Source organism: Augochlora pura, chromosome 4 (genome assembly GCF_028453695.1).
Source record: "Augochlora pura isolate Apur16 chromosome 4, APUR_v2.2.1, whole genome shotgun sequence".
Lineage (NCBI taxonomy): Eukaryota > Metazoa > Arthropoda > Insecta > Hymenoptera > Halictidae > Augochlora > Augochlora pura.
The window spans coordinates 20,715,004-20,840,517 of record NC_135775.1 but is presented as its reverse complement, the minus strand read 5'-3'; the positions used below and the strand labels follow the sequence as shown (position 1 = coordinate 20,840,517).

General features: G+C 40.9%; 1 protein-coding gene across 1 annotated transcript; it reads left to right on the top strand.

Moving 5' to 3' along the window:
* The first annotated feature begins 6,060 nt into the window (after window positions 1-6,060).
* On the top strand, window positions 6,061-78,575 carry LOC144468630 (uncharacterized). The gene is made up of 4 exons (XM_078178243.1): window positions 6,061-7,472; window positions 63,261-63,433; window positions 75,894-76,097; window positions 76,823-78,575. Exons 1-4 carry the CDS (start codon window positions 7,103-7,105, stop codon window positions 77,558-77,560), a joined length of 1,485 nt encoding a protein of 494 aa, XP_078034369.1. The 5' UTR covers window positions 6,061-7,102; the 3' UTR covers window positions 77,561-78,575.
* The last annotated feature ends 46,939 nt before the right edge of the window (window positions 78,576-125,514 follow it).

Below are 125,514 nucleotides of genomic sequence, written 5' to 3'. Positions count from 1 at the left end.
GGCGAAACTCTCGATTTCAAAGTGGACGTATTTTGTTCTCCCAAAACAATTGTTCCAGACCAAACAATTCGAGCTAGAAATCCCACATGAGAGGGTTAAACTGTATTATTCATCACGCACCAACTAATGCCGTCTTCATTTTGTATGTCTATACTAGGTTCCGAACTTTCTGACAGCCATAAAATCAGGCAAAATTCTCGATTTCAATGTGGTTATATCATTGCTCCCAAATTAATTGCTCTAAATGAAACAATTTAAAAATGCAAATCCCTGATGGAAGATTTGAACTGTGTCGTACATTATGCATATACTGTATTAACGTTAATAAGCTATATAATATGCATCTAATATTTGAGCAGTGACATAATCATGTCAGGAACAAATTATTGAGATTTAAGTATATATATTTCGTGTGTCGAATTAATTGTTCCAAACGAAATAATTAAAACTACAAATCCCCTAACAAAGCGTTAAACCATATTATATTATACATGTATATTCAGTAGTACAATCATCAGATATCGCCATAATTTATTTTCAACCCTCTAACACCATAAAATCGCGTCAAGAACAAATTCTCAACATCCAAGTGTATACATCTCACCCCTAAAAGGGAACAATTAAAACTACAAATCCCCTACTGAAAAGTTAAACCGTATTACATCACACGTTCACTAATGCTATTTTCATCTATCACCATAATATATTTTCAACCCCCTAGAACCATAGAATCACGCCAAGAACAAACTCTCAACATCCAAGTGTATATAACTCAACCCTAAAGCGAAACAATTAAAACTACAAATCCCCTACCAAAGAGTTAAGCCGTCTTATATCACAAATTCACTAGTACCATCTACCTCTATCACCACAATTTATTTTCAACCCTCTATCACCATAAAATCACGTCAAGAACAAATCCCCACATCTCGTCTCTCAAATCAATGGTCCCAAACGCAGCAATTAAAAATCCCTGTCAAAATACTGAAACTAAAATATGACATCCTCTTTACGCCCCTGCGCGCGAAGATCATTTCCGCGATCGATCCCGAAGCGTGCGAAAACAATCATCGTCGTACGAGGGTTGGTTGAAGTTGGAAGGCAGCTGCGGGAAAATTCGGGAGGCAGCGGCAGCGGCGCTCGGCGGTCGGCTGCTTTAATCAAGGTCGAATCTTCATTCTCCACGTCCACGGCCGGGCTATCAAATACAATCACCGAACGTGCGGCATCTTTTTCGTTTTCCCGGCGTCGCCGCCGGGCATCAGGGAAGAAAGTAGGGTCGGTGTGCTCGCCCACACCTCTTTCCACTCTCTCTCAGTCGATTCGTTCTCGCTCTCACGAATTGAATCCGGCCTTCGTGCGGCTGCGGGCGCTCGCGGGGGTGGGGGGGAGATGGGAGAAGGAGGCCGCGAGAGGGAAGATGAAGGAGAGCGGAGAAGGTTGCCCTGGTAACGACAGAGGGTTTCTCGGCGCGCGGTTGCCCGGGCAACCTCCTCTAACCAGGCGATCCCTAAATATGCGCCAGCGGGCCAGGAGGAAGCCGGCCCGAGGGAGAGAAGGGAGAGAGAGAGAGAGAGAGAGAGAGAGAGAGGGAGAGGGAGAGGGAGAGAGGGCACGCCGAAAGAGGGTGAGAAGAAGAGGGTGAGAAGAAGAGGTGAGGCCGCGCGCGCTTCTCGCGGAACGGAGGAGAACGGAAAAGAGGAACGGCGGAGAGGAAGAGTGATCCTCGCCACTGGTTGGTGGAAGGAGGCCGCTGGTGGGTTTGGTAACTGTTACCGCGGAAGGTGAGGAGACCCAGTTAATTACTAAAGCGTTTTAATCGTCGGCGAAGTTCCGACGGCACTCTGCGGAGCCCGGGCCAAAAGGGCTTCGGAGAATGCGGCGGCTGTGTAAATTAGGAACTCGCCAGCTTCTCCGCCTCGCGCCACCACCTCCCTCCCCCCCTCCCCTTTCTAGACGCTTCCGTGTACAACGATTCTACGAGCGTGGCTCCGCGAACTTGCCGGCTTGCCGCGGCTTAAAACCGCCACGCGGGGACGAACGATTCCTCCTGGATCAACTGATGGATTATCGGCGACGAGGGATTTACAAAAGGATCATCGTTTCTTCGAGTTTCGAGCCGGGTTCCCCAAACCCCTGGCAACCGCAAATAAAAGAGAGGTGGAACGACAGTGTTTCTGTGTGCGCCAACCAGCATTCGTATCACCGATTTTATATTACGCTTTAAGGCGTGAATAATTATTATGTTACGATATTTTATGTTGAATAAAATTGTTCTGAAACGGTTGTCAAATACGAGAGACAATTGGAAATATTTTCCTCGCTGAAATAATTTTTTTAGAATTGAAGTAATGTAATATGAACGAAAATAATAATATTAATTAAATAATACTTATTTTTATGCATAAAAGCCACAGTCTGCTGATTAATATTGAAACGTTCTTTGTACAGTACGATTTGGAGTAGAACTTTCTTTTTATAGTCAGTTTTCTAAGTTACAAATTCAATGCATTTATATTCGATACAATTGTGTAACAGCCGCAGTTAATATTCTTAGTTTTACCTCGAACAGTGTTTCCCCTTTCACTGCGTCATGCAGTGCAGTTCGTTTGGATTTTCGTAGCTTCTGAACCACGATGAATTCACTGACTGAGATTGTTAGAGAAAGAAGCTGCAATTTCATAAGTTTATGCATTAATAGAGTTGTAGAATTTACATGTTTATCACGAGAAATATTGTGCATAAAAATTCGATATACTCAAAAATGAAAATATTACATAAAATCAATAGACTGTAGTTTTTTATGCGAAATAAAAATTGTCTAACTAGTTAATTATAATAAACATAAGTCAGACGAAGCATTCTTTTCTCTTTAACAATATTAATAATTTATGTTTTATTGAAATATATTAATTCGCTAATTCAACATAAAATTCGCTGTTGAACAATCTATATCAATACCACAAATAATGAACATATTAACGGAATAAATATAAACTTGCTCAAAGTGAAGGCATCAACAAAACGCATAAACTTACTCGATTCCAAAGTGAACGCGTCGACAAAACTCACGAAGCTCCACGGTTCTTACAATTTGTTGTGCACGACCATAAACACGCTCGACTGGTATTACATTAATTTATAGTTTTATCAGCGACACAGCGAAGGTCGCAGCGGGGCGACAGAAAAAGTTGGTGTTCCCACAATAACTGCTCTTCCCGCGACTGTAATGACCTCGATCCCATTAGCAACGCCTCTTTATGCATCCACAAAGAGCGGTCGCCCCTGACAGATAATAGAAATGCATCTGTTCCTAGGCAAATTGACTGCAGACGCGGTCGTCAGCCGATAGCGTATCCCCCGGCGCGCGCGCGCGCGCACTTCGAGCATAAATTCTGCAAGCTCAAGCCGCGCGACAAATAGGATACAGCGAATTTTTAATTCAAGAACACCGTGATTCCCATGCCGCGAACATTTAGCTGTCGGTGGAGGGAAAAAGCGACGTGGGAAAATGGAAAGTAAAAATGCGGTAATAGCCTGCTCGTATAATTCGGGACAAATTAGGATATGTTTTGTCGTGCCCGTTCGCGAGTGGAACTGTACGTTTTCGTTTAAAACTTTGATAACGATGATAACATCGGTGATAACGTTGCGGGGAATGTTAGTCGATGATTGTAAACGTAATAATCATTTGCAATTAATATTCTTCTTGTTTCTAATACTCTAATTGTTTCTGGCGTTTGCTTGGTGGATTTGTAATTCTAATAGGGTTTGCACGTGGAAGCGGTAGAATTGATTAGGGCAAGGTATTTCCTGGCGCATAAACAACGCGATCGTTCGAAATATTGAATGCGGCTGTGATTAAACGGATCTATTGAAAGGATCGCATGTCTTGGGTATATTCAGCATCCACCATCTCGTGTTGCGAGACGCTGCATCGGAAAATTTCGCCGTTCATTTTCGACCCACCATCGCGCTTCAATTTATTTACCGTGATTTGTAACATTGCAACTAAGATGTGCATCTCGTTTTAACAGAATTTCTTACATTTAGAACGATTTAAACGCTGTCCATTATTCTTGGTTGAAACAAGTAAATCATTTTTGCGTAATATTCTAGTTATATATTTTAGAAATCGCTACCAATTTTTCAGTCAGAATTTATAGTATCCTTGATGTAATTATAATAACATATTTCTAGATGGAAAGATTTCGCGAACGATTTACATGATTAAGAATTAAGCAAACTCGACCAATAACTTGAAATTTGAATTTTACATTAAAAAAGACACCGAGTGGCGTTAGATCCGCAACCGGAACAATTATAAATTTTCTACGTGCTCTTAAAATTCTTTCACAGTAAATTCGAATGCGATTAATTGCTATTCTTCATGAAAAAAATGTTACTTGCCGACTGTAAAGTTCGGTGATAAGTATAATAAGTTGTACTTTCGATAAACTGACAGACGAATATTGTATCAAACTAAAGCAAATCATGCGAAATTACCACAAAATCAGAAAATTCATATAATTCGATCGAAATCTACGGAAACCAGTTACCTTACGATTTTTAAAAAATCGAAGTCGTCCACCAAGAGAAAAGAAGTATTTTCCTCAAGAAGAAAGGTTTACGCGGAATGCGCGTCTATGGCGAAAAAGAAGCTGGAGCGCGAGACGCTCGTTGACCGGGGCATGATATCGAATGATCAAGAATCGTCGCCGAGGCTCGTTTTCGACGAAATAGATGGGAAGACGGCAGTTTTCGACTCGGATAGATGGGGACACGCCGACAACTGGGCAAACTCGGCGTCGCGCGCTAAATAACTTTGCTTAACAAGGTGCTGCCGCCACTGTAAAAAGATTACGTAAGCGGTAATGGCCGCCGGCTCCTCCTAAATTCGAGAACGAAGAGTTCCAGCGGAGTGCGCGAAGCCAAGAGACAGAGAGGAAGACCGACGGAGAGGGAGAGCTCGGGAGAGAAACCGGGAGAAAGAGAGAGAGAGAGGGAACGAGAGAAATAGAGAGAAATAGAGAGAGGTAAGCAAGAGAGAGAGAGAGAGAGAGGGAGAGAGAGAGAGAGGGGCGGAGAGGTAACGGAGACAGATAGATAGAACGGAGGACAGGAATGGCGAGCGAGGTGTGGAGGAGGAGGAACAGCTCGGCGTTCGTGGCGGGGGTTAATTTTAATTTCCTAATTTTTCCCACCCCGAGGCGCAGGTAATTTCCTCCCCAGAAGAGAATAGATGTAATTACTTAACGCCTCCGAGCTCCGAGCTCCTCTTATTAAAAGAGGATCGTGCCCTCGAGGGCTGGAGGGGTGGACGAGGCCTGGTGGGGGGGTCCGCGCGGAGTGGTGGAAGCACAACAATCGTCGGAGACCGATCGCGAAGAAAGGGAAACGTTGTCGAGCTCTGCTTCCCTGGAAGACGAACAAGGCTTCTTATTGCCTTCGCACGGCGGCCGCGGTCGAGCGACGCGATTCGCCGATCGGTATCCGTCGGCTGTCCGAAACAGAGAGGTAATCCCTTAAAATATCGCGGGAGGACAGCCGCGATCGGAAAAGTCAAGGCGCAGCGGAGAGAACACCCAATTTTTCCTAGGTGAAAATTTCACCGTTCCGAGACGGTAGAGTGCATCCCGCGGCTCGAATTAGAGACTAAGGTCGCCGCAGCAGAGAGGGTCCACGACGGCAGGGGTGATTTCCCGAATGCTGTGGGGTAGGGAGGAGCCATCTTGCGGCCGGTTTCAGGGCAGCCACCAATTGATTCATCCCCACCCGTCGCTCCATTACTGGAAGGAAGGGGCGTCGATTCAATTCCGGGGCTAAAAAACTGTCCGGCGGGGCGGGGCTCCGGCCGTAATCCGTCGACGGTGATTCGCCGTGGATCGAGTGGCACCGGTGAGCCCACCGCGCGGCCGGCCAATCGACGGCCCGTGGGCGGAGACCGAAACCAGTTTCGGCTCCGCGTGCAGAGGGGAGCCGTTGACTTGACTCTCCAGGCAGATAGTGCTGTGCCGTTGGCTCGTGCCGTAGTGGTCCTAACACTAACAGGACCCTTGCCAGCTAGGAATCCCAGGAATTCGTGGGCTACGTGGCCGAATTCGCCCGCACCAGGACCCGTCGGACCGGACCCGCGTTCCCGATCACGTCAGCTGATCAGTGTTTTCGTCAGTGACGGTCGCGCGACGCAGGTCGCCAGGTGCGGTCGCTCAGCTTCCAACCGGGCCAGTGTTGATCTACCTAGTGCTACACCGGTGCGTTCCGTCGACGGACCTGCTGCCTCGGTGACACTCCTCGTTCCGCGAACCCGGCGCCGTTGCCGACGACGTAACGTCGAGGACTCTGCAAACCGGGGGACAGCGTCCGGACCGAGCGACGCGATCGCGTCGATGACAGTCGACGAGAGATCGTCCGAGTGACTCCAGTGACACTTCGAAAGGATTGTTATTGTGCGCGAGCCGTAGAACTATCGAGACTGACCCGTGTCAACCGTGTGCGACGAAGTAATAACCCTTGCCAGGCTCGGTGATTCGGATGTCGCATCCTGGGAAAGGATTCTCGGCGACATCGATTTTCGGTGTATAATCGAGCAAGCGTTGTTTATATCGCGACTAAGAAGAATTCAAAGTTGAATACCCAGCTCCAATCGGGGATTCGTCGTCTAGAAGCAGAACAGCCCGAGAGCTCACCTTCCGACGGCACCTGAACGCGACCGCTTCCACGCGATCTCGCTTCGTTTACTCGCATAATAAAAGAAACCGATCCCTAATTTACCACGACGATCTCAGATGGCCGAAGTGAACGCGACCGGAAGCGCCAGCCGCCGAACAAAGAGCTAACCACAGAGCGAGTGCTGCAGGCTCGAGAAGATGTAAACAAACGTGCGACGATCCGCTCTAATTACTGGGATCGTAGAGACCTTTGCGCGTCGACTGGCCCCGTTCCGGAGCAGACTGTCAGCGAACAGGATCGGTTCCGATGAGCACAGAGAACCAATAAGCATCGGCGGAGCAGCATCGATCGTCGACAGAGCTGTTTAAATGCAGAGGAAGTGAGGCCTCTCCCGCGGAGAGACAGCCCAGTCATCAAGTTGGTACCCAACATGGTCCTGGAACCAGGAGGTGGTCTGTCCTTCCCAGTGCCTCCTGGTAGCGGTTCCGCTGGCTCCGGAGGATCCCTGCTGACGCCGGCCAGGCTCTTCCAGAGGGCGACACCTGTGTTTCCGTTTCATCTGACAGGATGGCCACCGCACCACCCGGTCCTCGGACAGGTTCAAAGTCAGGTTCAAACGATGCAGGCCCAGCATCAGGCGGCCGCGGCCGCCGTCAGATACCTCAGCCATCATCATCCTCATCATCCGCATCCGGCGCTGGGGAACCACCCTCTGGTGCCGGCGATAACTAGCCACCACCCGGCCGCCCATCATCTTCATCACAGTGTCGTTCACGCCAACGAGGACGAGGAGAAGAAAGGTAGGTGATTTTTCCAGGTCGCTTCGCCGTTAATTCCGTCTGCTGTGATCGTCTCGCCCTAAGCCAGATGTCGAGATGCGACGTTCACGCCCCTCTATCGGGGCTCGGTTTCGCCGACGCTCTTCGTCCGCGCGGTTCTGTCGCCCGATTCGTTCCCGCAATTGTTCCACTTGCCGTCGACGCGCGGCCGGCGGAAAATATCGAACGGATCGGGAGCAAACAGCAGCACCACCAGCAGCATCGTTCGGGTGCGTGCAGAGGCTCGTGTGTTCCGCGGAAGCCGATAATTTACTTTTCGCTTAAACCGAAAGGCGATCACGCATTTGTTGCCACATTCTTTCTCAGATATTTTGCATACTTATCGCAACCGGCGGGCTGCAATTTTAAGGCACGAACGACGGGTTCGCGCAGCCTTGCCGGCCGCCGTCCACGCCGTCATCTAATTTACAATGCGAATTAAACCGCGCGCTACTGACAGTGCTATTTACGTCAATGAGATTAGACCCCGAAATATCGTCGCCGGGACACGAAGTTGTTGGAACACCAACGCGTAGAGTATCGTTACACCAGCGGCCTGTAATTTGTTTCACGGGAAACGCGAAAATGATCATTCCGACGCGAACGATTTCACCGCGATCGAATATTTTACAGTTCCGACCATTGGCGTCGGCCCACTGTTTTAGTTTCTGTGCCGCGATAACGTGCGACCACCGATTGATACGTGTATCTTGATTGTTCCCGTTGCGCCGATTTCGAACACGTTCATGCGTAATTCATGGGAACGCGATTAGAGCGAGGAACCTGGCGAAGAATCGGAAAGCTATCGTTACGTTGTCTATGAATATACAAAATAGTTACAGACGGAACGATAACAGCGTTTTGTATAATTTCGATCTCTCGGTACAAAAAAAAGTCGATCCGTCAAATATTTTCTGTTTCGGAATCGGAAGTCTGGTAATTGCGCCCCGTAATAACGTGTCAGGCTCTCGTTAACGGAGATTCCGAACACGATCTGCTGAATAGAGATGTTATTCAAACAGATTCTTCTGTTATCGAGATCTGCGAACGAAAGTAATTGAAGACGCGGAGCCTGCAGAAAATTACCGCATTCTGTAAGGGAAATCATCGTAAGCAGGAATAATAACTGATCGGAAAGGTAGCAATTAAAATGAATTCGTAGCGCGGAGGGTTAACGCCGACTGCAATAGGATTCAATTCTATCGACGCTACGCGATTGTAATTATTGCACACACGCGGTAAATATAAATCTTATTGATCGTTCAGGAATTTATTAATGACAAAGTAGGTCCGATCGATCTTGCCTGTCGAGCAAATTGTGTTAGGTTAGTTGTGTTTTTGAAAATGAGGATCAGGTCTTGAAAAGTAATCTACGAATGCCGGAATAAATTGCGAAACTAAAATAGATTAGTTGAACTTGAAATTTAGTGATAAATTTAACAGTAAAGAATATATATGGTAGTAATTAATGCAGACGACAGTAAATAATGTACATGACAATAAATTATGCACACAACAACAGATAATACACGTGACAGTAAACAATGCAGATGGCAGTAAACAAAGTGCATAGCAGTAAACAGTACACATGTTAGTAAAAGATAACACTGTTTATTTCTCCCAATAAGGAGAATATGACGCTGCGATTCTAATCTAATTAATTGACGATAATAATACTGCAATTTTGGGAAGCACGTCCAGCTGCAATTGCAATCTATTAATTCGTCCGTGTTTGTTGAAAGAGCGAGATTAATCGGCGGTTGGGTCGAAGCGTAGAATCGAGGTTGTTTGATCGGCGAATGATTCGATTATTTGCCCGTCATCCGACAGTGCCGCGCGCGTAAGAATCCGCGTGTACAGTTACAGATAGTTGGAAGATAGTCCGCACCGGTTGTTTCTTGCACAGGCAGGCGTTCACTCCCGTTCGTATGTCTATGTATTTCCAAGATACGCCCGGAAAATGGTCTACAGGGAGTGCCGTAACACGGTCAATCATAAGATCGTTCTTGACGAGCCCCTGGGATCGCTTACAGGGTTAGCCCCAATCCGTAACGCCCTTTTTCCACCCTTCCTCCGGGCTGACGGCTTGAAATCACGTTTCGTGTACGAGATCGAGGGTGGAAATCTGTTTTTTACGTGATCCCATTCATGTCCCTAACGCTTGTTTATGCCTCGCGGGGAGTGCCACTTAACTCGGCAACTTTTTTTTCTTTTCGCTTCCCGTTGTTTCGCGGAAACCCGCCCCCCGATCTAGACCGATCCCGATTTCTTCCTTTTCTCTCTCTCTCTCTCTCTCTTTTGTTCTTTTCACTGTCGAACTTGCTCACCCGTTCGATCTTCATTATATCGGGCGTCGTTGACACTAGAGAATGATATAGAAGTCACGGAAACAATCGGGACAGCTTAATTCGACCGCGAGCAACCGGATTAGATCGTGCTCGTGGCATTAACGACGCGAGTTTAGTAGATTTAACGTAATAGAGAAGGAACGGGTCGCGATAGCGTAGCGGTGTTATGGAGGTGATGATGTGTTGGTGTGGTAAAGAGACTCGCGATGTTTATGCGATATAATTTTTATGTTGAGCGTAAGAGATAGATGTTACTTTACTGATTTCAATATTAATATTGAATTTGTTCTGTATTTTATATTCTATGTAAATTTGTGGTACTGATAATTGCATAGGATACACTATTTATAAAGTTGTTACGTATCCCTGGAAATTAAATTTCATTATTGTATTATCTTGAAGAAAATAGAATTTATGTTCTATTTCTCGAAAGATGTACTATTTATGTCAGATTAAATGCAGAACAGTTAGAACAATTATAATTATATTTCCCAACTGTATAATTGTTATTTTCAACCCCTTTAAAATGATTAAAAAAGAATTACACGTCTACATTGTTTCTGTATTACACAATTAATGCAGACTTAGCATAAAAAGACCTACAGTCTAATTATTAAACCGTGGATATCCGAACAAATTTACATTGTAACAAATTATTTGATAAAACAACTAGATAAAAAATTGATAGAACGTAATAAGAATACTTAACAATTTAATACAAATATTTACAGCGTAGAAGTCACAGAAATATTCGTTTTTCTCAACGAATAAGCCTCTAAAAATAGTAACGAAAATGATTTATCTTCTTATTCCAAATTTCATATAACAAAACTGCAATCATCTTCCAAACACTGCTATTTAAATTCCTGATTAACATCAACGCAGATTTGAAGCCTGTTGTAAAATTGAAATGATCACTGTCGCCACGTTCTAAATAACCACCAGCTGATAAAACAAACGTATCCTTCGTGTAATTCCGAATGTTGAAGTAACTAACCATTGACAATGCAATTGCCGCGGTGGCCGGAGCAACAAATCTCCCGCGGAACGTTTCCGATCCGATCCGAGGCGAGTCGATTTTTCTCCTTAAATCAGCCGACTGAAAAACGCGCCGCTAGAGAGAGAGAGAGAAAGAGAGAGAGAGAGAGGGGTCGAACAAACAAGAAATATCCGAAACTAATCCAGCGGCGAACAGACGGAAAAACGGCGCCGCGGTACGGCGGAGCGACTGGCTAAATGAAATCCGCAATTGTTTTCATTACACGCGGCGTTTAAAATACTCCTCTTCTAATTTCGCTAATGGGCCAACTAGCATAGCCAACCGCACGTAACGCGACCTGCGAGAGCCGGCTACCTAACTAATGAGTTCCGCGGCTGTTTAACGTAACAGTGTTTAAGATAAACGTGTCACGTCTGACAGACGTGAGAGATCTACCACGGCGGCCGTTTCGCTTCTTCTTCTTCTTCTCTATTTTTTTTTCTACCGAGCGAGAACACACGGCCGGGGACTTTGACAAGTCCCGTTTTCGGTGAGTTCATTTGTCAACCGCGGGGGCCGCGCGACCGGTCCATCGGAAACGCGCGATCGGCTGTACAATCAATCCGCTCTTCTCATTGGAGGTCGCCGATTCGTTACGGAGCCATTCATACGCGAAAATATTCAATAATCACGGCATTATAGCTTGCAATAATTATTTCTTTATTATTATGTTGTGGAAGGGTTTTCAGAAATGATTCTTTCCATTTATTGATTTTTATATTTATTGTCAGAGTCTGGAGTCACTTTTCTTTCTTTAATAATTTTAATAAGTTAACTATGGTGTATTGCTATTTTTCTATATTTAAATAATGCTATTGTTTTCGACCTATGTTTGTTATAAAATCATAATGTTCACTTGATTTCTTGCATCAAAATATTGAATTATTCTGACAGCATATTTTGTGCTAATATTAATTCCTTCGTTGTCATTAGTAACAATAAACTGGCGTTAAAATTAATTTTTAAAGCAATGAAGGTATTATAAAAATTTCATGACGATTTTATGTTATTTTCGAATGATTCAATTCATTAAACACGCATTTTAATTTAGCCGACCACGATTCATTTCATTTTATCGTTGTCTCACATTTTTATTAACTTTATTCTATCGTACTGCTTTATTATAATTATATTCTTTATGGGCTTTATTCATTAGCATCTAAAACAAATGCATCACGGTCTAAACAAATATCTAAACAATTAAAATAATCGACATTAAAAGAACGAACGCAGAGTAGTTTGATTCCGCATAAACATCCGCATTCCAATTACCATCGTTCACGGTGCGAACGAGTTTCCGAAAATGTCTCATTGCTCCCATAAATCTTCCCCCGTCCATCCCACGGATGAATATTCATCGGATAATAACGTGAGAGTATTTTTAATCACCCTCTCGTTCAGCGACTTTTTAAAGAAATGTACAAGTGAAAAGTGTAATCGTTCTCTCTTACGTAGACGCGTTCCTCATAGAAGGAAGTTTCTTAATTATTTTTTAATGGCCTCCGTGAATATAATTGCTCTAAAATGCAATCTGCATACATTACTTTAGTAGGATGTTCCATTGTTTCCGTAACATGTCTCCTTCTAATTGCATTCACGGTTTTTAAGGACAACGACAGCCGATTGTTTCGCGGTGATTTTATTTAAAACATTCGATTGTTTATATTATAATAATACCGATAAAATCCTAGACAATTTGAACAAAGTTCTAGCTGATATTATATGAAATTCTGGTGTTAATAATATTCGTAACAATATCATTGGTTACCAAATCGTTCAACGTTTAACCGCAACCTTCGTTCGTCGCTTTATTTTTTAACCAATGCCGCGGCCGATCAGTTATGCGGAATTTCTCCGTCGGCCTATGGTTATCGATGTTAATTAGAACGATTGACTTTTACTAACGTATTCACCGCCATTCTGCGTCCATTTCTACGAGTGTTATTTTTATTAACGGTCCCAGCTGCCGGACACTTCCGGCGCGAAATACGAAAACGTCGGACGATGTTTCATCGGGATTCAATCTAATTTTAATCAACGATTTCTTCCTTTCGCGGAAAACGTTCGACATCCATCGTCCTCGTTAATTTCGCGTCATTCGATGATCCGCGAACCGGTTCTCCCGTTGAGCGGAAAGAGTTGCAAAACTCGCGGCCGAGAGGAGCATTTCAATCGCGTTTTTCACTGCGGCGGAGCAACAATAGAAGTAACTGTTAACGAGTTTCCGGTAGCCGACGAAGGAAAAGGTATTCGATAACTATTCAGGATTATCAGACGGCTGCTATCGACATTTAATTAGGCCCGAGAGTAATCGAAGTCCGTCCATTCATGATCGCTCTCCGTTCTATCGTCGCGGCGCAATTTTATCGATCCGATGAATGCTCTCTATCGACCAATCACGCGAGCCCGTTCGCATCATTCGCACAGACACGGCCGTTCTTCTCCGGCTAACCAATCCCGGCGAGTTATGCGCGTCGAACAATTATTTGCAGCCGTTTCCCCGTGTAAACAGATATTTATTCCGATAATATTAATAATCGTTACGTTCGACCGGGACATCTCGATTGCGAATTGCAAATGAAGCACAATTCCGGGCGCCGTGAAATTTATATGAACTTCTCCGACACAGGGCTACCGTCCCAAGGTTGTCCGTGCTCGATAATACGTAATTTATGCGACGCCTCGAAGCCTTCGATCTCTCGTTAATGGCATCCATCCATTCTTCTATCGCGCCTTCTAACCTCTTTATAATCTCGTTTAATTTGCGTGCATAATTGCCGGCTAGATTCGTCCCGGAATAGCTAATTAACTGCGCGTAATTCGCTCGGCGAGCGCACCAACGTATATAGAACCGTTACTCAAAAACGCGCGAAACAGAACGTGCGGAAAATCGCACAAATTGTTTCCAGCCCCGCCGCGTGTTTACATATTCTCGCGACAAGCCATCGCCCGTGACGTGTATCCGGTGTAATTTTCATTAAACCGGATCATTAAGTCCGGCCGTTAATTAAGTCTGCCCACTTCTAAGACGCTCGCGTATAGCCCACGCCATCTTGTTCGTCATTGAGAATTTATATTCGCCGTCGAACTGGTTCCCGCGACGTGTCGCCGGCGACGCGCACCGAACGACAACCATCGAACACATTCTCGTAAATATTTTTATATCGTAGCGCAAATCCGGTACTTATTTTAAAGGTACTGGTATATCGCTCATTCACGTTGATCAATTTAATCCGGATCTTATTCACGGTGCCAGCTTTAAATCGGCGAGACAGAGTGCATAATTTATACTTACCAGTGAGGCACTTGTCAGGAGAATAGTATATTAGATGGCGGTAACAATGTTTGAGGAATTAGGAGATACTGTTGTATTATTTTTAGTTTATTACGTTTGTTATGTATTCTTTAATTAATTCTGTTTTCGCTCAGCTCAAAAAGATCTGTAGTTCAAGTGCTAAATTATAGATTATTATTATTATTCGATAAAACGTAATAAGACAGTAGGTGATTTAGTAAAAATATTAACCTCTGTTAAGGTAGGTTGTTAAAAATTCTAGTAAAAATATTATCGATCCGACGCGTCCACGAATTTTATAATAGGCGAATATATAGCGTTTATCTATAGCTATTTAGTTAATATAGCTATTAACCCTTTGCGCTCGAGTGGTGACTCTGACGCACCACTAAAAATTGTTATATCCTGTAACAATATAATATTAAAATTGTCGAACGTGTAAATAGAAATACTGTATAGATTAGAAGAAACAGTTTTGGATTAAAACGGCTTCGAGTGCAAAGAGTTAAAGTTTCTCAGCGCCGAGAACACCGTAAATACAGAAAATAGTCGCAAAATAACATATCGTAAATTGAAAGCAACGATGTGCAAAAGGCTCTACCTTTGACGACGTAGTTGGCAGTGAGCGGAGGTATCGAGGTGATTCAGGTATTTCGATATTCTACTTTCGACTTATTGAAACAAAAAAATATCGCTCGAAGGAGGACATTTTCCATTCGGGCGCTGTCTCACGCAACTTGACGCCGCGGCGCGTTTCGCAGCCCGGGCACTGCACGCGAGTTCAATGAAGCGATCCGGAGCGTTTATTTCAATCGGCGGGCGGAATCCAATAATTTTCTCTTTATTAGCGACGCCCTGAGCGCCGGCTAATTACGCCGAATACATTAGCGCTCGGAAGAACCGCGGAGAGCATTCGTCAGTGACAGGGGCTAATTAATATTCCGGCCGGCGAATAAAACACGGATAAACCGGCCCGGGAGCGTTCGTTATTGAAACACGGAGGACGCGAAAACCGGCGAACAACTGTTCCGTCGCTCGCACCGCTCGTTCGACGAAGGAGCCGCGCCGAAACCGGAACGATGAAAGCTTTTATGGTATTAATTTCGGATCGGTTCCCGGTCTCCGCCTTTTGCCAACTGTTCAGTTGACATTTCAATCGGGTCACGGATTTTTCTTATTTCGAAATCCCAATTTTTCTGTTATTTCGTAATAAATAATATTCGCAAAGCAAGAATTTGTAAGTAAAACAATTTTTGTAAATGGAACATGTCGAATGTAAAATCTTGCTTTTCGTTGAATATTAGCCTAATCAATTTGAAATTTAGTACACTTCTGTTATCAGGGCTTCTATGAAACTATGTGTTAAGTTCGATTTGATGTGAAAATGATTTCTTCTCTGATAAGGTTTCTGTTCTAAGGAAATAGTTATAAATCTATTAAAACTTTTATTAAATACATTTATGTATCAATTCTTTTCGTTTTTGGAAAAGGAAAAGAGTTTTAGTTAGACTGTACTTATAATTTATTAATTCTAATTTAAATAGCATAAACGTAAAATGGAATAAGTATTGAAAACTATTAAGAGATGTCCAGAATTTTTGTTTATGTAGATTGTACTTTAATATCAGAATAAAAGGGTTTACATAAAAGTGAATTAAAAAGACAAAAAGAAATAATTTAGAAATTAAAAATTGTCAATTGAATTATAGTTGCATTCAAACACTGATTACTACTTAGCCTAACACATGCTTCATGCAAAGAGTTTTTCAAATATTCCATCTACAAAATTTCATTTACATAGAAAATAAAAATACAACAAACTTGACGCATTGATTGAATCGCATAATTCTTTCTATTCAATATTTTATAAATTATCTTTGAGTCAAATGCACCTTAAATATAGTACTAAATGCTCCGAAAACATGAAATTAATGACGGCAATAGAATCTAAGGGAACCTGAACTATCTTATTCTTGTTCCGCCATAATCATTGCAGCTGCGATGTGCCATGGCGATGCGTTTATGTTAAGTTCAGCATTTCCATTGCTTTATTACTTTACAGAAATGTTTAATCTGGGCAGATAAGGACTTTTTTTCCCCAGAGCGATACCATAAATAGCGATGCTCCGAGGTTGGAGATCATTTTCAATTTTAATTGCTTCCAACTTTATTCTTGCGTATCCAGGACTAGACTGAATGATTTCGTAATTAAACCAGCGATGGATCGCGATTCGTTCGCAATGTCAGCGAATTATTAATGCACAGAGAGACGTTTACATGAACGGACATCGGTGAAGTTTCTAATTTCGTTCTTGTTACGGGCTTTTTTTTATCTATCGCGGCGGATAATCGGCGAGGAATGACGACTCGCGTAATTATTTGCAATCTGGCTTTCAGACTGATGCGTAATGAATTTTTCGAGACGTCATGTGCATTACAAATGTCGAATGTTAAGACATGTCGAGTTTCGATTAACCTATATACATATGTATTACTGTTGAACAAGGCGAGGTATTATCTTGACATTAAAATTGTTAAATTAATAGCAAAATGACAGATTCTTATTTTATAAGAAAATGTAGAATTTAAAGGTATTTAATTATCAAGGACTTCGCAGGGTAGATTTTTTCCTCGCACAGGTATGATAAACTATCAGGTTGTGTAATAAGTCGCGTTCCCTTGGAAGAAAATATAGTATCGTGCAGCCGTCGACGCGAACGTAATTCTTGCACAACTTGATAGTTTTCAAAACCTGGAAAATTCAGATTTTAATACAGTTTTAATAAGTTTTAATAGAAAGAATTTATAACACAAATAAAAGTCTTTTATCTTCTCTGAAACAATTTATAGAATAAATAGAGTTCTTTTATATTCTCTAAAATAATTTATAAACCACATCGAAGTCTCTTATTTTCTCTAAAACAATTTATAAAACAAACAAAAGACTCTTATGTTCCTTACACCAATTTATAAAACAAATAAAAGGCTTTTATTTCGCCTAAAACAATAATTTCTGAATATGAAACGCTAGAAATCTACTAAAATATATTAAATATCTTATTCCATAATTATGAAGTTAATTAAGTAGTTGATCTCACAGTAACCGGCTCCGCTACCCCAACAATCATTAGCGCTTCCCCGGAGTCATCGCTCGATTGAAAAGAGTTAAATATAAATATGTTAATTTCCCGTTGCAATACTCGCCGGCAGATTTTGGTGCAAATGGCGCCGGCTGCGCGACGCAACCGGTCCCGCGTTCCTGTTAACGACGACACCTGGACTGCTGGGAAAAGCTAAACACTCCCCGAAGCTAGCTCCCTCGGAAAGTTGACGCGTTACGTCATAACCGCCTGGCTAAGTCTCCTCTCCGCGCAATGCTCGAAACTCCGTTTTAAACGCGTATCCGCGTCGCGTCGCGTCTCTCGGTATTCCATTTGCCGTTGGAAATTTGCACGATTAACCTTCTTTAACATCGCGTCTGCTCGTCCGCGATGAATACGATAATCCCGGAATGATCTATGACTGTCATCAATTCGCCGTGAAAGCTGCCAGCCGCCGGGACTCGTTCATTACGCGTACACGTTTTACGTAGTTATCATAATAATACGGTTTCAAGAAATCAAAAACAGTTAAAATGAACAGTTCCCTGAAAATACCGTCATCCCTATTTTTCCGCCTTGTCAGTACGTGGCGTCGATCCCGGATGACTCGGTGCCGGAGCCGCCGTGACGCCGACATTCCCGGCTGTCATCGATCCCGGCTCGAAATTGCGATTAGACAAACAAACCTATTAAAATTAGAATTTTCCACGGTTACGCGACGAGTGAAATATCTCCGTCAATGATCAATCGCACGAAATGTTAATCAATAAACTCCGAACTTTTCGATTATTTTCGCAGTATGGTATAAATTTCTAAGTCGCGTTATTTGCTTGCCTCGTGTCCCTTAGAAACCACGCTCAAAGAATTCAGCAACAGGAACACACGCAATTGTCGCAATTGCTCTGCAATTTCTGTACCAATCCCGAGAAATTATAAACATTTAACCAGTCAGCTGTCGCAATCTGTTTTACAAGCGTGCAAGTTACCGCAATTATTTGCTTTCTACTTAAATCAATCATTCGCATTTTTGTAAATAAGTTTGCCTTTTAACCGACGATTTCCTCGTTACTTTTGCAAAACGTACCATTTCGTCCGCATCATCGAAAGGTTCGCGTACTTCTTTTCTATCAGAGTATCATCATATTGGTTAATTTGTTAACCAGCAGACTGGTTAACAACTGCGTTATTTACGATCTGTTAAGGTTGTTACAGACGAGATGCGAGTAGCAAATGGCTACCGTCTTTCGCGCCGGTTTGTAACACAATTTCACCGAAAAAATCCGCGGTTTATCGACCATTAATTTCCTAAACGGTTAGTCGCTGATCGATCTAACAGCTCGGCGAAGTTAATCGGCGACGATCTGCATCGGACTACTTTTTGGAGCGACCGCTGGGTCTGGTACCGGGGCCGAACAGATCCCGTGTACACGTTCGGTTTAATAGCGACAATATCGGAACAAGCCGGATTCCAGGGCGGACACAAGGCGCAAAAGACGACGAGAACCTAAAATCGTACGCAAACAGCATCCCGTGTAATCTGCGCGCCGGCCGATCTAACGTGAACCGCAACGGCGGCGCACGGAGTAACCATCAGTCTCCGGGCGGTTTGAACGGTAACTTCGCCGTTCATAAAACTTGAAACAGCAACCGACAGAAGTCTCTTTTACATAATTGCCCGGATAAGATGGTTCGCGTGTGTACGCTTTACACGATCGTTAAACTTTTTCGCCGTTCGTTGATCGTTAGAGCCGGGGCCCGCTGTTAGAAAAGCCGCTGGCCTCTCGCCGTCGGGTGGAAACGCTTATCTTTCCACGTAGAGCCGCGGCTCCCTTAATCGTCGCGATCTATCTCCGTGGATCGTGCGCGATTCCGCGCGCGGCGTGCCCCGGCATCCGCGAGACGACGGAAAACTGCGCGTTGGCCGACGCTGGCCCAGGGGGTAGCGGATCCGCGGCGAAACGCGCGAATAATGACCGGTTTACGCGACAACCCGGCCGCGGTGTTATTCCGACCAACTGGTAAAGATAAGGAGCAGTCGCGATGAAAGGACGCGCGCGCGCGCGTGCCACGCGGCCGGGGATCGAGATCCTACGGATGCGGATCGCGATCCTTCGGTTCTCGGTCGCTGACTAATTGCCGGACGATTTTCCCGCGAGTCTATTGGTCCGGCGGACGGGATCGTCGCTTGGAATTATGTAATCTTTTCAATTACACGTTAATTGTTCCCCTGCACGCGATTTCTTGTTAAACAATATTATACGATATGTTGTCCCGAGGAACGTGTTGTCTTATTTTATAATTACTCGAAATGACGTGTTATCTTCTTTGGTAATTATTTTGAACAACGTGCTATTTTCTTTTATAATTGTTCTGGGTATTCTAGTAGTTTATTTGACGATTATTCGAAGTGGCGTGGTATTTAAATTTGCAATTAGTGGAAATAATTTCTTGGACAAGATTTCGTGATTGGAGCTGTTTTTATCTTTATTAAGTTAATCGAATTTGGAGCTAAGATTTCGTAGAATTAAATCTTTTTGTTCAATACTATTTTCAGCATTGTTTCTTTTGACTAATTTGAAATAAAGAGGGAAGAATTTTCAAATAACGATAATAAAAATAGCGTTCAAATAATTATTACTTATTCTGTTTTAAAATAAAATTTCCTCGAGCCTGACCGTGACACTAAGATTTTTATAATATTTAGAACAATAATCGTCCCAGTACTAATCTAATAATATGACAAAAGTATTACTCATTCAAGAATCTAAGAAAAAGGTAGAACAAATTTTCCAATTACGTTATCCAAAAAATCGAGTTTGAAAATAGATTGTTCACGGTCGAACAAAAGGCATTCGACGAACGCGTTGCCCTCGTCACTGTTGAAAGAAGTGTGAAAAATATGAGAGACCTTTAATGGTCCGAGAACCGCAGGTGGATCCAGGTGATTTACGTCGGCATACCTCGGTGGGTTTTCCCGAATTCGGTCCATCAAAGTTCGATTTCTGGGTAGGAAACATGGGAAAATCTAATTGTAAGTGACCCGCGTTGCCCCCGGGGTCCGGGGGTCTCGCCTAACTCACCGAAAGGGGGGGTCGTTAATTTGTAATTTTTTCAGCGGGTTCGATCGATTCATCTTATCCGTTTGCTGTCGGCTCGCCCGACAAATCGGTGGTTTTTTGTCAACCGGCCTAATGCCCGTTCGTTCGGTCTAATCGTAAAATAATGACAGGATGCCCGCGATAACGCGGGCCGCATCCTAAAGAAGCCTAGAATCATTTGGACGCCTCGAAACAAGTCTTCCCGGAACACCGGCGCGCTCGCTCGCTCGCTCGCTCCCTCGTTTCTTCTCCCGCGTCTGATAATGCAGACATTAAACTTGCAGACAGTCGGAACTAAGCGCGCAGTGTGCGTTTACTAATGCGGTTACTAATGCGGTCACTAATGCATCGTGGAAACGAAGAAACGTCTATAGTTTTTCTCTTGCCGAACAGAAACAACTGCCATACGTATTGTATAGTATATTTGGTTGGTGCATATGGAATATCGGATTTTTAAGCGAGTCTATAAAACTGCATATCTTTTTGCAGAAGCTATTGAAATCTTGTTGAAAAAGGTGTAGCAAAGCAAACGGAGCATTTTTTTTATTAAATTAACAAATTTTGGAAAAAGATATACAGTTTTATATATTCACTTAAACGTCTGACATTTCATATGCACCAACCTAATACAATTAATAATAATCGTAATTCTTCTGTCACTTATCTTCACTCGAGGATCGAATGACTGAACCATCAACAGCCCAAGAACATTATTTCGTTGCTAATGAACTGTTTGAAGTTATTTGGAAGCACATAATCGTAAACTATCCGCCGGGAAAGCATCGAGATACGAACTGTAAATTATCTCGCGGCGCGAGAAGAATTAATTTATTGTGCAGTCCAGCAACACAGATATTTCGAATTAGAAAGTATTACGAGTTATTTGGCACAATATTTTCTCTCGGTTCTTTTTATTTTCGATTTCTGTGTTTCGAACAGTTTGATCTCTCCTTTTTGGAATATTTGTTGCAGTTGTAGAAACCGTTCTTCGCCTTACCTTTACGATGATTCTTTATGAATCGGACAATGGTTGTCCGTATCTACGATCGCATCTCTAGCGTTTGTGAATTATTGTTCGTTCATTTCCCTTCTTTCTCGTTTCTCTTGAGTGAAAGCAAAATCGAAGAACACTGGGTGATTGCTAAATCTTATGGAATAATACTAGGGGCTTTCTACAGTTAGTGCAATTGGAGTGGTGTTGTTTTATTTTTTACGTCGTGGTGATTTTTAACAGAATAAGATTTTAGGGAGTTTTTACTGTTGGCTTCTATTTTTGTAAATATTGATTTATTTATGTAGTATGGATACTATGATTGTTGTGTTTAATTCAAGAATTTGATTATTTTATTTATAACTTGTTCCAATCATTCAAAACAGGAAGTATATTAGTATTTATGGTATTTATAATACATAATAGGCAGAAATATCTATTATTTATGGTATTTATAATATATAATAGACAGAAATATCTAAAAGTATTTATAGCATTTTTAACATATGATAGATAGAAATATCTACTACTATTTTTCATAAATTTATCCAATATGATACAAGTCATCATAAAAATACAAAATGGAATAAAACTACTATAGATTTTTATACATTTGTGATAAAAATAAATAGATCCAATACAAAACATTAAAAACGTACAATTCACTCCAGAATATCACATTATTCCTAGCTCAATAAAATAAGTAAAGAATGGAACATTCAAGTAGTTTCCATAACTTTCAATTAATCGATCAATTTCTATTTCGCATAAAATCCGCAGTCTTCCATTTTCCCTAAAGCAATTACTCCTAAACAGGTTAGCTATTATTCCTACGGCCTGCTCGATTACCTATAGTTTTCGCACGGGGTTAAAACCCACCCGGCGAAGCCACTTGAAGCCTAAACGCAACGACGGTAGCAAAGGGTTTAACAAGAGAGTCCGCGAGCGGTAAATAAAATCAACGTTATTGAATATTTCGAAGTCGTAATTTCTCAGTGAACGCGAGAAAGGACTAAAAACGCGAGAACGGGATAAAAACGCGCGGAGGTTAAAACAGAGCCAGAGGACAGAGCATGGGTTAATTGATACTCGAATAAACAAGAAGTCGCTGGCGCGGCAGTTCTTCTTGGGTAATCGTTGCGAATCGGAGTCGGCCTTCCAGCGTTCACCGGCGGAGTTCCCATTGGAAAATCGTGGATTCCACGTTGCCGTGGCGGCGGAGAGAAATCAACGGCAGAAAAACGTCGGGCAGAGAAGCTAGAAAGAGCGAGGTGGAGGCCGAGGGACGTTCCACCGATGGGGTCATAGTCGTGTAGAAAAGGGACAAAGAAGACGGGGGGACGGGGCTCCGGGTAATAACTTAATTTAAACTAAACTACAGTTTAATAATTCTCGGCCAGGTCGGCCGTAGAAGATGCAGCGGGCAACCAGCAATTTCAGAGCCGTCGTTAACTGCCGGTCGTTAGTCCCTTTTCAAACTTCTTTCTTTCTCTGGCAACCACCACCGACGGCATCCCTATCGTCCCTTTCTCTCTCTCTCTCTCTCTATCTCTTCATCTCTGTTCTTCTTCTTTCTTCTTCTATCTCTTCTCTTTTCTTCTACTTTTTCTCTCTTCTTTCTTCTTCTTCTTTCTCTCTTTATTCTACGCGTTTACCTCCTTCGATCTCTCTTTTTCTGTCTTTTTTTCCTCTGTACCTCTCTCTCTTTCTTCCTCTTCTTTTCTCTCTGCATCTTTTTGGTCTCTATCTTTCTACATTTTTCTTTCTCTGTCTTGATATCTTTCTGATCTCTTCCTTTCTATATTTTGCTACCTCTCTCTCTCTCTCCTTTTCTCTTCCTCTTCTTTTTTATCTGTATCTTTTTAGTCTGCGTTTGTTTATATTTTTCTTCCTGTTTCTCTCCTGATCATCCAGGTCTCTCCTCTTTTATATTTTTCTTCCTCTTCCCGTATCTTCTTGGTGTCTCTATCTTTCTATATTTTTACTTCTCTTTCATTTTCTCGCTATTTTTCTGCTCTCTCCCCTTTTATATTTTTTTTCTTCTTTCCTTCTTTATTTCTGTATATTTAGCTTTATCTTTCTCTCGCTATCTTTTCAGTCTTTTATATTCTATATTTTTCTTTCAGTATCTCTGTCTCTTTGTCCCTCTGTTTAGACAGTAGTTTTGCCTTCTTTCTTTTTCTCCTTGGTGTCTTGCTTGCTATCTTCCTTCCCCTCTGTTTCGCGTTGGTCACTCCCCTTTTCTCCTCGATCTCCCTCTCCCCTCCCGTCTCCTCGTCGACCAGTCTCTCTCTTCTTGTTCATCACGTATCGCCAGCACTCGGCCATGGTGTTACTACTACACTATTACGACTACTACCACTTCTACTACTACATTACCACTACTTCCACTACTACTACTATTTTTACTATTACTACTACTACTGTTACTACTACACAACTGCTACTATTTTTACTATTACTAATACTACTTCTATTTTTACTACTACTACAACCACTACCATTACTAGTACTACTACCATTACCGACGCTACGCCACCGCTCGGTCACGAGCTAATTTTCAAGCGCGGTTTGCGTGCCGTGCCGTGAATCTCGCCACGGGCCCCCAGAAACGCTCGCACCGCGACCGACAAATTGAATCGTCCTCGGCCTTCGCCCGGCGAGGATTTCTCGCGACCATACCTCGTTTCCAGGTTCGAATCCTGCCCGTGGACGCACTTCTCTCTCGAAGCAGGTTCTCGGTATAGCTGTCTACGGCAGACATCGGATATCAGTATAATTCCACGTTTTGCTATTATTTATTTCCATGGCCTACGGAAAGTTACCAAATATGATTTAGTACTGAGAATAATAAGTGATTTTATAACGATACTGTAACTATTTTATTAACTGCATTTAATAATATCAAAGACCTGGGTATTTTATGAAAAATATATCTGTCGAAGTATTTTATGAAAAGAATTGTTTTACGCAGTCTCAGATCTCTGAGAATTGTTCAGAGAGCTTTAAAATGCTTCAACAATACTAATATGTACACTCAACATTGTTTACCATGCTTTAGCAAGACCTAATCTGAAGTATAGTAGAATAAATAGTAAATTACATATTAATAATAACATTGAAGAATATATTTTATTTGCAATTAATGTGATTGATAGACTGCAGAATTTATGCGTACATGTATCGCAGAAAGGAAAGGGCTAAATACAAAATTGAAGTAACACTAGAAGAATTTAATAACATTGTTACATCGTTTTCTACTTATTACTGTTTGTTAAAAGACTAAGGACATTTTTGTCTAAGTTATATTTCCTTGATTTAATTTATATAGTTCATACTGATCAGTGATGAACGTGGTAAAGGCACGAATCAATTGGAATAAAATGAAATGTGCGACGTAATTGGCAAAACAACTGTCCTATAGCGATCCCAGTGTCATATATTTTGACGGTGGATAAGATAAAAATTTAGGACTCCGGATGTTCGAAATCTGGCGTCGCTTTGAAGTTCGATTAACGATATCAGCGCGTTACGAAATCTCTTATCGTGCTCCCGTCGCGATAATTACAATTTCGGATCTAGTAACATAACCTACCTTTGTATCGTATAAATTCACGCAGAACATTCGAACGAAATAAGCGAATCATTATCGCACAATTATCATAATATAATCATTATCTATCACTTAAACTCGTTCTCTTCTCCAATAAATATGTATCGTATTCGTTAAACATTCGTTACATAATTATATACAAAAAAAGGTAGAATTCTCGGCGAATTTTTCTACGTATTGACAAGGACGGGTAAACAATTTCAAATTGAAATCGAAAGTAGATAACTGGAAAAATTATTTCTTACTAAAACTAGATTATGAATTTTTATGCAAAGTAAGAAGTTCTTGCAATAATCGCGAGCAATTATGTAACTAGAATTACGTAGCAAGCTCGTTCCTTCTTCGTTAACTTTAACAGTTTAAAATTAGCATTTCCAAGCTTACTTAATTTTTCTGTTATTTCAAATTGCAACAGGCCAAATAATTATTTCTTTCTATTTTATCTATAATTTATTACTTGTTAATACGGTAATGTGGATGATTATAATAAAGTCAAGGTGACTCTGACATATTTTGTAATATTTTAACAAAAGCTCGGTTTCTACGTTGGAAGTAGTATAATATAAAAATTTACAGATGTGATACTCTTTCCGGATTTTGTACAAATATCGCTAAAAATTGAGTTAACAAAAAAGACTTTAAATTTGGAATTTTTCTAAATATTTCTATATTAGAACCAATAAAGAACAGAAATATACGAATATAATAAATTGTCAAATATTCCTTTAAACAAATGACTAATAATATAAAACTTAGTTTAAGTCTACAACCGCGTGCGTAATAATATTTGCAAACCGCGAATCGCTCTCGATGGAGCGCGCTGTACACAGCCGCAATGATAAAAATTCCAATAAATACGCCGTCACGTGAAACCATGAGAAACAACCTAGCAGCTTACTGTCGGCGACTAATTCAATGAAAAGCGGGCTTGAAATATCGCTGTTCAAGGCCGAAATATATAATCCGACACAGCTAAACGTTCATCGAACGTTAAACTAGACGGCGAAGAAGACATCAATTAAGCGGCCTGAGTTACAGCGGCGACGGTCCGCGGGGGGGTGACGGCGGGAGGACTGGGTAAGATACGGCCGGCGGACTATAAATACTCGGTATTTATATGCTCCGCTAATTGTCTTCGACGATAAGCATCTCCCTTTTATTACTTTCTCCGCGGACTTCGCCGCGCGATCTACCATCCCCCGCGCGCCGTCCGCGCCCGGCTAAACGTCCCACGGAACGATCCCTCGAGCGGCGAACACACTTGTCCCAGATTCGCGGCCGAGCAAGAAACAGGCGTTTTCCGTGTAAACGGCACCTTCCAGGCGATCGCAAAAACGCAAATTGTCGGCCGCGAACCGGTTCGAACGGCGGAATCGCGCGACAGGGCGCGCCGTCGCTCTGATATCCTTTACCAAAATGCTGGTTATCGTTTCTGCGAAAATTCGTAATGTTTACCAGATCGCCGAATTTTAAGGTGGCGTTGATATTGCAAAAATAGAAATAGAAAAGATGATACTATTGGTATAAGCTCTGTTTTGGATTTATTTGTAAGAATTTAAGGTTATGTTTTCGCGTTTCTTATTTTAAGGGAAGCTTTCGATATTTCACGATAATTGTGTGAAGTGTGGCATGTTTTTTAATCGCTTGTTGAACAATACTAATCGTTTTATTTGTAACAAAGCATCCACTTTGTTGATATAATGAAAATCAAGAAATTTTTACAATTCTTAATATTATAGAAATGTTTTCATGTGAAATTTTTAGGTATCTCTTTTTATTTAAGTATTTATTATCATAAAAATCGTACAACGTCGATGTAAATGCAATCTTGTTATTAATTTAAAAGAATATACAACTCTGTAACTTATATTTTACTGGTAAAATGATCCACAAAATTAATTCTCCACCTTATAAATTTTTACAGAAATTATACCAATTTTGTAAATCTGACACAATTCCACAAAATTGCTTTTTATTAAAAATACTAAGAAGACAATACTTTCTCAATTTTGACCAACAATAACTGACAATTAGAATAACACTAACAAATTGTTTCCGACTTACTAAAAACGTTGAAAATCAATTTTCATTTAACTCCCGTCTCCTGAAATCGAATTTTAATTTTGCATAAAGTTCGAAGCCTAACAGCGTCCTCTAAAAAATCGTACGGTTTCACGAATTATAGCGAACTTTTCTGAAGCGTCAGCCCGATTTTGCCTGAGAGGACGGCTTCGGCCGCGAATTGTTTTTAAGCGAGCCTCGCGCCAGCCCCGATGGATATTGGCAATGATATTCCGCGGAACGTGTAATCTCGCGCCGGGCTGCCTTATTATCACTGAAACGGGAAGAGATCAATCACCTCGTGGAAATTAAGGGTTGCTTCCCGTTGCACCGGGCGTCAATGGTAGCACAATTCCGAGCCCGCTCTCGACGCCGTCGTTCCCAGCGCCAATAATTCTTCACGCGATTGCTTAACGCACGCTGCAATTTATGAGCGCGGAACGCTCCGCTCAAAAAAAAAGCGAACGAGTCGCTTTTTCCTGCTTTCGACGATGACGACGGAGTTGATGCCTCTATTAGACCAGGGATGACGGGCGCAGTGACAGTTCCGAAGAGGAGCGGGTATTCGAGCAACCAGCTGCTGTTTAAGTGGTAATATCCGATCGACGTGTCCACGTATCCGGTGATTAAGGGCTTCTGGACGATTTTTCGTTCAGGATTTATGTTTTAAGATTCTTCATTAATTATTTAAACGATTCAGCAATGTTTGTCTTCTTATGGCAGCGTTTCGTGTATTTTACTTGGTATTGGCGTTTATGCTTGTGAATGGTACCGAAGGGGGATATCGCAAACTATTGTGGTCAAGGTTATGTTATGGTAACGTAGAATAAAATGGTAGAATATTTGTTGTATTTTCTATTAATTATTGGGAGACATTAAAATTTATTGAAGCATATTTAGAGACATTGAGGGACATTAAATGATATTAAGGAGTAATAAGAAGCAATGACTAATGTTGAGGAATGTTTAGGAATAGTGAGGAACATTGAGAAATATTTAAAAAAATTAAGGAATATCGAGAAAAATTTAGAAATGTTAAAAAACATTGGAAAACATTTTAAAGAATATTGGAAGGCATTAAAAGATATTGAGAAATGCTGAGAAACATTTTTCAATAATATTGAGGAACATTAAGAAATTAAGAAATATTAAAAAATATCAACCAGTATTAAAGAGTAAAAAAATATTGAACAGTGGAATTAAAAAATATTTATGAATATTCAAAGTCACCAAGAGACATTAACAAATATTGCAGAATATTCAGAAACATTTAAAAACCTCAAACAACGTTCGAAAATATTCAGAAACATTTACCAACATTAAGAAATATCGTAGAACTTTCAGGGACATTTAAAAAATAGTGAGAATCGTTCGGAAACAATGGGAAACATTCAGAACCATCGAGCAGCATGCGAAGCCGCGGAGCTTAGGCTTCGTGATCGCGGAATGTACGCGTTTTTATGTAAATTTAATTCCCCCCCGCGTTTCTGTTGATAAAGATATCAGTGGTAATAAAGTGCGTTCGAACCGCTTCTCGGCTCGTTTCGAGCACGATTCCACGTCGGGGCGGCGGCGGCGGCCGTGTTACGAGAAAGTCCGCGCGGCTGCTCGAAAGAAGCCTTTAAAGGCTGAAACGTTTCTTGATCGTAATTGTGGTATGACGTTTAAATTGCAGCACAGTGGCAGAATCGTAGTACGGCGGCATGATTGCGGTACCACGCTCGCATGCAACTTAATAGCACGAAATTTATGACGGATCTCTCCCTCTCTCTCTCTCTCTTTCTCTCTCTCTCTCTCTCTCTGGCCGTGTGGCTCCTCCGCCGTGCTCGATTTGCCCCGCCGCGACGGCCACGTGAATTATGGCCGCGACATTTCGCGTTTACAATAAATTGAATTAGAGAATTTCACGGCGGCCCCGCGGTCGCTTTTGCTTGTCCGTGGGGCCCCCGATAAATCAGCCGGGTTACCGGAATTTCGTGGGACCACGCCTGAAATCGCAATTTTTAACGGTGTCCCGATAACAATGTTATTAATGCGCGCGATTAATATAAAATACGGTAATGAAAACGCGTGCAACCGTGAAGCTGACCTTTTTTTTCACTCGCAAATTGTGTTACATGATTCTTAATTAAATTCGTGGGAGAGATTCTTTTGTAATAATTTCTGAAGCTGTTTTAATTAGCCTCGTTTTTATAATAACCCTATAGAAAAAAAAATTGTATTCAGTTTTTATTTGTTGAAAATATTTTACGAGATTCTGACTAATTCTTTGTTAATATTTATTTGATATATAAAAAAAAATTGCTATTCAGTTTTTATTCATTGAGAATCTTTTACTGAGATTCCGACTAATTTTTTATGAATATTTATCTTATATATAAATTTTTCTAGTCGAAGGAGTAGTAATTGACATTTTCAAGCCGAGAAAATACGACTCGTATTTTATAAATCATTAAAAATCTTGTTATCGATTATTGTGAATAAAAATCGTCAGAGTCGCGTCAAAGGTAGATAAGAGATACACGGATAAGTTTTGTTAACGCATAGGAAATCGCAACGGTGTTGTTGAAGCCCTTTCGTCACTTTCTGAAAGTCGCTGTCTTATCCGGCATTGAAATCACCTGCACGCTAGGACGCGTCATGTGTCCAATGAAGTATCCGCCGCATGCGTGCCACTCTAAATGGGTGAAGAAATGAAATATGTTACTGATACCTGTGTATCTCTATCATATTTAATAATAGGATACCATAAACATAATGAAGCTTACATAGATAAAGTTTGAAACGTTTAAATATTATTAATATTCAGTAGAAAAGAAATTTACTTTATTCTAAAGACAGAACAAAATTTAGAAAATTTTAAAAATCAACGTTAATATCAAATTTAATAGAACATTGTTATAAGATGTCTATATTTGTTGCAAGAAAATGCGAACTGAAGATTATATAAATTTTTGAGAATTATATATAGATTTATAAAAAATTATTCTATTCTCTCGTCTTTATAATGTAATTATGAGAGTAAACTATATTAAATATATTGTATCATAATGTAATAATATATATACATATACATTCTATTTAAGCTATTTAATTAATGATAGAAATTTCTAATGATAAATCTAGTTATTACTACTAGACTTACTAGTTAATTACGAATGTTATTCCGTTCAGTTAAGTCAGAATCAAATCCTACTCCCTTGTTACCAATATTTAAACATTCAAAAATATATTGAAACTATAAATATAAATTTCCTTCTATCTCAAACAAATTATTCGAATTGAAATAACTCTGCTCATTCTAACTGTGCGCAGACCGAACATAGCAAGAAAATCATTCCGTACCTTCTTCCTTTTGTTCGACGATTAAGATCATTAGGCGCGATCTAAATACCGAGAAACGTCATAGAAGAAGCCAGCATAATTGTACACAATTTTGGGAAAAAACCTTGACGTGCCCGATATTAAAAGAGTTTCCCGTGACAGGCTCTTGAAAGGAAATCCTTAGGATCGGGACGTGGAAATCGGGTCCGGAACGATTACAGCCTTGCCGAGGCGGAAACGTCGGTCTCGTTCTTGGTAATTTATCGTCTGAAATTCGGTGTTCGGATCGCTGTTTCCCGGTACTCGGTTCTCGAGCTGCCAGCCCCGAGCGGCGCAGAAATGAATGAACGGGGGGGAGGGGGCAAGATCTTACGGCGAGCGTGGAGAGAACGCGCGCGCGCCCCGGAGACTCACCCACGGCGGGACACGGCCGGTTCTCGTCGTTTCAGAGAATTTTCAGATCCGCTACGATCGTAATTTGCCCGTAATTGTGTTGACCGCATGGGATCTAATAGCGACGCGTTTATCACCGGCGCGCGGCCCCGCTATCGGAACCGAACGGATGTGAATCATCCGATCATTTATCAAACCGTGTCTGGATCGACGCAACCCCGGGTGTCTCGCGTACAGTCGCTCGCGAAACTATACGGATATATTAACCCTTTGCGGTCGCGCGGCAATTCTGAAATCCTGAAAATTATTTTCACGCATTTGGAAATTATTTTTATTAATATTGCGTATATCTAAGAGAACTGTTGTACACCTCTCTCCAAAAGTATTACGGTACCCATTGATTTAATATAGATTGTAATTTTTCTGTGTTTCGAGGTTGTTTTACGAATTTATTTCACTTTGTTTGGAAGTATATAGAATAAGCTATAAAAATAGGATAAGAAATATTAGGAAAATTAATCAAAAAGATTACGAATTAAAAACTCAATGGATGCATCGACGAAAGGAAAATAAAATTACCTTCTAATTGACGTTAATTTTATTATACTGTAAAATATATTCACATCCTTGTTATAGTTTACTATAATTAACTTCGAACTAAATTAAAAGAATTACGACAATTTCTTATTGCTTTTCTAAATTTATTTAATTTTCTATAAGTGACGCAATACTCTTCTAAATGAGTGTACAAGTCACAAGACTCAGTACACGTAAAATACAGTAAGTCATATCCAATGGAAATACTATAAGCCAAAGAAACTATTTTCGATTTGAAGTGAAAATGACTTCGAGTTCAAAGGGTTAACTCTCTAGCTATTAAAATAAAAAAGCGCCGCATGACACAGTTTCAAACAATTCAAGTTATTGCATTAATTAAACTGTAGCATATGGAATGTGCTTATCAGAAAAAACATCGTGAAAAATTCTATAGACTGACAAAAATTATGCAATTTAAAATGCTAATAGGAGCCATTAGAGTGATGGGAAGATTGAGCGACAATATAACGGAAGTGAGAACATGTGACACACGGCCACAGACTTATCGTCTCGATGAAACAATGTTTTCGACGAGATTCAATTAAAACGTTCCTGAGCTGATTAGATCGAGCCCGGACCGAAAGGACGTGCGAACGTGGGGGAGGGAGTTGTTATGGTTGAAAAAATGGAACGATGAGCGATCGCCAGGGAAACGCCGGCGATTGCGATAAAGTCGGCATAAAAGGACTTGTTTGTGGTGCATTATCGCGTATTGAATTATAACGCTTTTTAATTGAAAACAGCGGAGAATGAATTTTATTGTGGTTCGACGGGAAGCCGCTTAATCTTTGGCGTTGCCTTAATCTTAAGCGTGCTGCACTTTTAAACGATAAAGTCGCACGTGGATACTCGAACAAAAGAGAATGCATTTCATTTCATACATTTTCGTTCGAATATTTAAACAAGAACAGAGGAATTGTTTATCGTATAGTAAGAGCTTCGTATTAAATTTATATCGAGTAAAGAAATTGTTGAAAATCCCGCGTAATATCCACGTGCCTACGTACGCTAGCATTTGTCTTCCCGAGGTATGTGTGTGAGAAGCAGTTAGTCTAGCGATGACCGGCGACCACGTTGTACGCGAGTTACTAAATTATATCTACTAAAATACAAGTAGCAGAGTTACTTTAATTATCCCAACAGAAATAAAATAAAAATTAACTATACGCGAAATTATTTTTTAATCATCGGCAGACAATTTTATTTGGTCCAACGAGTGCTCGTTCAATTAGCGGCATTGTAATAATTACATTCTAAGCATGCATCCTCGAACTATGCATTTTTTTCTAAAGAGAATTATAATTACCAAGTACATGTAATCGATAATTATAATCAAAATTGGGCGAACGCGTGGAAAATAGTGAAACAAACGCGCGCCGATTTAATACACAGGAAATAAAACTTCGTTAAAGTACCTGCGAGATATTTTAGAACATTTGCGTAGCATGTTAATGAGCTCCTCTTAATTGGTCGGTATTAATTCACCCCGCCACCGTCCCGAAGATTATTAAACGATCTGAGAGAATCAAATTCCCCGCGGTAACATCCGCCGCACAGTCATTAGAGACAGCAACGCCGTTGCTGTATCCCTCGCTAAGCCGCAATATTTAAGCGCATGCCGCCGGATTGCAAAACATTTTGATGCAATCAAACATGAGCTACATGTTTATACTGTTTTAATGTACTCTATTCAGTGATATAATGCTAATAGTAAGCCCTACACGTTTTTTTTATCAGTAACATAAATCAGTGTCACATTAAATCCGTAAGGAAAGATCGCGATTATACAGTCGTGGACATAATTGGACGTTGCAAAATGGAGAAGTGTATCGAGAGAGTAATGCTAATTGCTCGACCCAGTCGTTATCTTATTCAAACTCTATACGGGAACGTAATTCAGGGAACTGTTGAACGATCGGGAATATCAACGCTCTTTCAACAATATTAAATGGAATTTTTCATGTGTTAAATCGCAATTTTCACTGATATTCTTTATTATTATTTTTGCATCTTGAATGCTTCGAAAACGGGAAGCATACATATTCCACTATAACAAGAGTCAAATTTATTATAAAAATTTATTATAAAAATTTATTTATTAAAGATAATATTTATCCGATTATCTAAAATTTTCTGAGTTAAAAAAGTAAGGCATTTCTCACATTAATTTACATTTACAGTATCCGCACGTTTTAATTCTGCCAAGATTAATCGTCCATAATTTCAACCCTTCTATCTCCAGAATTTGTTAGACATCCGAATTCGATCGCGGAAAGGCGAACGCCTAAATCGGAAAGGCCAGGCATTTCTCACATTCGATCATATTTCCGTTCGCACGATTCGATCGAGCACGCGATTAATCGGCCACGGATACCGAAAATCCGGAAAAGCGGACACCGCGGGGTAACGGGGTCCGCAAATGGCATAACTCATCGCGGATTATAATTACTCCGACCGACGGAACGCGTAACGACCGGTAAAATATGTGGCGTGCGCGCGGGTGCTGGTCACCTGACGCCGATTAATTCAAGCAGCCCGCAGGACTTTCCACCTCCGCGCCAATTAAAAAGTCCTTAGACTCTAATACCGCCGACGCGTTGTTTGGCTGTTCCCGTTTAACCGTAGGCGAGTGTGCCAGTGATATGGGACATGTCCGGACAGCAATTCACATTTGCATTAACATTTAAAACGTATTATGCTTTGCGTTGATGATTGTGTTATTTGTGAAATTAATATGTGTTTTTTAAATAGTTCTTTTCACGTGAGAAGGAAGGGTGAGTTTAAGTGTATGATATATTTGAGAGGAATGTTATGGTATAGGTTAGTTTGTAAATTGTCTGTTTAATATGTGAATTTATGACAATTATAGTTGATTATAATTATGTAATTAATTTGTATTTTACAGTCTTGTAACAAGTAGGATTTTAATTCACTCGTCGAAGGATGTTAAATTGAGATATATTTTCAGAATAAAATGTCCAAGACAATTTTATGAAAAATCCATAATGTCAAGTATTTATTGTATCGATTACATTAACAGTTTATTAATTAACTATTTAATAAATATTATATTATATATCGAAAAGAATGTGACCTCAATTTCTTATAGATACCACCACCAAATTATACAAAATTTGCTAAAAGTATTCTGTATTGAACAGTTCATTCTTAATAATTTTGTAATAATAAAGCAGACAACAATTCGAAGAAAATAATAACGTAGTCACGTTAATGACGCCTTATTAAAATTATTTAAGGGAAATATAGGATTTCTCTCTGATACATTTCAATGCAGACAATTTTTATCCCTCCACTAATAGGCGCCTTATAATAGAAATTCCTCCCTTAATCGTCCAATCATTGGTACGTTTACCGGAGACCGGTGGGAAACCGATTCGCGGAAACCTGGCTCGACCGATCCGCAGGCTCCGCTCGCTCGCCAAGCAGATCGACAATTTAAAACAATCGACTCCGCGGACTATACGCGGGGATCGCACGCGAAGACGGTGATACGATATTGCCGGGGCAAATGACACGCCACGGGGTAACAACCCGTGGTTAGTAATTACTGCGGCAGAGCGGGGGTGGCCGACGGGGTCGACGTTGCAACACCGACACGCAAATTCGCATTTCTTTCTTTTCTCTTCTTTTTGTTCTCTCTCTTTCTCCACCGAAAGAGCTTTGCGAGCGATCGCAAACGAGCGTAAGCGGGGGATCCCCGTGATAACGCTGTCGAATTATTAATCGTTCGGGCCAATGACAGATTCGTTCGCACGTGATAAAACCGCAGTGTCAGCCATCTTGCGCCAGCGCACAGCGGGACGGCGAGGTTACGACAGCGATCGAAAATCGATGTTCGCGGAATTGTTGGTGGAAATTGAGGTCGGCGTTATTTGGAAAAAAAGCAATATAATTGTAATATGCAGGAAGGTTATTTTTATGTTTGTTCTCTTTCTGCAGATGATTAATGCTAAATCAACTCTAGAGATGATTGATGTGAGATATTTTATAAAAATTACAAGGTTGGAGTTTTTTAAACTGTTCGTCAATTTTATTAGAATTATCACTTAATTCAAGGAATTTATTTAATTATCTTCCTGGAAAATTGTTCCATCAATTTCTAAATATTGTGAAATTTTCATCGTTATGGTTTACTGTCAAAGTTAGCAGAGAATCTATCGCTTTAGAAAATGTCGTTCGAATTAATTACATTCTTTATTAAACACATATTAATTTTACTGTAAACTATAACTAATCACGAAAATATAACCTAATAAAATTAAATTATACAGCTGAGCTTCTCTTATCCTATGATATATTCTTCGACCGTCCCGATAACGAAAACATTTTCCAACAATATAATCAACGTTCTCCGCCGGACGGTTAATTTATCTAAATAATACAATGTACGAACATTACTAGAATATTCTAAAATTAATATATTCCGCCTTGTTTTTTAGAGCAAACAGCGTTTCACGCGAATCGCCTGGAGATGCAAGTACCATTAACAGTCGGCTAAGCATGAATTCGTAAAACGCGTATTATTCACAACGAGCCGAATAAAAAACGGACTGAAAAATTTCCGCTGCTCGAAGATACTTCGTATACCGCATACGAATGGAGAACTTTTCCCCGTCGCTTCTCCCGCGCCCAACGTCCGACCGTCTCGTTTGCAAGCAACAATATCGCCGCTGATTGACAGTATATTCTCGTTCGTGACTTTCGTTGGTACATCGAATAAATAATAGCACGCGTATCCACGCTTTCTAGCGTAAAAACGAAACGAGGTACGTTGAATCAATGCGGGATAAATTGTCCGAAAGCGGACGCGTTGAATTATTTAATTCGCGGGGATTTTCATCGTCGCGCAACATAAACGAGGCTTATCGAGAGAAGGCGGTAATTACTTATAATATTCGAATCGTAATAATTTAATAGCTGAAACTCGGACACCGTGACCGCAGGCCGAGGTAAACGCAGGAAAATATCTAATCTTATTACGCCCGTGTCAGCATTTTAACGACGCCACGGTTCTTGCAAGCTCCGCACCAGGATATAAGGGTTTAATTACGTGTAAACGAAAGTGGTAGATACGATCGTTAACGTTACATTTTGTTTCTTAACTATTGTCGGCGGCCGCGTGGTCCGAGCGCCAGCCTGAATATTTATGTGACAAGCTATGTGTGTTGCGTAATTATCTGTACGAAGATTGAACGCAACGATGGAAAAGAAAAGAAATTTGCTTTTCGTAGATCGGCCAGGCCCGCGATTGTATTTTGTTATCCAGCGCGGCAGGGGTCTGAACGCCGAGTGAAATGCGCGAGGTAGATTAGCAACATCCTTTTGTCATATTTCTTCGGTTCGGTCGGGCAACGCCGATGCCCCGCGTATTCGAAGGCCTCCGTTCACCTCCGTTCGCCAACCGTGCGCACCTCGTAAAAAGATGTTTTTGCTAATTAAAACATCCTCGAATTAATTCCATATAATTCAGCAACATCCTCGGGGCGATCCTCTGCAATTCCAACGACCGCCGCGCAACCCCGCGCGGCCGGCGTTTTGCTAATTAAAATTTCGCTCGAATTAATTTCGCATTATTCAGTGACACCTTCGTTACACCGGCGTGGCGGCATTGATCAAAATACACGGCTAACTCTTCCGCGGCCGTTTAACCGGGGGCCGAGAGAGCTGATGGCAATTCACGGAAGAAACGACGGTTTCGCACGATTTCTTCCATCGCCACGTGTCGCGTAAAGAGAACGCTCCTTCCTTCGTCCGCGCGCATAAAGTCTCGTCTTTATAGTTCCTCGATCTGTCTTCGGTAGGAACGCTATTAAAAATTCATGGTCGTCGGTGCTAGGATCGAAAATATCCCGCGATTTATGATCCTTAATGATCGACCTGTGCGAAGAGATTGGTTTTGATGAAATTAGACGTAAGATGCTACTTTCTATCTATATTATTATTAATGTTATTTTATTCTCTCACAAAAAAATCAATGTTTTTTAATATCTAGAGTAAAATTTTTCTGACAGCTTTGAGATCTTGTTCTCATAAAATAATTATTTTTTATTGTTGAAATATTGAATCAAAGGCTTTTTCAATATCTATACGAAATATATTTCTTTTTAAAAAATAAATTAAACTGATTAGTATGTAATAAGGAAATTATTCGCCATGTTTTAACCGCGAGATTTATGTTTCGAAGGAAATATTGACTTATTGTAGCGTTCTTGGAACGAGATACCACAATTTGACTCGCGTAATAAGAAATATAACCGCTTAATGCGCTCGCTTAATGCACTACACCTTGCCACTTTTTCCTGGAAAGTTTCCTCATCAATTTATAATTAACGCCGCAGTCGAACAGCTTTCCATTTTTGCATGGTTTGTAACGATCGGGTAATCAAGTTTTTGCAAATTATAGTTACATAGGAATTATCATTATCAGATCTGTATATAGTAGAATTATCTGCGCCAATTTGTTAGGAGCCAATCACTCTATTTTCTCATCTTTGAATCATTTGAACAAATTCGAACTAATGCATCAACGTTCCTTTATTCTTCTAATATTTCTTGTTAAAATTATCGCTACTCATTTCTGCTATCAATTTATAAAATCAGAGGCTACCAATAAATTTACTCTTAATTATTACTATATGCTTCATATTTCTGTTTCTATTTATTTCATTATATTTTTCAGTTTCATTTTTCTGTTTCATTATATTTTATTTTAATTTAGCTTTCCACGACTTTGTTATCCTATGTATCAATTAAAAATAATATATAATGGGTCTACTAGACTTAAAAAATATTTCACAGCATTTATTCGCATCCTAAGATATCCTCAACAATTTTTAAAAAAGTATAATTCATTTTATCATTGTCCATAAATTACACATACGAAGACGAAATTTCGTGAAACTGTTGCGATCGTCTGCGCGGCGATCGAAGCGTCGAGCAACATTTCGTTTGCGTTTCTTCCTCGTATATTCAAATCGACGTAATTAAATCGACGACGGAATAAGAACGCGCATAATAAGAACCCGAATAAATAAGAACGGTTCGTCGAATGTATCGCGATCGATCAAAACCGCGTTCGCAATTAGCGCGACCGCGGCGAGACAGATCGATTCCTCGACGCGGCGTTTCTTTAATTCCCGTCTCGGTCTCCTTCTTCATTAACCTTCCGTGCCAATAATAATTACCGCGGCCCGGTCAGATCTGATTACGCAAACACGTCGACGCGGAATCGTTTCAAATCCATGTGATAACACCGGCAGGAAACGAATTGTGTTCGAGTCACGTCGGAATGCTCGTTGCGCTCGGAAAAGGGGAATAAAGGAGGGAAAGGCAGGAAGATGGCGAGTGCGGGGATGAAAGAGAGAGAGAAAAAGAATGGAAGAGAGAGAAAGAGAATGGAAGAGAGAGAAAAAGAGAATGAAAAAGAGAGAAAGAGAATGAAAGAGAGAGAAAGAGAATGAAAGAGAATGAAAGAGAGAGAAAGAGAATGAAAGAGAGAGAAAGTAAGAAAATAATGGAACAGGGAGAGCGAAAGAGAGACGGAGAGAGAAGCGTGGCCCCGGTTTCAATATTAGCCAAACACGATTTCAATATTAGCCAAAGATCGAGATCTCGATTCGGATAAAGTTAACATGCGCATCGAGCTACTTTATCGTGATCTCGAGCGGACGCCGCTGCGGCTTAATTTGTTTACATGAGCCCCGCTATCATTATTCGGAACGCACCGCTGTGTTTTATTCGTTGCTTATTAAATGAATGTTTCTGGATATAATTGCCATCCGCGACGGAGATTATCAATTTTTGCCCATCGATAAATTGTTACGCCGATGCCGCGACACTGTGCTCTCGAATTATTTTTTAAAGTTTCTTGCTGGATGATTTTATTACGCTTTTGTTAAATAATTTCATTATGTTTTTGCAGGATAATTTCGTTATATCGAAGATATTGGTTCTAGTTAAAAATAACTGTAGCATAAAAAGGGACATTTTTCATTAAAAAATATTATATACTGAGAAAGTTAAACGCATCTCTACTCAAGCATATTTTGCAGTTTATTTTAGATATTTAGTCCAAGATTTACAAATCATAATCAGTGTCGCCCTGTTTTTAGAGGCGTTGTAGAAAGCTGCTAGTTACACTAACGTCTAGGTCGAACGATGAAAAATAGTCCTCCATTAGCGATAATCGAAACGAATGACACGTAAATCGGTTATAAATTAAGACACTTTCCGATACGATCCACTTTTCTCGTCACAAACGGCGAGTTATGCCTCGGAGCCCATAATACCGCAACGTGCATAAAATACGACGCGACATGCAGCGCATATACTAGGCTAGAAATAAATTAAAATTTCGAGCGCGACATATATTGCCGGCTAACAATTCGGAAGTTAATTGATTTTATATCTCGCATCTCAGTCGGCGAAGTAATACCTTTTTTGAATTATTCTTGCGGAGTTCCGGGGATCGTAAAACATTGGCACGCTTAAAATTAATAAACAGTTATACATATTTATGTCGATTGAGGATAAAATATTATGGAATTGGACTTTACAATTGTTATTTGAAAATTTCGAATGGAACAGTGTGAGAATAAAAAATAATATTGGTAATACTAGCACTGCATAGTTATATTTATTATATTTATGGTATTTATATATTTAGAAAATAGAATGGTACATGTTACAATTTTAAACATATTTAGAAAATTAATTTGATGTTTTTTATGCAATATAGAAAATTGTGGTCGTTAGGTTATGCGACGCTGTCGATACATATGTTAATATTGCAAGTACTGTCTCTTGATTCATTCTAAAGACTTATAATATTGTATATTAATCTTAACTTCTCCAGGGATGAATTTTTATAGTAACAGTCTATTATTAATTTGTATAGTAACAATCTATATATTTATAGGAACAAACTAGTTAATTGATTCTTTTTTATTCATCATCCATCTCATTCCATTCGATGAGGTTATGTTAGCATTGCTCAGAAATTCTGTAGCGAATAATCTCTCAACTGATTCGCATTTTCTGTACACTCGGAACAATCATAATTTTAAGAAAACTGATCACACATATACACGACGAAGGGTGCGAAGAGATAAAATTGTTGATACAACAATAACGTCCCACACGTCCTCCGCAAACGATAGTTTCCAAGTACGTAGAAGCGCGCCGTGTTCCTCCCGGCGAGCAAAACAATGGCGCGCGTCGGACTTCCTCAATTTACGCCAACATCGATACCAAACGAGACGACGGCCGTGTATCGATTACCGGGGCTGGTAATCGGTGCCCCGGTACAATTATTACGCAACGGGTTCCCGTGGGCCCCGCTCGAATTTCCATACTCTTAGAAAATTGCGATGCGTCCGTTTCAATTAAACGAGCGATTTATTCTCGGTCGACGCGCGCGGCCGGATCGCGCGGCTACGAAAACGCTTATCGGCACACACCGCGCGTAATTGCGCGTCGGCTGGCTCTCTCTCTCTCTCTCTCTCTCTCTCTCTCGAAAACAGCGTCGGTGGGCCATAATTTACAAAAATTGAGGAACCGTCGAGGGGTCGACGCGCCCCGACGGGATCGCGCGAGGCAAAAGAAGGAAATTAGGCGGGACCACGTAAACAGTATTCCGTCAGCGATAAATCAATAACGAGCGTGCGCGCGCGCGCTCGAGAGGGAGAGAGAGAGAGAGACGACCAGCTTGCTGAAATTTCAGGCGGAGCCCCCGTTGCCGATCCGCGCTAATTAAAATGCTTTCCGTGGATCCGGCGCGTCGCTTTTGCCGGCAAACTGTAACGGTTAACGCCAATTAAATTGCCGTGCTACGGGATCGCAGATCGATCCACGGATACGGGAAACACCGGCTTCCAGCCAGTGATCTTCGAGTTCTCGGGGGCCCCCGGAAGCTTCCGGTCGCGCGAACGAGCGAACAGGGTGAGAATTCGATCTGATGGATGGAATTATAAAACGCTCTGGAAACCGTCCGTGCACCGGCTTCTGGTTTCGATTATACGTTGTTTTTTTTATTTACTTCTTTATACAGGGTGCAAGGAACTATTTTTACGTAATTAAGAATTTCATGTAAAAAGAACGATGAAAGATTAATTTACTAGATACATAACTCTTGGCAAAATGATTTACAGAAAACAACGTTCCATTGCGTTTCAGATTATTTGTAATTTATTTATACGGTATATTAAATATTTATGTGAATGTTTTATGAAATCACGAAATTAAATCGCAAGGCGGTTGTTAGAATTCTATCTAGAATAAACAGTGAAGAGGTATATTTTTTAAGGAATTATAAAATTTCTTATCCATTGCTATTCCTTTTATTTTGCAATCGATTGTTTGATAAATTAAACTCGTCATTCTGGATTAAATTCACCTGGACGAGTTATATACATTTTACATCATTAACATTATTATTAGCTCCTCATATTCTAATAAAAAATATATAAGGAAAAAAGACAAGTTTTCCTATAAATTATCCATGAATTAAATAAAAATCAAATAAAATGTCCCTGAATCAAATAAAAATGTTCGTGAACTATTTTAGTTCGCTCTATATAATAAAGGATATCTGTTAATACAATATTTAATAAAAACATCATTCTAAAGCAAATGAACATTGCTTAAACATCAAGACAATTGCAGACATTTCTTATAATTTCGATATTAAATGTGCAAGTGCACTGTGGCATGCAACCAGCGAATGTACCTTGCAACTGTCTTGTATTTGCAAACTTATCTCTGACATTTAGCAATCGGAATTGCAAAATGGTTGCTCAACGTCACTCTCGGGCTGATTGTAGTCATGAACTTCGGTAAAAATGGTGGAAACTTCTAGCGTCGTTTATCGCGCCGATTTCGAAGTTATTCGGCGACGTAATCGTAAATAATAATCGTTCGGCTGATCGGCAAAAGGATAACCAGACGCAGACAAAACAATGTCTCGGCGCATTGTGTTCGATGAAACAATCGTTACGTACGCTCGAGACTGATAACAAGCACGAGAGAACGAGAAGCAGTTGTTCCTTTAACGAGGCACCGGGAACAATCCACTTAACCTCCGATCGATCCGCGATTACGCGATCGCCGGACCGTTTTACAAGTTCCCGGTGCAAATTAGATTTTTCGATGAACAGCCGATTAGCGATCGGGACCGTATCGATCGTGCAACCGTGGACCCCGAACGAAAATTATAGGAACAACGTCGGCGGAGAGAGAGATGCGTTGCGATAGCGGGCCGAAGAGAACCGGCGCAGACCGCGCGCCGGAATATATATGAAGTGCTAATTTCAAAAAGCCGTGATTAGCGTGTTCGACGAACTTTTCCATGCGCATCCGTTGCTGCCGTAGATCGCGACGGCGCGATGATCGCCGGTTGCATTCGGCAGATCACTTTAATTGTTGGGTCGCTTAATCACATGGAAATAAAATTACCGCGAGTCTCTCTTTTCATTTGTGTACACTCGGCCACGGATAATTGTTGCAAGATTGTTTTATATGCGGCGAATAATTGTTTCGCCTGCTACGGGGGCAAAGCGCGGTAATTTAACGACTGTCGAAGAAGCATAGATGAATCAAGGATGCGCCAATTAAACGCACGATGTAATTAGAACCGTAATTGTTTCCAAGCGTGTTAACCGCTGACGAACGTACTCTCGAGGCACTGACAGCAGACACGGAGACAACGAGCTTCTCAACCCTGTCCGATGGAATAAACATCGGCCCGATTCCATCTGAACACCCCTAATCACGGGCTCGTATCAATCTTGGCCAGTTGGCTGTTGCGATCCTTTTAAAAACTGTGTAAATCGCTGTAATTACATATAACAGATTTCTTTGAATACATCAGATTTAATAAGAATTATTTAATTCTGTAAAGAGCATAAAATTAGTACAAGGGAAGTAGAAGCGTATACTAATATCTTAAGCATCAGAAAAATTATTTTGTTATTAAGCAGTTACGTCAAAAACTAGTTAATGACGAAACGAATTTTTGCCGTAAAATCGTCTAGGATTTTGCATTGTTTATTTCTCGCAAGCGAAGATATTAAATAGCTCGCTGCGTAATGTATTCTTCCATTAGAAGTAAGCTGTTCTCCGTAAAGCGATGATGGAATTATTTACGATGCTATTTAGCCTACTAAAATCCTGTTTAATCTGTTCCGTTTAAGCCTATTAAGATGTAAATTTCATGCGAGTTGAATGAAATGCTGATTGACTTATCTATCGCCCAGTAGCGCCGCCTTATCGGCATCAAAACAATGAATATTGAAAGAGAGCCATGAGAACGTACGCGCGTCATGCAACGAAGAAACGTTCCGATAGATAAACGGCCGTTTGCGAAACCCTGAGCAGGTTCGATGCGAAACGGACCGCGCCGCGGACGTGTCAAAACCTTATTAAATCTTTTCTCCTGTCAGCCTCGCGGAACAACGTTCGAGCGCCGGACTACCGCGGAACCTTTGAACTTCGAACATTTCAATCAGCCGGCGAAACGTAAACGCGGAACAATCTAGTAGGAAAGAAACGGACAGACGTATGTACGCGATAATTTTGCTGTTTGTTGCGTTTGCTATCTCGTGCATAATAGTATGGACAATGAGCGCGCGATTATCTTTGTTTGTCTTGGGAAAATTATGCGAACCAGAGGTGGATAACTTCAAACGTTCGGAACAATTTCGAGGGAAACGATATTCGATTACCGTCAGCCTGACCTTTATAGCGACGTCGATTCGGAAATATAGTTTGAAACCGGGTTACGTCATTGTCGCTAATGAATAAATTGCACACATTTGCGGGAAAAATTATCAGAATTTCAACGACTCGGGTACGACGATATACTAATTACCACTTGCTGGAATTATTCAAGGAAGAAGGAAATTTACGTCTAGCTTCTATTTGCAATTATGGTAAACAGTTATCGTTTTGCATAAACATCAGCTGTCTAATAAAGAGTAATGGAAAAATTGCGTAGATGTAATTCTGAGCGGTAAAAAAGGTTGGCAGAATTTTAAAATTATTATTTATCTATGAATTCTTGTATTTATGCGGAGAATTTTTATTTTGCATAAAAATCTACAACCGAAGAATCGATTATCGTTGTTTTTGCAACAAGTAGTTTTTCACAGAAAATTATGATCAATTACTACATTTTTAATGAAAACAACCTTCGAAAATATCTTGTATAAAAGCACTTTCAATTAATATTATTTCAACAAAGAAACAACCTAAAACTCTCCAAACTCGAGAAAGCCCTAAGGACACGCGCGTCCCACGAAAATTTCAACGCCTCTTCGATCTCGCACCGCCGCAGTCGACGAATACCGACGAAAAACGCCAGCACAACAAATTGCGTGCTAAGTGGCTGCATAAGCCGCGCGGGCGCACAGCAGACGCTGCGGAAACTACGGGATCGCCAGCGCGTTGGTTTTCGAAGCCGCTCGGGCTTAATGTCTGGTAAATGGTAGCGCCGACAACGAGCCGAAACCGCACAATCGATCGGCGATCGGCCGGCAATTTTCCGCGATTTTCGAGGCAGGAACTCGCGCCGTGTTCCATCGTCGGAAGACGAAAGCAAAAAGGCGGAGAGAGGTGGCTCGGATGGAACGGCTGAAAAGACTGGGCTATGAAAAGGCCGGGGAAGAGGACTCCGTCGAAGGGAGGGAGGAAGGAGGGAAGATAGAGGTAAAGAGAGGCAGAGAGAAAGAGAGAGGTAAAGAGAAAGAGTATGAGAGAGGCAGAGAGAGAGAGAGAGAGAGAGGCAGAGAGAGAGAGAGAGAGAGAGAGAGAGAGTGAGTTTGAGCGAGCAGAAGAGGGAGAGGAGGAGAAAGAAGAAAAATAAACGCCGGCAGCGGTGCAACAGCTCGTCGAACGAGGTACGAAGCCACGTAAAGGGTCTTCGCATAATATGGGTAGCCCCGGTATCGGCGGCCTGCTGGTCGATAAGGAGGTTTTCAGATACGATCTACAACCAGGCCGGTTAATTATATATTAATACCTTCGCGTGCAATCCTTGGCTGCGTATAGCCGGCATTAAGAAGCCGGGGACCCCTCCGGGGGTGGCTGCGCGGCGTAATGCATGGGAAGAGGAAGCCACTCTTCCAGAAGACGGCCAAGAAAAAGTCGGATAGATAAGGAACCGTCGAACCATCGTGGAACGAGTACGTTCCCTTTCGAACTTACTTTATTGTTCCCAGATTATTCATAATTTTCTATTTCATTTTATTCCATTTTGTTTCATTTTATTTGATTTTGTTTCATTTTGTTTCATTTTGTTTCATTTTGTTTCATTTTGTTTCATTTTGTTTCATTTTATTTTATTTTACTTTATTTTACTTTATTTCGTTTCATTTTTTTTCATTTTATTTCATTTTATTTCATTTTATTTCATTTTATTTCATTTTATTTCATTTTACTTCAATTTATTTCATTTTATTTTATTTTATCTCATTTTACTTCAATTTATTTCATTTTATTTCATTTTATTTCATTTTACTTCCTTCTATTTAATTTTATTTATTTTCATCAGGCTCGCAGCAACATCATTGGCGTCGCATTTAGTTCACTTAATAAATTCGCCGTCGTGAATTCGTAGAAGCAATTATTATTAAAATTATCCTGTTTTTAATCGCGTTTCCTTTTGCTCATTTCGCTCCTTACAACACTTGAGCTGCAGGGGTGACTGCTGCGTTGTTTAAAACCATTTCGACTGTATTACACAGGTCGTGCATATGAAATGTCGGATTTCTGATAAGTCAGATTGATTGTTCGAGAGATTAGACGTACGTTTCAGCGAGCTTTTCGTAAAAGGGATTTCTATGCTGGATACCCGCTGAGAAAAGTGCGTGCAAGCGAATGGTGCATAATATCAGTGATGCAATGTAAATTTCAATTGGCAAATCAATGTTCCTTTCGCTTTGAATAATTTCACTTTAGTATTTTTAATATACTTAAATTTATATTTATAGACCTTTTGATATTGACCTTTTGATTTTGGTAAAATGGCCTAACATTAAAGTCAATAAGTACTCATTTTTTCTAAGTTTTTGATTCACTTTTAATTTGTGAATAGACGATTCAAAAATATTTTTCATAAATCAATTGTAAGGAAAGTCTTCCTGTATTCCAAATAAAATGCTGTAATTTCTATACGGGTTAATTATTCGACTACAGAACATTACGCAAAATCAAGTATATGTAATACAGTAAGATGAAAGCAAGGCAGCGTTGCCAATTAAAAAAATTAGCATTAAAAATTTCATACGATAACATCTCGAAAGTGAATTTACATAATATGCAGCGTTTCTTTCGCTGCCATTTTTAATAAACAAATACCTCTTACTTGCAACAATGCTTACAGCTTATCTTTACAAAATAGATTATCTTTACAACTATAGACCTATATTTAAAAATATCTTCTAAATATATTATTTACTATATATGTTATTTACGTGAATAGAAATTTATTAAAATTGTGTAAAATATAATAGATATGAATATAATATAATAGATAATAAAAAATCCTTGCAGTATCGTTAATTACAAAAATGTTAATGAAATAGCCACCTCCAGGCAGTAGGATGTAATATGGCATAAAAGATTAGCTCCCAGTCCATTGATAATAAACTATGTCAAGGGTTGACTGTGACCCGGCTCTCTGTCCTTTATCCGACTGTCAGTCATTCATCCGACAGGCGAGATACGTTCCGTTGAGCTCGATTAGCATTCAGGAAACCGGGCGGTAGTGAGAAGTCCAAAGGCCAACCGAGAGTGTTTTAAAAACCAATCAATCTGAAACAGCAGTGATGGAACCAATCTTGAAACCAGTTCATAGTTAGCATTCAATTTAATACTGGAGATCCGAGCGACGTGCCTAAGATTTCTAATATTCGATGGATCCAAGGTAATATCTATAAATTATACGCATCCGCTATACAGAAATTAAGATAGCTTCCAACTGTGCCTAACTTCTCTTTTTTTTACTTTCAATAATTTCCAAAGAATATTCGAATATCCAGCAATGTTTATTTTGAGTTACAGCGAACAGGAACTGTACGGTGAATTATTGCTCGAAGATTTATTCTTAGATCGTATATTAGATTTATTTATCGCAGAAATATGCGGACAGATGATATTGGGGAAACTTGAAGATATATTAGTTTTTACTGAATAAAGTTATCAAGGAAAGAAATTAGTAACTATGGAATGACCGTAGCTCGCAATTAATGTATACAATTTTTAATTTATATGGAAATCGTTAACTATAATATTGCAAATTATTATATCAGTTTCAAACTAGCTCAGTTACAAATATGAGACTAAAGACAAAAATTACAAAGATTGTAAATACTGAAAACTTGAGTATAACAAAATTTAAAAAATATTATTACATTATTCTTAACTTATTAAACTTGTTAAGTAGAAGTATAATTCTTAAGTAAAATATTAATCTTGCAAACTGCCGTATTAATTTTTTAGCACTGTACTTCAGTCACCGTGAACCGCTCAAAAAGAAATCATACTCAAAGCAGAAATTACAAAAATTAATTTACCACTTACAACTCCATTAGTCGACGAATCTCTTAGCGGAAAAGATTCGAAAACCGCGCGAAAGCCAATTGTGTTCATCGTGATGCTCGTAAAAATTCGCAACATGTAGAATCGATCGTTATCGCGTCAACTTTCGCTGGCAGCATTAACAGAGTGGCCGATACCGACTCGATTAGAATACAAATTAGACGAGCCCGGGCTGTTGTTTATGGCTGCTTAACGGCTAATTGAAGGTAGCCAGCAGTAAATTAAACAGACCCCGGCCGTCCCAGGCGTCCAGGCGACAACTGGCTCTCGCACCTGTCGCCGGTTCACATAGTTGCGTTTCTGTCGGCGGAGTCTCTCGGCGGCGACGTTCTTTTTAATTAATTCACCTTTTAATACGGAATTTCGCCGTTCCGCGACAACACGACGCGACGTATCGCAGCACGCGTCGCCACTGGATTAGCGCGTCGCCCGATCATCGATAAGATGTCGATCCACGGGAGCAGCCGTTTTAAATCACACGGGAACGCGGCTCGTACGGTTTTTTCGGGTAATAAATTCCGCTTTGGCGACCACCGTTTCCTTTCAGCGGTCGCTGCGACAAGTAGAAAGTGACAAGAACTCGGTTATAATGAGCGTAACACGCAGAGCACGTTATATGAATTTTCTGAATGCATAATCGGGTGATAAACGAAGGGCGTGCTGCGTTTAGCAATTTATCAATTATATCGCGCGGTTGATTAGCACCGCTCCGGGGTTAATACATTATTGCAATGTGAAAGAGGTGGTTCTTGTTTTCTGTGTGATTTCGTTTATATTTTTCCATAGGTTTTCGTAATAGAAGAATCAAAGTTCGCTTCGATTTATGTTTTTAATTTGTTACAATATTATATTATGCATTTTCGGTCGTAATAACTCAATGCACTTTGACTCTTTTTACACCTGTATTGATTAGTACTTCTTTGTTTTTAATAGCTATTTTAAATGTTTTCAGCGACTTTGTTAACATCCATATCTTAATTTTCATAACAAAAAAAAAACAAATTTTCATTTTAATAAAACGAATCTGAGTAGTTGATACAGTGAAAATAAAAATATCATGAGACTGTCGCAGCAATCAATATTTTATACAACCACGAAAAATCATTAAACAGATTAGTATACTACTATTAATTTAAAAATAAACTATACCCACTCCATGGAGGTTGATCAGCAGAAATAAAAAATATTAAATTCTTCTGAAATTAATAGTTCTTTCGAAAGTCGCATTGCTCTCATTTTCGGTATCAATTTAACATCGCCGAAGGAATTCCGATCGACATTTATCCGGCAAGAAATTGAATCCGTTTCCATCTGCTTCTCTCGTGAAAATGACGGTCAGCAAAAAAGGATCTGATAGAAATCATAATCGTCGCAGCAGCAGCAGCAGCAGCAGCATCATCATTTTCTCGAGCATGATTCGAGTTGCCCGCGCGATCCGTTGCTCTCCTTATTGCTCTCGATATTTAATTCAAGATCATCCAGCCGGAGGCGCGGCGCGGCTCCGAGCGGCGAAAGGGGGCGCGAGGGGAGGGGGGAGAGGCCTCGAAGGGTTGCCGCGAGGGTTGGCGGGGCCCGGAGAGGGGCACTGTAACCGGGCGTCAGGAGGATTGATGGCGTCTAGATGCAAATGCAGTCAGTCTGGCACGCAAGCAACGTATCCACCTACCGACGCCTTATGCCAGTTAACGCCTTACAACTTAATAATCTTGTTCGCTCTCCTCTCTCTCTCTCTCTCTCTCTCTTTCTCTCCCTCTCTTCTCGACCGTCCCGCTCCCTTCTCCGTCGTTCGCGTCTCCTTCAACCCTTCCCGGTGTCCTCTCCCCCTCCCTTCTTCTCAGCCCCTTGTTCTCTGAATTTCTGTTACGCGGTTCCTTTTTCAATCCTTTCCTACCGACGTCCTCGTGGTTTATGCGAACCGTCCAGGAGATTCTTGGTATCGCCGGACGAATCCTTTTTCAAAGATTTCTCTTTGTTCTGCTGTTTATTGGCGTTTTATAGGACTCATTTCTGGGTCCGTATTTCGCGCTATTTCCTTGTCGTCTCTGTCGTCGTTAGCTTGCTATATATTTATTATATTCTGTCGCTCACTTGTTATATATTTATTATATTTTCTCCTTGCTATATATTTATTTAGTTTAGCCGCATTACGATCGTTAGCATGACTTTAAGATTAATTAGAAGACCACAGTATGTCACAATTTCCAAAGATACAATTCCGCTGGGTTCAAAGATATAAAAAGACAAGAGAACGTTCTTACGTAGCCCCTGTCTCCTGCGACCGATGAAGGCAATTTTTATTTTGCATAATAGTATATCGTGCGTAAAGTAGATCAAGTAAATTGCCAAATAAAATAATAAATAGTCCAATAAATAATTATAATCGGAAGGGCCAGCTATTCGTCTGTTAAATGAACCCCTTTTTTCCGAATATTCGCAGTCCAAGATCTTTAAAAGAATAATCAGAAAAATATCCAGCGATCCTCGCCCAGTTCCGCTAATTAGTTTATTTCAACCGTATTGGACGTTCCGGCGGTTCGGCGGGCGGACGCGGCCGAGGAAGGCGGGGTACACTCTCGGGAAATCCCGCAGGAAACTGGACCGGTTCCGTTGATCGTGTCCCGGACGGTAAGGTGGAGAAATGATCTAATGGACGGAAGATCCTTCAGTTCGTTAAACACCGTCGGCAATTAAGTTTATATTAATGTTTCGGTAGATAGGAGATACCGCGATGCCGTGTTCTCGTACAGCGCGGTGCTTATAAGGAGGCTGCCGTTGGAAATTAATTGTCCGCTAGGTGAACGCGGCGGCCTCGACGGAGCCACGACCGGGGGGAATGGCTTGTAATTAAAATGTTCCCCGTAAACGGTCCCGCGGAGAAAGTCTCGTCCCGGCTTCCGAGCTTCGCTATACTTTTTTCGGGCCCCTCGAATTAATTCCTCGGTCCGATTCGAACGTTTCACGGCGTTATTAATGGTTTGTTCGTCCGGTCCATTGTTGATAAGCTGTCGCCCCTCCCCCCGCCGGTGTAAAACTGTCTCCTTGGACGGTCGCGCGCGTGGAAATTAAGCGCGCCGAAAGTGGACAGGGCCGCTCGTAATTGCGAGCAGAGAAATAAATAGTTTGACATCCGGCGCTGATAATAAAAGCCTCGAGAAAAGTTTAATATATGGCGACCAATTACGCTCGCAGCCAGGTTAAATATGCGTTTCGCGGCGCCGGTGGTTGGTTGAGGAATAACTCCGTCAGAGTGGAGTCGAGTAGGTGTCAAGTCGTTTGTTAACACGACAGAGCATTCGTTTCTATTGGATCGAATTAATAGCGTACTGAATAATAGCGTACTGTTTATTCTTTAAGTGGAAAGAAAGGCGTCTATTAATGCAATATACAGTTCACTGTTACTCGATTTAAAACATTATAGATCTAAGAGTATTCTCATTCGCCTATCGAGTGAATTAAACAGTTTCCAGAGATACTCGATGATTAATAATGCTATTTGCTCGTTTTTCTATTAATGTGAATTTTAAGAGGAATTCACATTAATTATTTAATATATTAATCTTTCGTCGCTAACTCGACAACGAGGAACGTATTAACCTGTAATTCGAATAAGAATTTATTCACGCGGAAAACAATTAATCTGAGCAAAACATGACAAAATATAAAATGCTTTTAAAATAATTTAAAAATTTCTTTCATGTTGTTAGAGTTATTAATTTTTTCGAATTATTCGTAGGAAGAATTCTTCGATCAATTGAATAAATGCATAGAGTATTTTAAGACGAATAATTGATTAATCGAATATAATATTTAATTAGAATAAATGACATAATTATCTTAGATAAATGTATGTTTAAAACGATGTTTAACTCCGGCCCGGTGTAAAATTGTAAATAAAAAAATGGAAGAGTTTTCTAATAGTCTCGCGCATAAAGATGTCCCGCGTCGTTTCCTGGCCAGTCGCACTATAATTTCTTAACGATTCATGCGGGATCCGAAAACGTAACAAAACACCGGGGGGAATATGTGCGCCGCACCTGTCACGGCTGATCGCTTAATATCGCTGGCTGAGCTCTTAAATAATACGGAATGTTCCCGAACCTGTAATTTATCATTATAAATCAGTCGCACGGCACGGCCCGTTTTAGAGGGAACTGGCCGCGTACACGGGGAAAGAGCGTTCTTTAGCGCACGGTCACCGTGGAAATTCGTGTTGCATCCCTTTTCTGGGCAGAAAGTGGCGGTCTCGGGGGTGCCAGAACGTCGTTCCTAACGCTAATGACGTCGTTGACTCTCACTTAACAAGAGACTACCCTCTAAATGGAGGGTTGCGCGTCCTGCAGCCAACCGGTCCGGTGGTGCTCGCCAACCCGGTGATTACGAAACTCGAATTCACTTCTAAATTACATCCGCCGTAAATGCTGTTAAAGTACGTGCAACCGTCCACCTTGCGAGACCGGAGCCAGAAGCTGACCGCGAATTTTCGTCGAATCGATTTTATATTTCGCTCTGCCCGCCCCTCCCGCCTCGCTTCCGTCCACGCCACTTTGACGCCGATCCGCTCGCTGCCACGATTCCCCTTGGCCTATTAATTCCGCCTTATTTTCATTTCGTACGATTCGGAATATTTTAGCAACCAGAAACTACAACCCCTTGCAAAAACTATTCGTACACCTTTTAAAATGAAATAATAGTTTTAAAACTCTGCTATGTAATTTGTATCCATTACAGAAATATTTGTATAAATGTAGAATGTAAAAATTGTCTATTCTTTTCTATTTGTTAAATTTTCTGTTGGATTCTAAGAGAAGTTATTACTTTAAAGAAGTTTAGAATAAGGCATTGTAATAATTTCACAGTGGATTTATTACTTGACTGTAAGGATGACGATCTGATAAGTGTGATCGTGTTAAAGTATTTTAAAAAATAATAGTTACGATTATGTATGTTAACAAATTCGTCTTCAATGAACACTGCTAAGGGTTAATTTTGATTTAGCTCTGATCACTATGAATTATACCAAGAACATTTTATCTCGACCGTCTAACAACTATATCATTAACGCATCGACTGCCGCGTTAGCAATCATAAGAACGTAATGAAATGAAAGTGCCTCATCAATAAATACAAACATCATCATAAAATAATAGAATACCGTACAATTTAATTTTCGAACGTGAATAAATAAAGCAAGTCACATAGGAACATCTCAAAACGTAATCTACGCATGCAATACTAAAAACACAAATAAAACAATTTACAAAGCCATTATCAATTAACTTGTCCCTAACCTATCACAACAATAAATCTATTCAATAAACAACACGACAATAAGACAAATATGATCTCCAGACAAACATCGATTAAACTTTAATTGCCTCGCTAAAAAATTAATTACCGTTCAGCAATGACGACCACGGAGATCATTCGATCGAAACTAAGCTAAACGGTTTACGCCATTTAATTCGCCCCTATAATTTGCGAAGCTCGGGACAATACGGAAAAAAGTAGGTTGGCCGACGGAGCAGTGACTTACCGGACAGTGTGCGGCAGCACGAGGATGCGAGGAACTGACGATCCTCCAAGGTAAAAACACAGCCGAGTATGAGTCGACCATTTGGCGAACCGTTTCATGCGGGCGCGTCCGCAATAAATCTCCGCGAAACTGTGAGGAGAAACGGCTTGTCACGCGTTCACGGTGAACCGTGTTCGTGCGGAGTCGTTCGGGAGCTGAACAGAGAAAGAGAGAAGGAAAGAGAGTGAGAGAGTGAAAGAGAGAGAGAGAGAGAGAGGGAGCGAGGCTCGATCGGGTAGGGACGGGAGGCGATCGGCAGAAAATTGAGATTTTATATCGGTGAAATAAAAGTGCGACGTGCGCGCGCGAGCGCGAGCCGGCCACGGTCTATCTTTTAATGAAAGAACGCGATCGGCTGTCTGTTACCGGGGACGGTAACATGCAATTACACCGTAATTAACCGGAGGCTGAATAAGCGATGCGCGTGGAATATTTTTCCGTGGCACGTTTTACGACGCCGCCGCGCCTTGACACCTTCATAATGACATTAAACTTAATAGCCCGGCTCCCATTTTCCAACCCCGTACATTGTACGGGTCTTAATAAGACGACGGCGCGCGATCGTCCCGGTAAACGCGAGGATCTTTAATTAAAATATTTTAATCGAGAAACCGGGGACACTCGACGCTCGGTCAACGGACAGGGAAAGACAATCGTCTCGTCTGCCACGAAAATTTCGTTCAACGGTGTTTTCGACGGTTCGATTAGTCGCCGCGTTACGCTATTAGGAACGCCGGGGATCATCGCCGATCTTCAAATAACGTATTTAATTAAGACACTGTTTATTTCGCTTTTTCTTTGCCAAGAAGAAATATTGTTTTACATCGCTCATTCCGTTTATGATACTTTGCTCGCGCTTCCGAGAACGTTTATGCCAGCTGTAAACGGCGTACACGCGTTGTCGTCGCTAGGACACTGCAATTGGAAAACACTCAGCACGCTTGAAAAATAATTTAAACGATTCGCAAAATGGTCGACGCTCGACTGTACGTAATAATTTGACAGAGTGTCGACTGTCGTCGGTGAAATAATTAAATTTAACGATCCCTCCTGGAGCGTACGTCTCGTTTCTTTTCGCTCCAGGGTTGTAAGAAATTATTGTGGATTGTTAAACAATTTTACTGTATTAGTTTACCGTCACCTACTCGCTTTTTATAGTCTAATTAAACAAGAGATAAAATAGTGCTCTTAAGTAGTTCTGCATTATATCCCTATACCTTTATTATTAATATTGCTTGTCTTTTCATTTATTTTATTTATTCAGTATCACGTTGCCTACCAATGGGGTTCTAAATCTTGTAATCATTAAGATCAATTCGACACTTATATATTCAACACCTGTATTTATTGCTGTCGAAAATACGGCGTAAGAAATTATGCCAGAAAACTCGAGCATAAATGTATGATTTGAGTATTGTTTACTGAAAAAATTTACTGTCAAGTATTCAATCCAACAATACAATAAAATAAACATTAAAAATAATAAAAAGCTTTGGATTTGAATATCGAAAATATTTGAAATATAATTTACTATAATGGTTAAAACGTGAAATTATTAAAATCATTGTTAATTATACCGATGTGAAAATTGCTTGAAGATTAACCCTTTGCAGTTGGAGCCATTTTAACTGGAAATCCAAAATATTTTTCCAGACTTACAGTGTTTCCATTGGCATAGAACGTGGTGCATTTGATGCATTATTAAATTGAATTTTGCGACTAGTGCAACAGTTAAATTAAATTAACAATAAAAATTATTTTAAAACGTGGCATAATTTCTAGCGACGCCTTAGAATCGTCACTCGATTACAAAGGATTAAGCTGACTTAAAATTAAATTAATTTACAGTAACTTTACAATTAACCGTCTTCTTTCTAACATATATAAATTATAAATTACATTTCTGGACACAGATGAGAATTTTCAAAAATCACTGCGATGCTCCCATTCGATCGATCGCGACGTTGCACGGTTAGTTCGACGGAACGATAGTCAACCGACGTACGCGTATAGCCCACGTGCGTCATGGTCGGGCGATCAAGGATCGATTATTATCTGGAGGACGTAGAGTCGATCGCGGCGCGTTTGTGCATCGTTCGCCAGCGTTTCGTGCGCGTTTATGGCGGTCCACGTTGGATTCCCGATGACCAGCCGCGTTCTTAGCGTGGCGTAATTGCATGATGATACGTTCCGGCCATGTTGGGGCCCCCTAACGGCGCACGCGACCCTATATATGGTGCCCCTTTCCGATCCGCACGGCGATGTCTTATTTCTGGACCCCGGCGTGGAAACGAAAACCAAACAGGAGTCCTCGAATCGGCGAGAATTGGCCAGGGATTGGTACTTAGTCTCTATTTGGGGCGGCGCGGCGCTTTCATTCCTCCCGTTTTTGTCAGCGCCCGAGCTTTATGATCTTCGGCCGCGCTCTCATCAGCGCGTAATGACCGAGTGATACAAAACTGCCGGACGAAACCGAGCCACGATATTCTGCGTGCTTACGATTTTTTTAAGGTTGTTGCGAAAACGTTTTCTGAATAAAAAACGGAGTCTGGTGATTACCAAGTTTTGATATTTAATGTAAACAATCGTGCGGAGATCGTGTATTCAGAAATAATCCTTTCGTTTCGTATTATCCTTCCAGAGCTCCTTGTGATGTGTATGTAGAAAAATGTGTAGTAAAAACTATATTGTTTTAATAATGCATGATATACTATATTATTCGGCAGATAATAATATAATATAAATAACTAGCATATCATGAAATGTTTAGTGAAATAACATAAAATCGCACGGTATAGTCACATAATTGATTCTAATTGAGGATTATTAAAACTTCATACTTTAAATTAATTTATAGCTTCGTACAATATCATATATTAATAATGACTCTGTTATATTATATATTATAATGTCTACATCGTATTATTACTTTATAATTCTATATAACATTGTTCAACAAGCTCACACAGCATTCTAAACTACATCGCTCGAAAACAAAGATTCCCAAACGTTTAAAGTCTCGTCGACTCTACCCGCCTCTTCCGAGCATAATCACGCAAAGAAATCAATCATTCTTTCAAGCAAATCGATCCTAGTACCACCATGGCAGAAAGTTTCGAAAATGTATGGTAATCAATTTCGATCGGTTGGCTCGCCGAGCGTAGAACAATCGAACAACAATCTCACGCGAGATCTCGAGGATGGTTCCGCGCGATTCCTAATTATCTCGCATCGCGCAGCAATCAACGATCGTTTAAAAAGTCGACGGCGCAATTTGGTTTGTTAGCGTTCGCGAAGGGGGGAGTGTCCCGCCCCCCCCCCCCGCCCCCGGGGGGCAGAAATTACCGAGTCGCGTAAAAGCGATCGATCAGAGTAATTGCCGCGCGTCGGGGATTTATTAAAGAAACGTTTCGTTTAAGTGTCGCCCGATCGGAGTGCTTCGACGGTGTTCGCCGATTCCCCGAAACCCGAGACGCCCCGCGACATATTGAATTAGCCTTTCCCTCCCCGCGGAATATCTGCGGAGCCCTAAATGGCCACGCTGGAAATTGCTTATCGCGGCCGACGATAATTAGCTTAAACGCCCGGCGCGGCGTTCCACGCGCAAGGAAGACGGATTCGAGGGAACATCTCCTCGTACCGGCCGTGGTAAATTACCTGCGTATTAAAATTATATCGGAGCCCGGCCGCAATTTGTATTCAGAGGCCGTCGCGGGGCGTACGAGAGACCTCGGACGACGTATTTAATAGTGACAAACGGATCTATTATGGGTCCAGAAGGCTTTATCCTTTACGCTGCGCTAAGTGCATAAAGCATTTCTTCACTTTAAAAAGAAAATAACCTTCACATTTCGCGTTACAGCGATGGCGAATGATTACTGCTTTGCGAAGTAAGATATTCTTCGTGGATAGGTTAGGGTAGCGGAGTCATCCTAACCTATCCGCTGACCAACTGGCTTTAGTTCGATTTCCGGCATAGTTAACTTTATATTTATCGAAGAAGATGTATGAAATTTTTTATTGTACTATTTTGTTTATTTTTAATAGGAGAAACTAGCCTACGTGAAAATTAGGTCGCGAGTAGCGTATTTAATAGCTGAAAATTAGTACAATGAAATGTTTTGTCTCATAAAAATTTAGGGATGATTCGAGGAAATGAATTTGACAGATATATGTTGTAAATATATGTATATTCGTGGTATATTAATGCAAAAATAAATCTTTTTATGTACAGGAGAAATATAATTTTTAGGTTAGTTACTAGGACTTTTATATCATTTTGTATAATGTATTATAAATTATATAAAAATCACACGTTCCATAAATGAACCGCATAAATTACCAAATTCGAAATATTCTCTAATGCATAAAGTAAAAAACAAATATTATAGCTGCGTCGTGCTTAGGCATGAAATTAGACTGGAAATATTATCTTGGAAACTATGAAACGGGCGTTCTCGTTTATCCTATATTCAGCTGCGACGCCCGTTTCATAGTTTCCACCCTAATATAATAATTCCGGTCGAATAATTACGGTCCGAGCATTGAAAAAGCTGATGCAAAATATTTAAGTTCTCAATTAACCTTGTACAACTTAGTGGCTGTTTCGAGAAAGGCGGGCATCATCGTCGACGAGGGAACAGGTTCAAGAACTTAATAGCTAGATTTAAGAAGTGGCTCTCGGGTAGATATTGAAAGACTAATACGCCCGCGGAACGGAAAAATGTCGGAGAGATTAATATTAATCTTCGAGTAGACCGAAGGTCCGGCGAAGCTAATAATAATAAAGTCCTGAAAATAAAGATCGAATCGGGCTGCGTGGTAAAAATTCGGACGGTACACGGTAATCGTTTCGTGTAGACATTAAATATGCGACAAAAACGTCAGAAGTGACTGCAAATGCCGATTATCTGCTGTTGGTGTAACCATAATGAAGATTACACGGACCGGAGTCTTAAAATAATCTTCGACTGTGGAGATTAACGCATAGCAATTTACTTCGCATTTATCATGATCAGTGTTCGTCGGAGTGGCGTCAACTGAACCGCGCGTCTACAATAATAAACGCCGCGGGCGCAAGGGACGGGTAATTTAACGTTAAACAATCTCGATACTGTGCTCCGAAGTTTATTAACGAAATTGTAAGACGAAATATGCCGAAAAATTGAGTAGGTATTTTATGCATTTGTGTTAAAATCTGCTAGGCATTTTATGCATTTATGCTAAAATTGATTAGGCATTTTATGCATTTTTTAAAAATTAACTGATATTCTAAACAATAAAGACATTAGATAAAACAAGAACGCTAGTAGATTCTTCTTAATCTATTGTAATTATTTGAAACTTAAATACATTTTTATTTAACTTCTGTTCCTTAAAATTTATTTAGATTTATACTTCCACTCATTTTTTTCCTTTATATACAATTTTATGTTATACAAAGATTCCCAGACTGGTAATTAGTTGTTATATTTTATAAATTTATGACAAGACTGAAGGTAAAACTTTAAAACTTTCAACTGTGAAAATGCTAAATGAATATTATAGACGTATTACCTTAGTCAGACACGTGGACGACTTCAATTTTGAACTTGGCTCTGAAATTCATTTTAATATATTGCATAAACCCAACATTACTAAGCATGCTTGGAATTCAAATGAATTCGACTATCATTTACCGTGCCAAATTTTAACTCTTTTTCACTAAAATGTTTTTTGAAATATCCGCGAAATTTCCATTTTAGACGATTATGCATATGAATTTCAGTCTTGCGTAACTCGTACAACAACAGTGCTCTAAAAGCTTTATAAAAAAGAATTTTAGTAATATAAAAAGAATTTTAGTAATATAAAAAGAATTTTAGTAATATAAAAATAATTCAGAACTTGATATAACAATGTTTAATGCTGCTTTAGTCGCCACTGGAGCGCAAATAATTAATTAAACGACTTCAAGAAAGAAGAAGCTTCCTATTCGTTTTCCGTTCCTTACATCCGATCTAACTAATTTTTATTTTGCATACGGGTAGTCGTTAACGATCGAATTAATTGGGCGGTAATGATAGGGCGCGTACCTGTTCCGCCGATCGGCAAAACGGTTCCCCGATAGAAATCAGCCGACGCGAAAATTTCGGTTTTCGTCGGCGCCAATGCGTCCGCCATTGATCGCGCGACGGTCGTTCGATCCGCTCGGCCGCGCCGAGACGATTTCGACAGTCCCGGGGTCCTCTTGTCCAATTAAAATTAACCAATCGACGATAATGCCTGCGAATCGGCCGTGTCGTCGTCGTCGTCGTCGTCGTCGAAAACGGCCCGGGGATCAGCGAGAGAGAAGAAATCATGAGGCAGCGCGCATTAATCAGCGTAATTAGACGCTATTTATCTGGCAGTTACCTCTACGGCTCGCCCCACCATGCCAGCGGAGACTCCGCCAATTGAGACGACGATGGATATCGATCGGTACGCTCATTATTGATAATCTATACGCCATAATAAGCGGCCGATCCAGCTGTACAACGGTGGCAGCTTGAAGGATCATCGCCGGCCCGATAAAGACCCGGTTCTCTGCCTTCCGGAACTGCGAATTTTCCTTTTTTCTCCCTTTCTCCCCCCGCCCCCCTTTTTAATCTTTACGACGACGCGCAATTACTTCCACCGTCTATTTTTATGGACGCTCGCGACTTTTAACCGAACTTACGTTTATGGCTCAATCGATGCCTCTGCCCGCGGTAAACAATTCGCCCGCAGCGTCTTGCACAATGAATTGCAAATTCACGATATTGGCGAAGCTGTTGTTTCCCGTCTTGCGAAACTCCGCTCCTCGAGTTTCGTTGTTAATGGCGTCGAGCCATTTTTGGCGGCGATTAGTGGTCCATGGAAATGTGTAATTATTTCAGTAAGATTATTTGCACTTTGTACGATTTTGATGGGTTTTATTTGATTTATGTTTTAAATTGTTTCTTTGCTCGAACTTGAATATCAGAGCTTAAAGGAAAGTAATTATAGTAATTATTAGGAATTATAACATATTTTTATTAGTTTGAATAAATTATTACTAGGTTCATTTATACAAATTTTCGATTAGGCCTGTACAAATTTTATTTGTACTTCCTCCAATACTTTCAAGTTTAACTTCATCAAATATTTACACGTTTTACAAGTTCAATTATTCGAGTTATAAGTAACAACATATTAATTAACATTATCTCGCATTTCACCTCGCAGAAATGTAGCGTATCGCGATTATCTCGCGCGGCTAATAATTATCCCAAATAATAATAACATAAGTTAACATATTATTTAAAATAATAATTCAAGCAATACTACGAAAAAGTGATCACAGGTGTGAAAATAATTACGAAACGAAACAACACGTAGCCCGAAATAATTTTTTAAAAGGAAAAGGGGATCTGTCAGCAGAAGAAAAATGGCCGCGCCATAGTTAGCGCAGCGTTCCGAGAAGATTGCTCAATTATTGTCTTCCGATATATGCCCCTCGGAGATCGTCATTCTCGCGGCACAAAACGAGAGATAGCATTCCGGAAGCGGCGATTACGAAACGGTCGGATCATTGTGTCGGATCGTGTCACGGTTCAGCCGCGGACTTAAATGAATCATAATCACGACGTCAGGTTCATTATACAGCGAGCGGATGACTCCGGGGACCGAGGCGAAGGAGCTGGTTCCCCGAACCAGAAGGAAATCGCGCGCCGGTCTCGCGACACAGGAATAGGCTCGAAGATGACCAGCGACGTGCCCGGACGTGAAAATTGTTTAACTTGCTCCCTCATGAATTATTTATTACCGCGGCCTATATCATCCATCAGATTTGATAGCCGTTTCCGATAATAACGCCGCAGGTCCGTGAGAAAATTAAAAATCCACCCCATTAGAGTGGAAGGCGTCCGACGATAGAACGTGCGAAGCCGTTCCATCAATCGGTAGCCGCCGCTTCGTGGAAGTAATCCGTAGAGTTCCGGGGACCGTTTAATATAAATCATCTTTTCATTGCGTGTAAATCATCGACGGAGTTCTATAATGGCAACGGCGCCGCAAACCATCGCCAATGAAGTTTCCTTGTAATTGATACTTCTAATTGCATCGCTCCGCCGACAATTCTCTGTGTTTTCTTGGAGAACCCATCGGTCGATCAATTTTTTATTCGAACTTTCCCATGCAGTATCTTTTTATTAAAACTTTCGAGGTCTTTTCGAGTCAAACTTTCTCACTTAAAGACGTTTTTAAATTCGCTCGATTCAAATTTTCTTTTATTCAATATTTCAATATTTCTTTTTCATTCAAATAAAATTTTTTGATTCTCGAATAGCAAGCTTCTTTACTAAATAATGTAATTCTCTGCTCTTATTAGCTATTATTGTATTAAAATTATTATTAGCATAAAAATGTGGAGATATTAATACTTTAGAATTATTTCTTACGAGCTATTGTTTTTCTTAGAAAATTTGAGTAATTTAATTTAGAAGCAAAGCAATCGTTTGGTCAGCTCGGACCAGGAAGCAACGTTCAATAGAACGATCCTATCGATACCCAACGATTTATCAATTTCGTTCCAATATCGTAAAAATGGAGCACAACGGCGGCGGCGGGGAATTAAATCTGCATCGGGTATAGCTAAGGACCATCCTGGACCGAGGGAACATTCCCGGTAACCGTGGAAACGTTTCATCTGCTGCTATTTCATCCAGCAATTCAGATAACGGCGCTCTCTATTGCCGAGTCAATCATAATTGCCGATCTTTTTTCAATTCCGCTGCTACCGCATTAGCATACGTATCTGCGCGCGCTCGCACGGCGAACGACTCTGCCAAAACAATCCGCGGATCCGCAGATTCTTGTCTCGGATAGGGCACGGCGGGATGGAACGACGGTCCTCATAAAATCACTGAAATTCCATGTTTATTCAATATGCCGGGATTCAGTTTCCTTGCCTTATCTACGACGAGACGATTGGGGTTGAATGATACCGTGCCTCGGACAATTTCGCGGCGATAAGCTTCCGATACGCCGCCGCTTTTATGCGGGAGCCGCTTCTACGGTGCACGAGGTCCGCTTTTATCTGCCGGCGAGATCGATACACTGAATGCATCGTTTATTCGTGACTATTTTCTATCGATCCGCCGAAGAAATGATTTAGGAGGAAATTTGGCAACTTTCGTGACGTCAGAAGGAAAAGGAAACGCCAGAGATATTTGAGTTAATTTTCATGCGATTGAAGAAGGAGTTATAACAGAATTAATAATGAACTATGGATACTAGAATAAGGGTACATAGCTTGTCACATAATTATAAAATTGTAACTTTTGAAAGGGTTAGAATCACAGTGTCGTAAGTTTCATTTCCTTTACCAAATTTATCAACCACCATTTTGAAATTTATAATATTAGTTCCTTTTATATCTGCACTAGTCGTCATTTTCAAAATTTTTAAATAAATAATAATAATGATAAATTCAGTTTAAGTAAGCTTCCAAAGCTCTATGTATTTTTACAATTTCAATTTTTGAATTGCGACGACTTGAGATAATAATAAGAAATAATTGAATAAAATCGTAATTGATCTGCCACAGATAGGTTATGACGAATGAAATCGCGGAGCTAGATAAAGCGAGCAAGAGGGCAACGATTTGATAATTGCAAAGGAGAAAGAACGTGGATTGAAATTTCTGGCCGGACGACAGAAACGTAAATATCGTCTCTGATTTCAGGATGCGACGGCGAATCGGACGAAGGCGGTGGCAAGAGACGACGTAGCCGGACCAACTTCAGTAATTGGCAAGTGGAACAATTGGAGGAGTCGTTTCGCTTGAGTCATTATCCGGATGTCTTTCTGCGGGAAGCTTTGGCTGCGAGGCTCGACCTGAAAGAGAGCCGCGTCGCCGTGAGTACACGCTTTTTCTTTGATCTTGAACAGAAAAAAAAAAGAAAAGAAAAGAAAAGAAACACCGAGGCCGCGAAATTACAGAGGATAATACGTCTGCCATTACGACCGAACGGGGGAAAACGTATTAGTGACAGTAATCGCGCGATGTCGTCAATTCGAATGCCACGGATTTTTTCAGCGACGCCGGAACACGACGATAAGGAAAACGCGGCGCGCACGCGTTGCGCTGTGCAGAACGAAATTGCATTCTTCTCGGGCGCGCGATTCTTGTCGAGGCAAGAAATTATTCGTGGATAGCCAATCTCCGAGCCGTAAAGCAATTGGAAATAATTCACACTTTGTAGTATTTCCGAGAGAATGATTCCTTTTCTTTTTATTCCTGAGAGAATGATTCTATTTATGGCAAGAAAGTAAGCTATGTTATAAGATAGCACAAAATAATTTTTTTATTTCTATTTTGCAATGCTTAAGAATTTTTTTAAATGGGATAGAGGATTTTAATATAGTCAATTTATGTGCTAATGTTTTTTATGAATTAATAATCTCATAACAGTTTTGAATACTTTACTATTATATTAAATTTACATTACAAATTGAATAGACCAAATAGAAAATTAAAAAAAGAACTATACAAATTGTTACACTATTTCCAGCTTATCACAATTATTAAAAGGGAGAACACATTTTTATCTAACTAATTTTCCTTCCAATTGTCTTTTATATTGCATAATGATCTACAGTCTAGTGATCACTTATAGGGCTAGAAAAAAAGATTTATATTCGACATAATAAATTGACTATAATTGATTTTATAATTAACTTCGGTAAAAGTTTATTTGCCAAAAACTGTGTCAAACAGCGAGATAAAAATATTAATACTGTACCTACTATTTCAAAAATCCTTTTTTTTCTAATTAGTCATCCACAAAGTACAGAGAAAAATTAATTTCATGGCACCCATAGTTTATCAGCTCGAAACTGTTTCAGCAGATGAAACAAGAGAACGAGTAGATTAATAAATTCGAAGGCGATAATGAAATTAGTGAAGAGGCCTGGAAAGCGTCCGAAGATATCCCGCTTAATGACTTCCAGTCTACAAGCGGCGACACATGTAATTATCTGTCCCCGTTCCACAATCTCCGCGCCGGCAATAGATGCAAGCGGAGGGGGGAAAAAAACGCGGCTTTTATTGCGACCCAATTCGAAGGTCCGGCGTAGGTTTTTATCTGTGATCCGAGATCGGCCGCGCCGATAGGCGAGAATTTATATAGCGACTTGGCCGTCATTTTTCGAGGGTCGCGATGCCCGACAGACGTCGGGGGTGGCTCGGCCTTCTCTGAGCCAGTCTCCCGGGGGTAGTTAGTCCATCTGCTCGGGTTCTGAATGCGGTTACCTTTCCGAGAGACGAATAAAGGGAGGGAAAGAGAGAGAACGAGCCGTACCGGTTCGAGGGTAGTAAACCGAAGACGATCTATCTCGGACTGCTCCGACTCGTCGACCGTATTATTTGAATAATGAAGAGGATTTTCTAGGGACGGTGATACTCTTTCTCGAATAGATGATGAGAATGCAATTTTTGAAGTATGTAGTTGAAGTAGTCATTTCAGAGTATTAAACGCCATTTAAATATTGCAAATATTGTACTAAAAATTTTGTGATATTGAAATGTAGTAGATCATCAAGTTAACGAATTTTCTTGGTAAATCTTGGATGTGTCAAGATGTAAATTATTGTCAAAGGAAGACTTTAAAATAGGTATTAATCAAAGGGATATGAAATTAGAATAAAAATGTGATTTTCTCGATCATTAATTCTAACTTGTAATAATGTCAATATATTTCGATGACATCTTTATCATGTATAAAAATTATTAAAATCTACGAAATACACTTCTTAAATTTTCTCTACAGGCTTGTATGAAATAGTTATAAATTATAGTGTCTTACTCAACTTTTACTATTCCAAGTGATAGTAAAATTAACACAAGCATTTCAGTTATTATCCTGTAAACTAGTCTCTCTAGAAAAATATTATATAATCACCCCTAGACGATCGTGTCAAGAACCTACAAAGTTTCATAAAATTGCAGCATTTTAACTATTAAATAAATATTTCGAATCAAACCTATATAACATACATTACGTGGAAATTATAATATTGATTAGCGGAAAACTAACTTACATGAAACGGAGAAATCTCTCCACTCGGTTGACTAAGTATTAAATTTATTAAAAAAATATCATATTAAAAAATCCGCATATATTTATCGCAGACCATACACACCTCAAGGCGAACAGTTCACGAGAAATCTAGAAATCCTCGCGATCTCTCCTATCAATTTAAATTCTTGTGAATCGCGAACTGTCTGAGCCTCTCCACTTTGTAATCTGAGCGGCGACAGGCGAGCGAACTATTAATTAAAGGCCGATACTCACGCGCGCCTTGAATTACGAAAATCGGAATAAATTTCACGGCTGTGTTTTTTCGGTTCGGCCGGTATCGGCGAGATTCCGACGCGCGATCGCACGGCCGCGCTATCGATCCACGTGCGAGCACCGGTGCTCATTCCATGCGGCGCGGCAACTTGTCAGCCGCAGGAAGTCGATTTCGCGGGAAAACGTTTGAATGTTATCGCGGCAGCTTTTTCTACGTGGCCGTCGGGGGGAGAACACCGCGCGTATTTCAACCGGGGTGGAAGGGGACGAAATCAAAGTAAGTGATATTATTCTTAATTTATTCGGTCCGGAAGCTCGATCCGCCGATAAATCGGCGAGCCACGCGAATCGTTTTCCGTGAAAGTACCGGCCGATCTCCACGTAACTCTCCCCGGCCGCAAACGTTCCATGACCGGCCGCCATTTCTCAACTAATAAAGCTGATGTTTTGCCCCTAATTGACAGGCGGCGGTTTCTGAAATTCATGCGCCGATTCGTCGTTGTTTTTCGTTGTTGCGCGCGTCCGGGCCGGTCCGCGTCTCCGCGAACAGGATACGAAATTGAAATTGTGCCGACGGATAAACGTCCGAAATGCTTTTTGCTGAAAGTCGATACGGCGTGCCCGTGAAAAGAGATTTGAAATGCGAGCGAATTCATTACGCTTGATAATCGCCGATACAGGAAGCAAGCCCCGTTGCCTCCGTTCAAGATGTAGACCACGTAAACTTCGTTCAAAGATATTTCACGTTTTTGCATTTAGAAATTGTTCGTATAAACGGGTTTAGAAGAATAGCAGGATTAAAATCGTCCGTGTATACGTTCGTAATAAATAAAGCTGCACAGTCTAGTTGCGAATTTAGATACTTCCTGAAAAGGCGCAGCGAACGGTAATCTGAAAATTGGATAATTAAGTAAATGGTACATTGTTAGCACGTGTTCTTCTTTTTACATAAAAGTTTAGAAAGACTCCGAGGAAATGGGAGATTACTGTGAGATCCTATTAGAGCTTGAATTTTAATACTTCGTAGCCGAAAGATTCGCGATTTATTATTACCGCGTCTTGTAAAATGAAAATTGTCTAAGTTAATTGGTAGACACGTAAATTCAATTTCTGCTCTTTTAATAGTTGCAAGAAGCTGTATGTAGTGCAACAATATCCATAAATACTTTTTAGGCTTTTGAAATTTTATATTTAATATATTCAATTTGCTATGAATGCAGAAAGTTTGCAATTTAGTTGCTAGAAATATTGCTTAAGTGTTAGTTTAAGTAGTAATTTACTGGATTGCATTTTTAAGCAAATGTAATTAATTGCAACGGAGTCAATCAAATTTCATTCATTCTTTTAACGATATAGAATAACTTTGAACTACCCACTTATATTTTTTGCTATAGGTAACATTATGAGATTATATTACAATAAATATAGTATATTACATATAATACATACTACTATATAACTTAATATAATATATAATACATAACCTAAATATTTTACTATTTATGACACGTCAGCAGCCAAATGAAAAATTCGTCCTCCATTAATAACTTGAAAAGAACTCATCATTTTAATCTCGCTATCATTTCACTAATCTGACAAATATATAAAATCATTTCAGTAGTAAACGAACATCGAACTACAAATAAAAGACTCATCAAATAAAATATTCCCGGTCGAAATTGCTCCGAATTTCGGTGACAAAAGTGCTCCCGGTGAAATGCTAGAACACTGAATGAAACGTGGCTCCCGCTAGTGGTTTCGTGAACGATACCGCTGTATACGTGAACGTATCCGATCCATAAAAATGTGAAAAGACCGGCGCGACACCCTTTTTCGGTCTTTCGTAACCGAACACCAGACAGTGGAACATGACATGACGGTGTCCTTCAATGGGGCCTACGAATGGTCGGACCCTCAATTTCACGGCCGATCGAACACGAGGCCACCCTCGTATTCTCTCTCTACCGACGATAAGATATTTATATTTATGTGCTTAGACACGCTTCAGGTGCGATGTGCCGGCGCATATTGCTCGCACCGTCACCGATACGATCTCCGTGGCGCGGCCATCCTCTCCGCGCGCTCGCCGTCTGGAAACCGCAACTCTTTGCTACAATTAACGAACTCGATAAGTCACCACGATAAATAGAAGCAAGCTCCAGGAACCTTCTAATCAGGCTACGACCCAAAAAAGCTGTCGGGAGTTTCTCCACCTTGACTGCCTTGTTCAACACTGCTCGTTAAACACCGCGAAACGGTCTCGCTAAAATATCAAGGCAATTCATTATATTGTAGAGCGAACTCCTCCCACCTGAAAAATATGTGGCAAACCGAGGCGGCGTTCATTAACGAAAATTCTCACTTCGAAAACTGCTCGGTTTAATCAACGACTCATTAACGGGGCCCCCCGATATAAATTAAATAGAACCGGCTCCGTAAAAATTGCACCGTGAAATGAACGCCGTTGAAAGAATAATTAACCGATACCTATGCAACAACGACTTTCGTTTCATCGCATATTCATTGATCCACGCAGGCGGTGTTGTGATTTTTCGCGGAAAGATATTTCGTACCCGCGCTGCCTGATTAATTATTCCGTCGCATAATCGCGGAAATGCGCGCGGATAGGTTATGGCGACGTTTGCGCTCGGCGCGACGGTCGCGCGGCCAACGTGAGAGGTGACACGCGAAACCGGGCGTTGAAATCACCGCGCGAATACGTCGCGCGGGCCTCGAACTGTCGCTACGGATCCTCTGAGCGCGGCTTTTTATTGCTCGTTTATTACAATATCGTTGTTCCGTTCCTTCGAAGATGGCACAAAGTATGCTGCAACATTTTTCAGCTGTGTGTTAACACGCGATTGTTTAATCAGGAATTGTATCAAACTCGAAATTCACGTGTACCGATCTATATTAATTGTACTCGTCTATTTTCTGGTAATAAAATTAAGAAAATTAGAGGAGCTTTGTCATACAAATTACATTTTTTCACAGCACTGTAAGTTCGATTCTGTACAGTTTTTATATTCTTCGCCTCGATTTCTTCTTAATATTTCAAGCTGAGCTTACAAGCATCGCCACGCGTGTTCTCAGGGAGCTTCTCGTTTCACAGCTTATTTTATCATCTCATCCACCCTGTTATCTTATTTTTAATTTCTGCAAAATTTCAACAAAGACATAGCAAAGTTCCAACAAAGTTCTAACAAGGTTCCATCGATCTTGTAGCACCGCGATCCGTTTTCCCGAACGGTAGCCAGCGAAGACGCCCGATTCCCTTTGTGCGGCGGGAAAGTGAGCGGCCTTGGTGACAGGGGCGATCCGTAGATAACCCTGGCTGGTGGTGACACGATGTCATGCAGCCGGTGCGCGTCTTCTCGAAGGGCCGAGGGGGATCGGGAATAGCCCTCAGATTAGATAGTTGATCCCCACGCGAGATAACCCCCGCGACGCGCGGCCTTTAAAAAATATTGTCACGCCGAGATAAACCGATGACACGATCCGGCACGGGCAACTGGGATCAACGGGGAGCCTGAGAATCTTAGAGAGCCCATGTCGGTTTACACGTGCGTCGGCTCGTGGAAAGGATACACTCGGACGGATTGCTGCTGGCCTAATCACTATTGAGTCGTTAACGCTGGTACTACGCCGGCCGGTTCAGACTGGCGGGTTTCGAATTTTTTGATTTACGATTATTGCGGCTGTAAAGATCCACTTATAGAAAATTATTCAATCTTATTTCTGTGGCTCGCCTTTTATTTGGAGCTTTCGGTATGGTAGCCTAACAGCTGCGGCTGCGAACGACTTAATCTTGTGTTTCCCGTGCTGTGCGCCGAGTTGAAAGGACAAACTTTTTCCATCATAATTTATGTTTAATATTATTAGTAGGTGCGCGACGCGTTTAATTACGTTGCGTAAATTCTTAACCAAAGAAGTACTAACAAAACGTTATAGAATGAAATGAGATGGATGATGAATAAAATAGAAAGAAAACAATTTATAGTTCCTATAAATATATGGATTGTTACTATAAAAATTCATCCCTGAAAACTTTAGGATTAATATACAATGTTATATATCTTTAGAGTTAATCAGAAGACAATACCTTATCACTAGAACTATGGAGCTCTGAATAACGGCAAGCTTCGATTTATTTACACTTGCTACGATTTTTGTTATAATATATGCTTTAATAAGAAAAATCTACATAAAAATACTGGCAATAACATTTCCACAGTATCAGGAATTATAAAAGGAAAAATGAAAAGCAAAGAATTCTAAAATCAAGTAGTTTTATCATTGAATAAAATCGAGCTAAAAATTGCAAAATAAATGATTCAAATAACTGCTGCACATGCGCTCTCCTTCGAGACCAGTTCTCCGACTTAGGTGCATTCGCGAGCTAAAAAATTCATCTAGAACCATCATAAACATCGAACGGCAGGGAATAACCGCGAAATAGAGTCCGAGATAGAAACTAATGCGTCTCTTCGTACGTAATGACGTTGCAGGACATCATCCTTGAATGCGAGTTCCTGAAAAGCAGTAAAATTGATCGACCAATGCGCGGAACCATCGAAGCTCCGAATGCGTCCTCGTATCGCCATCTTCTCGTCCACCATGCCCGTCGTCGTCCTGCGTTTATATTCAAATGAACCGCCATGGTTCCCGTTCGTTAATTGTCGATCGTTGCATATTAACATATTTACTCAAAGCAGCCGAAGAACAACCTGTCTCTCGCGAGTGGAAGCGGTGCGGGGACGAGAGAGGTGGCGGGACGCGAATTGTGGAAATTAAGGAAGAAACAGAGAGAGAAAAAGAGAGAGATAGAGAGAAAGAGTGAGAAAAAGAGAAAGACAGAGAGAAAGAGTAAGACAGAGAGAAACAAGTAAAAATAAGAGAAAGACAGAGAGGAAAAGAGAGAAATATTGAGTAAAAGACAAAGACAGAGAGAAAGAGAGGGATAGAGAGAAAGAGAGAAAAAAGAGAAAGATAGTGAATAGAGAGAAAGAGTGAGAAAAAGAGAAAAAGAGAAAGAGAGAGAAGAGAGAGTGAGAGAGGAAGAGAAGCGGGATAAAGAGGGAGCAAGGGCGGGTTACTGCTTAAAAATCAATCGCATGGCGAACGACATGAAGCCCCTCTTTATTCTCTCACGTTCTTTTACGACGTCGCCTCGGAACTGGTCCTCTTTGATCCGCTTTATTGGCGCTGCCGGATGATTGACGCCGATTGCATCGGCGGGGGAACAATTTCAATAACGATCGGAAATTTTTTCGGCCCCGTCCCCGACGTCGCTCAAGTATCAACCCATTTGCATCCGCAAACGAAATAATCCGCGCGCGGTGATTGTCAATCATTACCGATTAAATAACTATTTTACTATTTTTTTTAAGATCGCTTACTAGATCTGTTAATTATCGCTATGTGAGACACTATGAAACTCGCTCCGCGTCATGATAAAATCACGAACAAACAAGGATCGCGAGGACTATTTTGTAATTGATGATGGTTTCCATCAGGCGCGGGTTTATTTCGCTTGCGGATGCAAGAGGACGGTTTATGTAATTTTATTGTCCAGTAAATACACTTTATTTAACTTTTGTCTTTGCTGTTTTATTGTCATTATTAATTTGCATCGCTTATTTAGGATCGCGATATATACACATATAATATTCGAACCAGAGGCTCATTACGTCACTTCGACGAAAAAATCCTGAGCTAGGTAGATTTGTCACTGATGTCGATATTTTTACAAAATTCTTAAATGGTGGATTAATTCTGCAATTAAAACTCGATGTGTCAAAATCTATGAGAAATGATATATAATATATTCTTAAAAATCATCCAACATGGTATTGGAAAAATCACAATTTTATTGGAATATTTCAAGCTGTACAATATAAGAATATACTTAATACAGTATAAGAATATATTCTTACTATATTCTCCCTATTTTTACCTTCCTCTTAACGACGTCATCTTTAACACAGAAAATCATCGCCTCGCTTTGTTCGACGAAAAAGCGACTGCGAAAGTGAAACGCGCCTGTTTTCGAGACGAATGAAAAATGCATCGCCGTGAATTCTGCGACCGCAGCAGCATGCGATCTCGGTATATACATATATCGTTTCGCCTGTCGAACGACGACGCGTTCGTCAGCGGTAAATTTCTCTCGAAAAATTGCCCCGGGTAATAACAGCGTCCGACGGAATGACAAGGGATCTCCCCGAGCTCGTGGAATCCACGTCGAAGAAGAAGGCGATCGTGCCCAAAGCGCCCGGTGCGCCTGGAAACGGATCACGGTAATTGCTTATTGTTAGCGGTACCGGATGACACGCTTCGGTCCAGGTTGCTCCCTCGTGTACACCGGTTTTACGATCTATTGTCGGTCCTTTGCGGGTTTATGGGCGCAAGACGCGCGCGTCGGTAATCGCTGCATGCGAATTAGAACCGAGTAATACCCTAAGTGACCGAATACTAATCGGGTTAATGGCGAGGTGATTACCGCGGCGCGGTGGCGGCGGTTCTTGGCGAAGAGTTTGCGCGGTTGTCCGTTCGGGGATATTCGCTTCGAAGATTGATCCGTCGGTGGATTTAATTAGGATCGAGATGGATCCGAGAGGTGGATGGGAAGCGGTGCTTCTGGTGTGATTTATAGATCGCGGATCGTTCGGCGAAATCGGCGCTGTTATTTTGAAACGTTTCCTGGTGGATAAAAGTAATTTTTAATTTATCTTAAGCTGATTTATTTTCGAGTCATTTTTCATATTAAACAGTTTATGAAAATAGAAATTTGCATTAAGATTGAAAGTATAATAACGATTTTGTTCTTCTAGATTTATTTACAGAAAAATAAATATGACTTCTGTATACGTGTATTTTATAGTACTGAGTTTACGATTAATATTAAGTGAATATTTTATATTTCCTGAATCTTTAATATATTCACTTGAATAAGACTGTTTTCCAATAAGAATTTATTCGTATAGGATTTGATTAAAACTGATAGAAAATAGAGTCCTTTTTCCATCATTTATCGACTTTCGTTCCATATTCCATTTTTTAAATATTTTAACGGAGGGTTTGTTACTTTTTGGTAGATTGATGTATTCTTATAAAATCATTTAAAATTATTCTTATAAAGACGGATACAATAAAAAACTGTTCACATTATTATTCGAATAATTTTACAATCTCTATACGAGTAACTTACTCAAATAAAGAATTATTCGAAGAAATAAGAAGAAAATATTCATTTTAATATTTATAAAGTAATCATGCCTTATATTTTTTGTAAAACATTAATGTTCGTTTCCAGACGATAAAATGACAGGTCAAACAAAGCCAGCTACCTGCAGGTTAAGTCAAAACTTGCAATTAACGACGCAGCTTATAAGCCCTCAGCGTTTAGCGAGAATTTTTAACGAATGTTGCTAAAAAATGGAGGCGTAATCGCCAACGCGACGAATTAACGACTCCGCAGCTGTTAATAATTACAAGTTTGACGTCCTTCCTGGATAGTTAAAAATGGGACAGCTGCTGCCCGCTCGCATATATCAGCCATATTGTGAAACGCTCTTCGCGAGTACCGGCGACGAGTTCAATTCTTCATTTTTTTTTCTCTCCTCGTCGCGTTTGTCTCGGGCACGTTTCGTTTCCGTTTAATCGGGAGTTATTAAAAATCCCGAGATTACGAACTATCTAAATTTATCTCCACGCCGGAGGAATTAATATATATTTAGCTCGACGAGAATGTTTTTATCGCGGCCACTCCGTCCAAATAAAATTGAATTATGGATACGCATCGGGTAATTAATATTGTTTATCATTTCTGACGGAGATACGCTTAATCGACGTTTCGAATTCGCGACCCTTCGTCAACGGCTTAACAAACGTTGCCTGACCAGTTATTGTCGTTCTATCGTTCCTCGGGCTGTTGATTAAATTTTTAACGGCGCGTCGCTGGTTAATTGCGTTATTGGGACCTTGCGCGGTGTATAATTATCCAAAATTTTTAGGTATCGGGTTCGGCGATTAGGGAGCAGCATTGAAAAATTATTTCGTGAATGTGAACTAATACTAAAGAACTATGTAGACGAATATATATCGTTTTATGACAATTAGAAAATTTAATTTAAAGTTCATTAAGAGTGTTCATTGTTTCGATAATTGTGAAAGATAAAATCAGAGAATCAGTCATTTGATTTGGTAATTTCGTTGTTGATAATAGTAATCGGAACGGCTGAATGGAATAGCTATATAAGGGTGTGATTTTGACGAGGGCTCAAATTATTTTAAAATATTTATATGAGTCATTATTATGATATATTTTGCACCAAGATAAAAAGCGCGTATTTAAAGTGACGCATTATAAATTTATTATGAATTAAAGCCTGGTTTAGTTATACCGTTTTCACGAAATAGAAATAGCGTTGTTAATTAACAACGATTCGTAATTCGCAAGTCAGTCCTTTTAACCCCTTGCATAACAATAACGAGTCAGACTCGTGGTAAAGATTTTATGCAAGCTCTACTAAATATATTATTAATTTCTTCTACATCGAAGTAAAAATAAATTCTTCTGTTAACAAAGCACAGAAACGAAGGTAAATAAAGAAAATACAGTGAACAAAAATTGTCTGGTCCTATTAGGAAAATTATTAAGTACGAATAACTGCTAATCGTCACAGCATGAAAGGAACAATAGTGCAAAAGGTTAAGACAAAAGCTGAAATAATTCTCTCAGAACAACTCAGAAATTATTCAAACACTCTTGGAGCAGGTGAGCCGCGGCGATCATCATCATCAAGCTTCCAACGAAAAACGAACCGCGGCGGAATTCCATTCCCGTGCAAGGGAACGCGTTTCCTGATAAAGTAATTTACACCCTTCCCGCCGTCGAGAAAAAGCTTCGTGGGAAGTTCCATCAAACTCGGCTAGTTTCACTGAAAAATGACCAGCTGAACGGCCGGCAATCTGATCTCTCTCTCCCCCGATTCGATCTCGTTTCGCCGCCCGGCGCGAGCAAAAAGTAAACAAGAAAAGCTTGAACGAAGAAAATCGTAAGAGCACGTGACGTGACGAAGGTATTACAACGGGGTGGGTTCGTGTGTCCCGTACGTGTATATGTGTGTGTGAGTCTATTGATCTGTGGCGCTCGCGTGTGAACAGCGCCGCGCACCGGCCTCCCGCCGCAACTAATGTCTTCATCCTTTTCAACCATCTTTTCAACCCCTTTTACCGCTTTCCACCGGCTCTTTCCAGCTCTCTCTCGCGGGCGCGCGCGCGTGCGGCTGCCGCGCTCCGAACCCCGCGCGCGGAAATTCACGCCGCGCCGGCTCTAAATCGTGCTTCACGCCACGAGCGTTCACGCGAGCCCGCGGGGCGAAGTGTTGAAACTGTTCATGAATCAAGACACACCGGGGGGTCGTTGGTCCTTGCGCGTGGGGTGGCTAGTTTCCTTCGTGTAGTTCCGATATTTAAACGCCGCCGACCCCTCGCCAACACACTTTTAATTATTCGACGCGACCGGCGGCGTTCGATCCGCGGGACAAAGGCCGAAAATCGAGCCACGAAACATTTCATTTTTATATTTCTACTTAAACAAAAATTATATTATAATCGTCAGACTTTATTGTATAGAAATTATTATTAACTGTATTATAAAAGTTATAGTTTGTGCAGTAGTCTTTGAAATACCGTAGAAACTACATCTTTGACTTAATAATTAGGTTATGTTAATAATCCTTCAGTAATTCTTTTAATAATTAATAATCCTAGGATTTCTGACAGCAAACGAAAATGTTCGTGAAAATATTTTGAAATATTATATCTAAATGCTATATTTAAATCATTCTTGAGCAATAATTAAGTAATTGAGTAATAATTGAGTAATAATTCTTGAGTAATGATTATTAGTAAACGGAGATATTTATTCTTGAAATATTCGTAGCTTTCGCGTAGAAAAGACTATAATTTATGTAATTATGAAAACTGATGGAAATATCTTCCCTGGTCGGTTTCAGGTCTGGTTCCAGAACAGAAGGGCAAAATGGAGGAAGAAGGAGCACACGAAGAAGGGTCCGGGAAGGCCGGCGCACAACGCTCATCCGCAGAGTTGCAGCGGCGAACCGATTCCGCCGGAAGAACTGAGAAGAAAGGAACGGGAGAGGCGACAGAAGAAATTGTTGAAGGCTCTTGAACGACAGCAGAGGAAGCTGGCATCTAAGGTAAGATTCAGAACTTTGCACAACGACGGAACCATCAAATTTCGTTCACGATTTCTACTATCTCTATCGCAGCTGAATAGCTTATCACTTTTTTGTCCTTAACAGTATTGTTTCTAATATAATTTCAATTATTTTCATTTTTATATTTCGATGACAGATGACTCAAATTTTATTCTCATTAGGTGTTAATAGTATTCGTATTTGAGTTAGTTAGAATCATAAGAATGTAAGCCATATTTTTCTAATTGTGAGAAGGAAGGGATGTTATTGTCTATTAGCACGCATATTATTCACTGACCGAATTTATTTATAATTAAACTATATTATATTAAATTTATTATTGAGACAATTGAGAGCCAAGTTAATTTATATTAATTTTAAAATTTATTTCACTCGACTTTTCTAACATTTTGCCACCTACATTTGTATATTCTTGATTTTTGATTACATTTTAAGACACAAGTCTACATTTCTGAAAATATCTCTTACGCCACTATAGCTCTAACTGACTCATTTAGTAAACCATACAAGAAACCTTTATCGTGTCTCTGACTCATATACTGCAAGAATTTAGCCATCACCAACAACTTCCATCGACTCCATAATATCCTACCCCTTACCCAAATCCTTAATCCTCCCAATCCTTACCCAACCGCCAATCCGCAGATCCCCGACTCCCCCCCTTATAAACGACCAGATCGAAGACCACGGTGTTGCGATTCCAGGGCATCACGGTGGACCTGTCAACGCTGAAAGCCGAATGGGAGTCCCGTAGCGCGGCAGCGCCGGCCGGCAACTTGCTGAACGGCACGCTGAGCAATTCGTTCAACCACCTGACCAACAACAACGAGAGCAGCAGCGTGTCAGGTTCCGGTAACGACGCGAACGAGGAGATCGACGTGGTCGGCGGCTTGGACTCGTGCAGCGAGAGCGGCAGCGAAAGGGTGGACTCCGCGGCGGACGGTTCGGTAGACGGCGAGTGTCATCCTCGACTAACCGGCGGCAACGCGGGCGGCGACCAGACGAACCCGCGGAGAACCGTGAACCAGATCACCGTGCAGAACACGAACTCCAGCCTGAGCCTGGACCACCTGAACCACCAGCAGGGCATCCACCATTGGGGCCTGAGCCTGCTGGAGAGAAGACGGGAGCTGGTGAGCATGAACAACGCGGGCGGCGTTCGCCAGGCGGCGAACAATGCCGGGAACCCGGAGAGGACATCGGCCAGGCAGCAGATCAGCGAGGAGGACGTGCAGAGCAGTAGCATAGATCTGTCGGTGAAGGGCAGGGAGGAGAGGAAGAGGCTGAACCCGTTCTCGATCGACAGCCTCCTGGGCAACAATCGAACCAGCACGCCTGGCCTGCACGAGTACAGGGCCTCGACGCCGACGCTGTCGAACGGCAGGGAGTCGAGCAGCCCCACGTCCCCGATCTCGGTGCCCACTTCGCCCTCCACGACGTAGTGACTCTAGAAAACGACATCGAGGCGTTTAGCGGACTAGTTTGAACGATCCCGGGTTCTAAACCGGGACGACGTTCGGTTCGATCGACAACGAAGTGATGGGCCAGTCACGAACACTATCGAGAACAACGAGACGCGTTGAGGTCGAGGAGGAGGAGGAGGAGTAGGAGGCTAAGGTGACGACAGTTTTTAGAGTAGCATCGTAGTAGTTGGCAGAAGGGATCAGAGAGGTCTTAGGTAATTTCGAGGAAGACTTTAGGTACTAATTGCGGGCGGCTCTTGGCCGACTAGGCTCCGCGAGGCTGCTGGCCGAGGGTCGGGATCTGATTCCTTCGGGGTCATCCGTACGACTGATGAACGATCGCGCGAGACGGAGGACGGAGGGCGACGCGCCGGCCGATCGAAGGGAGGGCTTATATCAGTTTCGACATATCTGCATCGAGTGCGTGACCGATGATGTGTGTGTGCGTTGCGTTGTCCCGCGAGATCCCATTCTTCTGTCCCGCTAGAAACGAGAATGTGCAATAAAAACAACGGACGGCTCTTTTTTCTTTTTCCTTTCTGTTTCTCTCTTTTCTTCTTTTTTTATTATTCCGTTCCGACACCATGGAACGACTGGATGCGTGCGAACGTTCGAGTGCGACAGACCGCGTGTACGTGTATTTAATGTAAATAGCTCGGAGTATGAACGATGAACACGTTTTATTTAATTGTACCGTAGCCGATTTATCCCCCCACCCCCAATCCAACCCAGAGTTCGTCGAGACGCGGATATTATTTAATGAAAGCAATAGCAGATTTCGCCTGGCACCGAACCAGTGTATATAGAAAGAGCGAACAGGTTGATCTGGCAGCGGCCGGGACGCGAAACGGTATAACGAGAATCCTGGAAACCAGAGGATCTTCTTCGTTATCCGTTCATTCGCTACGAACGAGACTGACGGCCGACATTGTGAGAGACACAGAGGGAGAGGGGACGTTACGAGATGCCATAAAATCTGGGATGCGAGACAGTATCTACCGTATATTCATTTCAAATATATTAATTTATTCTCAAGACTATCCCCGGTGTTTTCACGTACTACGATGCCCCGCCCACCGATCCTTGTCCGGTTCCTTTAGAACGGGTTAGAAAAGGTTCACTAGAAAAGTAGAGTATAACGTTGTTTTCTTACTTGGAAGTATTTGTTCTTGGTCTGTTTATCAAATACTTATTATATGACATTTATTACTGTTCTAAGAACATTTTTATCGTGGCAACAATGGAACATCGATTATTCGAATTTATTTGGAAGAATTCATTGTTTTAAGATAACAGAGACGTATTTGCAAGGCTAGTAGGCATTTTTATTAATTTTTATAGTTGATATTATTTTTTTACATTATTTGGATGGTTCGAATAATCGAGGATCTATTGTACTATATTACAGTTTGTTGAGTATATTTTTAAATTTTCAGTTTTACCTTTTACCAGATTGGATAAGATTTCACGAGTTTTATTACAGTTTTTATTGTGCAGGTAAGTGATATATACATTTTCTGTATTATTAATAATAGACTTGAAGTTGCTGTAAATATGTAAGCACGTTGTTGGTATTTTTGATTTCCAGCGAGGAAACTGCGGATTTTTATGGAAAAGGAAGATTACCTAAATTAATTACAAGAAATAGGAGGTAAATAAAACGTTCTCACTTGCTTTAATAATTCTAAAAGATTAACATTAAACGACGTTTAAAAATTCTTCTAACATTTCTGATGTTTCAAATTACAACTCAATTTTGCCATAAATGCATAAAAACCATAGCCCGATAAAATTTAGAAATTTAAAAGAAATTATTAGATAATTAAAAACGCTTTAGTGTAATAATTTAACCAAACTGGAAAAGTTTCAGTTCTACATGTTCAATTGGTATAATACTACATTAAAAGTTGATATAACATTTCTAATTATATATTCAATGATGGTTTCACAGATTTACTATAGTACAAAAATTATTTCCAAAATACTCTCGTGGTATTATTAATATAAATATAATATTCTTATTAATATAAACAATTACCTAGGTCACGCAGCTTTATGGCAAATTAATAAAAAAAGCTTTCAAATCAATTTGACCAGCGCCATTTTGATATCGTCTCGTCAGCCACACACTTCCTTCTTTCATCAATTAGTTTATTAATAATGAGCAACGTATTATTTCATAGCGTTACTCGAATTATCAAAACTATAACAACCGGCACGTTAACTCAATCACTCGCCATCGAACGAGCACATCAACGTGATCAGCAAACTATTAAAACAATCGAAACAGGTAAATTAATACATCGGTTCCCATCGCGTACCAATAAACGATAATGCGTCCGCAAGAAACTATACAACCCGTTCGCATTCGCAGCGTATAAACGCGAGGGCATCGAACGCGCGGCGCAATAAATATTTGCGCGGCTGGGGATCAAACAGGGCATCCGATCGACGGTTCTATACCCATAAAGATTTAAATAGTCCCCGACACGCGCGGTTAATTACGCATTTATCGCCTTCGGAGCGCGTAAGTTGGCCGTGATTTATAGAGCCGGGATCGCTCGACCGCGGTTTGTCTCCGCGATGAGTGATCTCCGCCGACGGCTCACCCACGTCCGCGGCCTATAGATCCGCTCGTGAAAGCGTATTTATTTTCGAACCCGCCCACGACTCTCCGCTGATCAGGGTCCTTTGTTCGATTAACACCGAATCTCGCGGGGATCATCCGCACGTAGGAACTAATAGCTCGGAAATTGGCACCTCCGATCGCGTGGACGACGTCTCCGCGCGTCTCCCGCTTTCACCACGAAACGGTGTCCTCTCGCTAACACGTAATTTGATTAATAAGGTGACTGAGAAATTACCCCGCCGGAGAGGCCCCGCGAAAGATTTGTCAACGCGCTTTGAACGCGTGCGATCCTACGTGATGTCGTTTTTAAACCGCGGACCAAAGCGTTACGTGAAATCGCAAACGAATACGGTTGAGATCGCGTTACGTGCACCGAGAGACAACTTTCACTTGGAAATGCGTATTATTAGGCGCAGAAAATTAATGGACGACGCTGTTTTGTTTAGCAAGCTAATTATACGGCCGGGATTGGAAGAGCGTATTCGGAGCCCTCGTTCCGCGCGGTCTATGCCTCGAATCTTACATTGTAATGTTAACAGATTGTTGCGGCGTATGTTCGCTTCGAAAGTTCGTTAATCCGGCAAACGGACGGGATAATGCGGGAATTAGTGTAAGATGTTTTTTATGGTCAGGCAGCTTTTTAAAATGGAGCTATCGAGCCGTTCGGAGAGTCCCAATTAGCGTCGATCGTTAAGCAACGATAAATAGAAAAACGGATCCAATTTTCTAAATCGTATCGCGGTTTCGGCCTGATATTTACTGGTGTAAAACGAAAGTTCGATTTTCATTGGCCGGACTCGAAACGCGGGAACCAACCGGAATGAAACCGAACGAGCTGCACAATTAGTTTACATCGGATCCAGGCTGAACGTATGAATTATGCTATTTTTTTTTTCTGTATTTTTATAAGGCGCGGGAGAGACGACGAACAAAAGGCGACCGTGAAAGCAAAGTAGAAAGCCCGACTTTTTCTCTTTGGTCTCATTAGTTGGTCATAGCAAATAACATTGTCTTAACATTGTTGATATATTGAAAGTAGACCGCACGGTTCGTAAGCTTTTTATTTATTTGGCACAACTTCGACGCATCCTTGATAATCGCGAACGAATTTCGCGTGAGCGAACAATTTCGTCGATTGGAGCGTTTAACAATTTTTCGTCTAATTTTACGTCAAATGAAACCTTGAACGCTTAGGTAAATAATCACAAATGTATTAACAATCTGTAAACGTTGCTACGATATCTATTTCATATAAATAGATAGCATATATTTAGTAAAAATTGGGGAATATTGGAGGAATTTATAAGTTTACTATTTCTTCACGGAGGTCGAAGTAATGTTTTAAATAATATCCAAGCACGAAGTGTGAGATTTTGACTGCTTTGTATATTTATATAATTTTAGTACTTTATAATATTAATATTACTTTGACTGTTTTATGTAATTACACAATTTTAATTCTTTGTAATATTAATATTACTTTGACTGTTTTATATAATTACACAATTTTAATACTTTGTAATATTAATATTACTTTGACATATCCGCAATATAAGCTTCATAATATTGAAACGTGTAACTTTGACAGCTTTATATAGTAAAAATAAATTTTGCATAAGGAGTCGTTGTCACAATATCAGTTTCTTTCAGTCATTAATGAAATATTAATAGAATAATTTTCTTTAATAGCTATTCGACCTTTTAGTTAACAACTTTCGATCTGCGAAGATAGGATTACACGATATAGTTAACACTCAAGGTAAACGAGCACGGGAGCCAGCGAAATCGTAGAAATTCGCGGAATTAGAAGTACAATAGAATACGCGGCCATTCGCATGCAACAAATATTCGCGACGCGTGCGAATTCGCGTTATAAATATGCATGGGAAATGATACATGTATCAGCCTCCCGCGGATATATATATATCAAATTTACATAGAAAGCGCGATCTGTTAATTTTAATATATGGCACTCCGGGCATCGGATTACTCTCGTTATACATTTTTATCGCGAATTTTTCCGTGGCCGTTGTTTTTGCATAACACCGGTCGAAATCCGGCGTGAAACTTTCATGGGGACGCGACGCCATTATCGTCCGCCGGAAAACGGATATTTATTTTAACGCTTTCTGGCCGCGGTGCCGATTATAACAGCCAGATTTTTTAATGAATATTTATGAATTTAATTTGCAGTTTTCGAATTGAAGTAATCGCGGCGTGCCGCGGCGACCGTCGAAAAATGAAATTAATACGCGGCCGCTTGAAAAATAAAGGAACGGCCGATTGTTGCGTTTGGATATTAATGGTCAGTGAATTTTAATCATCTAAATTCGTCGGACGATTGTTCGTCGCGCTGGTTGGCACGGCGTTTGACAGTATTTATTAAAAATGGAAACCCGATTAATATCCTATATAATATCCGCGTGTAATACTATTTTTCCGCGTGGAATAATAATAATTTCGGGATACCGCATACTTGAAGCGAACGGAATGCAACAAAAGAGGAACGATAAATCATTCCGAGGTGCGCTGCACTAACAGGTGTAACAAACAGTTCGTTAATTGTTTCGCAGCCAGCGAACAGAAACGAATGGACTTTCTTTAAAATCTACCGCGGACAAGGAGCATCGGTGTTACCCGCGGTAATGACAGCTTCTGCCATTAAACAATTCATAATTCCACTCGTTACATATCTCGAATGCCGAACGAAGAATACCGGCACAGTGTTTATACATTTTATCAGTCTCGCTCCGACTATTGTCTCGCTAATTGTACGAAAATCGACGAGAATTTTTTTAAACCAAACAATCGCACACCTCCGTTGCATTATGCGGTCTGCTCTGTTAATCCAGCACTTTGCAATGATTTCAATTAGGTTGCGGTGGCTGTCGATATTTCATACGGAATATTGTATCGTCGTATTACCATTCTATTCCCCGCGGCGTTAGCAAAATTGGTAATTACCCTGTAACGCCGCGATTCGAAATTAACTTTTAGTTAAGCGCGAGGTAATTGCTAATTAGCAATAATGTAACGCGCGTTTCGTTGTTAAACCTTCCGAGTTTTAGCGAAAGATTCCCCCGGACGTTTAATTGATTGTTCAATTGATTTGTTACTCTTGTCGATTCGCCGAATAATTCGATCTCGAGCGAACGATTGCAACGTGCGATCGGCAAAGTGCTTTAAAGTGGCGAAAAATAGTAGAAATATGTTGTAAAAAGTTTGTATGACTTCTTTCAAGTTTTGTTGAATTATTCTGAAGCTGATATTGATTATGCTTCAATTTTTCTTGCTAGTTGCTTGACATTTAAATGTCGTGTGAAGAAGTGGTTATATACGAAGAAATGGTTATTAAAGTGGCACTGATTACTACTTTACTATTTATACTGTCGAAGAAAATTAATTGCTATTGAAATATTGACGTTCGTTGAACAATTGGCGTAAATACGTTTTTAGTAGTAATATTAACATTAATATTATAGTAATGATAACTATAAATGAAGTTTCTCTGCAAGAATTGTACTTCGATCTCCTATTTACTTGACATAACTTCTCTATTATAAACTATTAAAAATCTATTTACCATGTTCTCACATGTTTAACCTTTTATCTAGTCCATATAGATAAGACATAGCTAAAAATATAAATATAAATATAGAACAAAATAGATGAGAATATAGAACATAGCTAAACGCTGACGTTTTACATTCTTCATAATTTTAACTAGCATCAACGCGTTTCAACATTTCCTCAGTCGACGGAGGGTCACTTCTGACCCCCAACGCGTACACGTCAAAGTACCATTCGATACACCATATTACAAAAATCCGTCGCCCGAGCGATCGCGTTCTAAACATAGCGATTCCGTCGTCAGGCGTCGCAAACACGTCCGATCGTTCCTCAAAGCGTCAAGATGGCGGCCGCCCCCTCGGCCGTAATAGTTTCCGTGATAGTTTCGCGGCCGTTCGTTTGTCGGTATTTCATGAATCGCCGCGATAGCGACGTTATCGACGCGGCGGAGAGCGTAGACGCCGAAGGGTTAACCCGTTTCATTAACGCCGCCGGATAGACAACGGTGGCGGTCGCGGCGCGGAGAGGGTTGAAAACCGTGGGGCGGCTACGAAGCGGGGGAGGGGTGGTTTAACGGGTTTATCAGCGACGGGGGGGAGGGGAGGGCGAGACAGCAGATTGCGAGCGCCGCGATCGGTCGCTAATTTATGCGGCGCGGGCCGATTCCGTTCGATTGCTCGCCGCGACCCCGCGCGATCGTCGAACGTTTCTTTTCTCTAATAAACGTTTAAATGGCGGAAGCGCGGCGGCCGTAAAATGTTAATAACGCCGTAGTTGCCGCGCGCGCGAGCGTCGTTACCGACGCCAGACAATGGGACGCCCATAAATCACTGCTCGCCACGTGATTACGCGATTCCGCAAAGCCCCGCGTTGCTTTCCAGCCGGCGATATTAAGCGGCCCGACGGTTTTCCTTCTTATTTTCTTCTTTTTTTCTTTCATGGTAATTCTTTCGGTATGATTGGCGAGGACTCGGTCGCGGTATGCGTAACACGGCGGTTGGTTAATTATAATCGAGCAACGTTGTAATGAAGCTGCGCGTGCGGTTCTAGGCTCTTTGTAGACACGTTGTACGCGCGTTACACGCCACGAGGGCGGAGAAAAAGAAGAAAAAACGAAAGAAAGGAGAAGAAGAAGAAGAGGTACCGGCAACGTTACGATCCTCGGCAGGCGGAATAATCGGACACACATCGCGGGCTCTCGAACTTCTCGGAATTCCTTCGTTATTTTAATTTCGCCGCGAAATATCCTCCGCCCCCTCCCTCGGATATTATATATGTTTCCTGGAATCGTTATCTGCCAGTACGGTGCAAAAGGGAAATAGCGGGCCCGCGAGAGGCCCCCCCCCCCCCCCGTTAATAATGGGATGGGGAAAGTTAATTGGCATATGAAAATATTAATTACGCGTAACATCGGTACGAAACTTTCCCATCGTTGCGTTTACCTAATCTCCCTTCGGTTCTGTCGTTTTATTATGCGCGCGCGAATCGACGCGTAATAACTCAGCCGCGGTGCATGTGCGCTCGCGCCTCGTCTAAGTCGATGCGAACGCGGTAGTAAATATTAATAGAGGTGTCGTAGGCTAAGTGCTGCACGAATTAGAATTACTAAGTTTTTAGAGATCGGGAAATTCAATCATCGTTTGAGAATGAGTTAAGCGAGGCAGTCGTATTGCCGTCGTTACGTTCGCTGCGTTGTTTATTATCGGTATTATTAGACCGTTTTTCTTATGCAAAACTGTTCGCGTTAATCGCTAGATAAAAACACCACACTGACGTTTCTTTCTATGATTAAATTATCGAGATAATAGAACAGTATGTTAAAATTGTTTGCACCTTGTAAACGCGTGAAATTTGCAATTTCATTATTATAATTTTTGAAAATTCTAGATCAATATGAATTAGAACGGTTGAAACAGTATTTATAGAATGAAACGATTGCTTATAAAATTTGAATTAATCAACAGTGCTGATGGATCACCTATTATCGCCGTTTTTAGTATAATATCGACGATGTTATTACCCATGAAATTATACAGAAGCTAAATTCTCTCGAAACCATATACTTAACGCATTAACGACGGGGCATTTTAATGAGTTTTTAATCATATAGAATTCCTTTAATCTCTGTATACTGATAATGCGATAAGTATTTTTATGATTAACATATTTTATTGAAATTTACAAAAGTTATGTGTATTAAGCTGTCAGAAAAAATACAGAAAACTGTCAGAGAAGAATACATCTACACTCAAAAGAAAATTGAAAATACAACTATACTCATAACTAAAAATAAAAATGCAATGATACTCATAACTAAAAATGAAAATACAACTACACTCATAACTCAAAATAAAAATACAACTACCCTCATATTAAAAAATATTCCCAGTCTACAAAATCGAACGGAAATTTAGAATAAAAATTCCGAATGCGTCAAAAACGAACCAACAACGAATCGTCAAATCAGTCGTATCACTCGCCAACGTTGTTTTTAATACAATACCGTCGTTATTGCACGAAAGAAGATTGTCGAATCTTTACGGCGGCCGTATCTTCGAAATTGCAATTTGATGTTATCCGACGGGCGATTGTCCGTTGCAACGAGACCACGTAAACTGGTTTAGCACTCGTTCTCAGGCGACTAACCCGGAAACGTGGACACTTGTTGATGCCGCACAGTATTCGTTCTTTGTTAATAATGCAGCCGAAAGAGCGACAGAATAATGATACAGTCCTGACACACGCGCTGTCGTCGTCGCGTGGCGAACAATGACCGGCCTATAAATCATAGACGAGATACGGCGTCGGTTGCGTGTGTTGTTATTATCGTTCGAGGACGATTTGTATACAACGGCCGGCTGGAAAACACTGCAGAAACGTGTTCGTTTGTGGGCACCGTAGAATGAATACGATCTCATTAATTCCGAAGCGGCGCGTCCGCGAGGTGAGACCGCGCGTGCACCGTCGGCGCGGCCAAGGAAATGGTTGAAATGGTCGGATCACGGTGCAATTGATTGTTTAGAAATTTAACGTCGCGAACTTTTAATTACCGTGGGGAATTGTCAATTAGATTCTCTTCTAATCGAGTTGTAATTTATAATCCTGAGGATACCTTCGTTGTTCAGTCTTGCGTAAGTAATTTCAATGGGGTGATTTTCTTATTCAAAAACTGAGAACACCTGGAATATATTTGGAAATAATTGTTTCAGAATAATACAAAATTAATTTTCACATTTTAACATTACAAATCAAATTTTATCGAAATGACTCCTCACCTTTGATTTAACAACATTATTTTAAATTATAAGTAAATTATTATCAAGGCACGGTAATTACCACCCTTTAAAATTACTATCGCTCCCGTTTCTGCCTAATCGACGATAAAACGCAACTTTTCGGATCCAGCAATTAATAAACCATTTCTCCGCCCACGAGACGTTAAGGGGGGGAACATAGCTGTTTCACGGCGAAACGAAAATCTCTATCGAGATGTGGCAGCGATTAAAAGATCGCGCGGAATTAAAAATGGCTATCAGCGTATGCAAACGAGCCTGCAACCTAATAATTTACGGAAAGCATCCCTTAATCCGTAACGCTCCGTGGCAAATGGCAAAGAGTACGTTCGATTCGAGATCGAAGATATCGAAGATTCTGTTGCAACGTTTCGTGCGGGCATCGTGGATCACGAAGACGAGAGAAGGGGATGAAAGAGAAGGCGAGAGAAGAAAAGAGAAGGAAGAGAAGGAAAGAGAAAGAAAGAGAAGGAAGAGAAAGAAAGAGAAGGAAAGAGAAGAAAAGAGAAAGAAAGAGAAGGAAGGAGATGGAAGGAGAAGGAAAGAGAAGGAAAGTGATGGTATGAGGAGGAGAGAGGAGGAGAGAGGAGGTAGCAGATTCGAGGATTGACCGGTAATTGAGTCCTCAGCCGGACGAGGACAGAAAGCGCCCGGCCTTTACGGCGGCGTTTCTCTCACGGCTAATAATATTAACCACATACCGACGTCGGGCACAATAGCCTTTTGTTGTCCGGTCCAGCGTTCTCCATAAACGCGTACACGCGCATGGACGGCCGCAATCTCCCGTGCGCAAATTAACCGACCGCCAACTTATTGTTCTAGCCCGTTTTAGTGCGGAATATTTTGCGCAGCTCGTTGTTTATCTTTGCATTCCTTAGCTGGATCTTTTCAAAAATTACATCCTCAACAAATAATCATCCCTACTCATCCAAAGTGATAAATAAAGACAGCGCACTGTCGTATAATATCGCAAACGATTCGCCAGAAAGCAGAATTGCCGTAAAATATATTTTCGCTATTTATATATTATTGCAAATTTATATATTCCAATATATATTTAATATATTTAAAACAGCTATACCAAACACGTATAAATTGAAATAAATGAAGAATTAAACTATTCTCTAGCTAAGAACCGATACCTAATTTTCAATTTATACAATACTTATGAAAGTTAAAGAATAGTATAATAGATTATATATAAGATTATATATCAAGCACTCAGAAACAAATAAAATTCGCGGAGCTATAATTTTAGCCGCGAAGTAATGTAGACGACTAATTGAATTTCTCTTCTATAATTTTAAAAAAACATGGAAGAGTTTATTAAGATTATCTGAACTGTTCTAAGATGCATGAGAATGATAATATGAACGTAAAAGAGAGAGAGAGCGGTTATGATTAAAATTAATTTCTTAATTTGCAATTTACAAGAAGCAGACATATTAGAATTCTCTTCCTAGTACATGCATAAATATTTAATAAATGATTTTTTTAAATAATAAACAAACACGCGGAGCACTGTATAAATAATAGCCACAACCAGGAAGTAAATTTAGCGTGGAAATTGAAAATTTAAAAAGAAATACATGGAACGTCTTCCTTTTATTTCCAAGAAAATCAACGTTGAATATACCTTTGAAAATAATTTATGTCAATCAGTTACGAATTATTTCAGTTATGCGACAAGAATGTAACAAGCGCGTAGAATCGTAGTTTAATTAGTCGCCGACGGAATCTTCGTACGAAGTAGAAACGGAAAGCCATGATCGGACGCACTATTAGATCGTCGTAAAACGATGCGTATAAAAGATGCTGTGTCCTTTGTTTTGTCCTTATTTCACCATATATGTAACCACCCTGTTCTCACCTCGCGCAATTTGCAGGTATTATACAGACCATCTAGCACCTAATTATTCTAGTTTTCGCACGTTCGCTGTCATCGTCGCGTTTTCAATGTTCGAAATAATCTCCTTGTTTCGCGGCTATATAAACGCAACGGCAGCCGTAACTGTCCGACTGTATCCTTTACGATTCGATAAATCAATCTATAAAATTTACAGAACGAAAACGGCGAATATCGTAAACCGGATTAACCGATCGAGCAGGTGCTTAATTAAAGCCCACTTGCTTCGGAATATCTCTATTAAATGGCACAATAATTTTTCCTCTCGAGAGCAATGATTTAATCGTAATCGAACCCTTGCCTACGTTTATGTAGTGCGACCTAATGTTACATAATTCAATGCTATATTCAATTCTACTATATACTTAAGGTATTATTTACTTGCGATGATCGATCGTCGCAAAATTAGAATCTTTGTAAAAGTTCGCATTAATTTTGTAGCGAAATAAAAATGTTATTTATTTGACCAGCGCGGCAAGTCCGATCTAATTTCGTACGTGATTATTAAATACAATTATGGCAATCGTGAATTCAAGGCTCCTTGTTCCACCGCGTGGAATTCTTACCTTAGTTCCAGTCACTTGTACTTTGGCCTTCCGCGGAACTATCTTTTATTCATTAACCCCCTTGCTATTAACGTCGGATACGAACGTAGTCATTTGGCGCTGCTGCTCCCTTTCATGCTTCGACTGTGTAATTACAAGCGCGTTTCGTTGATACTGTTAACTTATGCATGTACCTCGACACCGAAATATATCCGACGAACTGAAGAAAATGTGCATAATCAGCGGACCGTATTCGAATACTCGCCGTCGATGTCTCTCGCTCGTTACGCAGAAAACTCGAATCCCGTTTACATTATCGCCGCGCGATTTAACAGAGAAATATCGGAATAATTTTGTCCGGCGGAAATTTATTATTGTCAACGATTCGTCGATATTCTATAACGCTGAATTCACCGAGCCCTAAAAATAGCTAATTTACATCGCGACGATGATGTGAGTGTTGGTTTTATGTATGCGTCTAGGTTGCATGGTCTATGACTGAGTGAATGATTGGGATTTTTATGCGAGTGTCCCATCTAGTACGAATGGTGTGATATGTGCACAAGGAAGGAGGAATAAGGCCCACTTTGTGCCCAGCGGTAGAGAAGACCACAACGAGGTTTGTGAGTGAAATAGCGTGAGTCGCGAATAGAGTTGAGAAGATATTATATAGATTAGATTTTAGTTATATTAAAATATATTAGTATTATAATCTAAAGAGAAGTCATTCATAATATTTCATCCCACTCTACCCACAGATGAAAATGAGTACGGCGGAGCTAGTTACCATGGAGTAGCCAATTACTGTGCCTTTAGCTCATTTTCAGGCCAATTAACTTTATTAAATTAATCACTTATTTATTAAAATGAAACGCGCGGAAGACGGATGCTCTTTGTACGGCATAGAAACTATTTTAATTTCTCGCTACCGAATTTTTCTGTGAAATGAAAACTGAAATATTTTATTTAGAAATAAGTGTATTTAAAAAATAATGAAGAATTTACTTTGGAAAATGAAAAAAGAAAAGGAATGTTGAAGAAGCGTTGGAAGAGAAATCAGGAAACAGTGAAAGTGACAATTCTTTTAACCAAACGAGAAAATAAGAAATATTGTCAAGTTGCAATTTTTCCACTTAAGCAACAATTACCTCCGTATGCTCAGTGCTCGTGCTAATCGTCTGAAAAACCGCGTTGACGAATAGCGAGCCCCATTGTCTCCACTCCGCGACGCCGTGCGCACCGTTGTCTGACTTTCTTCCCATAGACAGTCATTATTTTAAGGTCTTTATCTTTTGTCGGAGCTTCGCTCGCGCTCCGCAATTTTTGTATTTAATGGGGTGTGGAAACGCGATTTCTTAATTAGCCCCGGGTCTCTTTCCAGCGGCGCGAGGCGTCTCGGCGAATAAAAAAAAAAAAGGAGAAGGAAGGATCGAACAAAGCAGAGTTTCGACGAAGTTAAAGGTACCGACCCGGCAATTTTACCCTGCGAGAGCGTCATTAATATTTAATACGGTTAACGTACCACGCCGGCGTACGAAACAATTAGAAATTGTTAGAGCAGGTAACGCGCGCGCGCGCTCACCAGGTAGGTCAACGTGTCAACTAATTACCAGTTAATCGCGAGCCGCGGCTGCAACCCTCCCCTTCTTTCCAGCTGCGTGCGGATTACTGTACGGGGGGGAAGAGAGAATCACGAACGCAATTAGCCACTCCAGACTACGGTTTTCCCGGGAAAGCCGCGTTGCTGGAAACAATATCGCCTAAAAAGTTTTTCCGTCTTTAGAAATTACGCGCACGGAACATTAAACCAGAGGGTTGCTGTTGCCGCTGTTTGCTGTAGCTTCTGCTGCCCGTTGACTTCGCTAGCGACGTGCGAAGTGACTATCATTTCCTGTATTAAATGATATCATCAGCGTGGCTGGCGTAAACAACTTGGCTACTCGTGAATATGAAAGAGGCTACTGTTTAAGTTCACCTTCATAAATCCGAAGGTAATGCACCAGAAGCGAATCAAGTCGCCGTTCGAAAATTATTCAATTTTCCAGCGAGATCGTCTGTTCTGCAATGAATCTCGTTAGCAAGAAATTAATTGATAAGGTCACTGTCTTAGGATGCTCTGTTAGAGGATGTAATCGTATTCTTGCGATCTGACTTCTTGTGATCTAAGGTTTATTGCTTTATTTGCTGTGATTCGCGAACGCTGCGCTGCGGTTCAAATGATTTTTTAAATTAAGTCACTTGTGGTATTTTATACTTATTTAGTGTGGCATTTGTGTTGCTAATTTGACAAGGTTCTCTATTTTTAGTTATTGATAAAGAAAATTTATTTCTTTTTCGAAAAGATTAAAAAGGTTTTATATTTTCTAAGGCTTTAACAAGTAGGCAGGATTTCTGTGTTCAATATTTTTACGAGGATATAATGAAATGAAATTTTTGAACGTTTGCTGAAGTATAGAAAATTATACAATATAAAAATTCTTCTAGCAGCGATAGAAATAATATATATATTCTTTATCGACACGACTGACATTGTTGCTTACAACGTCGCGTCCACTCAATTTACATTCACAGAAAACTAACAATTCTATTTAGCTCTAATTGAAGATACATTCCTCGAGCACACACTCGTTTATGCAACAGTAATAATTCAATTAGCATATGCAAAGTAGACACGACATTAACATTGTCTCAACTGGAAGGGCATCCTAACTACATGTAGATATGCTACCCCGGTATAATTGATTCGGTCATAATTCTCGTTAATTTGAAAGCGAGAATATATACGACCGAACACGGCGGATCGGCCGTAAAAAATGTCACGGAGACGCCGCTTCGACGGGGCCGAATCAGTTTTCCTTGGGTAGCGTATCGTCGTCGCCGAATCACCTGGTTTCGCGCCGCGAAAGAAATCGCGCGAACGCGAGACGATGGTCGTTAAAGATTCCCGATGGGTTCCGAGGAGCGCGAGCGTAAATTATTCTCGGGATCGCGATTAGAGGGGCCAGCCAACCACCTGCCGGATTCACGCACCAGGACTGCCAGGTATTAATAATCCGGGGATTTATGAGGGCCGCGATCGCTTCGTTAGGAAGACGTCTTCAATGTCGATTGAGTCGTACGCGTCGCGTCCATCCATTATCGTCGTCATTATTTTTCAATAGGCGTGAACGGTGTCGCCTCGCGCCCCTCTTGTACTTACAACGTATCGGCGAACGATAGCATCTGGACGGTTCCTTGTCGGCCGGGTTACCCACTTTTATAGGCGAACGCGAATGTTAATTCACCGGCGATATGTATTTCATGCTTATCGTTTACAGTCGTCCGAATATAATGCATGTACCTGTAAGTCCTTTGAACATGTTCCCATTCGGAGGATACAATGACGGTAGTCCGTTCACAATGTAGTCGATGACGTCGCGTATATTTGATAATGTATCGTATATTTGATAATGTGAACAAATTGGCTGCGGAAGACGAAGGCAATTTCATGCGAAATTGTTTGTGTTTAATAATTTACGAGCAATTGAATAGGGTAGATGTATGAAACGAGCTTTGTGCTGTTTGAAAGTGATCGATGCAGAAATAAGTTCCACGGTTCTCATAGACAATAATAATTATTTTCGAAGACTATATCAGTTTTTCTTATTTTTGTGTTTGGTATATTTTCTGTAATTTTTTATTACAACAGTACAAATTTATTAAAATTAGACTGCAGATTTCAATGCAATATAGAAATTAACTACATTAATTGCAAGAAATAAGAAGTAAGTAATAAGTATATTCCTTTTTTAATCATTTTATTAGATTGATACCGATATTTTAATACTTTTAATTTTTTTAACAATTTAAATTGAAACTACTCATTCGTACAATAAATGCAGAAAATTCGCAGTCAATGAATCACTGTATCATCCCAAATAATAAACTTAAAAACATTGTACCACATTGCAATGTCCACAAATTGTCAAATCTATATAACATAAGCTCCACTACCCTAGACTTTTCATAGAACACCGTAAAAAGAATCCAATAAAAAAGATCGCCGTAAAAACATTAATTGACAGAGCTAACGATACTTCCTCAATCTCCGATCTCGTTGGATCCGAGGGACGTGGAAATATCGTGTCTGCAGGGACGCGCGAGAAAAGGCGAGGAGAAAGCATGTTTCGGAACAAGAAGACGTGGAATAACCACCGAAGACCAGTACCAATTAATATCGGGACCGTTTAAATTATAGAAAGCGATCGATCGCGGGGAAACTCGCGGTTCCCTGTGCCCGGGCGTGTCCAAACTGCTCGGTACACTCGGTCTTGCAGATCGGTCTTGCAGATTAACGATGCTGATTAGTTACAATCAACGAGCACTTCCGGCGCTGACCATTGCAAACACCGGGGACAAGACTCGCGGCGACGGTGTGTTTTAAAGTCGGCGACGATCGCAGAGAAAGATAGAGAGAGAGAAAGAGAGCGGACAGTGTTAACCGGCCATCAGCTTAAAGCCCCGATAATCTTATTCTTCGCAGAAACGGTCGCGTTATAATTCAATCTGCGGGACAGTCTAATCCTCCTGCGGACCCGTTCCGGCTCGCGGATCCAGCCTGCTGGATCATCGATCCTTACGGGACGCTGAAAGTGGGGAGAACGGAACGAAAGAAACGATCGACCACACCGAATCTACGCCAAGATGGGGAGAAAGAGGAATTGGGAGACGGAGAGACAGAGGATGTAGACGGATGGAAAGGATAGAAAGACAGTTAGAGAGAGGGAGAGAGAAAAAAATATATAGAGAGAGAAAAGTAGAGAGATAAAGAAATATAGAGAAATGGAATTAGAAAAGAGCCAAAATTACCGAAATAAAATTCCGAAATACCATCCCTTTTATTCATCTTAACACTAATCACAGTAACATGACAAATAATTCTAAATAACATAATTTCAATATCATATTAGATATTATATTAATAGAATATAGTCATCTAAATACATTAGTGTAAATTTTAAAAAACGATTAAAGCGTGATAGTTATATCCTTGAAGCGAACAATGCCCTTCGCTTACTGATACACAGTTAAGCAATCGAATTTATGAACTACATTGGTCACAACTTTAAATAATTAGCTTTTAGTCGACTAGAACAGTCCATTTATAATATAAACATCATTAGACTGTATTAAAAAGGGATAGATATTAATATTTCTAGTACAGTTTTAAAAATCTTTACAGTTCGAAATCTTGTCATATTAGCAAATTAAATAAACTAGAAATTTATAGAGTAGATATAAAGTTTGAGAGAGGGAGAGAGACGGAGAGAGAGAGAGAGAGAGGAGCTAGAGAAATAAATTTATAAAAAGAAAAAAAGAGACAGGGTTCTAGAGAAACACAGTCTTAGTTAAAGACAAAAGAAGAACTAAAGAGAAAGAGAGAGAGTCAGAGTTATATATAAAGACAGAGACAGAGCCAAATTTATAGAGAAAAGGAGAGACAAAAATGCAGAGACGAAAAAAGGAAGAGAGCTAGAGAAAAAGAGTTATAGAGACAGACACAGCACCAGCGAGTAGTATACATATACAAAGAGGCAGGGTCGAAGAGAGGAAGAAAGAGCAAGAGAAAGAGAAAGAGAGAAAGTTCTAAAGAACGCTAGAGAAAAAGAGAGAGAGAGAGAGAGAGAGAGAGAGAGAGGATTCGGTTCAGCCTCGTTATCTGGCAAGGTATCCGCGCGCGGAGCGGCCGAGCGGAGAACACGGATGAATCTTCGCGGACAAGGTGTAAGTCGATCGAGTTCGATCCAATAGATCAGGCGGCAGATTCCTTGCCAGTTATTACAAGAGGTCGGAGGTCGATCGCTCGCATAAACCATTTAGCCTCGATCGACTATCGATACCGATATTTCCCAGAGGTATCGGCTATCTGCTCTCTCGATCTTCGTCGGACAAGTCCCAAGCTTTCTTTCCTCTTGCTCGACGCGTTTTTCTCGCTCGCTCGAGCGAGCCCCACCCACGCCGGACCAGATTAAATGCTTGGGCCTGGCCCTCTTTATTTCTTTCTTTCTTTCTTTTCCTTTCTTTCTTTCTTTCTTTCTCGCTTTGTCTCTCTTCCCAGACGATCCACGTTTGCTCTCTTCATCTTGCTTTATAGGGTATCGAGTGCGGATCCTTCTGTCGTACGAAGAAGAGACGGCCGTAACTAGTAATTTCGTCTAAATTAATATAGCAAGGCTTAGATCGCGGCGATAGATACGCTTGTGACCTACGCGACCATGGATACCAAGGGGGAGGGGCTTGTGGCTCGCATAATCGGACAGCGTCGCTTTTAGCGGATTGATCGTTGCGACTGGTGATAACGGATCTGAGACACTTCGAAAGGCGGGCTGTAATTAAGCTGACGCTAAAATGGGACAACGAATGTTGAGTACAATGGTTTCGGTCGGTTACTAACACACGCCATTTTCTTTCCTTTGTGATACCGATTGCGTTGCATTTGGTTAAAATGCAGCTAAATTTATTTTTATAATTTTATATATTCAATGGTTTCTGTAGTATTGTAATTGAAGTTTGATTCAATATGATTAATAATAGTGACATACTTCGTGTAGTAATAGTCGATAATTATAGTTCAATCGCTCTTGCACACAATGTTATCTTCTCAGTAATAATTACACTGCAAATTTATTTATATTATTTTATCTATGTTTAATAGTCTAGGTTAAATATCAAACGGGGACGAAAATTCTATACTTCGAGAATGTTTTCACGTATTACTTAATTTACTGAAATTATTAAAACAAGAAATACATTTCTGTTTAATTTTTATTCTTTACAGTTCATTAAGACTATTTATATTTTGCTCAAAGAGTCGCAGTCTAGTAATTATACTGTATATATGCATAAATGCAGCAGTATAACAGATACATATCCATTTTCATAGTAATTTCAACGAATAGCGTTCTCAAATTCTTAAAACATAAACGCCTACTACTCATTTTTCCATATTTGTCAATAATTACACTGACTTATATTCTCTCCAAAGAGATTACCAACTAGTTGACCGTTAAATAAAATATTAAACTATTGATACAGAAATTAATATCAAATCTACTTTGAATTACGAATTACTTACCTTTTGGATGTCCACTGCTGACCACAGGAGTAGACCGAAGATCAGTAGCGATCCATGGAGGCTCACCATGAACAAGAATACCGTAGAACTCGACTGCTCCCAGGGACAAGTACGCGTCAATTGAGCAATAACAGTACACGTCGCAGACAGTAATCCCCACCATTGATTTCGACCTTGCGGATTATCCCTTTTCGCGTGAATGAGTCGAGTACGACGCCACTGGTAAACTTCTTAGAATACTTGAATAGACCGTAGAGGGCAAATTATTGCGACTCAGTGCTACAACGACCTTTAGTTGCCTTCCGAATGTCTCGAAGTTAAGACGCGCGTGGAAATCGTCGGTTGATTTTTCGACGCGTAGTTATCGTCTCGAAAACGGTTTCGGATTTCTCGAGTGTTTGCGGAGTGCAGTGAAGATACGGTCGTGATGTGCAAAGTGTCTCGAAATTATTATTCGTGGGAATTGTGATAAGAAAAGACGTTCATCGAGATGACAGAATCAGTGATTAAATGGTCAGTGCTTAACGATACTGTTTAATTATATTGTTCAACCCCTTGCAATATGATTCCTTTCGCGCTGCGTTGATTAGTACTTATTTGTTCTTAATATTTTTAATAATAGGATCAGACAATTTTTGTTTCTTTTATTGTCTTTTTATATTTATGTTTCTAGACTTTGATAAGAGAAGAATTTATCCTTATTTTGACGTAGGAGAAATTAATAACGTTCCCAATTAGTAGATCTTGCATGAAATCTGTACCACGAATCTGACTCGTTATTGTAGTGCAAGGGGTTAATTAGTTAGCGACATATCATTACATCTGAGGTTACTATACCATTCTCGCGCCAGGCCACTCGCTTCGGCAACGAACTTCTCGGCTTTCGACGCGGCGTGCGCGAGTTGAGAAACGCTGGCTCAATAAACATTTGGTATCGCGCCGTAGCTTAGCATTTCCCCCAAAGTATTTTCTAGGAAGAAACGATCGGTAGGCCGCTAATCTTCCGGAATAAACTCATTTCGGCAGGACAGACCGCAAATTAGGCGGTGGATTTCCGAGTCCGTGATCGCGTGAGGCAAATACAGTATTGAATTAATGGCTGCTGCGTATGCAGCCACCTTTTCCTGTCGAGACCGGCCGGTTCTGAATGAAGTTTTTGCGTAATGATGCTATAAACAGTAGCCGTTCTCGGAAATTGCGATTCTTATGCGGCGAGCATGCGCCCCGGCTGTAATTGAGTGATAGCCGAGTGGCGGCTGCCACTTTCCGCGGCGATCGGCCGGACGAGAAAAATGATGGCTGTGCACACTTCATGACTCGATTTTTCTAGCCGCGGCACCGAGCCGAGCCGAGCCGAGCGGTGTGCCGCATCGACGTCGCGGAAAAGATGCGTGGCGTATCGAACCTGTCTTCTGGCGAAATGATTTAATAGATTCGTCGTTTGCATAATGCCAGCAGTTTTTTTTCTGCGGACAGCGTCTTGTCCATTTGTAAATGTCGCGTGTAATCGAACACGACACGTGAGATGCGTGCGAAATGATGAATGCCAGACGAAAGTGAGACGTCCCGATAGCCTCGCGGATCCTGTGCGGATCGGTATAGATGGCAATCTGTCTGTGATGCGAACCTTTTGCTCGGCATATGTTCCGCGAGATTTCTTTGCCACGATTAGGATTAGTTGCGTATAAGGACCGTCGAACGATTTCACCTATACTGGTTTTATGATTTTCATCTTGGGAGATGGCTGTCTCCGGCGTTTCACATGTAGTCGATGCGGATGAAACCTGAGGTTGGATTTAGTTGGATGGTCATTTTGTGCGTTTATTGCATGATGGACTGCTTGTAATTTTGAACGGTGACGGGATGAAAATAATTTCATAACACGAACATTAGTTTTTCTCACTATTATAAGCGTTAATATAAAGAAAGGACGTTCTATGCAACCACTGTATTATTCAAACAATGTAGACGATTTTTATTTGACTTAAAAATTCACAGTTTAATTGTTAGGAAAAAGTGAATTATCCCACCAGGACTTTGTTTGCATTACACAAGTCTGTACAATATTGAACGATGTCCACTGATGCCTTATATCATCGATGTAGAATTAAAAAGAAACATGTTTGCAATTATTTGCATACAGTGACATCGTACAAGATGTAATTTCTGAACAATTCATTAAAATACAGAAAATAAAAACAAAAGAAAAATTAAACATTTTAAAATAAGCAGAAGCATTCTAAACTAATATAAACCAACTGACAAAATATAATTAAAAATAAAATCTGTTTATTGCGCAATATTGTACATGGAGGCCCATTTCCTCTGTTTTATTTAAAACATTCATTGTACAAACATGCCGATATTTCAAACGCATCTATATCATTTTAATTTTCAAACATATCATATCGTATATAAAATATCGATTTTAAATAAAACAGAGCCAGAAATAAACTAAACAACCCTTGTGTATTTCGGCGCGTTCCCCGAAGGAACACGATCAGATTCGTTCTAAGCCCGTGGCCCCCTCGAAATTGCTTAATTTCGCGTGCAACGCTGCCCGAGAACTGCATCCGGTGACCAAAAAAGGCCGGGCCCCCGTCTTCGGGTTCCCCGAAGCGTTGCATTATCTAGAGGAACATAATCCTCGTGGAGAATCATTAATGATCCGGATCAACGGAAGCGTATAGTTTGGCTCGGGGGGCCGTTAACGTTCACGGGGCATTCCGTGAAACCAAAACACAGTCAGGAATTAGCAGGTGTCGGATGAAATTGGCCGGGATCCATCACGTTGCCGAAGCGTAGCCGAATGCGTGCGCGCGCGCGCGCGTTGCAACGGCGTTGCGCCTCGCGTTGCAACGTCGGCGCGGCGTGCGTAGCCGGCGCGACGGTTCGCGGAAACGCGGGGCGGGTTATCTCTCGCGTTGCGCGAGCAACGACTTAATACGCGGGTACGGGAGAGGCTGGTTTCACGAACGGGAGCACGATACGGCGCGGGATCGATTTATGCATCCACATGCATAACGGGGGGAGGGAGGGAGGGAGAGAGACGCGGTCCCGTGGTACCGGGCCAACGGACGCCGCCGCGGCGTTTTACGACCGTCGTTACATATTGAAAACGCGCGGACGGGGGCACGGGCGAGAGAGCCCCCTAGCACCGTCGAAGATGCGAGATAAAAAATTAATAGGCGCTTTTGGCAACGTGAACCCCGGGCTCCGGACCGGCACGGACGGATTTTATTAGGAAATGTTCGGAGAAGATGCCAGATATCCGGAGCCGGCCAACTTCGCTCCGGCGATCCCCGCCCCGCGACGTTCTATACCCCCGTTGCTCCATACACCCTGTGTCTCGGGTACGCGAGGATACGCGGACCCCACAGGCGGCTCGTTGGAATTCACTTTTCTGCCAAAATCGATTCCCGATAGCGCTACGCCAGATACCGGATCTGTCGCGGAGACGGATGCAAGACTATGGTCGGAGAAACGAAATTGTTTCGTTTCCGTGAACTTGAATCCGGATGTCGAGTATTGTTTCTTTAAATTAGATACGGCGGAGTATTTTTATGATCCATGATTTTTCAACGCTGAAGTACCATTTCTTATTTTTATATTCATAAAATTGTAAGGAATAATTGGATTGCAGATCTTATATATTTCTGACAGAAATTCATAGATCAAATAGAAGACTAAAATGATATTGGAAGAATTTAAAGGCATTCTCACATTATTTTTAACATATTACAACTGTTTAAAAGAAGGAGACACTATCAACTAATTTATATTTCTTAGAATAAATTTCGATCATTTGTATTTTCCATAAAAATACACAATCTAGGTTCTGAGTAAATACTTAATAAGGAATTTAATAAATAAAAATTGTCTCCATTAAACATACATAAAAAATACAAACTAAATAGCAAATTTATCTTTATCTATTCACTTTAATACATTAAGAATAATATTATCGCATTTGAAATATCCTTTACTCTCCTTCTAATCTAAAATTACATTTATCCATGTATAATAAAATAGCTTAAAGTAACATATTAAAATAGATAAAATAATCTGGCTAATTATATCCCTAAAATATCAATAAAATTAAATTAATATCAGAGACAGTTTTAGCAGTGAATCGAATGAAAGTACACCTACGTCATCAGCATCCGACGCAGCGGGTCCCGTGTCCTTATCCAGGTAAGATGTGCGTGACTGTATCTGGAAGATCGGTATCGTCGATCTGTACAAGGTACCAGGTAGCAAGTATCGGTTTCTGGGGAAAAATTAATTGATCGCGAGTGTCGATGACCTGTGTGGGTAAACCAGATATTTGGAGGCGTCCGCGCGCGGTGCAAGGCCGGTTCTCTCCGGGCATCGATTTAGTATGCAGCCCAAATGATGTTAAGGACATGTAACACTTTTTGCAGTAAAAAAAAAGACACCTTATTCAATATCGCTGCGCTCGAGTTCTCAATTTGAATTCGTCGGCGTACCGCGTGTATTCGCGTCGATATCGAATATTCATTGTTCCCTAATTCGATTATGTCCTACGACATTAAGTATTCCGTGTCAGCGAAAACGTGATACGTGTACGTCTTTTTTACTTTCTTATACTATAGTTGTAACCAATTCCGTCGAGGCATTTTTTCGTAAAATAATATTCTGACGTGAGTAGCGATTATTTGATTGTTGCGTTTTGTATTAATTTACAATGCGAGATTGTGTTGATTATTAACACGGTTTTTGTCGAGCTTTTCTTAATTAATTTTTTATATTGGCTGTTTGATGTTTTACTAAAATTTGATATATTATATGTAACGATTAACACGTTCAATGTAGAAAATTAGCCACTAAAATCTTCGCGTAGTTAAAGCAATTTAATTAATTAAAGCAGTACTAGAAAGTTAATATTTATTTTAAGGGGTGGCATTAGGACACTTTCGCTTACGAAATATTGTAGTCAAATTCAGTTTGTCAAATATTTTGCAATAAAAATGAATTTTCAAAATTGGTCAGAAATTAATGTCACCCTTATTTGACTGACGTGGTGCTCGACGTGTTAAATAAACTTATTCCTACCAACTTTGATAGTAGAAATTGATTCTTTAATTCTAAATTTATTATGAACTATTTTTTACTTATACAAGCTTATTATTAATATAATATTGAAAAATAAACGTATTATATGAAGCTTGTACCATCGGTGGTACACGTGGCATGAAATATATTATGAAATTACATTATTACAAAAGAATTATGCCGAAGTGTTATTTTTCTCCAGCATTTGCTCTGTCAGAATTTCTTTCCAATAAGACCACCGGCATCAAAAACACAGTGACAATCCTCGGGCACCTATGAGGTCGGACACCAGGTGAGTCATCGAAGCGAGCCCCTGGGATCGTTTCCGGAGCACAATAACTCGTTTTAAGTTGCGGCAAGCCGGCCGTTCGTAACGAGAACATATTACCCACGTCGTCGTGGGTCGTCGAGAGCAACAAAACCGAGATTTTTCGCGCGTCGGATTCCTTCGAACCGAGTGGAACCGTTCCGCGGTTCGGCCCGTCCCTCTCTCGCTCTTTCTCACTCTCTTCCACGTGCAATCTCTCGGTCAATGTTCTTAAACAATCGGTTCTGTTCACGGCAATATCGCCGATAAGTATCTCGAGACGGCTCTCGGAGCCATGAGCTACGATCTACGTAGTGGTATGTGGTACGTTTGATGGCGGCCAGCCAGAAGTAAATCTAAGGTTTACGAGGCAGTACCGCCTCTTACTAGCACCTCCTCGAGCACTCCCCAAAGTTCCGCGAGCGCGAGCAAGACGGTGGAAGACGGCCGAACGAAGACAGAGAGGGATGGAGAGGGGGGGTTGGAAAGAGTGCTCGTTGCTCGGCCGCTCATAATTCTCATAATAAATCGCCTCGGAACAACTGACGCGCCCGCTTTACAAAGGAATCACCGACCGAGAGGGGGAGGTGCCTCGCGAACGGATCGGGGGAAACAATGGTACGCGCGGTGCGATCGCAGAAACAATCGTTCCGGAGAAACGTTGTAATAACTCGCCCCTCGTCGCTTCGAGCGTGTCGAGACCGGCGCAAAAGACGTCGTCGTGGCACTCATTAATTTCTGTAATTACCGGCTACGGCCGGGCACGCCGGTTCGACTTCGCGTTTAGGGTTCAACGTATGCGAATAGAAACGTTCGTTTAATTGAATCACAGCTTTATTGTTTCGACGCTTATTGTTTTCTACGTTCGCGGGAACGGGATGTTTCACGGTTTTAACCGGGGCATGCGCGTAAGAGTTATTTATTGTCCGTTCTTGTCAACGAATTTTTCCAATTGTTACGTTTTTCATTTAGGTGTTTCATTGGGGATGTTAAAGTATCATTAGAGCTTTTGTTCCTTCTTAGATTGTTTCTTTAAGCTGGAAGTTTTCTTTTAATATTTATATTATTTTGTTTTAAGTCTGTGGAATATATAGTATAGTTATTGTAGCATCGAAGAAATTATATATGAGAATATAGATTTCTAAATAATGCAATCAATATATATTTAAATAATAACCCATACATTTTATTATGTATACGATACCATAATATAGATATTATTAATATCATTAGTATCATACTGTCATTTTAATTATTAGCATCTTGTATTTTAATAAACTAAAACGAAAAGTGTTTATCTTGAACAACACGTTAAACTTAAAGTAAAAAACTAAAAATATATATAACATAACCTTATCATTAAAAATGAATATTAACATTACAAGCATTAGTCAAGCATTGTCTTAAACATCTATACCACGTAGTCGGACAAACTACCCCTTTTAAAACAATCGACACTCGTCTGTTCTTTACAGCAACATACCCACAATGATTTAAACTCTATTTACAAGATTGTGTATAAGAAATATCATTCACGGCTTTACATTTTACTTCGTTACCTTCAACCCTATTCGAAGCATTTGTATCGTCGCAGAAATTCCGCGACCGGGCGAAACGAAGACGGCCGGGTCGAAACGGTCTCGGTTGCGTGGAACAAGAGCACGGAAGCCGATGGTGGACCTCCAGGACACACCGCATCTTCTCCCATAGGTACGGGGGGATAATTTGAACAACCCCCAATTTCCCGAAAGGAGGATACACGTCGTGCAACATAGTCGACAGCTGTTGGACGCAACCGTGGCCCTTTTTAATTGAAAAAAAGTCGTCCTGGCGGATGCTGGAGGTCCAATTTGTTCGATTATCCCGAGAGGAAGGTAGCCGGCGCGACGTGAACGAAGGGACTACGGGGTGCCGTCGGTTGGCGAGGGAGAGAGGGAGTGCGGTGGGAGAGAGGGAGGTGGGGGGAGGGGACCCAGGACGGTGGAAGAAGGTGGCCCTGGCGGGGTCGGTCCCCGGGCCCCGGACAGAAAACCTACTATAGATTACCGGGCCTGTTATTACGGAGGAAGAGCGGAGGTTTTTTCGGGACCAAAAATTGGTTTTTAATGCGGGGTTCGTCGCTTTCTTCTGCCCGGAGGGTGCCTCTGTCGGTAATAACTATATTATCGAGCCCTATGACCACGCGCTTCGCCATTATACACAGTTTCGCATTTGCTGTAGCCGGCTTATGGGAAGCCGTGGCTTTCTCTCTCTCTCTCTCTCTCTCTCTCTCTCTCTCTCTCTCTCTCTCTCTCGGTAAGATCGCCGAGAGGGTGTTACAATGTGTATCGAGCAAAAATATCGGTGTATAATTTCCAAGGAAACTCGACGTCCTCGCCCCCTCCGACCCCGTCTCTCGCGAATCCCCCCGCGTCGCCTCGCCCGATGCCCCCCCTGGTAAACAATTACCGGCCGACGAAAATAACCGAACGATTTTTAATTGATCCCATCGACGCGGCTTTTTTGAATATCAGGACGCGCGATGCACGGGGGGCAATTTGAGAAAGTATTATGTTGTTCCGCGTGAAATGGCCGCGGAATTTTTCGGGAACGACGCGGTGTGGTATTATGGCAATTTTTTGTGCGGTCCATTATGTTGATCGGGTTTTTGGGTCGATAATGTTTTTGGCGGAGCGGTGGATTTAGATTGAAAATTTGATTTTTGTGGAAAAGGTAGACTTCGATTGGGAATATGATTTCTATGGAAAAAGAGATTTATATTAAATGTTGGATTTTTATAAAATAATAGATTTGTATTGAAAATTGAGAAATAGAATGTTAGATTCGCATTGAAAATAAAAATTGTGAATTATATGGGTATTGATAATTAAAATTGAGAATTAAATGGACGTTGAGAATAAAAATCGTGATTTAAATGGGTCTTGATAATTAAAATTGAAAATTAGATGGGTATGATAAATAAAATTGGAAATGAAATGGTTATTGGTAATTAAAATTGAAAATTAACTGAGTATTTATAAGTAAAATTGAAAGTTAACTGGGCATTGATAACTAAAATTGAAAATTAAATAGCTATTGATAATTCAAATTAATCGGCAATTAAAATTGAAAGTTAAATAAATACCGAAAATAAAAATTGTGAATTAATTGAATATTGATAATTAAAATTGGAGGTTAAACGATTGTGGAAAATTAGATTTCGACACGAAATCGTCTCGACTTTCCGCGAGCGTAGATTTTGCTCGACGGTGGATTTGTGCTTTTAGCAGCTGTTTACGAGCGAAAGGGAATTAATGTCCGACTGTCGGGAATTTTCGCTCGCAGTTTGACGAATTCGCTGCTGCACGCTACTAAATCAAGTCAGTCGGTAGTTGCCGAAGGGGAAGCAGGTCTAATAGAATTCTGTCAATTATCCCACACAGATCACAAGGTGCCCAGTTACCTATTTCTATTAGGCGTATTATTATAAGTATTCGTCGGAAGGACGGCCAATTACGGTAAAGATTTCTGTAAAAAGGCACCCTGCCTCGTTATTACCGACCTTCTCGGCCGGCGAACAATGAACCTCGGCCGGCGTTTCTACGAAAATGAACAGTCGAACCAAAACACAGTGCTATTCGTCGTTCTAATGATCAATATCACCGTTTCGCCACAGGTCGTAGATTAAGAGCTCAAAACATTCATCGTAATTTGCGGTTTTCTTGTTTCAACGACACCATTGTCTCGACTTTTATTACCCTCAGAAGATTATAAATCATTTTACATTTTTTAATGGAAACATTGTGTACACTTGGCAATAAGCCTTGCAAGAGTTAATTAGATAGTGCTTGACTTGATCAGACAAATAGAGTTAGAAAATTAGACAAATTTAATTAAATAAAGTGCAGACGATATACTACTAAATTAATATTGATAAATAATAATGGAGTTCACACATATAAAAATATTTTTTAACTCAGAAATTATTGTGGAATACAGTGAAAATACAGCTGAATACAATGTTAATGAAAAACACGATTCTAAAAATACCAGAATATTTACAACATCTATACAAATATAAACCGAAGGGATATTTATTGAAATACTACGTCATAACTGATGAACGGGTTAAATGGCGTCTTTAACAGCTAATTCAGCCGTCACAAGTTCGGATAAATCGAAGCTCTCGATTCCACGAAGCTGCTAACGAACGGATGCACGAAGAATCGTTCCAGGGAATCAGTGAACGTGACAAGGGGTTAATTTGCGCGAGAATAACCGCGAACGATTACACGGCTGACGGAGTCATCGGCTCGATCGCGATCGGCGAAGCGGTCACGGGAAGAAAGGGGCGCGCTCGCCGCGTAGGCCGTCGTCCAGAGTTACATCATTTCCTAGCGGAACCAGTGCGCGCGGTCGAAGCGGCCACCAGTAAATTTCTATTAACGGCGCGGCGTTCGAAACAATTGGCCATTAAATCGAACGGTCCCGCGGTAGATAATAACTGGCAATAATCGGCCGGGGCCACCGGTTAGCTTCGACGCTGCTGGGACCCCTCTCGCTCGCGGGGTTCGGTATACCGAAACAAGCCGAGCATCGGTAATGAGAGGCCAATTAGAACACCCCGCCGATGGAATTATCCCCGACGGTTCGAAATTCAAACTGGCTGCCGTGAGCGTTCCTCTTAATGCCCCCGAGACACGCGAGAAAGAGAGAGGAGAGGACGCGGCGCAGGGAAACCGACCGGGACAGACGGCGAACAAGGAGAGAAACTGTACCTCCGTGAGTTTCTCCTTCTTACTTTCGCGCGACCGGACACACCGCGAAATCGTGTCCACGATCGACCATCCCCGACGTTGCTCCTCCCTTTTCCGTAATTCATTTTCCACGATTATTTTTTTCGGACGATTCACTTCCACGTATACCGACGAATTACGTCCGCCGCGGCGCGCTGTTCAAGCGAAATAGCGAGGTTTCCTTTATTATATTGAGAAGGCGAATTTGTCTAATAAGAGACTCTAGCTTATTTCCATTATAGGGTGTGGCTCTCAATTACCAAGGTTGTCCTGACTATAGTCAATTTCATTTATTTTAACGATGATCAGGTATGGTGAAGAATTCTGGATAATAATATTTTTATATGGCATTCGATATTACATTGGTAGAATAAAAATATCAATTGAATAAAATAGGGTTATACTTCAGAGAAATTATTGAAATTTATAATATGGAATGTAGAAGTGGAAATAAGGTCGAGTTGAACTCATTTTTCAATTCTTCTAATATCTTCATGGTTTTGTATCTAATCTAGTTAATTTAAACAAAAAAGCATCTAGTCGTGAACTAATTTTATTAAAATTGAAGCATTAAAAAAATTAGAACAGTTTTTAATATTACAAACAATGGAAACAACAATAGAGATTCACGGAAAAATTAATTATGTTTTCAGAAATTACCAGACACTTCCAGATACAACATATTTATTTTCATATTAACATTTTCTTAGCATATAAGAAGTTTTGTCATTAAGCTTGCCTTTATACACAATAACCCAATTTTCCAATAACACTTTAAACATTCTAATAACATTCCTTCCAAAAATCTCCATAGCTTCTCTACTCTTCTCTAAAAAATTCGAAGTAGAAATTCATGCTAAAAGAACCAATGGAAAATGATTAATATACAATGCGGTGAATATTTTTTCTCCTATGGAAAATATTCTCAATATTTATGAAGGCCCGTCGAACACAGGGCGGCTACCTGTCCATTCCGCAGCAACCTCACAAAAGGCAGTACAGTCTACACAGTGTAGACTCTTTGAAACCCTTAATTGGTAAAATGCACGTCATTATCCCCGACCAATCGGAAGTCGGAGCTCAGATAGGCGTTCTCCAACAGCCATTTTGGCGAGTAATAAAGGGGCAAGAATTGGTGCCGATGAAGCAGTGTATCCCCCAACATTCTTTCTTATTACTAGAACAACGTCCCTAATCCCTGTGTTGTAGGCGTCGTTAGTCACATGGATCCAGCAACGAAGCACATCAATCAGAGTCACTGCGAATTGTGACCGATGGTTAGTTTGAGAATTTTATGCATTTAGAAGGACATGCAAATGGAATTGAACATAATGACTTCGATATTGTTTAATACTTAATCCATCTATTCGACATATATACAGCTTAAATTTGGAATTAAATCGAACATTTGAGAAATAATAAAATAAAATGGGTAATTTTATATTGAGCTGTCTAATAGCCTAAATTATTGCATAATAAATATTTATGAATTCATATAAAAATTCAGTAATTGAAACATAATATTGCTAAGATATAAGAAGAATTTAGTAATATTATGTCGCACCATTTGCAACTCGTCAAACTTGTATAAAGATAAATTGACGAGCAATCTATAAAATATACGAGCAGCTTAAATCAGACAACATCGTCAATTAATATTTTTACCAAGATCAGCAGCTTAATTTACTTTAAACATTACACTATCTAGCATCCTAACTTACTGCATAATAAACCTGCAATGGACGTCGACCGTCGGCTTCTCTTAATAACACTTAACACACTATCGAGCATAGTTACGCGATTATATCCAACGTGTTTGAGAAAACAATCTATAAAGTTTGGAATTTGCGCGCTCACGGCTAATCCGCGGACGAACGACCGGGCTTTCTAGGCGCGTATTCCCCGGTTTGTAAAATTTTAATAAAACACAGTTTTGCTCCCGCCCGAGGGAATCTTTCGTCTCTCATTGAACCGTCTAACGGCCTAACTTATCGCGCAATAAAACGTGTAAACCGGTCTATCCGTACGCCGGATTATGGAAATTGACGTGGGAATTCGTGGACAGGCCATTACCACGGTCGAAGCGATAATATCGCGACGAAAGGTGAAGGCGCGTGTTGTACCTGTCGATCGTTCTGGAGCCGCCGGATATCGATATTGTTCCGTGATACGGGGGACAGGACCGGTAGCGGCGAGGACCAGAAAATCGAAAGCAGTCGTAGGAGACGGCTTGTTACGGCGCGGCGTGCCAGTCCGCTCAATTTACGCCCGTATATAATTAACGGAGGCATGAAAAACGGCCGGCCACGCGCTATCGTGCTCAGGGACGCGGGAGATTTATAGTTATTAATTTTATAATAGACTCATCAGCCGACAATCGCGCGACAGTGTCGCCCAGCCAGCGTCGACGTTCAACGCGAAATCGTTTCTTGCTAGTTCGGCCGCTGGACGCCATTTTGTATGCGCGAGACAATTCTTTGATATCGTCTTCAATTAATGAGCACAATAATATATTAAATAATTGAAATGGAATCTTATCTGGATAATATTTTCTTACTTCTTTTAAATAAGTCTTTGCTTCGTTTTCGACTCATTATTTTTACAAATTAAATTTCTCTACATTATCATAGCATATTTCTATAGAAATTTCTTTTGATATAGACACCTTTTTAAAGTGTCCTTCGATTCTAGAACGAATTAATTTATCTTCAGTATATTGTGACTAATTATTTATAATCTCATGTGTGTTAAATGTTTGAAAGATTATGTAGAATGTAATTATTTTGCTTAAAACAAAATATACCCAATTTGCATTGATTTTATAGAATGTTATGGTTTTGTAAGTTTTTAACAGTTCAATTTTTAGTACAATAATGAATGATATATTAAGTATAATAATAACTTTTTTTATGTGGTAAAAGCTGCCTTTTAACTATAATAACGAATAATATATTAATGATATTAATATCATAGATAACATTTACCTACTGTTAATTAAGGAATATTCCAATCTAATTCTACGAAAAGAAGATAAACAATGACCACCACAAACCTACAAAATACATTATCTCCAACATGATATCAATTTTATCCCGCAAACGGTAGATACCAATCGCATTAATAAATCGCGTATTTTCCTCCAGCTCATAATTAATAATCAAAGTAATCTGTTGTCAATCACTACTCTAAATTACTACCACCGCGTATACCACGGTTCGCTCGAACATAGGCGCCGCTAATTGAAACGGCGATTCGCGATTTAATATGCAATTAATTGTGAAAATAATTGCAACGAATGTATTGATCCTCATGATTTAATATATCAGCGCGTCGAATCAATTTCCAATCTCGATCGAAGAAACACACGACCGCGGTGAAACTTCGTAATTTCCCGTCGAAACTCGTAATTTCTCGTCGAAATTTACGGAAACGCGAGAAATTGAACCCCTTGCTATATTATTCTCTTCATAGTTACAAGGGCGAGCACTTTTTCTACTATAGTAATTTCTTAGAAGGAAAAGGAAAAATATTTATTGCATTTGTCTATGTTTACTTAAATGGTTAAATCCTGATGACAAGTGGACAGAATTTTATTTCAGTTTAAAACAACGAAATAATATTTATATTTAAACAAGATATTAATAGAAACCTCTATGACAAGGCAGACTCGTCAAAATACGGCAAAGGGTTAATCGCGTCTGGAATAACAACCGATGATTAGAAAGTGTCCTCCGAAGACGGACAGCGGTTATACTTCGATACTCGCATAATTTTCCGCAAGGAAAGAGGAGTGCGCTGCTCTTTCGAGCGTTGTTTCCGATTCTACTTCATCGTTTAGTCATTCGAAAAATTGAATGTTATGCATCGAAACTACGGTGTGACGTGCTCGAAGGAAACTGACGCAAAATGTATCCGCATGAATCATTTTACTGTGTGAATGATAGCTGTTTCTTGTCAGTGAAGATTGGTGGATTAGATCTTAGCTTCTGTTTAATTATAAATGCTATTTATCGCTTTGACGAGACCTGTGTTTCTCGTTAAGAAGAATTTTTATTAATTTCGTGTAATCTTCTTCGTAATTATGATTAACTAGGAGCTTTTCGATTGCAATAATTTTTTAGAAGAAAAAGGAAATTTGTATTTATCGTTTGCCTACATTTTATTACATATTGTACAGAATAGAATTTAATTCCATCTTAAGAAAATAATATTTATTTAACAGGTCTTCTACTAAAATTCTCCACCACGATATAGTCTCGTTAAAGTGCATCAAGCTGTTAAGATATCATACATAAACATAAAACCTGATTTCCACATAACATTGTCTCATCCAATCGACAGCGTTTTACATTAACAAAACGACCATACTCGAGCATCTTCGCGATATCATCGCAAGCCGAGAAACGTTCCTACACATCCGATAATTAAACGTATAATCGTCGAACAAGAAAGTTATTGATTCCGCGGTTCGGCAGGAATATTTTTTGTCTCCCGACGCGCGCGTCGTCGCGAAGAACGCGGCTGGAAAAAAAGTGAGAAACGTAATCCAATTTCGCGTCCGCGAATAACTTCGCGAAACGAGTTTCCCCGGCGACATTTAAAAGAAAAGGAGAAAAAAAGAGAAAAGGGTAGCAGGATGATAAATCGCCCGGCGATGGAAGCGCTCGCTCCATCAGGAATATTATCGCGCGTCAAAGAAGTGAATTAAAACGCGATAATAAAATTCCTAGATCCTCGCGCCGCGCGGCCGGAGTAATTATTTCGCGCGCGGCTCGTTCCACGCGTCGCGCTCGCGCGGTTTTCCACGCCGATCCGTCCGAACCGCGGGTTCGCCGCCGAGAGTCGCGTAAAGGTAAACGGCTCGATTTATAACGCGTCGATAATTATTCGAAGCCGCGCGGGTTTCAATGGAACCAGCTCTGACTAATGAGAAGCCGAAGTACTATCGGTGCGGCGGGTAATGAACGCGCGCGCGCGCGCGCCCGAGCCACCGTTCTACTGTAAACATAAATTATTTCACAATGACGAGCGAACGATAATTCATCGATTTTTGTGGGGAGGGAGGGTACGGTCCACACGCGAGTTCGGCTCTCAAGCCGTTTCACTCAAGTCGGTAATCATCGGGCAATTACTCGTCAGTTAAGTTTCCCACAAATCATGCGCGGCGCTGGCCGACGACAATGGAGCGTTGCCGTTAATAATCGTCAAACATCCCCCGTAAACTGTTGCGAATAATTTAGCTACGATAAATTATTGGGCCGTGACTGACCTTTTTTTCTTCTTCTTTCTTTCTCTACGGCGTTTCCTGCGACGCGATCGATAATCTTATGTGATAAATGACGGGGAAAACGCGGCGCGCAAAACGCCGAAACAAACGTGTGCAGTCACGGCCTGATGCGCCGTCTATCTGTTGCCAGGTGTGCGCCCATTTAGTTGATCAGGAGTAATTTACCGATTCGAATGAGATCGGTGTACAATGTACTCTTTATAGCTATTTAATACTTTCATATATTCAACATTATTATATTTTTAATATATTATTATTACTCTCCGTTGCTTGGCAAGATTACTATAAGTTAGCATAATTCTATATTAATAACTGCAATGATTATATCGCTTCCCTGTAATCGATTAAGTTAGAAATCATATAAATATTTCGGTTTGGGAATGGTTATATTTTTGATATATTATTATTGTTCTTAGCTACTATGCTCAGCGAGAATTTTAAGAAAAATATTAAAAATACTTTAGCATAATTCTATACCGATAACTTCAATAACTATATCGTTTCACTGTAATTGATTAAGTTAGAAATGGAATCATACAAATATTTCGGTGTGGGATAGGGTGCGCTAATTCGCCGGATGAAACATCGCCTCGCCATCAGAATCAACCCTAAAAGGGGTGGGTTGATGACCAGCACGCTTCCAACAGATTCGACTAATTCCGTGGTGATCGGTGGACGTTTTAGCTTAACGAGATCGCGGCTGACCCCGCAAGACAAATGATAAGGGCGAGTTCGATCGAATTTATCAAAGAAATAATAAAGAGGAGTATCCCAGCGCCGTCCGCCATTCCGGACAAGCACACGGAAAAGGTGTGAACTCTTTAAGCCGAGGTGCCGGCTCGTCAGCAGTCAGGAAGGTGTTGGGCCGCGATCATTTATTATCCCGAGATTGAATTTCTCCTTGGCTCGACCAGCGCCTCGGTTTAATTAAAATATCGTTATGGGTAGGCGTGGATTCGTGCCGCCGTATAGCGTTTCGCCCCGACTCCTTCCCTTTTCGAAAGGCATCCGTGGTTAAACGAGTAACAGCGCAGAAGAACCAGTAAAGGGGACGATGGAAAACCACGGGCTTCCGTTAGCCCTACCCCCTTCGTTCGGCGCGGCACAAAAATCATGGGACTTGTTCGCTCGGTTACGCAAAACAACCCCTATTTACAGGGGTTGTACAGAAATTTGAATAGAAATTTCAGATTACAGTAAATTTTTATAGGAATTTCAATATTTTTAAATCTTAATTAACATATATAGGCATCTCAGTAGAAATTTTAAATGATAGTTGATTCCTATAGAAATTTAATTAGAAATCTAAATTTTAATAAACCCAGAAATTTTTAATTGTATTATATTTATACAGAAATTCAAATTGTAATAGATTTTCATAATATAATAAATATAAATCATATAATAAATCGGCATGAAGTAACATGAAAATAAAAAATAATATACTAGATTTCAGGTGGAGATTTAAATTAATTGTATTAAGCGTTATCAAGTACACGTGTTCAGATTATCTCGAACAACATTATTTATTTAACAGGAACATCGACAGTACAGTCGTTGTCTGATCCGGATTAAGAGCGGCGATCATTTCTTTTTCTTGATCTATCGGGTTTCGTATCGTCGATGGTCGATTTCACGGAGAGCAGAGCCCGCTTACGTTCACGGTGTCGTGATCGCTCCCAGAAGGATTCGTAATTAAACCAGGAGATCGCATTTCGATACACAGAACCGTTTCTCTTGGTGCTCGCACACAATCAGCATAAGCAATCGTCTGCGCGAGATTTCGAATTGAGAATATCGGTGCGTCCGGTCGGAGAACAACAACAAAAAAAAAAAATATACCGCGTTGCGAGGGGCGAACATCCCCTCGTAAATTTCGCCGCATTACTCGCACCCCGGGCGTCCGCTTCTCTCGTTTATTAAACAAAAACCGCCGCCGAAATCACCGCTGTCCGAATATTATTTTCGCGTTGGCCGCAACAATTCTTGTCTATCTTCCGACGCGGTGAGTCAGTGATCCGCCATATTGGTGGTACTTTGTAAAATGTTTACTAAGTTGTTATAGACTTTCAAATTTGACCAAGGTATTATTATACTTAAAGCTTTTTTCTTATGGCAAATATATGTAATCTGTCTTTATGTGAACAAAATTATATGAATATTTGTAGGTTAAGACGAAATAAATGAAAATAAAAAAATAGACAGATTTGATGAAGAAACTGTATATAGTGTTTAAGGTTGGGTATTTAATATCCTCTTCATCGCTTATTTTTTTATACTAATTTTAGTTACACGTTGCTGATGCCGTAAAACAGCTAACAGGCTCGTGTTTGTAATGTATATTGACTACACAGGTTGTCACTACCTAAATTTGAAGGTCCGTGAAAAAATCGCGACGGAATAGAGACCTCGTGGGTGACCGGGTGATTTCTCGTCACGTCAGTGCAGCAGAGAGAGAGAGAGAGCGCGCGGACCCTCGTTAAACCGGCGGGCGATTTAATAAAACTCGGATATCTTAATACTCGGTCGGTTCCACGAAAAAACAAGCGAAGCGACGCAACGGCTTTTTGGGCCGGTTCCGCCATGTTTTTCAATCTAGCGAGTCCTTCGGTCTCTCGAAACGTGACCGTAATATATTACCACGGGTCCCCCGTAGGAATCTGGAGCATCCTCCCGGGCCCCGGATTCCCATTAGACCGGGCGAGAGAGGCTGGAACACGGGGCTTCGGTCCCTGATCGGCCGCGGCGCGTTTGCCCAAAGTATTTCGCGCCTACCGAGATCCCAGGCTCGGGCACGGGTTTAATTAAAAATTAATCGGCGTAAATTAATTTAAATGCAAAAAGTGGGACCGTCTACGGGCGAAGGAGAGAGCCCCGAGGGGGTGGAGCGCACCGTTCGCTCGGTGGGCGGGGCCACTGAGTTAGGCGATCGTTACGGTGCCCCGGCGGACGATAATCGAAAAAGCCCTGGCCGATTCGAAACAAAAGAACGGAGGATCGGGGGGCCCCCTCGGGGACCCGAAGGTGGGGGCCAAACGAGAGAGACCCACCGTCCAAGTGTGTGCGCGCGCGCGAGCGTTCCGAAGCCACCTCGGAAACTGGTTCAGCTCCGATCGTTAATACCTCGTTATCGCTTGGGTCAAGGGATCGAAGTATATCGATCACTTTTCGATCACGGAGCCGATAATGCGGACGGGCCCCGGCACCGGCGCGGTTGGGAAACGGTGGGCCGATTATCTGTCAACCGATCGTTTAACGAAATTGGAGAATCCGACGCCGGGGAAGAGGACCGCATCGCGCGAGCGCACACCTTTCGCCGATGGCTGACAAAATGGAGATGCAACGCGCGGTTAACCTCGTCGATGGTGTAATGAAACCTTCGTTGCGAAATACCCGAGTCGCCGGGGACGTTCGGTCATAATTCGGTTGCCGATCTTATCGCGCAGATGATCACTTCATCGGCAACCTCTTTCGACTCTTAATAAATACGCTGGACATATTCCTGTTAGATTACAGAATGTAGTGGATTAATTAGAATCGTGCAAGACGCCGAGTTTCTGCTGACGTAAAGCAATGGCGCGAACGATTTCACCGTGTTTTTACAAATCGAATAATTTATCAGATAAAAATAAGACATTATTCAGTTGTCACGGTGGGTAAATCTTGTCCTTGTATCTTGTGTTACGTTTTGAGCAAGTGGCATTTTTATTTTAAGACAATATTACAGGAAGCAATGTTCTTGAGGAGATAATTACACTGTGATTTTAAGAATAGAACTAGTACTACATATTTCATAATAATGCCAAGATCCAAAACTATCCAAGAATATATATTATAATATATGCCCTAATAAAGAAGTCTACCCAAAAATTTTTCCAAAACATATTTTTATAACATCAGCAACTATAAAAGATGCAATCAAAATCCTGCCACTCTGTCTGAAACATTAAACACAAAACTTCAAAATTATACTTCCGACAATTACAACTATAATTATGAAACTATCAAATAGGCGGGTCCTAGATTACCACATCTATCATACAATAAATACATACATCAAGAAAAACAGAATGCCAAAAGCTCTCTCAACCACCATTGGCTGATCTCGTCGAACCAAATACTTTTTACAATCCGGCATCAAGAATCCTGATCTGTTTGCCCGAAACGTTGCGCGAGAGACGCGCGTACGCACGGTAATTCATCACTCTAAACTGATCTATCACCAATGCTCGATCCCTGTTCTAATAGCCAGAACCGTTACTCGAATCCCCGCTCGTCAAATTAATAACTGGCGGCGTAAACGCGGCGGTTTCTAGCGCGGAGCCCGTTGCGTACGCGACGTTGAAATTTACGATTGGCCGCGATGCACGCGGACTCTCCGCTCGTCGTCCACCACCAATGATTACTATACCGCCGCGCGGCTCGGAATCCGGCCGGAGCTATCGGTCGCCGCGTTAACTTTGATGACTCCGTGATAAACGCGGCGTCGTAAAATTATCGAGCGGAAATTACAAGCGCCGCTGGCAAGCGACGGATCGAGGAGAGCCGCGGCCTGTCGGAAGTCGTCCAGTAATTAGGATCTCGTTATACCCGATGGAATTTAATCCGCGGACCCCGCCGATCCGCGCCGATCCGCTTCGCGGAATTAAGATTCAATATCGGATCGTGTTCTACGTATACCGATCGATCGAGTCACGTAACTTGGACGCTGGCTGACGGAAGTGTCGCGACGATAGTCGATTATTAAGAAAAATTAAACAGAATTGTGGCGACTTGAAAACTACCCTTATTAATAGGGTAACGCTCGATTTTCGGAGCATTGGAAGCAGCTATTTCGTATTAGTTTTTAATAGTAAAAAGTCAGGACATTTATTTTGATTTTATCATAATATTTTTGCTGAAATATTGAATAAATAACTCGTAAAATATATATTTAAAATCTGAGTAATCGTGAATTAAAAAGCCTAGTTCTAACAAAATAAAACACCCTTTATCTTCTCTGATGCAAAGGGTTTTCTAAAAAAATATTCTACAGTCCACGGAGAATGATTTTAATAACATAATTTGGTATAAATATTCCAAATTTCAAACTCCAAATTCCGGCGATTTTAATCGAAGTCGAATACTCGATTTTTATTCGAGTAGCAGTGATTTTTCGCGCACAGTGAAACGGCTCCGCCAATCGAAACAGCCGGGTCGTGTTATTAACCTAATTCCTCGAGTCAGTATCTTTGCTCGGTTTGAAAGGTCCCAGTTAATACGTGGATACGTGGTGGTTAATAACACCGCGATAAATTGGGTCGTATACGGTAGCTGTTCGATCTGCTTCGCGTTCGCGGCAATGATTATGTGATTTCTTGCGCGTCGGAACACGATGACTGAGTGAAAACCCATGTTTTTTCCCCCCCTCCGGGGCTGCTTTGTTGTCGTTTTTCTTGATTCCTTTCGGTAGAATGGGCCCGCTCGGAAATTCAGGCCCGGTATTGCCTTCTATTCTCCTGTCAGCCACTCGGACGGAGAGGCGCCTAATTGTCCTATTGCTCTGTCGGAGAGTCTATGATTCTTGGCTTCGTAACTCGTGCATGAGGCGGTAGTGATTGTTGTAAAGTTTCGATTCTATGGGACATTGTTACTTGTTGCGTGAGATTGAGAATATTATAGTCACTTTGAGATAGTCCTCTGAACTTCGGCTAAGGGTTGGACACAATTGAAAATCGTAGTATGTTTGTAAATCTCTTTTGAAGGTTAAGGGTTAGGGCTGAGGAGGAATAGTCTCTTGAGATAGTAAATAAACTGTAAATATTTTTATCTTCTCATGTGTTATAGCATTTTAACGAATAATATTGTTTTAATATGGTAGTTATGTATGGAGGTGATACTTTAAATATGTTTCATTAAAAAGTCTGTATTACCTGCGAAGATAAAAATATTTATAACCTATTTAACACTTCAAAAATCTGTAAATATAATTCTGCAATACATGAGAAGCATTATCACGTATTTTTCACATTTTTTATTTTTATTATATCTTCCCAACAGAGTATCTATGAATATTTTTTACATAACATTTCAGTCTTATTTTTACCTTTTGGAAAACACTGCCAAAAATGCGAAAAACTTAGAATTTAATATTTCATAACTCAATTTGTTATTCTAGCTCCATTTATAAAATTCTCAGAACCTTGTTGTCTAAAAATCAGTGATCTCAGCATCTCTGGCATATCATAAGAACATTCGTAGTCCAAGCACGATACAGAAGTCTGTTGCACACGATCCTAGTTTCCCGACTACCTCGAACATTTCCCAATTTTCCAGGGTCCCAAATTATCAATTATTTCCCCAATCCCTTAAAAATTTCCGCCGAAGCGAGCCACCGTCACATAAATTCACTTCTAAATCAATCTACGGAACTATTAAAGCATAACCGGCGCGAAGCGGGGGCCCGTGGAATCGTGTTGTCCGTCCGGGTGGATTCGAGATGGTCCGCTCGCGGGGCCCGACACGAGGTAGGACCCGTAGGGGGGCGTGGCCGTCGGATGATTTAACGTCGAAGCTCCGTGTCTCTATTCGGCCGGGCCCCGCAAAGGTAGAAAGCGAGCGCGCGCGCGCGCGCGCGAAAACGAGCAACAGCAACAGCAACACAACAAGAGAGAGCCTAAACAACGGTGGTGTGCCCGCGCGTCCGCGTTTCGGGGCGGCAGCTTTACAGCCGTTTAGTGTTTTACGGCCGTTTTATGAACGCCCGGCTGCCTTTCGCGAAGAGGGAAGCCGGCCCCGTTGTTCGCTCGCCGTTCAACTTTTAGATACTCGCGGCGCAACTTTTACTGGCCGATACACAGAGGGATCAGCCGGCGTCCGACGCCGCCGACTTTTACAGCTTCCACGGAATTCCACGCGATTCGGCGGCCGACCGAGATTACGCCAATGACGGGCCGCGCTTCGGCTTCACGGCGCGCCTTTAAGGATAAACCGCGGCTACTCTTCCCGGTAAAGTGAAACTAAGTTTCGGTTCTTTGCGGTCGGCTGCTTTTTCTTAGCGGATTCGGATATATTTGCTGTTCGCTTTTTGATATATCTTTAGCCTTCTTTCTATCTTCTATCTCGTTCTTTTTTAACGATTTTGGATATATCAGATTCCTCTTCTTTCTTTTTCTTGGAGGATTTAAATGTATTATTTGTCTCCTTTTTAATTTTTAACTCCTCGCCGTATTTTATCGAATCAGACTACTAGGGTGTCTGTAATAATAAACTGTTAAGTATAAATGATGGTCCCTTACCTTTAAATCAGAATTAAATTCTTTTTTCTTGTCGTCAATATATTTATACGTCAAAATTGATTTGTCGAATTGAATAAACTGATACTTTTAAGCAAACGAATTGAATTTTCCTTCTTATTTTAAATCTGCAATTACTTAGTTACCAACCCAATAATAATAATTTTTACAGAAAGTAATACGGTACGACCCATCGAGATTTTGATATCGCAAATGGTGCACCATGTTGACTCCCCCTTCTAAACGAAAAGTATAAAATTTTCACATCCAATTTTTATCTTATCATTTACTTCAACTTGCTAATTTATAAATACGCGCTACTCGTAATAATATCATTATTATCGTAATAATATCATCAATCGTAATTATATCAATAATATCATTAATTTGCAATCTCCAAAAAATCCAGCGCACGCGGCGAACCGAAGAGACTCGCCTCTGTACAAAAATGATTCCTCGCCGGTGGAACAGGGATGAAAAGAAACCGCCCGAGGGGGGGATGGTTCCGGCGAGTGGCAGGCGATAACGATTCATCGTTACAGTGAGCATTTTCGCAAATAACAGGGGTAACGTGGGATCGTAACCCGGAGCCGAAAAAGCCACGACGGCGGGGCTTTCTGCGTTGCATCGAAACAAGGAATTTGCATAAAGAATCGCCGGGGACCGGGACCCATCCACGGTGGTGCACTAGATCAACGCGAAACCCCCCTCCCCCTCTCGAAGACGATACAAACCCCGTCGTCTTTCATTCGCCGAGATTGAAGTACACCCGGACTGAATGGGGATCAACAAGTTCATCGTGTAGGCCAGCCCCGTGGATTCCTTGTCGCGCACGCGAGTTCCGAGGCAGAACACGCGGCTCGTTTCCAAGCCGAACAAGGAATTTAGTGACTAGTCTCCGGGGCCGACAACCAATCATCCCGAGAACGGGGAGAGAGGAGGGGAGGGGGAGGGGAGGGGTGAGGCGACGGGGACGGTGGAGGCGGCCAGGCCGAAGGAGGCCAGGAACGTAATCTTACGTATCAATTAGCCTCACGGTCCGAGGGGCTTACCCCCCGCGGGCCTTTGACCGTGCGCCGCTTCGTCTTCGAGGTGTGAGAACCCCGAGACACAGAGAACGTACCCAGTCGTTTTACAACGTCTTCATCGTCCGTCGTGTCCCTTTCTCGCTCGGTCCCCCCTGCGTTCGTGCCCTTCCGAAGAGGATAGACTGTGCCAGAGGGGCACAGAGGGGGGGAAGAGCGAGGAACGCATCTGGACAGGTAAAAGAGAGGGGCCCCCGGGCTCGCGTTGCATCGGAACCAATGGCCGATGTTTGACAAGTCATTCTCCAGCAGTGGGTGGAAGTTTTGGTAGCTAATGGCTCGGTGTAATTTAGCGCGTTGATTGGAATTCACTCGGCCGTTTGTTCCTAGATCTCCGAGGCCGGCTGTGTTTATTGGCCTTCCCGTGCTACGTTGCGAACCGTTCCCCGTTAACGAGGATCCCTGGTAGGCTTCCCTGTCTTCTTCTTCTTCTTCGCCGTGCATCCTCGCGGTACCTTTTTCCCTTGTTCTTGACACGCTCGAGCCGACTGTCTCAACGTTCTCCATTATTTTATCAAAGGCTCCGTTTCGGACACGGCTCGAAATATTTAGAATCGATTTCACTGTTCGACGGCCATCTAATTTGCTGGCTTTGTCTAGATAGACGCTAGATAGTGGTCACTTGTGTTCCGGGAAATTTGTTACAGCGACGGTGATTAGTATTTGTTTACTCTGTAGCAAGAAGCGAGTTTACGTGAAATGCACTGAATTATATGAAGTGGAAACGTTATAGGTTGGAAATGATATTTTGCATTTAGTGTTTAAATACGTTCGAGTGCAAAGGGTTGATATACAAAGCGGTCCACTGAAAAAGGTATTCAGGTATTCAATATATGTTGATAACAGTATCTTATAAATATAAATATTTTATACATTAATAATGATTTAACATTTAAATATACTCATCAAAATTTGACAATTAAACCCTCCATTGTCGCATTGGATCACAATGACTTACATTCTTTCTCAAAAAATTGATATTAAATTCTAATAAACGAGACGATATTCTAAAATGTTGCAATTATATTCTAAGATCTTTTTGTCTCGATATTATCATTAATTTTAACTGTCAAGATGGTTAATAAAAAATGATCAAACACTAGCAAACAACTCGCAATAATTATCAGCTACTCGCACGTTTCACGCTCTCGTATAACCAAAACGTGTGCCGAGTGTCTGAAACGCGAAGTTAACCGAGGCTAAAGCGACGTGATTGATAAAGTTGCGTTCGCGAAAAAAAAAAAATTCCGGCACCGTCGTGTCGGGCCGCGTAGACAGCAATGAACGTGGTGGAACGCTTGATTGAAACGGACACGATAATTTTCGTTCGATTTCCATTGGAAAATTGAACGGTGCGGTGTGTCCATCGAAAACGCGGACGCGCCACGCACCGCTCCGGGCGCGGAATAATACCTAGTCGCACACGCGTTCAACCACGGTCAAGTCCCGGTCTCGAAATTACCGGTTTCGGTTGAACCGAGGTCTCCATTTCTCTCCACCACGGGCGAGCTAATCTGAGGGGCGTAGTTACGTCAGGTGTGTTCGATTCTCGCGATGCAAATTCCCGACCGGCGGCGAACTTCGTCGAAATTCCTTTGTGTCTTTGGCTGCAAACAATCCCCCGGCACCGGATTGCAAATTAACTCATTATTCGTCGACGACGTCGCAACGAGAAACGCTCGGTCGTCATCTGCGATTTTTATAGCCAAGCTGGGAATTGGCTAGCAACTTTGCTTGGTCATTCAATATTAAAGTATTTTGTTTATTTGTTTTGTATATTTAAACGTTTGTTCGATGTGTCGAGACTTTTCTAGTGTTTATTTCGACTATGATATAATTCTTTATAAATATTTCGACTATGTCGACTAGTTTAGGTCATTTGATGTTTCGTCATAGAAATTAGTTTTTAATTAGAATCGAGCGAGTATGACGCTATTCTAAGAGAACAAAATTAAATCGACGTCTGTTTGAAAATGTTCTTTGACTTCTCAGAACATCAAATTTTCCTATGCAAATTAATTGGTGATGAAAAATACGCGTCTTTCATAGTAATTACAATTCAAATTGAATTTTTAAAATATACTGTAGAATCTCCGTTATCCGAACGAGATAAGAAAATATAAAAATTTAGCTGGATTTCTAGATTAAATTCTTATCGATTACTACAACAAATAATAACAGTTGCAGTAATAATTGCACATGGATCATTCTAAATTGCGTTATTTATATGCAGAGGATGTTTTAAGAACATTTAATTATTTTCTTAGCCCCTATAGCAAAAAGTCTTAATCCATAAACACCAAAAAATAAATAATAATATTACTAAAAAGAACATAATAATAATAAAAAAAATAATAACAATACCAGTGAAAGAAATTTCGATTTTGGAGGACCACGGACCGAGGCCAGCTAACAATAACGTTCAAACAATTACTTGCTATCGTATTCATCGCATTCAGCAGGATTAATGGACTCCCGCAAACTTCGTGGAGCCTCTAAAAAACACGCTGAGTAACGTTCAGTCCAGTTTCACAGTTCCCGAAATCGTTTCGGGTCCCGAGCCCCGTTCCCCGTGGAACAGTTCTCTTCTTTTTTTTTTTTGTTGTCCGAGGTGCGAGGCGAAGAATACCGGCTGGAAGACGATCCAGGCGGATGGATTAGGTATCCGAGGGCCCCCCCGTAGCTACACGCGGGGCCCCCTTTTTGGTGGGTGTTAAGTAATACATTATGTGGCCAGCACCTGGCACCGCGTGCGGACGGCCGCATAAAGCTCTGATCCTTTTCGGCGGAGAGGAAACGATCGGGACTTGTTAACACTCCCGGAAACACCGTGGCCGGCCACCGGACAAACATCTCATTCAGTCAGATCGAATCAACAGATTGCATACTCTCATCTACCTGTTTCTTCGACTTTTTTTTTATTAAAACCATACTTAATCAGCACAGTTGTTGTAATTATTAAAATTATATTGATATTGTGTACTTATTTTCTTCTCTTCTTTATATATTAATTTGTTTAAAGATTTGAGTATTCTTGAACATAAGTAATGCATAGAATACATAAAATAAATATAATAAATAATAAAGAAATAGTAAAAGGAAACAAAAATGTAAGTAATATAGTTATAGAGAAAAGGTTATAAATTAAATACACTTAGAATAAAATATTTTTTAATTACAAGTAAATATACTTAGAATAAATCTATAATAGTAAAATAATTTATAATAGCAAAATAATCTATAATAGTTCATAGTAGTTATAATCTTGTGTATATTACGTAAGTTGTAATAGTTATACTCTATTGAATCCAAGTAATAGATGCTATCAAATCATTTATAGCCTGGTCTGCTTGGAGTTCAATTAATTTGAACTGTGTAATAGACATTGTAATATCTTGCAATTAATTGTAAAATCAGTGATGCATGTTTATGAAGCAATCACCTAAACATTTTCCAGCATTAATCTTCTGTTAATAGTACAATCTCTCATCTATACTTCACTGTCCATATTTTCCTTCTATTAAATTATGTTACTTATTTATAATCGGTCATTTCATTTGTATTATTCAGTCTTCGTTGAACCATGGTATTCTCTGACAGAGCTTGCTTATAAACACATGCAATAAAGGTAGTCTGATTTCTCTCATGGAAAATAGTAAAATAAATTTTTTCGTTACCACAAATATTGTCATAAAACTAGCGCCAAATATGAAGATACTTGTGACTATCATTTTTGCAATACAACGCACACCTCAGCAAACCTAATAAACTACCCCCATCCCCAACAATTAATATTCGTACCCGTCAAATCCATTAATTGTTCCCAGGACGTTCTAATAGACATTTCGCAGGTACGTTTAATCCCTAAAAGTCAAGTCGAAATGGAACCGCAAAGGCCGTCCCGTCACTTTAAACGAGGGCCGTACGAGGGTTCAAATAATTATTCCATTAGCATAAACCTCTCTCTGTATAAAGTCGCGGACCGTGCACGAGGAAAGAAAAGGCGGCGGGCGCATTCCAGCGCGAAAGCACACGCGATGAATCCCGGTGGAAAAAAAAGGAGGATCGCGGCGGACCGAATCGGTGGGAGAGTCGCGAGAGGAGGAGGAGGAGGAGGAGGAGAACACATAGGGCCCCGACAGCATTTAGAATCGGCCTTATTGCGGGCCCACAAGGCGCAGTTAACGAATTCAGATGGGGCACGTTCACACCTCCGGCTGATTAGACCGAGCATAATTTTCTCTGTCCGGCTTGTGTTCGGACAGCAGGGCCGTAGGTCGACCGAGGGGACCCGACGGGCCGGCCGGGTCCGACCGACCGACCGACCGACCGGCCGGCCTCGGGAGAAGGGCCCAAAATGGTGGGGGACCGTCGAGCGGTCCGAGTGGGGAGAGGGAGGAGCGGCGGGGACAGCTGGAGGGGGGAGAATAGTGGCGTAGAAGGTGTCGGGCAATACTTTCCAGGTCGTCCGTCGCCGCTTGACGTCTTAATGCACGTCGAGAATAATCTCACCGCCAATTTATTACACTCTTTCTCATTTCTTCTCGGCTGCTGCCCCCTCCGCGCGACGTCCCTCCCCCTTCTGCCACGGCCTCACGGCGCACCTACCGGACCCTTCCTTTTGTATCCTCGGCCAGAGTGGCTAGTCCTTTCTTCCTCGCTCCTCTACCCGCTTCGGCCTCGTCGGCCGCTTTCCTCGTCGTCCTTTTTTCCACCGACCGTCATCTACCTCTCTCTCTCTACCTCTCTTTCTCTACCACTCTTTCTCTACATCTCTTTCCCTACCTCTCTTTTTCAGTCTCTCTTTCTCAGTCTCTCTCTTTCTCCTTCCTTCGCTCTCTTTTTCGATCTCTTTCTTTCTCCATTTCAATCTCTCGCTTTCTCCTTCTTAATCACTCTCTCTTTCTCAATCTCTCGCTTTTATCTCCTTTCATCTCTTGTTTCCTCTCTTCCTCTCTTTCCATCTCTTCTCATCTCTCTCTCTCTCTCTATCTCTGTATCTATCTATCTGTCTCCCTCTCTTCTTTCATTTCTCTTCATCTTTATCTCTCTAAACATCTCTTTCTCTTCCT

What these genes read in the sequence shown, in the direction of transcription:
- LOC144468630 (XM_078178243.1), top strand. Translation starts at nt 7,103, where the DNA reads ATGGTCCTGGAACCAGGAGGTGGTCTGTCCTTCCCAGTGCCTCCTGGT. An exon ending in CGAGGACGAGGAGAAGAAAG is followed by an intron (nt 7,473 to 63,260) that starts GTAGGTGATTTT and finishes CTCTGATTTCAG; the next exon opens with GATGCGACGGCGAATCGGAC. An exon ending in AGAGGAAGCTGGCATCTAAG is followed by an intron (nt 76,098 to 76,822) that starts GTAAGATTCAGA and finishes TTGCGATTCCAG; the next exon opens with GGCATCACGGTGGACCTGTC.